A 144179-nucleotide genomic window follows, 5' to 3' on the forward strand; every position below is an offset into this window, starting at 1 on the left:
CTGTGGGTTTGTCGTATATGGCCTTTATTATGTTGAGGTAGGTTCCCTCTATGCCCACTTTCTGGAGAGTTTCTATCATAAATGGGTGTTGAATTTTGTCAAAAGCTTTTTCTGCATCTATTGAGATGATCATATGGTTTTTCTTCTTCAGTTTGTTAATACGGTTTATCACATTGATTGATTTGCATATATTGAAGAATCCTTGCATCCCTGGGATAAATCCAACTTGATCATGGTGTATGATCCATTTAATATGTTGTTGGATTCTGTTTGTTAGCATTTTGTTGAGGATTTTTGCATGTATAATCATCAGTGATATTGGTCTGTAATTTTCTTTTTTTGTAGTATCTTTGTCTGGTTTTGGTATCAAGGTGATGGTGGCCTCATAGAATGAGTTTGGAAGTGTTCCTTCCTCTGTAATTTTTTGGAAGAGTTTGAGAAGGATGGGTGTTAGCTCTTCTCTAAATGTTTGATAGAATTCACCTGTGAAGCCATCTGGTCCTGGACTTTGGTTTGTTGAAAGATTTTTAAGCACAGTTTCAATTTCATTATGTGTGATTGGTCTGTTCATATTTTCTATTTCTTCCTGGTTCAGTCTTGGACGGTTATACCTTTCTAAGAATTTGTCCATTTCTTCCAGGTTGTCCATTTTATTGGCATGGAGTTGCTTGTAGTAGTCTCTTAGGATGCTTTGTATTTCTGCGGTGTCTGTTGTAACTTCTCCTTTTTCATTTCTATTTTTATTGATTTGAGTCCTCTCCCACTTTTTCTTGATAAGTCTGGCTAATGGTTTAACAATTTTGTTTATCTTCTCAAAGAACCAGCTTTTAGTTTTATTGATCTTTGCTATTGTTTTCTTTGTTTCTATTTCATTTATTTCTCCTCTGATCTTTATGATTTCTTTCTTTCTACTACCTTTGGGTTTTGTTTGTTCTTCTTTCTCTAGTTCCTTTAGGTGTAAGGTTAGATTGTTTATTTGAGATGTTTGTTGTTTCTTGAGGTAGGAGTGTATTGCTATAAACTTCCCTCTTACAACTGCTTTTGCTGCATCTCATAGGTTTTGGATTGTCGTGTTTTCATTGTCATTTGTCTTTAGGTATTTTTTGATTTCCTCTTTGATTGCTTCAGTGATCTCTTGGTTATTTAGTAACATATTGTTTAGCCTCCATGTGTTTGTGTTTTTTACCTTTTTTTCCTTGTAATTGATTTCTAATCTCATAGTGTTGTGGTTAGAAAAGATGCTTGATATGATGTCAATTTTCTTAAATTTACTGAGGCTTGATTTGTGACCCAAGATGTGATGTATCCTGGAGAATGTTCTGTGCGCACTTGAGAAGAAACTGTAATCTGCTGTTTTTGGATGGAATGTCCTATAAATATCTATTAAATCTCTCTAGTCTATTGTGTCATTTAAAGCTTGTGTTTCCTTATTTATTTTCATTTTGAATGATCTGTCCAGTGGTGTAAGTGAGGTGTTAAAGTCCCCCACTATTATTGTGTTACTGTCAATTTCCTCTTTTATAGCTGTTAGCAGTTGCTTTATGTATTGAGGTGCTCCTATGTTGGGTGCATATATATTTATAATTGTTATACCTTCTTCTTGGATTGATCCCTTGATCATTATGTAGTGTCCTTCCTTGTCTCTTGTAACATTCTTTCAAGTCTATTTTATCTGATATGAGTATTGCTACTCCAGCTTTCTTTTGATTTCCATTTGCATGGAATATCTTTTTCCATCCCCTCACTTTCAGTCTGTATGTGTCCCTAGTTCTGAAGTGGGTCTCTTGTAGACGGCATATATATGGGTCTTGTTTTTGTATCCATTCGGCAAGCCTGTGTCTTTTGGTTGGAGCACTTAATCCATTCAAATTTAAGGTAATTATCAATATGTATGTGCCTATTACCATTTTTTTAATTGTTTTGGGTTTGTTTCTGTAGATCCTTTTCTTCTCTTGTGTTTCCCACTTAGAGAAGTTCCTTTAGCATTTGTTGTAGAGCTGGTTTGGTGGTGCTGAATTCTCTTAGCTTTTGCTTTTCTGTAAAGCTTTTGATTTCTCTAACGAATCTGAAGGAGATCCTTGCCAGGTAGAGTAATCTTGGTTGTAGGTTCTTCCCTTTCATCACTTTAAATATATCATGTCACTCCCTTCTGGCTTGTAGAGTTTCTGCTGAGAAATCAGCTGTTAACCTTATGGGAGTTCCCTTGTATGTTATTTGTTGTTTTTCCCTTGCTGCTTTCAATAATTTTTCTTTGTCTTTAATTTTTGCCAATTTGATTGCTATGTGTCTCGGCTTGTTTCTCCTTGGGTTTATCCTGTATGGGACTCTCTGTGCTTCCTGGACTTGGGTGGCTATTTCCTTTCCCATGTTAGGGAAGTTTTTGACTCTAATCTCTTCAAATATTTTCTCGGGTCCTTCCTCTCTCTCTTCTCCTTCTGGGACCCCTATAATGCAAATGTTGTTGCGTTTAATGTTGTCCCAGAGGTCTCTTAGGCTGTCTTCATTTCTTTTCATTCTTTCTTCTTTATTCTGTTCTCTGGTAGTGAATTCCACCATTCTGTCTTCCAGGTCACTTATCCGTTCTTCTGCCTCAGTTATTCTGCTATTAATTCCTTCTAGTGTATTTTTCAGTTCAGTTATTGTATTGCTCATCTCTGTTTGTTTGTTCTTTGATTCTTCTAGGTCTTTGTTGAACATTTCTTACATCTTCTCAATATTTGCCTCCATTCTTTTTCCGAGGTCCTGGATCATCTTCCCTATCATTATTCTGAATTTTTTTTCTGGAAGGTTTCCTATCTCCACTTCATTTAGTTGTTTTTTGGGGGTTTTATCTTGTTCCTTCATCTGGTACATAGGCCTCTGCCTTTTCATCTTGTCTATCTTTCTGTGAATGTGGTTTTTGTTCACAGGCTGCAGGACTGTAGTTCTTCTTGCTTCTGCTGTCTGCCCTCTGGTGGATGAGGCTATCTATGAGGCTTGTGCAAGTTTCCTGATGGGATGGACTGGTGTTGGGTAGAACTGGCTGTTGCTCTGGTGGGCAGAGCTCAGTAAAACTTTAATCCGCTTGTCTGCTGATGGGTGGGGCTGGGTTCCCTCCCTGTTGGTTGTTTGGCCTGAGGCGACCCAACACTGGAGCCTACCCGGGCTCTTTGGTGGGGCTAATGGTGGACTCTGGGAGGGCTCACACCAAGGAGTACTTCCCAGAACTTCTGCTGCCAGTGTCCTTGCCCTCACAGTGAGACACAGCCACCCCCCGCCTCTGCAGAAGACCCTCCAACACTAGCAGGTAGGTCTGGTTCAGTCTCCTATGGGGTCACTGCTCCTTCCCCTGGGTCCCGATGCACACACTACTTTGTGTGTGCCCTCCAAGAGTGGAGGCTCTGTCTCCCCCAGTCCTGTCAAAGTCCTGCAATCAAATCCCGCTTGCCTTCAAAGTCTGATTCTCTAGGAATTCCTCCTCCCGTTGCCGGACCCCCAAGTTGGGACACCTGACGTGGAGCTCAGAACCTTCACTCCAGTGGGTGGACTTCTGTGGTGTAAGTGTTCTCCAGTTTGTGAATCACCCATCCAGCAGTTACGGGATTTGATTTTATTGTGATTGTGCCCCTCCTACCATCTCATTGTGGCTTCTCCTTTGTCTTTGGATGTGGGGTATCTTTTTTGGTGAGTTCCAGTGTCTTCCTGTCAATGATTGTTCAGCAGTTAGTTGTGATTCCGGTGCTCTCACAAGAGGGAATGAGAGCATGTCCTTCTACTCCACCATCTTGAATCAATCTCCCCATGACTTTTGTCTTGCTAATTAGAATACATCATTAGAATGCTTAATTGTATACCCTGATATGGACATTTACAAATAAAAATAAATAATTCCTCCTGAGTAAAATAAAAGACTTGGAGTTTCTTAGTCCCTTGAAGCATGCCTTTGAATGAGTCACTGAATTTTTTTTGACCTACAAATTCCTTATCTATAAAACAGCAAAATCATACCCACCTCACAGAATTGCTAGAGATGAAACAAAATGTCATATGTTAAAATACTTATAAACTGAAAATCATCTTACAAATATACTGAGATTAGTATTTTAGTTTCCAGGGTTATTTTATACTGTTTCTGCCAAGATCACTAAAGTTGTCTTATTCCCACAATTCAGCTCTTCAAAATAGCATTGTAACAAGATATAAATACTAAAGAGCCTACTTAAAGAAGGGGTATGTGGGATTAAATACATAATCACCAAAACTAAGATACTTTCTGGATGTAATGTGCTCTCACTTAAACAACTTTAAATTTTTCTGTGACATTTTCCAATTTTTATCCTTTTATGTATACAATTTTCATATAATTATAATTATTTCATTCAACATTATTTTGTATCACTACACTATTCCATGTGTCTAGATATCTTGTGTATATTATAATGACTGCATAGTGATTCACAGAAATAAAACCTTAAATTAACTAGCCCTGACCTAGAATTTAAAGTATTTTCAGTTTTTTGCAATTAATAATTCTGCTATGAACATTGCTTTACATATAGCTTATTATTTCACTTTTAAATTATATCCTAATCAGAACAGTGGTGTGTCAATACTGTTTAACAACTGCCCTCTGGGCAGGGGTTGCGGGGAGAGGAAGGTGGAGTAGAGAAGCCTCCATTTGTCTCATTTGCCAACTTACATGGTGTAAATATTCCAACCATGGCCGATTTCAAACTCCAATGGGCAAAGATTGAAACAGAAATCAGGGCAAGAGCAATAATAATCAGAAAGCAAAATTTAAGACATAGCAACAATCTAACAAAATGAACATGAGCCAAAAAAACCCCCCATGCCCTTTGACCCTTTAATTCTTTTTTTTTTAATTGTGGTATAGTTGATTTACAATATTATATAAATTTCAGGTGTACAACATAGTGATTCACGATTTTTAAAGATTATACACCACTTATAGTTATTATAGAACACTGGCTATATTCCTTGTGCTATACAGTATGTTTGTGGTGACCCTTTAATTCTGTAACTAAAAATTTAGCTTTAGGAAGAGTGGTGATTGAAACCAGCTTAAATTGGCTGATGATTAAATTTTTAGGACTTTTATAAGCTGGTTGTTAAACATGACCATTATTTTAAATTAATTTGCACAAATTTACAATTAAATAAATTATATTTTAAACAGAGGCAATAAATACTAAAAATTCATCATATCCTAATTTTTTTTCCTATATTTTACTATTATCTATGCTCTTTAGCTTTTTATATCTATAGCGTGCAACTGCATATTTCTTTCCAACTCTGTATTCAGTGATGTCATGCTGGTCATAAGGAACAAGGTATTAATAAGATTTTTTTTTAATTTAGTATTTTAAATGTTGAGTTTAGGAATTTAAAGAATTGTCAGTAGAGATATGGAATTTATTATTTTCCAGTGGAATGAGAAAGTGATTATGTAGATAAGAAAGTAAGAAGATGGTACGTGATTTTCTAGCCTAAGAGAATAGACTCAGAGTTGGGTCTCTGGGAAATAAAATGGTAAAAGAATGGTAATAAGAAATGGGAAATGAAGTGTGACCATAATGATGTGTTTAGAAAGTAGAATCTAGTTGTTAAATTGGAAGAAGGCTAACCTGGATGTGCAGGTATTTAAAGGTCATAGATTTTTAACTTGTCTGTAATGACTTCAGCAGCAAGATGGCAAGGCCTGGGATTCCCAAACTGTGCCCTAAGGTGCCCTTGGGTGTCAGAGTGAACTCACAGGGGCACCATGGGATATTTTAAATTTTTGAAGGCAACATAGTGATACTGACATCTGTTGGACATGGCTTGAACTGGTTGCTCAAGGTATTCTCAGTTTAAACATTAGATTGTACTATATTTATTTTGACAATGTCATATCTTTGCAAAGATATAGGGTGGCTGCTGAGATAAATAAAAAATACCTCATGAAAATCACTGAGGAACAGTAATGAGGGTGGTGATGTCCAATCTGACCCCAAGGTTTGAGAAGTTATGCAGTGCCCAACAGTGACACACACCCCATTAGTAATTGTGGTTACTTAAGAATAAAATGTAAATGGTATTTTCCATTTCAATTTATACATATTATTTTTTCAAGTGGCTACTAAGTTGTTAAAATGCAAATACTTCTTAAGTTTTGGGGCCTGATTACTTAGTAAAAAAGAATTGTTCAGGTTTTTTTGTTTTGTTTGTTTGTTTCTTTGCTTGTTTTTGACTTTGGGGACCATGAAAAAGTTATAGAGACATTCAGGGTACTCTGAACTGAAAAAGTATGGGAATGTCTGGGTTAGGCATCAAACAAATGAAGAAGGAATGAGCGGGATTCTGGGTGCAGAGCACCTCAAAACATAGCCATATTAAATGCAGGGGGAAAATGTTGCATTAAACATATAAAAAGGGATTAAAGGTCAGAAATAAGGTACATGAACAAGAATAATAAGTAATGATGTATGCAATACTACTTATAAAAGCAAAGGAATGGAAATAACCCAAAAGTCCTGAAATAGAAGGATGACTGAATCACCTAAGGGACAACACATGATGGGGTACTTACTGGGCAGCTGTAAAAGGAAACAAATATGTATTGCTTTACACTATTGTGAAATCATCTCCAGGATATAATATTAAATAAGAACATCAAAGTGGAGGAAAGTATGTATAGTATGTTATTGTTTATTGAAAAGAAGGGGAAAAGATATGAAAAGTTACATAAACATTTGTTTATAAATAAAATTTAAATACAATTTTTTAAAAAAACTATTATTAGACTTCAAGCTTCCCTTTACGTTGTAGAAAGCCTGACAGAAAATCACTCTGCCACTTACCATAACAAAAAAATGAATGATCTGCAAAATCAGAACTTTTCTTGAACACATTGGAGAACTGAGTTCACAGGGCAACAAACTAAGCCGACACGTAAGGAAAGTTAGGATCCCTCAGTGAGAGTCAGGACACACGCACTTCTTACCTAGTACAGACCCCACCAGATGCCATACAAGCCAAGAGGAAAAATTCAGCTAATGTTTTCAATGAATTGCTGAAAACTGTGAGAATATACAACGTCTGGGAGACCATAAATACAAGGGAAATTCACAACTACTGGTGCTCACAAGTAAGATCTGAGCAAGCCTTCCTCATGGTGCAGGCCTAGGGGAGGGACAAACTCTGAAAAACACAAAGCTCAAAAAGAAACATATAACTTGAACAGTCCTATATCTATTAAAGAAATTGAAACAATAGTTTTTTAAAAACTGTCCAAGAAAGAAAATTCCAGGCACAGATTACTTTGCTGGGAAGTTTTACATAACATTAAGAGAAGAAAAAGTAATATTTATATAAACTATTACAAAATACAACTAGGCAGGAACACTTCCCAACTGATTTTCTGAACCCAGCACTACCATGATGCCAAAATCAGAAAAAAATACATTGCAACAAAATAAAGCTGCAGACCCGCAGCTCTTATGAATCTAGATGTAAAAATCCTCAAGGAAATATTAGCAAATTGAATCCAAAAAATATTAAAAGGTAATACATCATAACCAAATGGAGTTTATCTCAGGAATATAAGACTGTTTCAACATTCAGAAAGCAATCAAGCTAATTCATCATATCAACAGACTAAAGAGTGTCAGGAAGCTTAGGGAGAGTGAAACCCAGAAGAAAGATCTGAGTATAGTAAAATGCAGTCTGAGTGAAGATTTATGATTGTCACCCCAAATAGTCCAGCAACAAGCTCTGTAACCCAGAAGTTCCTGCAAATATTTCAGAGAAGGGACAACTTTTTTGCACTGGATAAACTAAAGGTACATGGGATTGCTTCCTAGTTTAACTACAGTTAATTCTTCTCCTAAAGGAAAATTTGCGTTTCTGATTTATTTCCCTTTTCAAAGTGCTGTGAGGATAGGGAATTATAATATTATTTCCATACCACCACTCACCAAGAACAGCCCCAGCCAGGCATTATTATAGCACACATTTTCATGTGTCATCTCTAATCCTCACAAACTGGAGAAAGAAAGCAAGAAAGCAAGAGAGAGAGAGGAAGGAGGGAAGGAGGGAGGGAGAGTGAGAGGAAGGGAGAGAGGGAGGAAGGAAGCGAGGGGGGAACTGTCTATTCATAGACAACTAATTTTCTGCATAGAAAATCCTGAAGTATCTACAAGAAAGTTACTAAAACTAGTAAGTGAGTTTAGTAAGGTCACAAGGCACAAGATCAATCTATAAATCAATCATATTTCTACATACCAGCAATGATAAATTGGAATGTTTGATATATATTCTATATATTCTAAATATATAATATAATTGAGATATTATAAAAATATTCTTTCTAGGTGAAATGCAAGACTGTGTCCTTAGAGATGAACTGGGTCTCCAATTATAGAACAGCTTTTAAAACTCTGATTCCTGGAAAGTTTATTAGTAACTTCTGTTTGAGTATTCTATATCCAAGGGTGTTTCAAAGTTAATTTATGTTTCTTCTTTTTATCCTAGCTGTGTTTAAGTAATCCTTTAGGGAGCATCATAACATTCTTATAATGCAGGTGCTTATTATCCTTATTTTGCAGATGAAGTAACTGAGGCATAGAGCTCTTGAAACTTGCTCAAGGTTACACAGTGAATTAGACCTATCTCAGATTTAGAAGTTAGGATTTCACATTTTTTAAGACTAGAATTTACTTATCCTGGGGGGTAGAATAATTTCCTAACTACATGGAGGAGGAAACAATGAAATGTTATGGGATTTTTTTTGCTGCTATTGCATTTTATTTAGTTTATCAATAGGGATTATATAAACTTTATGATGAGGCCCTTTGATCAAAAATTCTAATTTTAGAATTAAGAATAGCTAGGCATAAAGAGTAAAGAAAAAAATTTGATACTGTAGAGTTCAGAAGCAGAACTTCAATAAATGGTATTTGGGATAAGTGGACAGTTACATGCAAAAGAATCAAACTGTATTACTTTCCCACACCACATAAGAAAACAAACTCAAAATGGATGAAAGACTTAAATGTAAGACCTGAAACCATAAAACTCTGAGAAGAAAACATAGGCAGTATGCTCCTTGACATCGATCTTAGCAATATGTTTTTTTGGCTCTGTCTCCTCAGGCAAGGGAAACAAAAGCAAAAAATAAACAAATGGGACTACATCAAACTAAAAAGCTTTTGCACAGCGAAGAAAACTATCAATGAAACAAAAAAGCTGCTTACAAAATGGGAGAAGATATTTGCAAATGATATATCCAATAAGGGGTTAATATCCAACATATATAAAAAACTCATACAACTCAAAAAAAAAAGCAATTAAAAAATGGGCAGAGCAGGGACTTCCTTGGTGGCACAGTGGTTAAGTTAAGACTCTGTGCTCCCAAGGCAGGGGGCCCGGGTTCGATCCCTGGTCAGGGAACTAGATCCCACACACATGCCACAACTAAGAGTTCACATGTCACAACTAAGGAGCCAGTGAGCCGCAACTAAGGAGCCTGTGAGCTGCAACTAAGGAGCCCACCTGCCACAACTAAGACCCAGCACAACCAAAATAAATAAATAAATGAATAAATATTTTTTTAAAAAATGGGCAGAGGACCTGAGTAGACATTTTTCCAAAAAAGACATACAGATGGCCAACTAACACATGAAAAGATGCTCAACATCACTAATCATCAGGGAAATGCAAATCAAAACTACAATGTGATATCACCTCACACCTGTCAGAATGGCTCTTATCAAAAAGCAACAGATAACAAGTGTTGGCAGGGATGTGGAGAAAAGGGAAACTTCATGCACTGTCAGTGGAAATGTAAATTGGTGCAGCCACTATGGAAAGCAGCATGGAGGTTCCTCAAAAAATTAAAAATAGAACTGCCATATGATTCAGCTTTTCCACTTCTGGGTATTTTCCAAAGAAAACAAAAACACTAATTTGACAAAATGTGCACCCCTATGCTCACTGCAGCATTATTTACAATAGTCAAGATACGGAAGCAGACTAAGTGTCCGTCAAAACATGAATGGATACAGAAGATGTGGTATACATACACAATGGAATATTACTCAGCCATAAAAAAGAATGAAATCTTGCCATTTGCAACAACATGGGTGGACCTAGAGGGTATTTTTAAGTGAAATAAGTCAGAGAAAGAGAAATACTGTATCATCTCATTTATATGTGGAATCTAAACCACAAAACAAACAAACATAACAAAACAGAAACAGACTCATAGACAGAGAATAAATGGGTGGTTGGTGGGGAGATACAGGAAATAAGTGAGAGAGATTATTAACAGGTACAAACTTCCAGCTATAAAATAAGTAAGTCATGGGGATGTAATGTGCAGCATAGGAACGTAGTCAACAATATTGTAATACCTTTGTGTGGTGACAGGTGGTAACTAGACTTGTCACAGTGATCACTTCATAATACACGAAAATGTTGAATCACTATATTATACACCCAAGACTAGTATGGTATTGTAAGTCAATTATACTTCAATTTAAAAAGAGAGAGAAAAAAGAAACAGAGCTTATCACTCTATTAAAGGGCTATAAAATCTTACACCAGCTTCAGATAGCTGATTTCAGGTATATTTGGTTCCCAGTAAGGACACCACTTTCCCACCAGTTCCTTTGCTGTTCTTCTCTTAACATGTAACCTTCTTCAAATATCACAAGGGATGTAATATTTTAGTTACTATGCTTAGAAAATTCATAAATATTTTGTTTTTTAAAAACAACAAAATTTATTAATAAAATAATTCCTTAACTGAATAGATGAAAAAATGGTTCAGAGTCTTGTGGTCTCATGATAGAAATTTTTATTCCTAGATAAAAGTTTAAATAGTTTTAATTAAAGTTTAACTTTAATTAAACCATGTATCTTGAAGAAGAAAACTTCAATTTTCAATTATAGGTTTAAAGTCATGGAGAACTCTTTACCTAGTTAAGTTTTGTTTTCATTTACCTGACTCTAAGTAAAAATCATAATTATAGCAGTAGTATAATCATAATTTCCAGTTTGGTTTTTTTTTGGCCACACCCTGCGGCATGTGGGATCTTAGTTCCTAGACCAGGGATTGAACCCGTGTCCCCTACAGTGGAAACGTGGAGTCTTAACCACTGGACTGCCAGGGAAGTCCCAATTTCCAGTTTCTTTTTTTAACAAAATAGTCTCTCAAGAGTTTTAACTGCCCGACATTCCTCTTACTCTTTCATTTCCTCCCTCTTCCCCTGCCCTGTACAATATTCTTTCTTCTGCAAAAGCCATCCATGAACCTTCTTTCAAGAGGCCTCAATCACACAAACCTACATTGATAACATTAAACCAGCAGTGGGTTTGGCTTTGGTCATCCAGAATTTAATCTCAGCCTTCCTTGGACACTCAACTTCCATTACAAAATCATCAAGAGGTTCAGACACATATCTGTGTGCTGTTTTGTTTTGTTTCACTAGGGCAAGCCAATAACTACTCTATAGCGCAATGCTTTTAACACCAGAACCACAGAACCTACAGGCAAATAAATGCAGGTAAACTGAACAAACTTGCTTGTTTACACTGTGCTAATACTTGTAGTATTTTCCTGACTTGTGCTTCACAAAGGAAAAAAAGATACAAAGGCAAAGTTATGTTGTTGCCATAAACAGATTTTGCTTAACAGCTTTGTAAGAGTGAAAATCAGAGTGGAGTCAAAATACCCAGCTATGAAGAATTCTGCATTATAATGAGGGCATTCTATAAAGAAAAACATTATCTGAATGTATAAATATTTATCATTGATACATCATTTAGACTTTGTTTCTTTTGATTCACTCAGGTGGACACATTTCTGCATGCTTTAAAAGCATCGAAATGCAAATTTGGTAACAGTAAAGGCCTAATCACTATTTGCAACTCTTCAGACATTAAAAATTTCATAACTCTTTTATTTAACTGACTCAGTCATTCACTGCGATCTAACTCACAGATATGGCTATGTTTAATTTTGCTTCTTCAATAATGTAGACCAGGGACTTCCCTGGTGGTGCAGTGGTTAAGATTCTGCACTCCCAGTGCAGGGGGCCCGGGTTTGATCCCTGGTCAGGGATCTAGATCCCACATGCATGCCGCAACTAAGAGTTCGCATACCACAACGAAGGAGCCGGAGAGCCACAACTAAGACCTGGCACAACCAAAATTTAAAAAAATAAAATAAAATAAAAAACTAAAATGTAAAAAATAATAATAATAAATAATGTAGACCAAGACTTTTTAAACATGTCCTTAATCTTTGGGAAAGTAGGTGGACTACGGCACCTGCATGGCAGAAGTTATAGAAGCTGCTAATTTTGATCAACCTTTTACATAGTTGTTGGGCATGTAAAGATACACTAGGCAGGGCAGCATAGGAAGCATCTTTCACTGGTGTCATTCACGAGCCACACTGGGCACTACATTGTAAGACAGACCCACCAACAATGAAGCCTTCAAATCCAGTTGGTATAAGAGCGGGTTTGAGACTAGGGTGTGGTATATGAGGCACCTAGGGTGGAAAATTTAAAGAGGCACTCACTTGCAGCACCCTGAGAAGGAGTGCCTCTTTAAATTTTGCACCCTAGGTCCTCATTTACCTCATCCTAATCCCTACCCTGCAGAAAAGCCCCAAAGTGATGTTGTCTGTAGGAGCCAGGAGCACCTGATCTCCACATTCCACAGCTGAAGCGAAACTTCATAACCAATCTTATGTCAGGTAGTAAAGGTTGACTCATCCCCAGCCCAGTGCCTGGAGACTCAGCTATTTCCCTTGAGGGACCAAGATCAACCTGATGCATTCACTTCCTTACTAGAACTAAGTCGCTGCGTCCCGCCAATGCCTGCGTGATAAAGACCCCATCGTCCCCCTTTCAGATCCTAGAGGCTGCTTACAAATATCTCGGGCCATCATCTTCTGACAGAATTCCCGGTGCAAATTACCTGCTTAGATTGCAGTATTACCTCTCCCTGGATTTCACCTCCTTGTGATTTGGTCCTAGAGGCCATCCCTCTTCCCGCCCCACATGATTCCCAGTGCCTTCATCCGCTCCCTGAGACTGCTCTTCGGCCTGCTAGTCTGGGCTTCTTAGAGTCTGTGGCTCAGTCCATCTCTTTTCGACTGGCTCCCAGTTATTTCTGTCTCCGTCAGAGTTAACAGAACCATCCAAATATTGTGACAACCAAATGTGCCTCCACATATTTTCGAAAGCCTCAGCTGGGGACAGTCCTAGCCCAGCTGAGAATCACTGGAAGTAGAAGAGAGGGTATATCTTCAATGAGAAATGGGTCAAGCATTTCAGAGCCTGGCTCTTTCCATTCCATTGGTTCATAAACCTTGCTTGTGTTAAAATCATCTGGGGGAACTTCTGATTTACTTATTTAACACACACTTAGATACTGCTGACTATGTGCCTGAAACTGTTAAAAAAAAACACTCTACAAATATTAACTCATTTAATCCTCACAACAACCCTTTGAGCTAGGCACATTACTCTCATTTTACAGATTAGGAAACAGGCTTGAGAAGTTTAATGACTTACCCAAAGTCACACACCTAACGTATGTAGAAGCCAAAATTCAAACCCAGACATTCTGGTTATAGGGTAAATGGTAAGCACTTTGTTATGCAGCAGACAACCATGTCCCAACCACAAAGATTTGATTTAGTAAATCTGTGAAAAGGACTGAGAAATCAGTATGTAACTGAACAAGTCTTTCAGATGCTTTTATATAGTAAGAATGTCACCCTTCTACTAACTGTTATTTGGGGACCACAGCACTATTCCACACCTTATTTGGGAGAGACCAGACGGAGACTGACTTATGTGGCTAGAAATAAATCTGTGTTAGATTACACTGAGTAAGCAAGGGAAAACAGTGTTTGGGATATTATTTCTTCAAAACCTCGGAAGCCAAGCTAATAATACACATCACTTTTACAAAATGGTCAATATTGAACTATGTATTATTAAACAGAATGAAATATGTTAAGAATGTAGCATCAGAGGAAGAGTATAAATAGCATTAATAAATATGAAATTATCCTATGAAGTAGGATACACAACGGCAATGGACTTAAGTGAAAGATGCACGAAAGAAGGAAGAACAGCCTAGCTATTCGTATCCCGGGCTCCAGGCAGCCCTGAACCAGTCAGGCAAGACAAATGATACCAAGTAACCCTGAAGTGTGACTTTAAGCAACACAGAAGTTACAGCAACTGAGGAGGGGAGATAGAAGCAATTGGATAAACATGACAAAAACAAGACAAAATGTGAAAGAACTTTGAAAACATTTTATCACCATACTAGTATGATTATCACTGTATTGTTTAGTATTATGTCATCTTGGGTGGCCTCAATAAATAAAGAGAAACATCAGAACCAGAGCAGAGCGATAAGCAGCAGCTCTCCCAACACCACCCCTCCCAAAGGGGGGTGAACAACTGTAGCCCAATCAGCAGTGTTTCTGGTTACTCAGTAGGGAAACAACTGTGGGTCAGAGTCAACTCAGGGATTAACCACAGCTCCCACTCTGCCAGACACTGCCATAGAAGGTGAGGTACAAAGAAGACTAATACACTGGGAAGTTCATTCTCTTTAGCTTTACAGATAAGCCTCCCCATCACCTCCAAACACTAATTAAGAAGACATCCCATGTGTCAGTGTCAGGAGACGCATGTTCCTAGGTTCCCACCAGATCAATTGTAGTGAATCCTAAAGGTTTTGGAAAATGGAGCCAGGAGGTGGGTTAAGAGAATGCCAAATTTTAGTTTTTAATTAACATAAAATTTGGCAGTAACATTTTTAAAAAATAATTATCTTGAGAATAGGACTTCAAAACTGAATGTACTTTGCCAAAATTTTAGCATATTTCAAAATTTCCTTTCGGGGCCTGGTATTACAAACCAAGGCAAATAAGATCCACTTTCATCAAACCTTCTCCAACTTGCTATACTTCCTCAAGTTTTTGTCTTTCACTGTGTTCTTTCATATTCTGAATAAAGTGACACCTTAGGACTCTCTTTTTCTTTTCAAAACAAGATTCATTCCATTACCTTACATGCTCTCTTATTCCTGCCCTTAATGTGGTCTTAGCTCCCATATTAATTATAACTCTTAACCAATTTAATAAGTTCTGTTTCATAGGAAAACTGGAGGTAGATTATTGAGAACTGTCATATGCAAGCATTTTAGCAGATGAATAAATCTTATAAGTCCACATAACACAAGTATCTACAGCCACACACATTCCTTTCACACCTTCTGAAAGTGGCAAAAATGAACATGTATATTAACATGACCCAAAAGGATAGCCATTCTATAGTATACAAAAGCAAGAAGCAAAAGTATATAAACTTAAAATCATGCTTTTATTAATCAGTGTTTCAGTATTCAACTTTTAAAATAATCTAGTTATCTAATGATTAATTAATAATTAATTTAATATTATCTTAGGGTTTTAAGTTACCTAAGGACTTTGGAATTATATTTAAATTTACAGAGTATAAAACATAATTACTGTTGATATAAAAAGTTTGTCTTAAGTTACTTTAGTGAACACAAATTAACATTTTTCATAAACTTAAATATTTTCTAGCAATAATGCTAGTTTATTTAATAAGTAAATCAATATAAGTAGTTTAGGAAGTTCAGATTAGCTAATCTCTTCATGAGAAAACAAATCTACATGTTATTCTTAAAATGTGTATTTATTTTACTTAACATTGATAAATCAGAGGAAAGACATATACTTGCCTTCTTTTCTTAAACCAAAATTATTAATCCAGGCTGATTTCTCCAAAGACTCACCTTAATTATATAAACTTGGATTCTTCAAATGTTTCTAAGCTAGTAGTTTTTGTAAGAAGGACTTTTTTGTTTAAGTTTAGCACACTTAAAGCATTAGAAATTCTGGGCTTTTTTTTTTTTTTTTTAATTTGGGGAATTTATGCAAGTGCATATGTACATCTGTAGACCAATCAGAACAAAGTTCCTTTAATTTAAGAGGCATTACAATGGAATTTATTAATACCCTACAGAGTAGGAAAACATTTTACTTTTACTCAGCAAAATATAAAGGCTGTTATAAATTATAGACACAGACACTTAGAAAGCTTATAGCTTCAGCTTTACAACCTCAACCCCAGGTTGAAAGTAAACATAGACAGACAAAAACCAGTTCAGATCTCAAAAAGCTGATCTTCCCAGTGGGCACAACATTCTTAATCCATCTGAGCTCACAAAGGACAAATGAAAAGACTAAAAACCTGGATTCTTTGTCATCTCACTTCTAATAGAGACTAGATAGCCATCATTCAACAGGTATCACCAAATGGTTAGGCCATAAAACCAAATTCTCAATCATTGCTGCCAAAGCAGAATAACTTAGCTATGCATAAATCAGAAACAAAAACAAAATTTTTTTAAAAAATCAGTAAAAAGAAAAAACAGACAGTGGTTAGTTCTATAACTGCTTTGGATTTACTCTAAGAGCCAATAAAAGATATTCCTGGGTTTAAACAACCCATGAGGTACACTTCCTTAGCCATAAAGTTTGGCTCCATCACATGAGTTCACTTGAGCATCTCTGTGGAAACTTGAGATTTCCTACGTTAAAGTATAATTTTCAAAAACAGAAAACCATCTCTCCTGTGCAAATATAAAATGAACATTTGTCAAAGTTTTATTCAACTCATTAATTAATGAGCGAACAAGTAAGATGCTAAAACCAATTCTAAAAGTACATGAGAAAGTAGACATATATTCATTTTAAAAATTAGGGTAGGATTGCAGAGTTAGATGCAAAACTGTTAAATATCTTACAGAACAATAAGTCACAACGTGTGGGGTTATCTGGTGTATCAGATAGAAATTATTGCATATCTGCCAGACAAAAATCTACCTGTTACCCCCCCCCCCCCGCCCCTACAGAATTATAAAATAGCCCAGTCAACATAAAGTCAAGCTCAGCAAAGCTATGAAAGAACACCTTGGTAAATTCTTGCCTATTTCCAAGTTTTGGATAATTTTTCTCATAGGAGTGCAAATATTGCATGGGACATACTTACACTAAAATTTTATTCATTTACCTGCAATTCATTTTTACCTGGGAACCCTGTATTTATCTTTTAACCTTAATAACAAGTTAACAAAAACTTTACCTAGTCTGCACAGTTCCATTGCCACACACAGTTCCATTGCCAACAACGTATCTCTTAAATTTGTGCCTGGCTTCATATTCTTGCCTAGATAATAAATATTAAGCGGTATTTCTACAGCGCTTCTATTCTTTATATTTACCACTGGGGGGCGCATATAACTCACAGTCTACCGGATGCCACGTGGTGACGAGCGTTTTAACACCCCATCCACTAGGGGACCGTTCAGGAACCTCTCAGATTTCACAACCAGGCTCTGCTCACGTGCTCACTAATCATTTGTGCGCACGCGTGCAACTGCTCCCAGGCCCGATCCGGACTGCGCAGGCGTACGAGAGAGTGGGCGCGTAGGCGTAAGAGAGTGAGCGCGCAGGCGTAAGAGGGACAGTGAGCGCGCAGGCGTAAGAGAATGAGCGCGCAGGCGTAAGAGAGTGTGAGCGCGCAGGCGTAAGAGAGTGAGCGCGCAGGCGTAAGAGAGTGAGCGCGCAGGCGTAAGAGTGAGTGCGCAGACGCCATTGGTAGGACTCACGGAAAAGGGAAAGGGAGGGGATGGAGCCCCTGGGAGCTCAGACGTGCTGGGGCTGTGGACTGGGAGCCGCTAGAACGTTCTCAGGGCTGCACATCCTGCATATTTGAGGCTCCGTGGAGATGCCCAGCCGAGGTGCGCGACCCGAGGACGGCTCCGGGCTGGTCCCTACCGACAACTCGACCCAGCACAAGGAAGATCTCAGCAACAAGGTGAGTGTGGGACGAGTTGACAAGGCCCCCAGGCTCGGGACGGGGCGCCGCTCGCCCCCCACACGGCGGCCGAGTGGTCCGGTCTCAGTTTTGTCCCGCTGCTTTGACAGCTACAGTTAAAGGGAGACCTTGAAACTTGCCCCAATATTAGACCCAGATGGCAGTAGGGCGGGGGTTTAGTTGTTTTGTTTTTCAAATTGTGAATTTTTTAAAGTTTTATTTTTAAAATTATCGTACAGTAAAATTTGACCCTTTTTTCTTTTCTCTAAATTTAACACATGTGTAAATTTGTGTGACCACCACCGCAATTGGGATACAGAACAGTTCCATGACCCCAAAAGACTCCCTTTATAGCTGTGCTCTCCCCAACCCAGAACCTCGGGCAACCCCTGATTTGCTTTGCATCACGACAGTTTTATCCTTTCCAGAACATCATGTAGATGAAATCATAGCGCATGCGTCTCTTACTCAGCACGTCTTTGAGATTCATAGTTGCTTTTTTTCTTTAAAAACAAAAAACAGAACAGGTACAAAGTTTATTATTAGAGACATAGCACAACAACAAGTGGGAGAGCACACAGAGAATAGATAACATAGAGGCAAGGCAGAGATGCACACCCGGAGAGCAATGAGGAGGAGTGCAGTAAAGAGGTGGTGAAGTCGTTTATATAGGGCAGTTCTTCCAGGTCTTTGTTTACCTTTGGCCCATTATCTGGTTTCTTTTTCCACACCTGACCTGCCCTAGGATCCTCCCCAACATGCGTGCACAACTTTTTTCCAACATGGATTACAGCCCAGAGGCCTGTGGGACGGCCATCACATATTATGGGGTGGTGCCCCCTCCTTTTGGACCCCCAAGGAGCCTTTCTGCGCATGTGCAATGTTTCCCTTGCCCCAAGGATGGGAAATGTATGACCTCTTGATCTTTTCACAGGGTTTAGTCCCACTCTGTTCCTGCCATAAAAATGTCCAATGTCCGGTTATTTACTCTATTTCTGTTGCTGGTTTTTATATCGAGGTGCAGATCTCGAAATATAGACAAGAGTCCGGTCATAAATATGTAGTCCTGGAGCCCGTTTGTCTCTTGCTTCAGGAAATGTAAACAGGGAGCTGGTAATGAATGTCCGGCCTGGAGCCCATCTTCTTCTCACCCCAGGAAGTGTGAACAGGAGGCCAGTTGTAAATGTCTAGCCTGGAGCCCATCTATCTCCTGCCTCAAATCCCCGCTGAGAGATGTGAACCCCAATAAATCTTTATTGGGAAGATGAAGGGCAAAGGTCTGTCTTCTGCAGCTTCTAAATGCTGGCATGGGGCTCGTAGACCCTACCTAGTTGGGATCACAGAGCTCTCGTCTTGTCTCATTAAGGGGCCCAGGGTGACTTCTGTTGTTATTCCAAGGAGTGGCTGGAATCTGCATCACCTCATCTTGTCTGGGAAACCGTTGTGTCCTTAGAAAGAACAGACTAGATAAGTTGATTAACAAAAGGCAGGGGCCAAAGATCAGTAGAAGAATTGTTGTAACCAGGGGCCCAAGCAGGAGTAAGAACCAGGTTACATTTGGCCGCATTACTTTAACTGTAGTCCAGATAGTGTCAGCGCTTGGGTTACCCTGTCCAAAGGAATGAAGCCATTGAGCACGGTCATATAATTTTTTGATGTCTTTTTCTACTAATCCAGTGTTATTGAAGTAGGTGTGACAGACCTAGTTAGGAGTAGTTGGAGGAGTGACAACCTGAACGTTAATAGACAAAATAGATCTCATTTCTTTTCAGGAGATAAAGCCTGAAACCCAGTCTGGACCTGACGCTTTGGGGTGACTTGTAGCCAGGTAGCCAGTTGTCTAGTTTCATTTAAGTAGGTTTTAACTTTTAATGTGGTATTAACACATAGATAACAGGTGTTATTGGTCTGAAAATTTTCTCCTTAATAGCCAAAGCAGATGTTACCATTAATGTTAGTGTTTTCCTAGGTATGAGAAGATGTAAGAATTTGGGCTCATAAAATCTTTTTCTGAAAATATCTGACTATCTGAAGGGCTGTCCTACCAGTTTTTCCCAGAGCACAGAGTGCCCCATTTCTTTTTCTTTTTTAAAAATATTTATTTATTTATTTATTTATTTATTTTTGGCTGTGTTGGGTCTTTGTTGCTGCGCGCGGGCTTTCTCTAGTTGCGGCGAGTGGGGGCTCTTTGTTGCGGTGCACAGGCTTCTCACTGCAGTGGCTTCTCTTGTTGCGGAGCACGGGCTCTAGGCTCCCGGGCTTTGGTAGTTGCAGCACGCAGGCTCAGTAGTTGTGGCTCGTGGGCTGTAGAGCGCAGGCTCAGTAGTTGTGGCGCACGGGCTTAGTTGCTCTGCGGCATGTGGGATCTTCCCAGACCAGGGGTTGAACCCATGTCCCCTGCATTGGCAGGTGGATTCTTAACCACTGCGCCACCAGGGAAGTCCCCCAGAGTGCCTCATTTCTGATCTCCACCCTGAACTCCTTTCAGGGGGTGTTGAAGGTCAGCAACTACAGTGGCCATGATTTAGTCCTTGTAGAGGTAGATGGCAGGTGTCAGTTAGCAGTCGGCAGGGCCCCTTCATGTACATAAGTTTAACCATGGTTTGGGGGGCATTTCATGACCATTTCGTCCCATGGTGCTAGGAATGCTCATTCCCGGGTCTGGCAAAGATTTCGTTGACAGGCCACTCAATGTGGTGTTACTGGACTAGGCCCTGTTAACAGTAGCCAAAAACCTCTGGACCACCTGTCTTACTAATCCCTTATGGTCCAGGTAAATATTCCCTCTTGTTGCTTCTTCCCATATTTAGAGTTACACTATTACAATCATTGATCTCATATGGAACTATGTATCATCATTTTATCAGAGGCTCAGTCACACATTTGGTAATGTAATTAGCAGCAATTTTGTAAAACAGGCAATATAGAAAACAATATAGCTAGCAGTACTAGTAAGGTCATAAGTAAGAATTTAAGTCAAGAACTTCCATTAGGTGTTGCCCAGTATATACCCAGGTTATCTGACTTAGTCTGTTCTGTACCAATCCTTATCTTTCTGGGAAATTATACATTGGCATTGTTCGTAAGGCATTTGCCCCAATTTTTTAGTGTAACTAGACTGATTATCCTTAGTATGATTTAATTGTCCCCAGCGTAGAGGAGCTGATAATGCTGCTGGGAACCTAAGAGTTTCCAATCTCAGGAGGGAGCGGGTAGAGAGAAAGATAAATGTTTTAATTTTACCCACAGGTGTAAATTACCAAATTGTTGTAAACCATAAATAACTTGAGGAGAAGAGCTTCTTTATCTCTTTTAACTCCCAGGTTTCGGCACCATCTGATCTCGGAGAGGCAGCAGTTAGTGATGGCATGAAGCAAGATCTTAATTCCCTGCCCAGGAATTGAACCTGGGGAGCCTGGATGAAAACCAGGAATCCTGGCCACCACAATCCCTGGCTCTTGCCCCCAGTGAAAAATGCGTTTCTCACGGAGGCAAAACTGTAAAAATAGGTACAAAGTTTATTATTAGAGACATAGTACAACAAGTGGGAGAGCACACAGAGAAAGTTTGTTTAGTTAAGATAGAAGCAAGGCAGCGATGCCCACCCAGAGAGAAAGGGTGTGGGCGTCCTCCCTAATGAGGAGGAGCCTGGTTTGGTTTTTTTCTGGAGCCTGCTTTGGTTTTTTTCTGTGTGCTCTTTTAATACTTTTAGAAATACCACTCACCTTAGATCTGCTGCCTGTATTCTCTGTCTCAGAAAATGTCACCACCATCCATCCAGTTGTCCATGCCAGTAACGTGGGAGCCAACCTTTATGTACATCAGGAAGTCCTATCAGTTTTATTTTTGAGGCCCATATGAAATATGTCCCTTTATCACCGTGTACACTCTTAACCATCCTAAACCAGCCACTTTCATCTACCGTAGGGAATCCTGCAAAGGTTTCCTAACTGGCCTCTCCTCATCCATTGTTACCTTCTTCCAGTATGTCCTTCACTTTGGCCAGAGCTACGTTCCTGAAACAGGTATCTGATTATCACTCTTCTGCCCCTCCCCCCCCCCCAAAGGGAGCCAGTATAATATAAATCTTAACTGCCATAAGCAGGAGAAAAAAAAAAAAAAAAAACACCTTTAAAAATAAATTTGAGATGAGGATGGTTATAGCCTTTGAGGTAATAGATGTCCTAGATAATACTTTGGTTCTGTCCCAAACTGACAGTGGCATCTTGGGCAAGTCTCTAATCCCTCTATCACAGTTTCCTTGTCTGAAGTACTAAAGTATACCTGCCATTCCTAAAATGAATGGGAAAGTGCTGTTCAAACGTAAGCTTCAAGGGGGTTGTACAAATTCAATCTTGGAATTCAACTCATTCTCTAGTCAGTTACTACAGTGACCGTCAGCTGGAGAGCAGGAGGGTACACATCTGTGAGGAATGAATTTTCAAACCACACACAGCCCATTCTGATTACTACCATAGCATGCCACTTATACTGATGTATGACAGATCCTTGAGGCTTCCCAGGTAGGCCAAAATTATAAAATATGCTTTTAGAGGCTCTAGTGATACTATGTAATCAGTCATGTTCACAATATAGCTACCATTACTGAAAAGAGTTAAAAGAAACTTAGTTTCCACTTAGTTGAGCCCTCTTCTACTAATACAAAGTGAGACCTAGTTGACAGTGCCAGCCCTGTGCTAACCTTTGAGATGTAAAGCAAAGATGGAAAGTGTTGGGTCGTACTACCCCAGGTAGGGCACTTACTGCTACTTGCTTCCTCTGAATGTCTGGCTGTACCATTTAGTACATAAATCATGAAAAGCATGGGAATGGGGTGGGGGAGTAACCCACTCTTCATTCCATTTGGTTTTGTTTTTTTTTTAAAGCTAAAATATAATTTAAAAGAAATCATTGAAAACTTGGTATTACTTTTGGGTTTTGGTGCATACTGTCTTTTTTTTTTTTTTTTTTTTTTTTTGGTACATTCTCTATTTTAAATAAAAGATGTAAATCTTACTTAGTAACTATGGCTCTTGCCTGAATATGAATGCTGGTTACCAGCACCCTGTGTTGGCTCAGTGAGCCGTCTAACACTTTGTAAGTCTAATCACTGTTTCTTCCCTCAGCTTTCCCCCACCTGCACTTCCACACAGCTGCTGTTGAAAAGAATCTATATATTCACAGACTGCCCATTTGGACAATCAATACTTATCCCATGTCTTTAATTTTAAAGGGCCCTCGTTGAGCATACTTTGATAACCTCTGATTTAAGAATGTTTTCTTATTTTAATAGATCAAAGAACAAAAAATTGTTGTGGATGAACTTTCTAACCTGAAGAAGAACAGGGTGAGTTATTAGAGTTTTTCCGAACAGTATGTGGGAGGGTTTGATTATATCTTATTAACTATATACAAAAGTTATAAGAACTACATGTAAGATTTATATTATATTAAAATTTACAAGGTTTCAGCATCTTTTTAGTTAAATTGCAAAAGTGAAGTGTCCATGATTTTTTAATATATATCATATATAGATATCTACATATTAACCATAGCTGTTGATAATCTTTCCCCCATCATATGCAATTGATATTACCTTTGAACCAAATGATACTAATTGTACTATGTTATCTTGGAGCCATAGTCACTAATGGTATTTATTTTATACTTGAATTGGTGTTTTCTTTTGAAATAAATGAACTTTAAATCTATTGAGAAGAGTAGAAACTATTCAAGTGAATGTGAATAATTGTTTAAAAAAAAAAAAAAAGATAAATGCTTCCCCTTCCTTCCCCCCCCACCTCAGGTTTTTTTACTCAAAGCTTCCAAATCTTTAACATGGTTATTTAACTCCATTTCCATTAATGTATTCACAAACAAGCAAGCTACTGTTTCATGGGTCGTTATACTGCCAAAACATATATTTTAAAGTTAAATGATTTGAGCCCTTTAAAGCATTGTAGAGATTACTTGATAACTGACATGTTAGACATTTCTGATAAGGGGAATATTAGAAGGTAAGGTACAATTGATACAAACTTTCTAGAGGGCAAATTGGCATAATGTATCAAAGTCTTAAAGCCATGTAACACTTTGATCCAGCTGTTCTATTTATAGGAATTGATACCTAGGAAAGTATCATGAGACTGCACAAAAATTTAGGTACAAAGACATTCATCTCAACATTGATTTATAATGGTGAAAAGTTGGTAATACTTAAATGACCAAATAAACTGAAATATTACTAAAGAAAAATGGTATTATAATATATGCAGAGAAAAAAGAGTTTTACCTCAGTGTTAATGGTAGCAATTTCTAGATAGTTGGATAATGGGTGAGTCCTGTTTGTTTATCTGTATTTGCTAAGGTATTGTTCTGAACATGTTACTGAAGTTCAAGAATAAGCAATAATAGGGTTCAGAGTTTTGACATCTACTTTTTGGAATAAATCATGATATTAGCCTAAATTATGTTTTGCAGAAAGTATATAGGCAGCAACAGAACAGCGACATATTCTTTCTTGCAGACCGAACAGAAATGCTTTCTGAAAGCAAAAGTAAGTTTTTTTTGATACATTATATAGAAACACACAGAAATTCTTTTGTGGGCTTTCTGTAGAAATTCATGATGGTGCCTAAATTATACTGTCTACATCTGAATGTTTACACATATATCTGTCTACATCTGAATGTTTAAACATATACCTAAAGATGGGATGGTGGTATACCTGTTAATAAAATTAATGCAATGGTTTGGTTTTTTTCAAGTTAGCCTTTCAAGGATGAGTCAACAGTAAAAATAAAATCAAATTAAAAAAATATAAGATGTGTTAGGAAGCGATAATAATTAACGTAAGCTTTAGAGTTTTAGACAGATCTAGGTATGAAATAGTGTTCTACCACTTTCTACCTTTGTGGTTTTGAGTGAATCACGTTGAGCCTCCAAAGTCTTACGGAATTTAAATAAAATGATATGTATATTTAATGTGCATAGCCCCATGCCTGGGTCAAAGTAAACATTTAACAAACAGAAACGAGTTCCCTAAGTACTAAACATTCTTCATTAGAAGCCTGTTGTAAATTATTATTCAAACTAACATAGTACATATACTCATATGTTTTGATCTTGGAAAATAACCTGTTTTGCCCTTTGAATTACTAGGTAAAGGTTCAAGAATTTTTATTTCACTTAGTATGTCTTCTCCCTTCCCCCACAGATATATTGGATGAGCTGAGGAAAGAATACCAAGAAATAGAAAACTCAGAGAAGACCAAAATCAAGAAATAGTCAACTTGATTTTACATAGCAATGTGTGGCATTTGTTGTGCAGTAAGCTTTTCTGTTGAGCATTTCAACAAAGATTTGAAAGAGGATTTACTGTGTAATCTTAAACGGCGGGGACCCAATAGTAGTAAACAGTTGTTAAAGTCTAATATTAACTACCAGTGTTTATTTTCTGGTCATGTCCTTCACTTAAGAGGTGTGTTGACTGCCCAGCCTGTGGAAGATGAAAGAGGCAATGTATTCCTGTGGAATGGAGAAGTCTTTAGCGGAATAAAGGTTGAAGCTGAAGAGAATGATACGCAAATAATGTTTAATTATCTTTCCTCTTGTAAGAATGAATCTGATATTTTGTCACTCTTCTCAAAAGTCCAAGGTCCTTGGTCTTTTATATATTATCAAGCATCTAGTCATTCTTTGTGGTTTGGTAGGGATTTTTTTGGTCGTCGTAGCTTGCTTTGGCATTTTAGTAGTTTGGGCAAGAGTTTCTGCCTCTCTTCAGTTGGCGCCCAAACGTCTGGAGTGCCCAATCAGTGGCAAGAAGTTCCAGCATCTGGAATTTTCAGAATTGATCTAAAGTCTACTTCCATTTCCAAATCTGTTGTTTTAAAATTGTATCCTTGGAAATATAACTCTAGGGAGGATGTTATCAAAGAATGTGTTAATAGCCTAACTCAAATTTCAGCAGATTTGCCAACATTTGTATCAGTGGCAGCAAATGAAGCCAAACTGTATCTCAAAGAACCTGTTGTCCCTTTAAATATGATTTTGCCACAAGCCGCATTTGAGATCCATTGCAGTAGCATTTCCAGCGTCCCACCGTCAAGAGAGACCCTTCAGGTCTTTCTTACTGATGGACACATGAAGGAAGTAGTTCAGCAGTTCATTGATGTCCTGAGTATCGCAGTCAAGAGACGTGTCTTGTGTTTACCTAGGGATGAAAACCTGACACAAAGTGAAGTTTTGAAAACTAGTAATAGGAAAGCAAATGTTGCAATCCTGTTTTCTGGGGGAATTGATTCCATGGTTATCGCAGCGCTTGCTGACCGTCATATTCCTTTAGATGAACCAGTTGATCTTCTTAATGTGGCTTTCATGACTAAGGAAAAGACTATACCAGCTGGTTTTAACAAAAAAGGGAGAAAAGAGAAAAATAATTGTGAAAAACCCCCTGAAGAATCCTCTAAAAATGTCACTGCTGCTGCTGCTGCTATTGCTGGTGAACAATTCAACGTACCAGATCGAATCACAGGAAGAGCAGGGCTAAAGGAACTACAAGCTGCCAACCCTTCCCGGATTTGGAATTTTGTTGAAATTAACGTTTCTCTGGAAGAACTGCAAAGATTAAGACGAACTCGAATATCCCACTTAATTCAGCCCTTGGATACCGTGTTGGATGACAGCATTGGCTGTGCAGTCTGGTTTGCTTCTGGAGGAGTTGGTTGGTTAGTGACCCAAGATGAAGCAAAACCATATCAGAGTAGTGCAAAGGTATGACACGGTATTTCTACTCAGGATTTCTGAGACCTAACTTTGACCCTTAAAGCTTTTAGCATTTAAGTTGCAAGAATATAGCGTATTTCAGTTGCATTTAAACTACAACACAAAGTATATGACTTTGTAAAAACTGGGCCTATTTTACTATTTTATGACTTTGCCTTATGGCTTTTCTCTGAAAATGTTATCTTTGGGGTTATCATTTTTTAAGCTTGACTTTTATCTTAGTTATTTTCCTTACTGTATAGTAGATAACATTTTTTATATGGATTTCTTTAAACCTTTATAGGTAGTTCTTACTGGAATTGGTGCAGATGAGCAGCTCGCAGGTTATTCTCGTCATCGTGTCCGCTTCCAGACACACGGGCTGGAAGGACTGAATAAGGAAATCGAGATGGAACTGGGTCGAATTTCTTCTAGAAATCTTGGTCGTGATGACAGAGTTATTGGTGATCATGGAAAAGAAGCAAGGTAATTCCTATCATCTATCTGAGGGTTTTGGGGTAATCTTGTAAAGACAATAGACTGTAAAAGATTTTTAGGTTCCTTTTTCTTTGGAGACTTGTTCAGATGAATAACAGTAGCAGCAACATCTTGGCTTTATATTACAAACACAGTCGGTCAGAAGCAAAGCTGGAGAAGAGCCAGAGGAACAGTTTTTCCAGAACTCATTCTCCAAGAAATGGCTTTTCAGTGATTTTCAAATATGATACAATGCCATGATTGCTTTTAAGACTACAGTGAAAGACCGTAAAACTTGAGGTAGTGAAATACTGAGAAGAAGGTGTTTAAGGGGCTTTGTTTTGTTTCAGATGTTTGCTTTCCTCCCAATAAGGGCATAGTCCTACTCCCAAGCTTTCTCCTCCAATGTTACAGAGCCTGACTTTGTCTCTACAGACATTTCTGTATGTACAGGCATACCTGGAGATATTGCAGATTCAGTTCCAGACCACCGCAAAAAAGCGAGTCATGTGAATTTTTTGGTTTCCCAGTGCATACAAAAGCTATGTTCATACTGTACTGTAGTCTATTAAGTATGCAGAAACATTATGTCTAAAAAAAAAATGTATATACCTTAATTTAAAAATACAGAACAAAAAGCAATCACAAGGTAACATCAGAGATCACTGATCACATATCACCATAACAAATATAATAGTGAAAATTTTGAAATATTGCGAGCATTTCTAAAATGTAACACAGAAACGTGAAATGAGCAAATACTGTTGGAAAAATGGCACCACCGATAGACTTTGCTTATTGCAGGGTTGCCACAAACTTTCAGTTTGTAAAAAAAAAATAAATAAATAACACAGTATCTATGAAGCACAATAAAACAAGGTATGCCTGTATAGATCCATACTGATTTAAATGGTGGTTCTGGTACTGGATTCCCCTCTGTCATATGTTGTTTGAACACAGTTTAGTCATATGTTGCAGATTATCTGAAAGTTTCAGAGATCAAGACACTTTCATGTATATATTCTTTTTTAATCTTAGGGGTTTGTGTTTACCTACAACATATTTCTGATGATAGTAAAGTGCTTGAATACAACTTTTTAAAGCATTAAGGATAAAAGAAGATGTTTCATTTAATTATAAAAAGCAGAAATTTGTTCAAGTAGGTTAATTTATTAAGTGATGGTTTTATTCAAGGGTATGAGCATGCAAGAACAAGGAGTCCAAATAAGCTTCCTGGGAATTGGAGCATCATAATACACGAACTCTGAGACTTCATTGTTTCTTGTCTCTACCTTGTCATTCCTGTGTTGCCAGTTCTGACATGTAAAATTATCATAATTTTCAAAATTTCATTATAAAGAAATAAGTACTGCCACAATACAAAGTGTGTAAAATGTTTTCCTTTTGAAGGGTATATGTGTATGAGAGAGAGAAAGAGAAATTCAGTCCGTTATTTCAGCTAGGTCAGAGAAAAGGGAATTTATTTTATTCAGGAAAAGCAGTTAATTCTAAAGATCCCCGGGACTTCCCTGGCGGTCCAGTGGTTTCAGACTCCGTGCTTCCACTGCAGGAGGTGTGGGTTTGATCCCTGGTTGGGGAACTAAGATCCTATATGCCGCATGGTGCAGCCAAAAAAAAAAAAAGACCCCCCCCCCCCGCCCCCATGACATCGTTGGGTAAAAATGGATGTGAAGGATGTTTAAAACAGCAAATCAGAATTGTAATTTAACAAATACCATTATAGTGGCTAGATTTAAACCTACTTATTATGGATTTTGGCATACATATTATCCGTAATCTATTAGCTTCTCTTATTTAAATTTGCTTTCACAATTAATTCATTTTTATAAAATATTTTGTATAACAAATGCCTTTACCCTTTCTGATCTCTCTACTTCAGTTAGAATGAAATGTAATGAAATAGAAACACTAGTGTAATTGTATTGCATTTTGAGGAATTGGGAAGGAAGGGGGTAGGATTAGAGTATTTTAAACAAAAGAAAGAACAGAATTTGCTAGAAAATTAGGAAAGCCAAAAGAGCAGAAAGTTTTTTTTTTTAATCTAATATTTTGTCCTGTTACAACAATTTGTTACCATTTAAGCAGTTTAAATGTAATTACAATTTTGATACCATAACGTTTTGCCATAAGTAAATGTTTCACAAGTTCAGGAGAGTAGAGCCCTTCTATATTGGTTTCGTATCCCTAAAGTTCAATATCTTTAGATAGTAAAGAGCAGACACAGGTTGAATAATTAACTCAAGACCGTGCTTATTTTCAAGGCATCTCCAAAGATATCTTGTGAAACAATTTGAAATTATTTCTTGACATCATAGGCTTAATTTATCTATTGAGGGAAAATTTCTTTATATTTTAGCATATGTATTAAAATTAGACAAGTGTTGTGAAATAATTTTTAATGTGATTAAATTTTAGCCATAAAATTGTATAAATAACTAGAATATTTTTAATCTAGAAAAATAGTGCCCTCAAAAATAAATTTATACTGTAAATATTAGCATACTGAAGAAAATACAAAAGAAATAATCACAACAGATTGATTTTTTTCTTTAATAGTAGTTATACTTTTTATTTTAGATTTCCTTTCCTGGATGAAAATGTTGTCTCCTTTCTAAATTCCCTACCGGTTTGGGAAAAGGCAAACTTGACTTTATCCCGTGGAATTGGTGAAAAACTAATTTTGCGTCTTGCGGCAGTGGAACTTGGTCTAACAAACTCTGCTCTTCTGCCGAAACGGGCCATGCAATTTGGATCCAGAATTGCAAAAATGGAAAAGAATAATGAAAAGGCATCTGATAAATGTGGAAGGCTCCAAGTCATTTCCTTAGAAAACCTTTCTATTGAAAAAGAGATTAAAACGTAATATTTCACAGTGTAACAACATTTACTGAATGATGATTTAAAAAAATACTCTGCTGCTTTATTATTGTATAATGTGGCTGTAAAATTCATTACGTGAATTTTTACTTTGTAGCGTAATACAACCAATTTAATCAAATTGATACTCCAGAGAAAGAGATTATACTTGAAAGAACAACCTGGATATTTTAAACTGTGGTATTAACATTGTTTTGAACTCTTACATGGTAATTTCCCACCAGCAGCACTAAAAGAAGGCAGCTTTTATTGACTCTTCATGGTAGCTATATCCAGAAATAACTCAATTTGTTACTGTTGTTATTTAACAGATAAGAGAACTAAGGTTTAGAGAAGCTAAACAATTTGTTTGAGGTTCACACTCCTGAGAGACATGTGGTACATCTCTTTAGGCAGCTCACTGTCCCCCTCTGAGAACTTCTGAAGACTATATTAAATATTCTCCTGTCCCACAGATCTCTAACCTCCCTCTCTTTTCCCCATTCTCAGCTCATGACCTCGGCTTTTCACAGAGAAATCAAAGTCATCCAGCTAAGAACTGCTCAACTTTCCAACACCAAAAGTTCTAACTTACCTGTGTGTGCACTCATCCTTTTCTTCCTTCTTGCCTTTAGAAAGAGAAATATATGCATCCATCCATCAAAAAGGCTGTGCCTCCACCTCTTCTTTGTATCCCAACCCTTCCTGCCTTTCAGGAACCTTACACTAGGCTTTCTAGTATCTTCAGCCTCTTCTCTATATCCTTCGTATAATCATTTAAAATGTTCTAGTCTATACCAATTTAAAATGCACATCCTTGGTCCCACATCTTCCTGTACTTACCATCTCTTGCCTCCCACCCACACTCACCCTTTCCACCTTTTCACCTAGTCACTCAACTTCACTCCAACCTGACATCCACCCACAGTATTCAGTCGTGACCACCATAACGCAAGGTCACATTTGGGATCTATCCCCAGTTAGGGCTGACACCCTTTCTGGATCTGGACATACTTTGATTCTTTTAATTATAGTGGGAAAGAAATTTTAGGAATTTACATACATTGCTTATACTTCAGAAGTGCAAACATGCAGCTCTCTTAAAGAAGGCAGTGACTTTTTGACATCTCTTGATCTGGGAGAGCAATCACAAGTTTATTAATATTCACTACCTCCACAGCAGCTAAGATAGTGACATGGTTGGAATAAGAGAAATTCTGCCTTCAAACAGTGACCAAAACCCTCCCTGTTGCTAAATTCAGGGGAAAGTTTCAGTTCTCATCTCCCTTGACCTAGAGCAGCATCCAGTGAAGTTGGCCATTCTCTTCTCTTGGCTTCTGTGACCAGTCTTGGCTTTCCTCCTGCTCTCCTGACTGCTCGCTTTTGTATTCTTTCCTGCCTCCACCCTCTCCACCTGACCTTTACATATTAAATTTCTCAGGTCTCCATCCTGGGTTCTCAATTATCTGTTCTCTCCCGTGGTGATTTCAGCCACTCCCCTGGCTTCATTTACCCTAAGCCTGCCAGAATGTATACATCTAACCCAAGCTGCCATTTTTAGCTAAGACCTGTATATCTAAGGCACATCTGACATCTCTACTTGGTTCTCTCACAGGTACAACTGAACTCTTAATCTTGCCCTGATCCCCCATAGCTCCTGACAGAAATTTAGGTGTCACCTAGATGACCACCTTCTTTTTAAACTCTGCCACTATTCGATCTGTTCCCAGTAGGCCATCTCATTATTTCTCAAACCCATCCACAGCCCTCCATCACGATCACCACCACCACTCAAGCCTGCATCTGCCCTCTACTGCCATCAATCTAGCGTAAACTCTTAGAATAAGGTTCAAAATCTTTAACTCAGCAGCCTTCATAGTCTGGCCCTCACCTACCTCCTCATCCTATTTTTGTGCCCACATCTCTCTAGTTCTCTATGCAGTTTTGTTCAGTTTCTCAAAAATTTCAACTTTCTCCTCAGCTCAGTTCTTCATCACCTGTTGTTCCCTGTGCCTGGAAAGCTACTTCTCCAGCCCTCTGCTTGGATAGCTCTTTCTCATCTATCAGGCTCAGCTTGAAAGATCACTTCCTCAGGACAGCCTTTCCCATGAAGCCTAGCTTTCCTTCACGTGCTGTCATTACCTTACATTATGGTACTGTTTAAGTGCAGCTGTATGATTATCTGCGTAACTGTAAGCTCCTTGAGGTTTTACAGCTGCCCTTTTCCAGCGTCCCCAGCGCCTGGCTCATAACAAGCGCTCCATAAATGTTTGTTGAGTAAAAGAATGATGATAGAGGTGGGATTCTAACTCAGGACTACCTCAGAGCCTGGGGCCCTCGCCTCTGCCGCTCTGTTTGTGTGCTTTCTCGTAGACAAATAGTGAAAGTAGGAAATGACAGAGATGCACGGTTCGCAGAGCCCCAGTCCGGACTGAGTTCTAAAGGGGAGGGGTGGGGGTGGGGTAGGGCATCTGCCTTGGAGGAATCTAAGCCGCGGCGAGCATCCCTGGCACCGGCGGGAGGCCCCGCCCCCGGAAGCACAGGAGCGCCCCCTCGCGGCGCGGCCCCGCCGTCCCAGGCCCCGGGTACCAACGGCTTCGGCCCGCGCCGGGGCGGCGGAACTTCAGCAAAGGCCCGGGCTCCCAGGAGAGCCTGGAGGCTGCGCGCGGCGAGCAGGCCTCCCCAGGCCCTCGGCTCAGGAGAGTCCCTCCCAGTCCTCCCTGCAGTGGCTACCCTCGCCCTCGCCCACGCGGGGCTCCTGACGTTGGCTTCGGGCCCAACGAGAGACCGGTCATTCAAAACGACCACTGCCCTCGGCCCCGGGAATACTCCAAGGACCGGCGTGGACGCAGCTCCCCTCTCCTGGACAAGCAAACTATCATCTCAGAGTTGGTTTCTTCCCTTTCCTTGTCCTTTCCCTTTTCCCGTGTCCAGTGGGCATAGGTCTTGAACTTGAGGATGGACAGACCTGGGATGGTTCTGATTCTGAAGGTGTGAAACCTCAGGCCCATCCTGTAACCTTTCTAGTCTCGTTTCTGCATCTATAAAGTGGGGCTCCCAGCGCCTATTTCGCCGAGCAGCAAATAACTTTTTCAGAAACGGAAATTCTCTGGCTCCACTCCAGGCAACTGGATCAGAAACTCTAGGGTAGGATCCAGCAATCTGTCGTAACAAGCCGCAGGTGATTTCAACACAGGCTAGATTTTGAGAACCACTGTACAGAGGGGCCAATTAAATGAAATATTGTGTATAAAGAGCTGGGCAAATAGTAGATGCTCAATAAATAGTGGTTATGGAAAACCACACAAAAAAGGAAAAACCCAAGCATAGATAACAGAACAGATTGGTGGTTGCCAGAGGCAGGGGGTGAGGTGGGCAAAATGGGTGAAGGGGGTCAAAAGGTACAAACTTCAGTTATAAAATAAGTGAGTCCTGGGGATGTAATGTATAGCATGGCAACTATAGTTGATAATAAAATCTTGAAAGTTCTCATCACAAGAAAAAAAATTCTGTAACTATGTATGGTGATGGATGTTAACTACATTTATTATGGTGATCGTTTCAAAATATATACATATATCAAATTATTATGTTGTACACCTGAAACAAATATAATGTATGTCGTTTAAAAAAATTTTTTTAATTGAAAAAAATTTTTTTAAATTTTTAATTGAAAAAGAATTTTTAATTGAAAAAATATAATGGTTGACCATGAAACAATTAACGTGATAAAGATGAAAGGTACAGATTTATTTCTTGAGAAATTCAGCTTCATTACCATGGTAAATTTTATTGCTTGTCTTTTCCTTTTTATTCATTGCAGAAACTTCAGAAAGGACACACTAGAATTAATTAGAAATGTTAAGATTGCCCAAAAAAGGAGCACCTAGATTTGATCAAATTCAAGATGAAGAAACTTACCTGGAGAATTTAGCAGTACAGAGAAATGCTTCTGCTTTTTTTGAAAAATATGATCGGAGTGAAGTACAAGAGTTGCTAACTACTGCACTAGTTAGCTGGTTGTCTGCCAAAGAAGATGTCCACTCTCAACTAGACATCCCGTGTGGAATTATGAGTCAAATAAATAATGTAGCCTTCTCCACAGCAATCCTGCTGACTCCTGTAGACCCTACTGCCCTCTTAGACTATAGAGAAGTCCATCAAATCATAAGGGAATTGGCTGTTGGAATTTATTGCTTAAATCAAATTCCTTCAATCAGTTTAGAAGCTAATTATGATCAGAGTTCTTCTTGTCAATTACCTCCAGCTTATTATGATACCAGGATTGGGCAGATTCTGATCAATATTGACTACATGTTGAAAGCACTATGGCATGGAATATATATGCCCAAAGAAAAACGAGCTAGATTCTCTGAATTGTGGCGTACCATCATGGACATTGATCCAGATGGGAAGCCTCAAACAAATAGAGATATTTTTGCAGAGTTTAGTTCAGCAGGTAAGAGAATTTAATTTGTTTTATTTTTATTAGAAGCCTTTTTTTAAAATTTAAAAGTAATTTATCTGTGGCTCAGTTTTATGTGTTTAGCCAATGTTTCTTGAAAGAGATTTTTTGAATTACAAAGAGTCTATCTTTTCAATAATTAATAATTAATTTTTTTCAATGTCACCTTCTGAAGCTTGGTTAGGACCTGAACCACAGAAGTGTTCATTTGCTATTTACTGTATCTGTGGCTAGACTTCTGTGAAGTTCAAATGCCTGGGAATAAGATTTGCTTGATGACACTAAGGCACCCTGACTCACCTGCTATGGGTTGGGTTTCCAGATGTGTTTCAGCTCTGTAGCTTTTGTGTGTACCAGCAAGCAGTACCATCTCTTGGAGATGGTACCTCTGTGTCTCAAAGACAGTTTAGATAGCTAATAGCTCATATTTCTATGCAAGGTAATCAACTTCTGTTGAGAGCAGACTCCAAGAGTATTGAGTATAGGCAGAAATTCTCCCCCTCTGGGTGAGAATTAGTCTGTGATGTTGGTGGAATCAACAAATGTCACTGGATAGGTGCAGAGTACCTACGATTGAAGGATCACTGGCTTCTAAAAGATTATAGCTGTAACTGGAACCAAGAAAATCTCTTCTTGTTGTTCAGGTCCTTGGGGTGATTAGGGTGAAGTAATGCAAAATGCTGCCAGTAATGTCTAGTAAATTCCATTAATTTCTGCATTCCCTTGACTGGTCTGGTAGTTCCTCTTAAAGGGTACTGATACTTTGGCACATGCAGATGCATTGTTGAAGAGAATATGGCACGGTCAAAGTCTTAAAAACACTTGTTAGCATTCAACCAGAAGTGCTATCATTTCTGGTAGTTTAGGACTTCCAAGGCTAGTTGAGGTCACATAAATAAAATGTATCTAAATTAAGATGTCATTTTGATGTCAAAGATGATAGAGTAGTTGATGACTCTTCTATCCTGGAAGTTGTCTAGTAATCTATTCACTACTCACTGGAAGACAGTAGGGAATATGGCACAAGCCAGATAATGTTTCTGCCTGCTTGCATTGGCCAAGATGTGTCTATAAACTAAGCTACACCGTTTTCCCTTCTTGATTGAGATGATGCCAGGAACTTTGTGAAGATCTGAGCTCCATGGAGGTTAAGGATCAGCACGATTGGATGGTGGTTTTTAACAACGTTAGAGCTTTGACAATCCTGACAAAAATTGGGTTTGCTTTTCTTCCCTTTTTACAAAGATTACTTTGAGACTCTCATCAGAAAGGAGGTGGGACTAATGAACCATCATTCCAATCTGGCATGTGTCAAGCAAAGCAAAAGCCAGAGCTGACAGATTGACTGGTAAAGAAACAAGGAGCCCTTTTTAGATCCAGATATCTAGGTGGAAACTCCATTATACAAGTCAAATTCTGGAGAGCAATCAGGGTTAGAGGTGCACATTGAGGATTCAGACATTCATATGTTAAAGTCACAAGAGCCTTTGGATCATCCAGTGAGAGCATCAATAGTAAGAAAAGAGATGGCCAGGGCAGGAAGGAGCACGTGTCCTGTTTTGTATCTACGGACAAAGGGCTCCTACTTAGTTGATGATAAAATCAGTTATATCAAGCAACTTTGTGGCCCAACATCTGGTCTATTGAATGTAGCTGTCTGTCATATCTGAGGCCACCCTCTATGAGTGGTGCCTCACAGTGGTGCTCCTGGTGGAGGAGCTCAGAGACACATAGAAACATTCTAATCAAGCTGTAGGTGGAGTTGGGGAGCACCCAGAGACTAAAGTTGTCTGTCTTCCATGGCTTACGCTTTCAGGGGTGATATTCAAAATAATTAACCACCAGCACAGCATGAGCACTGGCCAATCAGAACAGACATCAGCAATAATGCTGGAACAGGATCTCAGAGACCTCCTGCTTGTCATATGTACCCTTTGCTGGATCATGGAGCTTTCTAGGCTATCCCAGGGAAGGGAGGCATTCAAAGAGCTCAGGGCTGTAGCAATTTAATTTACCACACAATATGGAAGATTTCAATATTTTAACAATGTGGCCATATTGATACGTAACTAAATATCAGTCCCAGACATTTTGACTTAATTCTCCTTTTCTGGATAGGAATTCATGTCTTGACTATTGTGATTCTACCACTAAAATATCTCAAAATCATCCACTTTGCTTTATCTCAACTACAACACCCTGGTACAGAACACTCTTTTCTCTAGCCTTACATACTGCAACTGCCTTCTGGCTGCTCTCTCTGTCTATAATCCCTTTTTCACTGAATATGAATGAGGCTGGAAATCTTTCAGAGGCAGTCACTACCACCATGTGCCTTGGGAAAAGTGCTGTGTATGTTACACTAAAGCGCTTTGTAATATTGGCTGCCGGACAATCAAAGAAGAGCATCATATGGGGATAGAGATATTTTTCTCCCTCCACCACACTTCAGGAGTCTGCTGAAGAACCAGCAGCATCAATATGCTTCAGGCACTGTAACAAAGGTATAGTGCAAACAATTGTAAATGACCAAGCAGCACACACTTGAGATGTGCTGGAGCGGAGTTTTCAGGGGGAAACTCCCAGAGGCAGCAGCAGGAATAGGTACAGGTTCCCCATCATGCACCACATCTAAAGCATCACTATGAAATCCTGCAGGGTCAAGCATCAGATTCCAGGAAAGGGACCTGGACTCTTAGAAGGTGGGGCTTTTATGCTGCATGCTTAAGGATATACAGGGTCAGACACCAGCATACAAGTGCAAAGTGTATTAGCCTAGGTTACCCCCCAAATTAGGGCCTGAAATGAGGGCTTAAGTTAGAGTAGTTTATGTGAAATGACTCCAAGGAACAGGAGTGAGGGACAGGAAAAGTGAATAGAAAAAGAGGAGTCATCAATCCAAGGATAATGCTGTTGAGCTTTCATCACTTGAATAATTAGGGACGGTTTTGCTGGGACTCTCTGGGGAGTCACATAGAATACGCTTCAGGATTGTCAGCCCGAGGGATGGAAGAGGAGAGCATGTTTTCCCTGGCTTCTCTCCTTCATTAGTCGAAGGTTCCATGAGAGTTAACTCCCTCATGCAGATTTGTTCATCCGTCAGAATGGTGGAATGGGTTCCATCAGGAGTCCAACACAGCAGTGGCAGAGAAACCCCAGGCCAAAAGTAAGGGCCACATGGTGCAGTCAGGTTACATCTGTGTGGAGCTGGTCCATGCAACGACAGCTAGAATGAAAAATATGGTCTGGGAGGAAGTGAGGTAGGGAACAAAAGGTGTCTGATATAGAGTGTGACTCATGGAAATTTGGCTCTAACCCTGTGCTCTCAGCTTAGTCCTTGTAGTTGCCACTGTATGGTGGCAAGATAGTGGCGAGACTTGCTATTTCATATTTCACATTTGGGGAAACAGCACCTCCTCTCGACTTCGAGACTGGGTTCAAACCTTGCAACTGACCATGTGATTGCCTTAAACACTGTGCTACAGTGAATTTCCAAGGAACTCTGTGGGAGGCCAACTATTTTTTTGGGAGGGAAGACTACTGGGAATCACTGAGGCCAAGTTAAACTTCACCTCTTTAATACCTTTGCACTGTATAAAACCACCGGCAAACACCACCTTTAAAAAATGGTAGCAACAGCAGTGGAGCATAGAGCCCACCAAAAATCTGGTCGTATTATCCAGTTTGCTTACGGTTCTAAGCCGTTTTCTCAAGCTTTGATTAAGGTTGTAAATATCTTAAAAAAGACAATTTGACAACAAGAAACAATTTAATTTCATCATAAATGGGAAGAAAATGTAATATAAAAATTGTCATTCATAATATAGAGTAAAATCAAGTTTCAAGTCTTGTTTCATCATGATTAGTTGGTAGGAAAGTTATTTATTGTATATGTTTAGCTTCTGTTATCATCAAAAAGAAGAAATATGTAATATAGGACCTGAAAAAGCAAATATACTTTATGCCCAAGTAAGAAGCTGATTCTCTGCTTAAAGGAAGATCACATTTCTTGTTGTTCTTCCATATTTTCTTTGATTAAAGATGGGACTTATGTTATTATGTTTCCATGGTGTTGTATTTCTCCAAAGAGAATGAAAATCAATTCTTTTTAATTCCGCAAGCTTCCATCTTTCTTTACTCTGCTTAGTTACTACGTATCTATCTGCTTTTATTCTTTGACAATTTTATTGGCATTTCATTATCCCTTTGCTGTCATTTCGGTAGAATTTCAAGATGAAACTCTGTCTTCAATCTACTCTGTTTATCCAGAAACCAAGTAAGAAATTTTCACAACCTAAAATCTTTCTTTTTTTACTGTGAAGGTTTGATAGATATTACAAAGGATCCAGACTTTGATGGCATGTATGACGAAGACATGAATGAAGATCCAACATACAATCCCAATAGCCCTGAAGAAAAAGCTGTATTTATGAAACATGCTGAAAATATTCTACTAAAGTTGACATTCAGTACCACACAAGTTCAACAGTGTGAAAATGTTTTTATATTTGAAACAGCCTATTGGCTTACTAATGCTGTAAGATATAATCAGGATTATCTTGACATTTGTACCTACCAGAGATTACAGCAAAGGTTATATCTTCAAAAAAAGATTATTCAAAAACACTTTGAGAAGAAAAAAGAAATCAGGAAAGGGATAGGATACCTAAAATTAATATGTTTTCTGACTCCATTTCTACTGAGTTTAAAAAAGAAGATGAAAGTTCCATATTTAAGTAGTCTGCTTCAGCCTTTTTCAGGTAAGAGTATCACCAAAAATTATATATAAAATGTAGATATATATTGAACTTATATGTAAATTCAATTTTGTTTCTAGTATGTGGGTCCAAGCATGTAACCAAGCTGTAGCCTGTTAAAAAGCAAACTGTAATGTCTCCAAAGTAATTAAAAATACTTGGTATATTCACACAGTACATGGTATATATTTATATCAATTATAAGGACTGTTGAAAGACTTAAAATGAGTTCTGAGAAAATAGGGAAATATGCTATGTTCACGATGGGACAACACTACATTATATCTCATTCAAATTATAAGTTCAGTGCGCTTCTACTCAACATCCCTATTGTGTTTTTCATGAAAGTTTAGAAGTTGATTCTGAGATTAATATGGAGCAGTAAAAGATCATGAATGCTCTTACATTTCTGAAAAAAAGATGAAAACATATTAAAAACTTTAGTAATATATTGGTATTATAACAAAGAAATAGACAAATGTAAGAGAATAGAGAGCTTAAATAGGACCATGTTTACATGGAATTTGACAGGAATGCAGAGCAGACTATTCTTCCCACCCAGATTAGCACACAATTTGTGTATTTTCACTGGTGCTCAAACTTGTAGGCTTATTATAGTGGGCTTTCTATTCAGATGGCAAATTTTCAGTAGAAATTTTATAAGTCATTTAATGAAAGTTTGTATCATGAGAATTATGATAGTGAAGAGTATAATCCATATCTGTAAACTATTTAAAAATGGACTCATGACAACCCTTGTCCAGGATGGGAGTGGGGAGAATGTCATGTGTATGGAACTGATATGCTTAAAGAGGATGTTAGCTATATCTGTAATGTCTTATTATTTAAATTATTGGAAACAAATATGACTAAATATTAATAATTAATTTCCAGGTGGTGAGATTAAGGTGTTATATTTTTCTTTGTACTTTTCTAGACCTTTTGCATTTCTCAAAATACATTATATACCTTATATTGATGAAGCTATATTCTGCTAACAAGTCAAAATATTGAATAAACCTAACCCTTGCCAGGATTTTAGAAAATTATTTTTCAAAATAAATGTCATATGTGTAGCTTCATTACTTTCCAGAAAAATGGGCTGATTATTTTTGTCATGTGAGAGATACCCACCTTTTTCTTTATAGTGTCTCTCTTTTCCTTAACTAGCTCAGGTAACTTTTGTTTATTTAACTAAAGATTCTTCACGGCACAGAGTTTCAAATCTTTTCTGATAATTGGGGGTAAAATATTAGTCTTGAGCTCATATATAGTAATCAATAAGTAAAATAATGTTTTGATTATTCTTTTGAAATGTCTGTACAATGAAACTACAAAAAAAGACCAAAATGTATGATATAAATATATTTTAATATTTAAAATATACATTAAGAGCATGAATAAATAGACTGTAATTGCCAAGATTTCCATTTCACATAGAATTTTTTCATTTTATGAGAAAGAGAATTTAGACCTCAAAAATATGATTGCCTATATGCTGTTATTCAATTTTTAAACAAAAATTTGTTTTCATTTTTGGAGATGACAAGGTCAAGACAGAGCGAGAATTGCCTCCATTTATTTATGGGCGAGATTTTAAATGCCAGAATTTTCACTACAAAGAGGATCAGTATTTTCATGTTCATGGAGGAATTGAATTTGATATCAGCACTCCTTCAGTCGAGAATGCTTTGGAAGATTTTAAGGTTTAAATTATTATTGTTCCTGAAATGGTTTGTCATTTCACAACTCTTTTATCCTATTCTCCAACCAGAAAGAGGCTCTGTTGGTACAGGCACTAGGCAGCTCTCCAAATGATTATCTTCACAAGTCACTAATTTCTTCAAACATTACATAACATATATGAATTAAGTGCAAGTATATCTAAGGTCTTGTGTTAAATGTCAGAGATAAAATGATAAATAAGCTAGGCACAACTATCATCCTTGCAGAATTTACAGACTTCTAATGGACCACATTTGCCCTAGAATAGTTAACCGAAGAATACGGTAGAAATCCCTGAACATTAACTACATATTCTTCCATTTTTCTCAAAGATTAGTATTAGAACAGAGATCCTCTAGAGTTTGAGAACAAAATTCATCTGGAAAACATAATACATTTCAATTGTCATTGTTTTTCTACCTTCTCCATATTATATTCTTTTTAAAAAATTTTCCTCTTTAATCCAAATTAGGGATTGGATACATTCAGTTATTACCAGGGTCACTTGGGATTTTTTATTAAAAATTTGTCCTTTACAGGTATAAAATTTCATCTAAAATAAGTCTTAAAATTGTTTAGATTTGTTTAAAGATTTTTTTTTCGTAACATAACTTGTATTTTAGAACAATTTAGAAAAAATACGGGATTGTGCTGCTAATACATTTGCAGAAGATTCAGGATACAAAGAATATTACTCAATACCAGTCATGAAATTAAATGGAAAAAGGTAAGGAACTTTTAGTAATTATTCACAGTAACACAACTTGTTGAAAGCAGAAAACAGGAAAGTGTCAAAATGCAAAGGCTAACTTAAAACCTCAGGATGGAGATCCTAGAACAATAATAACCCCCGTGAATGACTACAGACTCTACAAAGTATTAAATCTTATATTTATTACTTCATACACCTTGATACATTCTGTGTAATAATCCTTAGACATTATAATTTGTTCTTACAATGAACACAGTGGTTAAATGGGGATGGAGGTGGGGCTCAAATCCTATGGGCCCACTGAAAAGCAATGGACTCAGCACACACCCCTTTGTTTCCGTAAGGAATATGATTTTAAATCCTCTTCCTCGGCTGGGTCTTGTTAAGCCTGTCATCTCTTAGAGCACCATGTTTCTCTCAGTATTTTTAGGCTCTTTTATATATGTTCTTGGATTTTTACAGCTTGGAAACTGAAATTTGTAAATAAGGGAAATAGAATGCAGAGGAAACATTTGAGTTGGAGGTAGAGACTTGAGATTTTAAAGCATATTGGAGTTTGTTTTGTATTTCTTAAAGTCATGGAAGTAGTAGAGAGGCTAGGGCCATGTCAGAAACTCTGAAGAGTAGAAACCTTTAAGGGGGGTGGGGAGTAGCAGAGAGAGCAAAAGAGACTGAGAAGGAATGATAGAGGTAGAGGAGAAACGAGAAAGTATGATAGCATGGAAGCCAAATGGGGAGAAGTTTTAAAATATGGTAGTAGTTAAAAGCATCAAATTCAAGAGAGAAAAAGGCCAAGTTGATTTAAGACTGAAGAAAGCCCTCTAAATTTGACAATGACTTGATAAGAGAAGATGTGGTTATAGAAGGCTATGTGTAATAAGTTGAAGGATAAAGTCGGGGAGAGTTCATGGGATGTGAAGAAGTAAAGACAAAGATTATAAATTTCTTTCAAGATGCATGGCAGTGAGGAAAATAAGAGGAATAAGGTAGAGGGAGAAGCAGATAATAGATGAAAGGTGGATCTTTCCACTGAATACTGCTTGGATGCACACAAGGTACTAGAGCTAAAGTCAAAGACCATGTGGCTAACGGCCTCCATGATTTTGAAGGGAACTAAGAAGTAGATCTCACTCCTCTGGAATGGACAGTCGGTGTGCATCTCCCTGGAGGAGGAATCTCTGAGGGACCTAGCACCTGTAGACATACTCCATGTACGGTTCTTGCCAAGCTGGAGGCTCTTCTAAACAGAGGTTTATTCTCCCAGGTTCTAGTGTCTAGCGGGACATGAATGATCCTGGAAATGCAGGGAAAGAGCTGGAATGAAGGCTGTGCTGGATGAGGTTGTTGTGGGTGAAGGAGTATGGTTGGTGTAAGCACCCTGCCATTGCACCGTAAGGGATCCAGTCATATCACTGCAGTGGGATCTCATAGTGGAATTGTTTTTCTAGTTTCTGACTAATGCACAGCATTTGGTTATCAGTGTTGGCGAATTGTAGACGGATGGATTTGAATTTTCAGACTTTCAAAACCAGCATAAGCTTGTTTCCCAGACCCAGCCAGCATGGAGTAAAAGTGAAAGCCACAAGAGGAGTAGTAGTATTTTCCTGGCTCCTGAGCCAATTACCAGTGAACCTACCCCCACAGAATTATTTCTAGAAATCTTGTATGCCCATGGGTCAGCACTCTCATCTACTATGACATATTTTCGGTCTCCTCTTTTCCTGCCTGGGCTCCCTGTAATGATCCACTGCTGGAACCCCAGAGCCCAACAGCCCCAAGAAGGCAACTCGATACTGATGTCACTGTTGTCTCTGACACTGCTGCTCCTGGTTACAGAGCTGGCCTCACCCCTGGACTGACTCCTCCTGATGTCTGGTAGATAGCACGCATCAAATGTGAGATGTGTTGAAGCCAATTCAATGACATAAAGATAATTTCTTTCCCAATTTTATTGGCTTCAAACAAGTGCTGCCTTGAGCCCCTAACAATTTGGTGCAAAAAACAGCTCTTTCAGTCATTTTGCTTACAGTTGTTTCTTTCTGTGTAGGGATCTTCTTTCTGTGTTGGTCCTGGACCAGAGAATAATCTGAATGATTGAACACATGCCATCTCAAAATCTCCCCTCTCCTTTGCTTTTAGGGGCACTGTTATTGGGCTGAGCTCATGTATCGTGATGTTCTCTTTCCTCAGAATGATTTACTTCCTAGGAGGCTCCCGGTTCCTAATGAAAATAGGATCATTTCCACTGGCCTTCCTGCCCTGCTTGGAAACATCTAAGTCCTAGATTCATTTTTGGCTCAGGTTGTATTCTTCCACCATACCAGCATCAAAAAAATAGGAGCCACAGTCGGATACCCAGGATTTGGCAGTCCATGAAAGTAGAATAACTCATGAATTATTAAAATGATAATGATTGGAGCAAATAGATGACTTGATACTGATACTAAAATGTCCTACGGGGGGGAGAGCATACCAGCATCATGATGCTGTTGTGGATGTTAGGAGGCAGGTCAGAAATCAACTTGACGTAACGGTGGCGTGTCCGGGAAGTGTGATGTTAGAGGGTCCTACTGCAGTCCCTAAGCTGCGTGCAGATGCCCAGGCAGAAGACTATGGAGGGAGTTGTTTAAAAGTGAAACTCCGCTAAAGCCCCTGCTGATGCCTACACTTTAAGTTTTGAGTAAGAACAGTGGTGTGTCACTATGCAGTACTTGGATGAGGGCTCACTCACAGTGCTGGCCATCCGGGCTTTCTGTGCTTCCAGTAATCATCTCTGTGTGGGCCAGTGTTGGCCTAATGCACAGGTTGTGTATCCAACTTTGCAGGAGTGGGGGTGGGGTCACAAAATTCTGAGGTCAGAGACTTTTTCAGGGTACGGTGATCTTCACCACCAGTTGCTTCTCCAGTTTCTAGGGTAAGACAGCTCCCTGCTGATCTTGGATGTTTGATTGGTATTGGATGATTAGACCAAATTTCTAAAAGAAATCAGCCTACCTTCCCTTGGTATTTGTTAAATTCATAAGTTTGTTTCATCGCTTGGGCAGTGATCTGGGAGTACATCACTGAGTACCAGGGCTCCAAATGTAGTCAGCAGCTTCTGATTCCATAGCAATTTCCCACAGCCAGAGCCAGCTCCCTGGAGAAGTACATGAAAAGACAGAGGTTTCTGACACTGGGTTTCTCTTGGAGCAAGATGATGTAGAGCTGGGCCAGCCAAAGACCAAAGGACATCCTTAGTGTAATCCCTCATGCCTAGATCTATGGACACAGTCTTGTGGGACTTGGGGTATCTGTATATGGTGTCCACTCTTATCAGTGTGTATAATACCAAGGAAAGGTGAGCCGTTTTCTTCCAGAAATTTAGTTTAGTCATCCAGTGCAAATCAAGTATCCGGGTCTGATCCATACAACTCCTTAAGGCCCGTTAGCCTATCACCACTATGATCTGAAAGCCTTCAAATCTGGGTAGGATTCAGAATACCTGCTTCTCAATTTCAGAGGCTGGAGTCTAGTAAGTTAGGCAAGTTCCCATTGATGAAGGTGGACAAAGTGACAAGTCCACCATCTGGCCTGGCACTATACTTGAGAGGTGTGGGTAAAGAAGCCTTTAGTTTATATTCTCGTAGTCTGGTTTCCTTTGGGGGAAGAAGATGGTGGATATGAAGAATGACAGCCTCAAATAAATGCTAACAGGTCCTCAAATATGTCTCCATCTATGCAGAGGTCTTTTATATTCAGAAAACTGGGATTGAAGTAAAGGTCAAAGAAGAGAGGGTATTAGCCCCTGATCGGTTCATAATAGAGTGTTTTCCTAAGATCTTCCTTTAACTGATCCATGGGGCCCAGTGATTCCACCTCAGCCTCTGGGCAAGGAGTTTCCTTAGCATAGAGAGTCACCGACTCACTTTCCTGGAAATTAGCACAATGGAAAAAACTTCTCAGCATCCTTAGGAGAACTAATAGTCCCTGAGCAGCAAAGTGAAGAGCCATGGGAGGGGGTTACCACTGTCAAGAATACTGTTTTTACAGCAATCAGTAGTTGCCTTTAGAGGAGAAACCCAGGTGACATTAAGAGGCTTCCCACTGGCAGAGGTGGGGACAGCAGCTGAGACACTCACCACTGAAATCTGGCAATGGGGAAAGGTAACTCGTGGCAGAAGTGGAGGAAGGCCACCATTTTCTTTTACCTGTGATGATAAGCAACCCCAGGGAACAGAGCCACTCAAGATGTTGTCATTTTTTCATTCCAGAGTGAGAGGGGACTGGGCCTATTGCCTACCTATGATTCAAGGACCTGGTGTGTTGGGGTTTCCCTAGCCCACTGTGCAGTGAGTAAAAGTCAAGCAGCCATTACCCAAAACATCATTCCAAATCAGACTCACAGTACACTCTTGAGAAAGCAAATATAGACATAACTAGATTAAAGGAATTAAAAAGTAAATTTGTAAGAGGAGATTAAGCAGATGGTTAGAAGGTAAACCTAGAAATCTTTCAACCAGAGTTAGGACTTTCAGTGACTTTTAGGCAGTGCCCCTAGTCAGTGGTATAGGAAAGACAGAGTCAATTAAAAAGGCCAGTATGGAGAAGATACTTGTTATAAAAGACCTGATTAATAACAGTTGATAACCATGTCATGAAAAAAAATACTTACAATCAAGTACATTTTAAACTATATTTTGTATTTGTTATAGAAAATTGTAATTGTTATAGAAAAAGTTTTGCCAGCATAGAAAAAAAGTAACAAATAACTTCCAAGTCAGAAAGACTTAAATTGTTTTCTTTATTTTTTTTAATAGCTACTATGTGATCAGTTTTGAACTTGAAACTTTCTATCAGCAACTATATAAGACACAGTGGTGGGGAGCCATAAATGAAATAGTGAACAATCTGAGACTGAAAAGACTTCCACTGACAGATGCTCAATTACATGAACAATTTAAGAAAAAATTTGGTTTCAAAAAAGCTATGAAATGCAAGGTATTTCAGTGATTACCACATAATTTAATGTAAGAAATTATAAATAAGTATATGTCTCAAATTTTTATCATAGGGATAAATAATAGGTTAAATAAAGTCTTCAATATGCAATTAAGATTCCACATTTTAGCAGCTGAAAAGCTCTACAATTCTGGATTACAAACTTCTGGCCAGGTTACAAAACAACCTGTTTATGAATGGAATAGTGATTAATCTTAATAACAGCTAAATATCTATTGAGTGCTTATTTTGTATGTCAGGCATACAAATACTATAAATTCTTTCAAGACACTGGTACTATTGTTATCAATCCTATTTTACAAATGAGACATTTGACATGCGGCGAGTTAAGGATCTTTCCCAAATCACACAGCTAGTAAATTGCAGAGGCAGGCTTCAGTTGTGGGGACTAAATCTAAGGAGCAAACCTGGCATCCTGAATCAAATCTTTGTATCTGCTTCAATATGCCTTGACTGACAGCTTTTGGAACTGATAAATTAATTGGTGAGCTCACCAGTTTCAAAGGATACATTGGCATTTACTTACCATTTATTTGTTTTAATGTCCACAAATTTTAAGCTTTGATAAACTATTAGTTAATTTTAAAATATTATTGTAAAGCAATTATACGCCAATAAAGATGTAAAAAAAAAATTGAGTAGTCAGAACATCTAAAAGAAGAGTGTAACATTTTCACCTCTCCACTTTGAGACATAGAGCAAAGAAGACAAACTGTATTCCTATAGCTATATATTTCAAGTCTCTAGACTTCTAAATTAGATTGTTCTTAAATCAGAGAGGAATTCGATGTCCATTTGCTTTTAAATATTTCAGAAGGATATTTGTTTCCTTGTTTTAATTGTCTCCAGAGAAGAAAGATCTACAACTTCTCCCTTAAAAAAAGGATGGGAAAAAAAAAACTTCCCCAAAATATTTTTTTAAGTTCTCAATGTTTCTTTATAGCTCTAACAACTTCCTTGCCCACGGATCTTGTGAAAATTCTACTGTAATTGCACACCAATCATGTGATTATATTAATATATTTCATTGTACTTTTCGTCCTTTAACTAAACTTTAGGTGTATTTTGAAAAAACTAATTCTGGCCTTCCTAATAATTTTAGAGTATCCCATTTGGTATGAAGTCTGCTGTTGAAAGAGGATTATCTGCTGTTTTCCATACATTTAGCCGTAAAACTTCAAGTTCGACGATCAATGTTTCAGATGAGGCAGGTTATGCTATTTTCCATCAAGCTGCTCTACACAACAGAGTTCCAATCATATGTCAACTGTGCAATGCCAACTTCAATGTCAACCAGAGACGCTTTATTATACTTAGCCAAGGTACCATAAAGTTTTTAAATCTTAAAATGTTTTTCTTTTACTTACCCCTATTTGGCATTAGGAATGCATGTTGATTTTAGCACAAGGTTAAAATTTAGTATTGGAACCTAGAGCAGAGTTGAGGTTTTTGTTTCACTTATCTCAGAGAGGCTCCTTTTAGTTCTCTAAGTATCACTTGTTGCTCCCTTATGTAGTAAATATTATTTATTCATTTATTGTGTTTCCCTCATTTGAATATAAGCTCCATGAAGGGCAAGGATTTGGTTTAGTTTGTTTGCCATGGTATCCTAGTGCCCAGAAGAAAACCTGGCATTGGTAGGTGCTTGAGAAATATTTGTTGAATGAATGGCATGATGGATGAATTCAGGGTAGCCTTTGATAATCACTGACATAATTAATATACAGTGATGTACCATAGAAATTCTGAGAAAAGGGAGATAAATAGAGATCCCAGCAGAACATCCATTTCTTATCCCAGGCTCTTAACCAGGTAATAGTTTCTTCATACTATATAAACATATTTAATAACAAAAAATTCCTCTATAATCATAATTTTAGGATTAATGACCCCTTTAAGGCTAACCTGGTTTAAACTTTAAAAAGCAAATTTTCTTGATTATTATTGTAGATATACATACATATTTATATGTTCATTGGAATAAATTTAACCAGTATAAAAATAGTAAAATTGAAAATAAAGTGGAAGCCCTCGACAACTGAAGAGGGAAATAAAATGTTGGGAATAGCTGATGCAATAACATTGGCAATAAGAAATGGCAATTTTACATTTTAACTTGCTGCCTTAAGAGGCTGTGTTACAGTTTCACACCAAAACAAAATGTGCTGCTTTAATCCTATTGACTACTGATAAATTTCATACTCTATCAGTATAATTAAAATGTTTTGGTATTAAGATGCTTCTATTACTTAATTAAAATATTCAATACACATGAACTTAGTTAAAATAGAGCAAAATTCAGTCAAAATGCAATGGGTGGCCTGTTATTTAAAGATGTGTTTTATTTTAAGTGTTTTTGGTGTAAAAAAAACATTGGTAATTAAAGTGTCTCATTCATCCTGTGACTACATAGATTTCCATTTGCTGAGAACTGAGTAGAGTTTCAAGTACGGAAAATATCTATGTGTTATTACTTAACCAACACAAAACTGCCCCCGTGAGTTTTGGCCAGCCACGAGCGAGGCAGCGTTTCTGGGTCTGCTCTGATGCAATGTCAGACGCGTGCCCACACCCAGATGACTTGGCCCAAAATTACACTCAGTTCTGCTCGGTGTAATCCTGTCACCTGCATCTCAACATAGTCATTTTGTTCTCCTTCATATGAGTCAGTGTTTACTAATTTAGGAAACCTTTTGCATACTAATAATCATACTTCTATGTGTATTCCCTTTTAAAACAGAGTCATCAAAACTAGACATGAAAAAAGAAAGAAATGGTAAGACATAAGTAAAATACTTGGTGTATTTTTAAAAGTTTATATGTTAAAACTTTTCTTGTAGTATATAATCTTCAAAATGCTGTCACATGCGAATAACACAAAATGATTTTTATATACATTTTGAAGTATACATTTTTTTCTACCCATGATTATTTATTCATCTTTTTCTTAAGTTTTGGGGGATGGTTCTCTTTTTTTTAACCGTGGAATTTGCAAATTATCTCTACTTATTTTTGTAAAATCAGGCCCCAACGTGGGTTTTATGCCTAAAAAAAGAGCAGTTAATATTATTTAGATATGCTACCATCTAGTGACATTAACAATCTATGAGGTCTGAGGAATGAGCCATTCTTGCTGAGGTGAGAGACTTGACCCAAGTACTGTGTATGAAGAAAACAGAAAAAAATTTAAAGGATACACCTTCTATATCTATATCTAAAAGGCTATACCTTCATACTCTATATAAGCTAATTCAAGGAGGGTTTATTTTTAAAGAAACCATTTACAAAGACCTGAATTTTGTAAGGGGAGGGCAATAGTTATTCAAACCAGCCACCTTCCACTGGTGGAAGAACAGCTAACGTGAGATGACCAGAGAGGATAAGTATGCTGACCTCATCATCCTCCTTCTCCAGTCTCCTGCCAGGGCTCCCCATTGGTAGTTACTGACAAGAAGCCAAAGGACAGGGATTGCAAAATCTGCAGAGGCAGAGAGCAGGGAGGGTCTTAGAGGGAGGTGAGTGGGCCTGGAGGGGGAAAAGGAAGCTTATCTACAGGCCCACCTACCCTGTAGGAATTTGCAATTGAGTAACAATAGTATACCTCCTGCATTATTGCTCTATTTTTTCCCTTTTTCTTTTCTAAATATTACTTATGGCTACCTTGTATAATATTATTTATTTGTTTATTGTGGCTTGCTCAATTGAATATAAGGTCCATAAGGGCAAGGATTTGGTTTACTCTGCCATAGTATCCTAGTGCCCAGGAGAAAGCCTGGCATTAATAGGTAGTTGGGAATAGTTGTTGTGTGAATGCATGATGGATGAATGCAGGGTAGCATTTCACAATCACTGGCATTATTAATATACGGTGATGTACTACAGAAATTCAGGGAAAATTCAGGGAAAAGAGAAAAATGGCTTTCAGGTCCCATTAGAGCATCTGTTCTTTAGACCAAGGTTCTTTCTCTACCCGAGAATAATTTCTTCAGACTACGTAAACCCCTCCAGGACTTCCCTGATTCGAGCATGACTAGGACAGTGTTTCTCAGCCTCAGCACTACTGACGTTCGGGCTTGATAAGTCTTTGCTGCAGGGGCTATCCTATGCACTGTAAAATGTTTAGTCGCAGCCGTGGCCTCTACCCACTAAATGCCAGTAGCAACCCCTACCCCAGCTGTGACAACCAAAATATCATCAGACATTGCATATGTCAAGGGGAGACATTTCATCCCACTATTATTGGATAAACTTTCAAGTATGTAGGAATCACACAGGTATCTTGTTAAATGCAGACTGATTCAGAGGGCTGGCTGAGAGCCGAGATCCTGCATTTCTATTAAGCACACTTTAAAGGAGTAAGAGCGGGGTGTAAGAATAGTATTCCTGCCCCTGGGTTGTGCTGAAATATTTTTTGAAGGAAGGTAGAGAAGAGAAGGAGAGGGTCAGTGGGGAGGTTAGTATTGTTTAAAACAGGCAACCAACCAAACCAAACCAAACAAACTTCAGTTCATTTTGATATGTTTCTCCTGCTGAGCTAATTGCGTTTCATTGATTGAAATGAACCAAAATGTTCTGTAGTCCTGATTAGGTCTCAGTCTTTTGGGGAACTTGTGCTCCTGAACCATGAACTTCAACTTGCTTCTCAGTCCCTGCGTGCCCCTTAGGTGGATCAGGATGGCTGAAGGGGACTGTAATTGGGTACTTCCCTTCCCCCAGGTAGGTTAGGCTCCGATAAAACCTCAGCAGGTTAGGCTCTGGTAAAATAGTTTCTCCTGAGGACCGACTGGCCTTGTTAAGAAAAATAGAATGCTTTGGTGTATTTCCAAATGGTTCCTTTCCCCCTTCCCCTGCTGGAAGCACAAGGGGGTATTTCTTCAATATTAACTGTGAGGACCTGGTCGAGCTCCTGGAGATAAAACTCTCTAAAGCATGGGGGCCCCTTATGACTGGGTCCCCTGGAGTTTCTCACTATCAGACTTGTCCACACTGAGCCACCAGCAATTTGTCAATTACACATCAGGTTTTCTGACTCTGCCACTCGTTCCTATAGAGGTTTCTGCTCTTGGGTTTCTGCTCCAGTAAGTTGTGATTCTCTGTATCTGCCTGTCTATCTCTCTAGTTTTGGGAGCAGCATTTTTGCCATATGACCTCACTTCTCTAATGGATCTGAGAAGAGTTGTTCATTTTTCAGTTTGTTCAAGTTTTTACTTGCTGTTAGGATGGATTGGGGACTTTTAAGCTCCTTACATGCCAGACCAGAAACTGGAAGACTAAGCAGTAATTTTAAATAAATAGATTTGGGTCAGATGTTATAGATTATCAAAGGCTATGATATAGAGCTTAGACTACTAAGGCAGGCAGGAGGCCATTGGAATTTTCTGAGTTGGCAGAAAAACAGTGCTTCACTGAGGAAATACCATTTTGGCTGAGGAATAAATAAGACTTAGGTAGACCCCAATCAGAGAAGTGTTGTTTGGGAGAAGGAAGCTTTCAGACAGCAGAAATAGCCCAGGGTGACCGGATAATTCATCATCCAAATCAGGGAGTTTGAAAATGGAAGGGCAGTATTAATAATTATGCTGGGGCAACAGGCATAGACCAGTACTTTCCTGGACGGTCGATCACCCTACATTTGAGGAGCTACAAGAAGGCCCAAATAAAGAGAACAAGGTGTGTATGTTGCCTTTCTTTCTCTCTCTCTCTTTCTTTCTTTCTTTCTCTTTCTCTCTTTCTTTCTTTCTCTCTCTCTCTTTCTTTCTTTCTTTTTCTTTCTTTCCTTCCTTCCTTCCTTCCTTCCTTCCCTCCTTCCTTCCTTCCTTCTTTCCTTCCTTTTCCTTTTTAGACGGGGGATGGTTCAGGTTAAGTTGGAGCCAGTGCATCCTTTTCCTGTACTAATGATCAGGTGGCCTCAAGATGTCACTAAAGAGTTTTAAACAAGGAGGTAAAAAGATCAGATTTACATTTTGAAAAAGTGGATTGGGAAGGGCAAGAACAAGGTGGGGATATCAGTTTGGAGATGATTATGGCTTTAAGTAGGGTGGTGATGGCAGTAAAGATTACGTTCTAGAGATATTTAGACTTGGTGATGGGGACTGGTTATGAAGATGAAATGAGAGGAGTCTTTCAGGTGTCTGGTTTGTAGAACTGGCTGGATGATGATATCCTTCACTAAATTAAGGAGCGATGAAAGAGGATCAGGTCTGGAGGAAAAGATAGGAGTTCAATTTTGAATATGATAAGTTTGAAGTGGTGTGTGGAGATGCCTAATGAGATGATTGATAGATCTGGAGCTTGGGGAAGAAATCAGACCTAGAGACATAATCCTGGGGGTCATCAACTTATAGATCGTAATGAAGCCATTGAGAAGATAAAAGTCTTAAGGTTCATTTAGATATCAGGACAATGAAAAGGTCCCAAAGGAGACTGCAAATAAGTATCCAGAGATATTGGAGAAAAATAAGAGTGTCTCATATCACAAAAGCCAAGGGAAGAAACCTTTTTAAAATGGAAGAAGTGTTCAACTTACTTTTGAGAAGTAAGATGAGACTTGAAAAACACCCACTGGATTTAGTGACATAGAAGCCTTTTATGAGCATATTTTTTCAATTTTAAAGAACCTTATCTCCTACTACAAAACATTTGAATAAAATGGAAAATAAACAAGAAATAGTTTATTTTATGACTCATACATTGACTTAATTTTTCAAATATTTAATATTTTCAGTGTTATTTATTCTTCTTAACTTATAAAGAAGTATTTATTTTTAATGGTCAGACATCCTGAGTTAAATAAAGAAGTATGGAGTTGCCTAAGTATATCCTTTTAGTGATCTTCTTGGGAGCTTTTATATCACAAGACTAAGCTCTGTGGTCAGACATTAAAAAGGCATGTTTTTCAGAAATGTTAGCTCTTTGACCATTGAAGTAATTGTCCATCCATTCTAGGTCCAACACCTCTACACCTGGCAGCACAGGCTTGCTCATTAGAAACAACCATCTGTCTACTTTGTTTCAAAGCTGATTACACACTTTCTGAAAAAAGAGGCTGGATGCCAATTCACTTTGCTGCTTTCTATGACAATATCTGCATCATAATTGTTCTCTGTAGGAAGGATCCTAGTTTACTAGAAGCTGAGGCAACAGCTGAGTAAGTTATTAAGCATTTGTAAAAATATAAATTTCTGCATTCATGGCTTGCCCCAAACACTGACACTAAAAGGACTGGTTGTTATGATTGATTTGAAAGGCTATGTTGGGCTTACTCTGCTGTCCTTTCTGGTCACTGTCTTCTCCTACCACTTATCTTTAGAATTTATAAAAATGGGAACTTCTATTAACCTATGCGTATTTTCTGGAAGAATAAGGGCTTCCAAGGAAGCCCTAGGAAGTTTTTCCTAACCTTTTCCCAAAGGTGTGGTTCTACAGATTAGTTTATCAGGTTAACTACTGATACTTAGTGTCCTGGAAGAAGCATGAGACAAGGAAGGAGAAAGTTGTTCTAAATTGGACCTTATACAACCAGGAAGCAGCCTGAGGGCTCCAGACCAAGGTGGATAGACCGTGGACAGTAAGAGAAATATCTAGTGGTATCCAGAATAGAAAGACATTAAAAAAAAGAAAAGAGCTTTGCAATAGGGAAACATTCCAAACGGTGTTCTGTTTCACAATTTAGCAACCTTTAGGGTGGAGGTAAAGCTTCTCCTGAGGATACATTCTTGGCTAGTAATCTAGATACCAGGTTATTATTTTGGTTTAGGCATAGTTTCAGATATTTTTGGGTCTTCAAATAACTTGTCGATTATTATTCAGTGTAGAAATAAATCCTCCCTAGGTTGGGGCAGAGATGTGTGTGGAAAAGCTTTCGGGAAACCAGGGTCTCTGGCTAATAGATTGTCTGGCAAATGGATTCTGGAAAGAGCCATGGAATGTGGAGACCTGAGTTCAGTTCCTAGTTCTGTCATATTTTGACAATGTGTCTTTGAGCAGAAGGGAGCTAAAAGACTGGGTGGATTGTAAAAGGTCAAACAATTGAAAATCAGAGGTAGAAGTAAGAAGCTATCTGTGAACGTAAGGAAGGCGCAAAGGATTCGTAGAGAAGACAATTACCAAGGTTGAGATCTATGTGGAGCCAATGAGGAGTGTGACCAGGCTGGTGCGTATGAATGTGGAGCACAAATGAAGGTATGCCAAGGACCTGAGAGGTCAGGACACAGATGGTAGTTAGCATGGGTGCTGAATAGGGGGAGGCATGTTGGCGAGGCAGCCAATACATGAGCTAGGCTGGCGGAAGAGGACCCAGCTGGCATGGGGCAGTGGCAGTGTGGAACTGGAAAGGGCCATAATATAACTTGCTAACATATTTTTCAAGTGAGGAATATCAGAGTGATGGTGTTAGAAGTCGAAGTTATCTTTATTCCTACCACTGAGTAGGCGAAAGACAGGAACAGAAGAACACTCTTGTTAGAGTAGAAAAGGGAGAAAATGAAGAGATGTTTACTCATAAAGGATGAGTTTCCCCTGGGCCCAGGAAAAAGAGGAGAAGCTTGGGGCCAGCTGGATATTGGTGAGGGTTCAAGGACAGGCAGCAAGAGAAAGGGGCTTCATGAAGAGAAGAAGGCATGGGTATAGGGATAAAAAAAAAAGTAATGTTTGAGGCAATGTGATATGGTGAAAAAAGGCAGGGGGACTATGTATGAAGACTGTGCTAATAAGCACCTTATTCATCCCTTACACCAAAACTGTCAGCTGATTTTTGTTACTCTCATAATTTTACCGACAAGAAAGTAACCCAAGTTGCTTAAGGTCACATTGCTTGTCAGTAGACCTGTTAGTTAAGATACAGTTGAAGTTGCCGTGACAAAGCTAGCCCCAAATATCTGTAGTTTAAAAAAGATAAACGTAGTTCTTTTTCATGAAGTCTGGGTTGGTGGTCGAGGGCTGGCGCAATGGCTTGGCAATATGAGAGACCCAGACGTCCTCTTGTTGCTTCTTCACATGTGGTTTCCATATCCTGGTACAAAATGGCGACTCCTGCTTTCATTATTATGCCTGCATTCTAGCCATGAGAAGAAAGAGAGAGGAAAAGTAATGGCACACTCCATTTCTCTTTAGGGAATTGCCCAGGTAACTTCTACTAACATCACACAGGCCAAACTCAGTCATGTGGCCATACCTACCTATACGAGGAGGTAGGAAATGTAGCATTTGGCTGGACTGCCATGTGCCCAACCAAAAACTCTTCACCATCTAAAAAGCAGATAGTGGGTTTTTGAGAAAAACTGTTAGTTTCTGCCCACACTGAGGAAGCTGGGATTTGAGAAGTGGACATGAATTGTAAAGAATGGGTTAGCAGCTGCATAGCACAGGGAGATCAGCTTGGTGCTTTGTGACCACCTAGAGGGGTGGGGTAGGGAGGGTGGGAGGGAGATGCAAGAGGGAGGAGATATGGGGATATATGTAAATGTATAGCTGATTCACTAAGTTATAAAGCAGAAACTAACACACCATTGTAAAGCAATTATACTTCAATAAAGATGTTAAAAATTAATAATAAAAAAAAAAAGAAATGGGCTGGAGCACTACCTGAGCCTCAGTTTCATCATTTGTAAAATGGGCTGATAATACTTGCCTTGCTTTTTCCTTCACTCATAGAATTGTAGGGAGCCAATGAGATAGTATAGTCTAAGAACTCTGTACATTATCAACTTCCAAACAAATTGTAATGCATGATAATCAAGTTGGGAGGGAGGGTAGGGGTAGCCAAGGCAAGGGAGGCAAATCTACTGACATGTGGAATATACAGAACAACACTATGTAAGGAAGAGAAGATGATGTATAAATCAGACTTCCTCCAACAGCCATTTTGATAGTTTTACAAGAAGTAAATTTGACACTATGTGTGTGCTCAATTATTATGACATATTCCTTGATTTTTAGGAATCAGTGTACTCCACTGTTACTTGCTGCCACTTCGGGAGCACTGGACACTATTCAGTACCTACTTTCTCTTGGAGCTAACTGGAGAAAAACAGATATTAAAGGAAATAATATAATTCATTTAGCAGTGCTAACCTTTCACACGGAGGTTCTCAAGCATGTAATAGAGTTAAATATTCCTGAACTCCCAGTTTGGAAAACTTTGGTAGGTGAGTATAGAACACATAATCTCTTTATAAATAAATGTTCTGATCATTATTCAGTTTAATTATTGGTACTTATTCTGAAATAAAACAAAGTAAAGCATTCATCATATTTTGAGTTAAAATCAGAAATACAAATAATACTGGACTATTTTTGTGTGTGTAAAAGTAGTTTTATTTCTAAATTAAAATAAAAGAATAATAACCCAGATGATATTTCACACAATTATATTTATTTTTATTTTCCAACTTTCTCCAAAAGTCCAGCCATCCTCAACTCCATAAAAAAAGAAAAAGAAAAAGAGGTAGGAAATAAAGTTTGAGTGGAAAATATAAGATTCCTTCCAATTCATTCCTCACCTCCTAATTTTAGAGACTGATTCAGCACCATCTTTCCTCATATTTTGATAATGTTTTGTGAAAAATTCTATTTGAGGTTTTTTCCCCCAATTTATATTCAATCTAGCCAGAAATAAAGGTAAGAGTTACTGGCCAACTGAATGTACACATCTAATTTTACTCCCTCTCAAGACCCTACTAAAATTACATGGAGATTAAATAGCAGGAAACAAGCATTGAAGAGAAAACAGGAAAAAGCAATAAAATATTGAAAACAGACAGGCAAATCTTAGGACCTAGCAGACCAGAGAAATCATTCCAAGCCAACTCTGGGAAAGCTGAGAACGTCTCAGATTCACACCATAAATCCCCAATAGACTGGCTGGAGAACTGGCGGTGCCAGTCAGGAGTGCTCTCTGCAGAGGCTAAGCAGGAAAGACCTAAAGATCTAAAGCGGGAATTCTCCCCAACTAACAGGAAACTGGGAATCTGACCCAAGAGAAAAGCAAAGGGAATTTCAAAGATGACAGCAAAGGGAAGTCCCAGAATGGAAACCGTGTACCCAGACCAAAAGGAAAGTGTGGGAGGAATGACCAACAGGTACAAAGAAAACTAAGCAGATGAAATAAAATGAGGAAATTATTACCTCCAGGAAAAAGCAAAAGTAAGGAGACACAAGGTAGTACACTGCAGTACTTAGCTGTGAATAATATCTGTATAGGCATTGTAATGTAAGTGTTGAATTTTCATTTAACGAAAAACTATAAATATAGGGAAGGGGGGAGCAGAGGAAATGGCAGAGCAGTGTTGAAAGAGCTAGTTTCCCATTTATCATGACATGAAGTCAGTCAATGATGTCTAGAATTGATATAGCCAAAGGTAACAGTGTGTATAAATATTTAGAAATGTGGAGATATGTAAATCACAGAAGGTACAGGGAAAGAGTCCAAAGTGGTACTATCTGGAGAGAGAAAAGTGGAGAGGGTGGGGTAAAGAACCGTTATATTTTGCTGTAGGCTTTTTAGTAACATTTAACTCTGAATCATGAGCATATGTTACTTTAATAAAATTAAAATTAAAGGAAAAATTAAACAACTTGCAGAATGAGAACTGACATTTCTCCCAACAACTCGTTTTAGGATGGGATAAGATAAATAAATATTTAAGATTTTCAACCTACTGATGCACAAAGTCTGAGTAACTGGCTTCAAAACTGGCTCAATACCTGATTTTGGAATTTACTGGGTGCTGGGAACACATTCCAAGTATATCAGCCCAAGAGATACTGGATGGGGTTTTCAGTGTTTATTTGTATGCATATACATCATTATATCTTTGTCTTTTGAGAGGTAACTAAGAAGAGTATCCTGCTGCTTTTGATAAAGGCTAACACATTTGAAATGCAGTGGTAGGACCTTCTGGCCCCTAACGGTAATAGCCTCATGGCACAAAAAATTCTTGACAGCCACTCCTTCCTACAGCGATTGTTGGGAAGTCCTGATAATGACATGAACACAACCGTAACCATGAGCGTCTGGCCACTGCTTCTTTGCTTCGTGCCGTATAATAGCTCTTTCTCCTCACACTACCCATTTCCACTATGAGTAAAAGAAGAATTAGAGTTTATTAGAACTCCCTGGGATTAGCTCTTGGAGTGGAAGCTGAATTTTAAAAGAGAGTACCATGGAGTGAACCAGCTAGGTAGGAGTCAGGACAAGATTTGTTGTTATAGGGGCTGGGTAAAAAGAGATGAGCAAAGATATTTCTATGTGGTTTTGCTTGAGCCAGAGATATTGTTTAGAATCATGTATATTTGTAGTATTTCCTGTCTGGAGTATAAATTCATTCAAGATTTTTTAAAAGTATCTTCTTCATACTCAGGAAATGTATAAAGCTTTAATGGATATTAAAGTTTTATTGACAGTAATGTAGTTTACTTTGCTGTCCTTGAAAACCCATACTCAAATTTTATTCAACGACTGATATCAGGCAAGAGAGAAGTATACTGTTTTCCAAGCGAATTTGAGCCTTGTGGCCAGCCAATCTAAGTCATTCAGACCAAAGATAAAAAATTTCAGAGTTTTTTAATACTAATTATATAGATTATAAACTTCAAAGAACATGGGTGTTCAATCCGTTTAAGCACCTCACAGGCACAGAGGGGAATTTAATGAATGCAGTTGGTGGTGATGTTGGTGATCTCAACTCATGGCTTCACTTGGCCTGTACAGAAACAGAATCAATCATTCCATTACCTCTTATGAAATTACAATGTGTACTTTTCTGTTGAAAACTTACCAGAAATGTTGCAGTGCGAAAGCTATAAACGAAGGATGATGGCTGTCATGTCTTTAGAAGTAATCTGCTTAGCAAATGATGAATACTGGAAATGTATTTTGGATGCAGGTGATGTAAAATCTATTAACTATCTTTTGCTTATGCTATTTTATGTAGAGATTTATTCAATCACTTTAAAATGTATTTTTAATTATGGAGAAAACTTTTTAGTTGATTTTAACTTTCTATTTTTCTAAGATCATTTCCTTTACCTGTAAACCTTATATTTTATATTCCAAGTGGAAGCTGCACAGTATCAAAAAACTATATAAATCTCATTTCTCTAAAAGTTTGCAAACTTAAAAATTATATTAAATTACTGCATCATACTATCCTTATGTTTACTTTCACTTAAAAATTATCCCTATTCTGTATTTGTACACTTTATTTGTAAAAATAGCAGTTGCAATGTCAGGCTTGGGTTTGTAACTAGCTCTACATTTAGAACTTAGGCTAATTGCTTACTTTCTTTATGCCTAATTTCCTCATTAATAAAATAGTTACTACCTCACAGGATTGTTTTGAGAATAGCACTTCCCATTATAACTTTCTGAAATGATGGAAATATTCTATCTGCACTGTCCATTATGGTAGCCATTACTCTAATGTGAATGTTGGGCACAAATGAGATGCTTCATAAATATTTGTTGAATGAATGAAAAATTTATTGTAGGTAGTCCGCTAATATGTTCCTAAAACCATGTACAAAAAGCTCTTTGTCCAAAAAAAGTGAACCACAGATAAACAAGTCATGATGGAGGTTTCATTTAAGGTAGCTAAATACATATATACATCCCTAATTATACCCATGATATTTCCAGCATGTCATGTGTGCTCTTTAATGTTTTTCCTTCACATTGAACTAAAGTAACAAGCATCCAACTGAAGCCATACTTTCTATTTTCACCACGCCCAATGATTTCCATCTTTGAACCAACTGTAATTAATGAGGCTAAGACTGCTTTATACTAGATTCAGCACTTTTCATTTTTCAGTTGATTGTATAAAATATGGGTAAAACATAATAAAATGCTCAAATAATTACACAAACAACTGCCACACAAAGTTGATGCAGTAACCAAAACAGAACTCTACCATATGGTAGCTCAAATAATTTATTTATCAATGATCTTAAGCCAAAATTCAATGTTTCAGAGGTGGCTTACTATCACCAATATGAAATATATGATTGTGTGCTATGTGAAAATCAAATGTGTAAACAATGAGAGCCGCCTACACTATAGAAAAGACAGAAAAGTACACTTGTGTAGTTTCAAATGATAATTTTATAAATATTTTATAGAATCATTTGCTAACTGTTTATATGGCAATGCCCATAAACATTATTTAAATCTTATCATGATAAATTGACTACAAATAGTTACAAACAATTCATGCTTTTTCTTGATCTTTTCATTGCAGGCACCATTCCTGCCTTAATCAATCTATTAAAAGGTTCCAAAATAAAATTACAGTGCAAAACAGTTGGGTTATTGAGTAATATCTCAACCCATGCAAAGATAGTGCATGCTCTAGTAGAAGCAGGAGCCGTTCCAGCTTTGATCAACCTACTGGTTTCTGATGAACCTGAACTACACTCTCGGTGTGCTGTCATTCTATATGATATTGCTCAACTTGAAAACAAGGATGTTATTGCCAAACATGTAAGCTCTTTTCATAGAACATCATTTTGACTGACTAATTCTTTCATATAGAAGCTAGAAAGATACATACCCATTTCATTATGCAGTGGCCCTCATAAACTCTCAGGGAAGAGCTCCAATCTTAATGAGGATGGCAAAAGAGCAAACCTGCCACAATCCCACGAGTGCCGAAATTAAACAAGAGCAAGATAGTACCAGAGCAAGCACAGCAAAGGGTTGTCTGTTTTCCCTATCCCGAAGTCTCACAAGGCAACAGAGTGGGCCCAGGTAGATCATACCCGCACATTGGGTTTGTGTCAAATCTGAGGAACGTTGAGCTTAAGAAACCTATCACTTTGGTAGCAACCAGTAAGCAAGCCTATTCTTTGCCTGGCGGTAGACGTTACCACACCTTTCAAGAATGATAGCAGGATGAGCCAAGATCCAGTAAGTGATAAACAGCATTAGGATATGAGTAAAAGTTGTACTTGCACATGTACCACTTCTAGGGCCCACATCATGGGGTAATGGCATTATAATGAGAAAAACCACAGGCAAATGAAGCGAACAGTAATTCGAGGAAGAGACACATAAAATCTTGCTAGCTCCAGTTTGGCAAGGTCTGGGGAGGAGTTTATGTTACGTAAGGAGGTAGTATCAGCTAGGATAGCCTAGATGATATTGTGGTAATATCTCCCAAATATCAATGCTAAAAACAAATGAAGATTTATTTCTCAGTCAAAAAAAAAAAATGATAGCTACATAAAAATCCTGAAAAATGGCCCAGGTAAAAGAGCTGTTACAATCTTGATACACTCCCAATACTGGTAGGAGTTCAAGAGACCAAGGGAAAACTGTTTCTCAACAAAATTATCTGGTAAAACTATCACCTGGGACAACATGGAAGACAGGCCAACTGCTTATTTAGCTCTGGGGGATGTGGTTGCTTCTTGTTGTTTATGAGAAGATATTAAAAGAAGTACTACCATCTTGGCTATTTCTGTTCTGGCTGGTAAATGTAGTCTATTTGTGTACCAGAAAGAATTAGAAGAAAAAAAAAATTTTTTTTTTTGTGAACACCAAGCAATCTTTGCCATGCTGTATTTTTTCAAATAAAACCCACCTTATTATGTCTATTAATATTTTACATAATATCTTTTAAAGATATTTATAAATAAGGTTATTTTTATAGTTTTTGTCAGGTGATGCTTCTTCATTATGGACTGAGTCATTTAGCATTATAAAATATACCCTTTTTGTCAAGTTCAGTACTTTTGCCCCAAATTCTATGTTGTCCAAAATTAGATTTGTGATCTTTGTTTTCTTTTGTGCTCTCATGTTTAATTTGGCTTTGCTTATCCTTTTCTTTTTAACTTTTTGGAGTCATTTTACTTCTTGCTGGTTGTTTTGTTATCAATCATTTGGAAAATATATTAGAAATTTTCCCCTCCCCCCAGACCCACAACTAGAGTTAGTCAGTTAGTCTTATTCATTTAGACCTCACTTTAGACCTCTCCAGTGATTCTGATCACCCAGTTAGGATAAATGTGTCCCTTGTATGCAGTATATTTAGGTTTGCTTTGTCATTCACTTTTTATTGAATATAGCTCATTTACATTTATTGATGTGATGTTTAATCTTAGTTTTGGCATATTTTGTTATTATTTTTGTTTTTTTAAAAATCTTCTACTGTATGAGCAGGGTTTTCTTCCTTTTTTTTCTTTATCTTTAAATTCCAGGACTTACACATCAGTGTTAGTTACCTATTTTTCCTGGGGCTTGGTTTGACTTTTCAACATGTACATTCATCTTCTTTTATTTTCAAAATGTTTTCTTGAATTCATGTCTTTAAATATTTTTTCTGTATTATTCTTTCAGTAAATTCATAAACAAGTACTTTTTGAGAGTTTATTATATGGAAATACACTTCTAGATGTTAGGGTTATAGCAGTGAATAAAACAGACAAAATCCCAGCCTTCATGGAGTTTTTATTCCAGTTGGGGATAACAAGACAATAAAGAAAATAAACCAAATATAGTATATTTGATGAGAATAGATGTTAAGGAGGAAAATAAAGCAGGGAAAGGGAAGAGGGGAGCTTGGTAAAAAATACTTCACTAAGAAGCTGGCATTTGAAAGGGGGAGAGGGGTGGGGGAGGGATGCATTGGGAGGTTGGGATTAGCAGATGTAAACTATTATATATAGAATGGATAAATAACAAGGTCCTACTGTATAGCACAGGGAACTATATTCAATATCCTGTGATAAACTATAATGGAAAAGAATACAAAAAAAGAATGTATATATGTGTGTGTGTGTGTGTGTGTAATTGAATCACTGTGCTAGACAGCAGAAATTAACAAAACATTGTAAATCAACTATACTTCAATAAAATAAATTTAAAAAAAGAAGTTGGCCTTTGAGTACAAACCTAAGATAGATGAGGAGGTGTGCCATGTTTTTCTGTTGGGAAGAGCATTCTAGGCAGAGGAAACAAATGCAGAGTAAATGAAGTGATAGTATGCCTGGCATATTCAAGGAATAGCAAGTAAGCAAAAGTAGCTGAAGAAAGAGAAATAGGAGACACTCTTAGCTGGATAATGGTGGACAACATCATGTAGGGCCATGTGGATAATTGTTAGACACCCTGGCTTTTACTCTGAGTATGTTAAGCCATTGAATAATTTTGTTCTGGGAAGTTCCATGAAGAGATTTATATCACTCTACCTTCTGTGTTGAAACAGGTGGGCAAGGGTGGATGCAGCAAGACTAATTAAGAAGCTATTTTGGTAATCCAGGTGACAGACAGTGGTGTCTTGAACCAGGGTGGTAATAGTGGAAATGGTGAGAAATAGTTATATTCTGTATTATTTTTCTGAAAGTTGAGTCACCAGGAGCTGTGGGAAAGCTGAAAGATCTGGAGGGACCTCAAAGGAGACTAAGAAAGAATGGCCACCGAGGTAGGAGGAAACCTGAGGAATCTGTTGTCCTATCAGCCAAATGGGGAACGTGTTCAAAGAGGAGAAGAATATCAATAGTGTCAAAGGCTGTTGTAAGATGAAAGTCAAAAGTTGACTGTTGAATTTATTGATCACTGAATTAACTAACCACTTCTCTTTGGGAAGACCAATTATTTGTGTATTATATCACCTTTTCCAGTTTTATACAGCTATCATTTTCTCTCTAGTCCTTTTCCACTCACTGTTTTATTTCATTTTTTTCCCCCTCAATCCTATCCTCCTTGTCTCTTGCTATGTTTTCTGGCCTTGTTTATTTTTGTGTAGATTAAAGTTTGGCTTTTATATTTTTCCACGTCTTTCCTGAGCTTTTTCAGCTCTTGTTTCACCTCTCCCTGTCTCAGAAAATCTTCCCTGAGCACTGATGTCTCTCCTATGCACCCTTGTTTTATAGAGGTGATTGCCTAATTAATTTTTTTCATTGATAACAATATACCATTTTCAGTTAAAGTTTTTCATCTACTTTGTGGCATATTTTTCTTAAAAGCATTCTTTATCTGTCATAAGTTTTCCCTATTTTTTGTCTTCTAATATATTTGGACAGATCCTGTTCTACTTCCTTTTTGAACATTACTCACTTTGAATTAGATAAGTTCTTTCTGGTCTAGATATTTGCAGGAAATACATGTGAGAAAGGGCCCAGATCCATGTTCTAGGCTAGCAAGAATATGACATATGCTACAGGGTTTTATGCATGGGTCCTTTCAGCTTCACTTTCCCTTAGCCAACAGAGACTGTTGCATAGTACTCGTAATGTGGATTCTATTTCCTCCACAATGCAAAAGTCTATCTCTTCCTTTTTATCTCACCAATAAGACTACTTTTTCCAAACCTCTTATTGGTATCATTCTTTATTCGTCCTTGCCCTCCTTAATTTTTGAAACTTTAGGACAAATTGGTCCAGGAAAGATCCTGCTGCCATCCTCCATACCCATTCCTATTGTTCCAGACAGGGAAGTGTGTGTTGTGTGTGTATGTGTATGTTTTCCTGCCCCTTAAGGTAGAGCCACTTACTTTGGAAAACTGTGTTCTGCCAGTAATTCCTGTAGCCAGTGGCCATGGGAGATCTCGCGTATCCCTGTTGGCTACTCATAAACATTTATTATGGTTCAACATTACTGATGTCTCCTAGCTTTATTGAAAATGACATTACATTTCTGTTTCTTATCTTCTTTAATATCCTTTCATTAATTCTGTTAGTAGGGAGAAATGCCATCTTTACTCCACTTAAAATTAAGAAACTATGTTAACATTTAAAAATAATATTTTGTGTTGCATAAATATAATTACCAATTACAAGTGCAATGTATACAATAGCAAATATTTCCAAATGGGCACTGTATTCAATTGATATTACTTAGTTGTTTCACTTTTAGATACTTAAATGTTACAGTGAACTTGCAGCCTCAAATTATTTTGGTATAGAGGAGACTATTTGAAAATATATTTATAGAGACTTCCCTGGCGGTCCAGTGGTTAAGACTCTGCACTTCCAATGCAGGGGGCATGGGTTTGATCCCTGGTCGGGGAACAAAGATCCCACATGCCATGTGGTACAGCAAAGAAAGAAAGGAAGGAAGGAAGGAAGAGAGGGAGGGAGGGAGGCAGGAAATATATTTATAGAATACTTTCCTTAATATTGAAGCATAAGATATGCTCAAAGTTGTAATAACTGTCATTTAATGTGCCATATCCGTAGGCATGTTTGTTTATGGGCAGTTGTTCTCTCCTAAATAAGCAGATATTTATAGCAAGAAAGATTATAGACTTGTGTTTCTAAATAAAGATAGCATACATCTTAAATAAATTCAATTATAATTAAATCTTTTTGTTTATTTTTAGAATGGAATTCCAGCTCTGATAAATCTTTTGAACTTAGACATAGAAAGCGTGCTAGTAAATGTAATGAACTGTCTACAGGTATTATGTATGGGAAACAAAAACAATCAAAAAGCAGTGAGAGACCATAAAGGCATCCCATATCTTATCACATTTCTGAGTTCTGATTCAGGTAAGTCTTTTTCTTTTTCTTTTTATAAATTTATTTATTTATTTATTTTTGGCTGCCTTGGGTCCCTGCTGCTGCATTTGGTCTTTTCTCTAGTTGCAGTGAGCGGGGACCACTCCCCACTGCGGTGCACGGGCCTCTCACTGCAGTGGCCTCTCCTGCTGCAGAGCAGACTCCAGGCATGCGGGCTTCAGCAGTTGCGGCACTCAGGCTCAGCACCTGTGGCCTGTGGGCTCTAGAGCACGGGCTCTAGAGCACAGGCTCAGTAATTGTGGCACATGGGCTTAGCTGCTCCACAACATGTGGGATCCTCCTGGGCCAGGGTTCAAACCTGTGTCCCCTCCATTGGCAGGCAGATTCTCAACAACTGCACCACCAGGGAAGCCCCCAAGACTCATTTTAGATCTAAAGATACACACAGACTGAAAGTGAGGGGATGGAAAAAGATATTCCATGCTAATGGAAATAAAAAGAAAGCTGGAGTAGCAATACTTATATCAGACAAAATAGACTTCAAAACAAAGACTGTAACAAGAGAAAAAGAAGGGCATTACATAATGATAAAAGGTATCAATCCAACAAGAAGATATAACACCTGTAAATACATATGCACCCAAAATAGGAGCACCTAAATACGTAAAGCAAATATTAACAAACACAAAGGGAGAAACTGACATTAACACAGTAATAGTAGGGGACTTTAACACCCACTTACATCAATGGACAGATCATCAAAACAGAAAATCAGTAAGGAAATATTGGCCTTAAATGATACATTAGACCAACTGAACTTAACAGATATATATAGAACGTTCCATCCAAAACCAGCAGAATACACATTCTTTTCAAGTGAATATGGAACATTCTCCAGATATATAGTTTGCTAGGCCACAAATCTAGTCTCAACAAATTTAAGAGGATAGAAATTATATCAAGCATCTTTTCCGACCACAATGGTATGAAATTAGGAATCAATTACAGGAAGAAAAATGGGAAAAACACAAAAACACGTAGAGACTAAACTACATGTTAATTTAAAAAAAACCAATGGGTCAATGAAGAAATCAAAGAGGAAATCAGAAAATACCTTAAGAAAAAATAAAAGTACAACTTTCCAAAATCTATGGGACTTAGCAAAAGCAGTTCTGAGAGAGAAGTTTAGCAATACAGGCCTATCCCAGGAAATGAGAAAAATCTCAAACAATCTAACCTTACACCTAAAGGAACTAGAAAAAGAATAACAAACAAAAAAATTAGTAGATGGAGGAAATAATAAATATCAGAGTGGAAGTAAATGAAATAGAGACAAAAAAGAAAGAAAAGATCAAGGAAACTAAGAGCTGGTTATTTGAAAAGATAAACAAAATTGATAAACCTTTAGCCAAACTGATCAAGAAAAAAGAGAGAGGGCCCAAATAAATAAAATTATAAATTAAAAAGGAGAAATTCCAACTGACACCACAGAAATACAAAGGATCATAAGATACTACTACAAACAATTATACACCAACAAATTGGACAACCTAGAACAAATGGATAAACTGAATCAGGAAGAAATAGAAGCAGACCGCTACTAGCAGTGAAACTGAATCATTAATCAAAAAACTCCCGATAAACTAAAGAATTCACAGGTGAATTCTTTTTTTAATAAAAATATGCTATGAACATTTGTATACAAGTTTTTTTTTAAGGTTTATTTATTTTTTAAAATTAATTAATTTATTTATATTTGGCTGCGTTGGGCCTTCGTTTCTGCGCACAGGCTTTCTCTGGTTGCAGAGAGCAGGGACTACTGCTCGTTGCAGTGTGCGGGCTTCTCATTGCAGTGGCTTCTCTTGTTGTGGAACATGGGCTCTAGGTGCACAGGCTTCAGTAGTTGCAGCACATGGGCTCAGTAGTTGTGGCTCACAGGCTCTAGAGCACAGGCTCAGAAGTTGTGGTGCATGGGCTTAGTTGCTCCATGGCATGTGGGATCTTCCCAGACCAGGGATCAAACCTGTGTCCCTTGCATTGGCAGGCTGATTCTTATTCACTGTGCTATCAGGGCAGTCCCTTCACAGGTGAAGTCTATCAAACATTTGTAGAAGAGTTAATACCTATCCTTTTCAAACTATTCCAAAAAACTGAAGAGAAAGGAACACTTCCAAACTCCTTCTGTGAGGCCACGATTGCCCAGATGCCAAAACCAAAGACGCTACAAAAAAAAAAAGAAAATTACAGGCCAATATCCCTGATGAACATGGATGCAAAAATCCTCAACAAAATATTAGCAAATTAAATTCAACAATACATTAAAAGGATCATACATGATCAAGTGGCATTTATCCCAGGGATGGTTCAATGTCCACAAATTAACCAGTGTGATATACCACATTAACAAACCAAGGATAAAAATTCTATCATCTCAATAGATGCACAAAAAGCTGCTTCTGACAAAATTCAACATCCATTTATAATAAAAACTCTCAACAAAGTGGGTATAGAGGGAATATACCTCAACATAATAAAGACCATATATGACAAAATCACAGCTAATATCATACTCAACAGTGAAAAGTCGAAAGCATTTCCTCTAAGATCAGGAATATGACAAGGATGCCCACTCTTGTCACTTTTATTCAACTAGTAGTGGAAGTTCTAGCCACAGCAATCAGAAAATAAAATAAATAAATAAAGAGACTCTAAATTGGAAAGAGAGAAGTAAGATTGTCACTGTTTGCAGGTGAAATTATACTATGTATAGAAAACCCCAAAGAGGCCACCAAAAAACTATTAGAACTAATAAATGAATTCAGTAAATTTGCAGGATACAAAATTAATATACAGAAATCCATTGTGTTTCTGTACACTAATAACAATCTATCAGAAAGAGAAATTAAGAAAACAATCCCATTTACAATTCCATCAAAAATAATAAAATATCTAGGAATAAATTTAACCAAGGAGGTGAGAGACCTGTATTCTAAAAACTGTAAGACATTGATGAAAGAAATTGAAGTTGACACAAATAAATGGAAATATATACCAAGCTCATGGACTGAAAGAATTAATGTTGTTAAAATGGCCATACAACCCAGGGTAATCTACAGATTCAATGAAATCCTTAATAAAATACCGATGACATTTTTCACAGAGCTACAACAAATGATCCTAAAATTTGTATGGAACCACAACAGACCCAAATAGCCAAAGCAATCTTGAGAAAGAAGAACAAAGCGGGAGGTATCACACTCCCTGATTTCAAACTATACTACAAAGCTATAGTAATCAAAACAGTATCATGCTGGCACAAAAAGAGACACATAAATCAATGGAACAGAAAGAGAGCCCAGAAATAAACCCATGCTTATATGGTCAATTAATCTGTGACAAAGGAGGAAAGAATATACAATGGGGAAAAGATAATCCCTTCAATAAATGCTGTTGGGAAAACTGTACAACTTCATGCAAAAGAATCAAACTGGACACTTTCTTACACTGCATACAAAAATAAACTTGAAATGGATTAAAGACTTAAATGTAAGACCTGAAATTTTAAAACTTCTAGAAGAAAACAGGCAGTATGCTCTTTGACATTGATCTTAGCAATATTTGTTGAATATTTCTCCTCAGGCAAGTGAGACAAAACCAAAAATAAACAAATGGGACTAAATCAAACTAAAAAGCTTTGCATAGCAAAGAAAACCATCAACAAAATGAGAAAACAACCTACTGATTGGGATAAATATTTGCAAACAATATATCCGATAAGAACTTAATATCCAACATATATAAAGAACTCAAATGACTCAACATTACAAAAAACAAACAAACCAACCTAACAAACCAATTAAAAAATGGGCAGACAACCTGAATAGACATTTTTCCAAAGAAGATATACAGATGGCCAAGAGACATATGAAAAGATGCTCAACATCACTAATCACCAGGGAAATGCAAATCGAAACCACAATGAGCTATCATTCACACCTCTCCAAAGGGCTATCATCAAAAAGATAGCAAATAACAAGTGTTGCTGAGGGTGTGGAGAAGAAAGAACCCTCTAGCACTGTTGGTGGGAATGTAAATTGGTGCAGCCACTATGGAGAACAGTGTGGAGATTTCTCAAAAAATTAAAAATAGAACTACCAAATGATCCAGCAATTCCACTTCTAGATGTTTACCCAAGGAAAACTTAAACACTAATTCAAAAAATAAAAGCACCCCTATTTTCAATTAGCATTATTAACAATAGTCAAGATATCGAGGCAACCTAAGTGCCTACTGATAGATGAATGAATAAAGAAGATGTAGTATATATACACAATGGAATATTTACAGCCATAAAAAAGAATGAAATCTTGCCATTTGCAACAATATGGATGGAACTAGAGTGTATTACGCTAAGTGACATAAGTCAGACAAAGACAAATATCATATTACTTATGTGTGGAATCTAAAAACCAAAACAAATGAACAAACGGAACAAAAACAGACTCATAGATGCAGAGAACAAACTGGTGATTGCCAGAGGCAAAGGGAGTTTGGGGGTTGTGCGAAATAAGTGAAGGGGATTAAGAGGAATGAACTTCCAGTTATAAAATAAGTCACAAGGATGTAATATACAGCATAATGAGTATGGTCAGTAATATTGAAATAACATTGTATGGGAATAGATGGTTTTTTGAGTTGATCATTTCATAATGTATTTAAATATCAAATAACTACTGTACGCCTGAAACTAACATAATATTGTATGTCAACTATACTTCAATTAAAAAAAAAAGGAAAAAGGAAAAAAAAGAAAATAAATTTACTGCAAATGTATTAAGTTATTCCAATAGTTCCTAGGACTCTATACCAAGGGAAAAAAATACAAACAGGAAGGAAATGTGCCAAGATTTCTCCTAAGCATTGTTTAAAACAGTGAAAAGTTGGAAACAACACATTATTTTTTAAAATGCAAATGTTTAAGGAAATGTGATACACCCATTAATGGAATATTTAGGAGACACTGATGTTCATAAAGAATGGGAAAATTTTTACCAGTAAATTAAAATGCAGGATACTGTGTTTATAGTACAACTATATTAAATATGTCTGTAACACTATCTAAAGTTATCTATATTTATATAATATATATTATATATATTTATAAAAGTAGTGGATGAGATTAAATGAAATGTTTGCGCTTGGGTGGTGAAAGTCTGGACAGTTTTATTTTTTCTATTTTTCTTTATTTTCTAAATTTTCTAAACTCTATAAATTTGATTTTCAAATATGGGAAACTAGTGATATATGCTGCATTTTTATGCTCTTACTTTTTAAAAGATTTATTTAACTGGTTCTTGAATTCATTTGAAGATGTGTTGACAGCTGTATCTTCTGTTACAATTGCTGAGGTCGCACGTGACAATAAGGAAGTTCAGGATGCTATGGCTATGGAAGGAGCCATTCCTCCTCTGGTGGCTCTTTTTATAGGAAAACAACTTAGTGTTCAAGTGAAGGGTGCAATGGCTGTGGAAGCACTGGCAAGTTACAATCCTGCTATTCAGAGAGCATTTCTGGAAAAATCATTAAATAAATATCTTTTAAAACTCCTCAAGGTAGGAATTTTATGATTCCTTTTCATTTTTCTTAGATAAAGCATTCAATACTGAATTTAGTTAAGTGAAAAGAAAACTAAAACTAATGCTAGAATAAACATTTTATCAAACATACATTCCTACGGTATTCAATAAATCCTCATTGACTGAATGGAATACTTTTTTAAATAGGCGTTTCAAATAGACGTTAAGGAACAAGGAGCTGTAGCACTTTGGGCCTTGGCAGGACAAACACTAAAACAGCAAAAGTATATGGCAGAACAGATTGGATACAACTTTATAATAAATATGCTTTTATCACCATCAGCTAAAATGCAGTATGTTGGTAAGTTATTTTCTATGCATAAATCTGTACAATATAGAACAGGACATTGGAATATCACACGTTTCTTGCTTTTCGTTGCCAGGAGGTGAAGCAGTCATAGCGCTAAGTAAGGACAGCAGGATACACCAAAATCAAATATGTAAGGGGAATGGAATTGCACCACTGGTTCGCTTACTAAGGATTAGTAAAATAGCTGAAGGAACACTTCTGAGTGTCATCAAAGCAGTGGGATCCATCTGTATTGGTTTGTACATTTATTCTCAGTTTTAAAAATATCAGTAAATACTTCTCTTCCTCTCTATCCCTACTGTTGCAGCCCTTAACCATATTTAATCTGTTATTATAATGTTTTTATTTCTCCAAGACCTTAATGAGTAAAAGTGGTGTAGTTAAGCGTATTGTATCAGTCTTGCTCTTGAGTTCTGGTTAGAATGAGAAATGAGGACCATGAGCCTTGGCTATTTTGACTTAAAGGAATCTCCTTTTTTAAGTTAAGAGAAAAATATTTCTTATTTTGAATCTCAGGAACTATATGTTTTTGAAGATATAGAAGTGTTTCTAATGCTGCGGCACATTTTTCGATTCCAGTCTCTTTCTGTAATGATTCTTTGTTTACATAGTGGCCACTAGGTCTAGTTGTTCCTTTCTTTGCAGAGGAATTAACCTTTTGGGATATCTGAAAAATGTTGTGGAATTGTTGGTGATTGACTTACCAAAAATAAAAACTCAGGTTCTTTGCTGACCTGCATGAATGTATGGGACTGACTGAGACTGCTTCCTGTAGGCAAGAGAAAAAAAAACCTAAAACTTTATTTCTAGTCCATTGTATTTCCAGAAAAAAAAAAAAAATTCTAGCTGAAGAACATAGGACTTGGTTTCAAAAAAATTTTTTTCCTTTTTTCTTAGAAAAGCTACTTTATTGAAATTCACTAACTGCTTGCAGGCAATCAAGTCAGGCAAGATAATTTTGTTGTTGTTGTTGTTGTTTTAGCCAGAGTCTATGGTATAAATTATTTCTAAAATTCTGGTAAATGATAACGCAAATACAAAGATAACTGATATACATGTGTGTTTTCAATTTCTTCTCATTAGTTCACTTCAAAGCTGTCCACATTTGCCATAGACAAGTTCTTGCCATAGACAAGAACTACAGAAAAAAACTCTTGCTTTCAAACTCACCAGCTTAGACTCTTTACACACACATACCCCTTCCTTTTTCTTCTTCATCATGTTCATGTTTTCTTCTATACCCTTGAACATATAGAACATATTTAAAATAGTTCTTTTAACATCCCTGTAACTAGTTCCAGCATAGCCGTTATTTCTGGGTCTCTTGCTATTGGCTGATTTTTTTCTTGATTATGAATCATATTTTCCTGCTTCTTTGCACACCTAGAGTTTTTAAAATGTGAGTTTTTTTAAAAAGTGATATTGAAATACAATTTACATATAAGAAGATATTTAAATAAAATAAACAATAGAATAAAATATTGAATACATTATTTAGAGTGTACAGTTTGATGAGTTTTGACATATGTATTCAGCACTGACACCATCAGCACAATCAAGTAAGTGAATATAATCATCACCTCCAAATGTTTCATTGTCCCTTCCTAATTCCTCCCTCTCTGCACCCCATCCCCAGATAACCACTGATCTGGTTTTTTTTTCTTATGATCTGAGAATGGCTTTATTGTATTTTACATATTAAAACATAAGCTTCTGATTTTTTTTCTTTAAAAAATAATGTGCTGATTTGAATTCATGCCATGGATCCTAACAGCACAAAATTACTTTTAAAATTTGATATTAAATGATCTCTACCACTGATTTATTTTCTATCACTATAGATTAGTTTGCATTTTCTAGAATTTTATGTAAATGGAATTACACATGTACTTTTTCTTGCTTCTTTCACTCAGCATAATTATTTTGACATTCATCCATATTATTGTATCAAATATCAATAAAATACTTCTCTTTCAATGCTGAGTAGTATTCCATTGTATGGTGTGATGGTTAATTTTATGCCTTATGATATACATACATACATACATACATACATATATCCCGTTGGTTCTCTTTCTTTGGAAAACCCTAATGCTTATGGATATATTATGATTTGTTTACCCATGCACCCATTGATGGACATTTGGATTGTTTCCTGTTTCTTGCTATATTGTAAATAAAACTGTTACGAACATTTGTGTTCAAGTTTTGGTATAGACATGTTTTCATTTCTCGTGGGTAAACATCTAGAAGTAGGATTGCCGGGTCATATGGTAGGTGTATGTTTAACTTTTGAGGAAACTGCCAGATTGTTTTTCAAAGTAGTGTTACCACTTTGCACTTCTACTAGCTGTATGTGAGTTCCAGTAGCTTCCCATCCTCATCAACATTTAGTATGGTAATTTTATTATTGTAGTGGATATGTAGTAAATCTTATTGTGGTTTTAATTAGCATTTTCCTAATGACTAATGATTTAGAGCATCGTTTCATGTGTTTATTTGTCATTTGTATATCTTCTTTGCTAAAGTGTCTGTTCAAATATTTTGCCCATTTTTTACATTGTGTCATCTTGAGTTGTAAGCATTCTTTATAAATTCTAGATACAGCTCTTTTTTTGTTGTTGTTAGACGTATGTTTTTCATAAATTTTCTTCCAGTCTGTGGTATCTTTCCATTTTTGTAACAGGGTCTTTTGAAGAGGTGAAGTTTTAAATTTTGATGAAGTCCAATTCATTGATTTAAAAATTGTTCTGTTTGTAGGTTTTGTGTCCTCTTTAAGAACTCTCTGCTAAACCCAAGATCATAAAGTTTTTCTGTTTTCCTCTATATTTTGATGTATGATACATTTTGAGTTGGCTGAGATTCATTTTCTCACATATGGCTGCCCAATTGCTTTCGCATCATTTATTGAAAAGATTATCTTTTCCTCCATTGAATTAGCTAGGCACTTTTGTCAAAAATCAATTGACTAGATATTTGTGGGTCTATTTCTTGACTTTTTATTCAGTTCTATTTAACTATTTGTCTATCTTTATGTTATACTCACTGTCTTAATTACTGTAGACTTACTGTAAATCTTGAAAGCAGATAGCATTAAGTCCTTCGACCTTGCTATTGTTTTTCAAAGCTGTTTTGGCTGTTTCAGGTCCCTTGTATTTCCATATAATTTAAAAAATTAACCTGCCAATTTCTAAAAAAGATCCTTCTGTTATTTTGATTGGAATTGCATGGAATCTATAAGTAAATTTGGGGAGAACATGCATCCCATTAATATCACGTTTTGTAATCCATAAACACGATATATTTCTCCATGAATTGGGCCTTCTTTAATATCTCCCAGCAATGTTTTATAGTTGCCAATGTACAACTCTTGAACATTTTTTGCCAGTTTTACCTTAGGTATTTCATATTTTAAAATCATGCATAAGAAATTTTGATTGAATGCTGGGCATTGTGAGTTTTAAATTGATATATGCTGGATCTTATTGTTTTCCTTTAAAGAGAGTTAGGCTTTATTCTGGCATGCAGTCATTTTAGTTGGGATCAAATTGATCCTTTTGCACCTAGCTTTTAACCTTTCCTAGGACAAATCTAGAGCAGCCTTTACTTTGGAACTAACTTAACCCTGTGCTTTTGAGATGATTCCTTTCAGAGGACTCAATCTCTTTGTATAGTCCCATGTATTATGAGGTATCTACACTCTGGCCAGTAGGAACACAAACCATCCCTAGACAAGTGTGAGCTCTGAGAATTGTTCAGCCTACTGCTTGTAGTGATTCTTTTCCCAACTTAATTTTTGAGTTCCATTCCATTATTAACATGTGAAGATTCAGTCAGAGACTTGAGGGTGTTCATCTTATAACACCACCATCATCATTATAATCATCATTATTAAAAATAGTAATTTTTTTGAAACCCACCTCCAGCATCTTCACCCCTTGAAATCTCCCTACCTACTCCTTTTCCACCTACTCTGAAGTGAGCAATACCTCTTCTGTGCTTCAAGTGTACTTTTCTAACCTCTGTCAAAGCACTTATTGCATGGTATTGAAATCATATATTTAGATAGTCGCTCACCCTATAAAATATAAGCTCCTTGAGGGTAGAGAATCTAATTCCTTCTTTTAGCCCTACCTCCTACCTCAGTGCCTGGTGTACCAGGCATTCAATACCTGTCGGTTGGATGAAGAATATTCATGTAATTAGTGTTTGTGTACATCCCCTGGTGGCCAGTGTTGGGGGAGTAGGGGACAAGGAAGCCAAAGTATTCTTTGCTCCTTCTATAATATTTCCCTTAGTCCCTTCAAACTTCCCCAGGTCATAATAAGTAGGTGGTTTCTCTTCATTGTTCATAAAGGACCCCAATCTTGTATTTATATTTAAGTATGTAAACCCATTGCATATGTGTTGTGACATTTATTGGCAAAAGAACAAAATTTAAATTGTTTGTGCATGTCCACTAGAAAGAGATGATTTGAGTTTCTTCATTGAGATTAGACCTGCAATTTAAAGTAGTATGTTTAAAAGGAGAAGTAAGATTATCTTTTTAGTATGTGTATTTAAGGAATCCAGAAATTTAACCAGATGATTACTCGAGTTATTTTTATAAAAACAAACTTTTTATGGAAAACAGTAGCAACTATAAGCTGAAGTACCTTGTACATAATAATTTTTTAATAAATGATAGCTATTACATTATTATTCCCTGATAGTCCAGCACTTCTAATTTCTTTGTTCTGTGACTATTAGACAACCATCTACACTTCTAACAGTAAATTTTCCATGTTTATCCACTTTGCCTTTTAAAAAATTAATTAAGGTAAAATAGTGTCAATATAGCATTTCTTTTTGTAGTTTACCAACCATATTACGCTAGGACACATTATCAACCAAATATGTTGAGCTATGTTTGACTTTACCATTTTCAAGATGGAAAAAATATTATCTCATGGAGTTGTGGATTCTTACAGGTGTCGCCCATACAAGCAATCCCATTAGTCAACAATTTGTTGTAGAAGAAAATGCCTTTCCAGTACTTATCCAACTACTGAGAAATCACCCTTCTCCTAACATTAAGGTATATATAAGATTTTTTTGTGTGATATAGTAAAAATTAACATAAATGACTTTTTAAGAATAATTTGTATCTTTAGGCAAGCTCACAAGTATAATAAAAATACTTAACCTTTTAAACAAAATCTTAGAAGTTTTAAACAAAAAAGTTGCTACAAAGATAGTAGCAAAGATACCACTAAATTTTATTAAAATGTGGTTTCTTCAAATATAATAAGAAAGTCTCATGTCCTTACTCATCAAAGAAGTTTTATTCCTCAGATATTTGATTATTCATAGAATTTCTTCCCTACTTCCTCAGATACTGGTTGCTAAAACTGGGTGGGGATGATGAGGATGTGTGATTTATGTAGCAAAATTTCTCAAATATAAGTGAATCCTGTCAGTGCCACACCATCAATACAGCCCTGCCGTCTACAAAGCAGTCTGTGTTGTCTGGCAGCAATAGTTATCTCAAGGGTGGACACTGCTAGATATTACTATGAGTTGTTGAGGAGTCATTCACTCTTCCATTTACTTCTAGTAAAATGCCTTTAATAAAATGACATTCACATCTATTCAAGTCCTTTACCAAGGTTTTAGAAATTCAGGACGTCTATACTTGGCCAGACAGAAATTATAAGGACAAGAAATATATTTTCTCTTCAAAATTTGGTATGTGCTTTGCTGGAAATGAGAAAATAAAAATAACATAGGAGGAAAATATATAAGTAAACATAGTGTTGTTTCTTTTAAGGAATGTGTTTATTATCAGAAAAGATGTCATAAGTTATCTGGCTTTTCTTGCTGTGAAAGAGATTATTTCATTACAGGAGTTGATTAGGGAAACAAAAAAAAGAGGCATATGCTAGCAATTTTTTGGCTGGAATTATATGCAAAAACTGCAACGACATTTACAAATAACTTTCACAAGACAAAGGAAAATTCCACATAAAAATACATTTTTATTTTAAAATGTGCATTTTCATGGCCAGTTTACTTCAACTGCATCTATCTGTATTTCAGTATATATTTTCACTGAGTTCTTAAACTTGTTAAAACAAAACATAAATACATTTTGATACTTTTCCTCAAGATTCTATAGTAATTTCGCAATAATAATCATGCTTTTCAAATTCACACTTTTCATAGAAATGCATGGTGTAGCACTTAAAAAATTTGTCTACTGAGCCCAATAATAAACAAGGTTCATTAACAACCTCCTTAAATGACTACAGAACTAGAAGAGGAAAACTTCCTCAGGTTTTTCCTATCTGCCAATGTTTTGCTTCAGTTGAAGGCATTCTATTAAAGCGTCACAACTCAATGGTCAGTAGCTAACAAGCAGTTCAGAACAGCTTTTTAATTCATGCTAGGAAATTTAAAAAAACCTCTTTTTAGATGTAGAAGGAATGCAACTATGCACTTAAGAGAAACTTCTTCACATGTTCTGCAGGCCCTTGTTGCCTCCCCCTATGCCCTCAAATGGAGCTTTGTGATTGTGCAGCACACAGAAGGATATTTTCTCAGCTGTTAAAAATTATAAGGGACATTTCTCCAGAAGTTGTAAATGCCACTCTCTAAATACTAGTCAGAGAGATGGAATTAATGGATTTTATGGTATCTTTGAATTGGTATATCCTATATAAATATTTGTATAATGAAATATGTCATTTGATAAACCATGAGTGAAAAATAATTTTTGAAAATCACATTTTTAGGTTGAAGTGGCATTTTCCTTGGCATGCATTGTCCTAAGGAATGATCAGTTACAGAATGAATTACAAGAAAATGAAGGATTTAATTATGCTGATGTCCTTTATCTTCTTCACTCACAAGATAAGGTAATAACTATACAAAATATTAGAGCTCATTTAGAAGAAAATGATTTTTAGACTACATCCTCAAAATTTCATCTAGTCTTTTTCATGGCAATATTCAAATATATTATTTAAGAAATGTAAAATCTCTCTGGTGGGTTGTTAGTTTGTAATGATGGAATAATATTGTTCCATATTTTTCATAGTTGTCATATTTCATCTTGAAATGTAAATCTTTTTTTAATGTGCAGAGTCTCATTTTTAAAATATCTTTATTGGAGTATAATTGCTTTACAATGTTGTGTTAGTTTCTGCTGTATAAAAAAGTGAATCAGCTATATGTACATATATGCCCATATCCCCTCCCTCTTGTGTCTTCCTCCCACCCTGCCTATCCCACCCCTCTAGGTGGTCGCAAAGCACCGAGCTGAGCTCCCTGTGCTATGCAGCTGCTTCCCATTAGCTATCTATTTTACATTTGGTAGTGTATATATGTCAATGCTACTCTCTCACTTCCTCCCAGCTTACCCTTCCCCCTCCCCATGTCCTCAAGTCCATTCTCTACGACTGCATCTTTATTCCTGTCCTGCCCCTACGTTTATCAGAACCACTTTTTTTTTTTTTTTTTAGATTCCATATATATGTGTTAGCATATGGTATTTGTTTTTCTCTTTCTGACTTACTTCACTTTGTATGACAGACTCTAGGTCCATCCACCTCACTACAAATAACTCAGTTTCATTTCTTTTTATGGCTGAGTGATATTCCATTGTATATATGTGCCACATTTTCTTTATCCATTCGTCTGTCGATGGACACTTAGGTTGCTTCCATGTCCTGGCTATTGTAAATAGTGCTGCAATAAACATTGGGGGTGCATGTGTCTTTTTGAATTATGGTTTTCTCAGGGTATATGCCCAGTAGTGGGATTGCTGGGTCATATGGTAGTTCTATTTTTAGTTTTTTAAGGAACCTCCATACTGTTCTCCATAGTGGCTGTATCAGTTTACATTCCCACCAACAGTGCAAGAGGGTTCCCTTTTTTCCACACCCTCTCCAGCATTTATTGTTTATAGATTTTTTGATGATGGCCATTCTGACCTGTGTGAGGTGATACTTCATTGTAGTTTTGATTTGCTTTTCTCTAATGATTAGTGATGTTGAGCATCCTTTCATGTGTTTTTTGGCAATCTGTATGTCTTCTTTGGAGAAATGTCTATTTAGGTCTTCTGCCCAGTTTTGGATTGGGTTGTTTGTTTTTTTGATATTGAGCTGCATGAGCTGCTTGTATATTTTACAGATTAATCCTTTGTCAGTTGCTTCACCTGCAAATATTTTCTCCCATTCTGAAATGTAGCAATTTTAATGCTTGGTGAAGAGCCAAAAAACAAATATTTTTGGATGCATCAAAGTTTAACCTAATTTTATGACCTTTCAAAACTCAGTCATCCACTTCTTACCCAGTATTCTAGAGTGGTGGTTCTCAAACTATTTGTGATAAAGAAATAGCCATTTTTTCAGCAATCTGTTATGGGGAAATAATTTTAAAGCAACCAAATTTTTTTTAAATTAATTAATTAATTTATTTTTGGCTGCATTGGTTCTTTTTTTTTTTTAAATTAATTAATTAATTATTTTTATTTTTGGCTGTGTTGAGTCTTCGTTTCTGTGCGAGGGCTTTTAGTTGTGGCAAGCGGGGGCTACCCTTCATCGCCGTGCGCGGGACTCTCACTATCGCGGCCTCTCTTGTTGCGGAGCACAGGCTCCAGACGCGCAGGCTCAGCAACTCTGGCTCACGGGCCCAGTTGCTCCGCGGCATGTGGGATCCTCCCAGACCAGGGCTCGAACCCGTGTCCCCTGCATTAGCAGGCAGACTCTCAACCACTGCGCCACCAGGGAAGCCCTGCATTGGTTCTTCATTGCTGTGTGCGGGCTTTCTCTAGTTGTGGTGAGTGGGGGACACTCTTTGGGGGGCCTCTCATTACGGTGGTTTCTCTTTGTTGCAGAGCACAGGCTCTGGGCATGCGGGCCTCAGAAGTTGTGGCACGTGAGCTCTAGAGCACACGCTCAGCAGTTGTGGCGCATAGGCTTAGTTGCTCCGCAGCACGTGGGATCTTCCTGAATCAGGGCTCGAACCCGTGTTCCCTGCATTGGCAGGTAGACTCCTAACCACTGCGCCACCAGGGAAGTCCCTAAAGCAACCAAATTTTAAAGTTTGAAATAATTTTAGACTTTCCATAAATTTGCAAAAATAGTACAGAGTGTTCTGGCTATCCTTCATACAGCTTTCCTGGATGTCAACCAGGAAATTAACATTGATACAATACTATTAGCTAATCTGCAGACTTCATTTTAAATTTTGCCAGTTTCTCACCAATGTCCTTTTCCTATTCCAGAATTCAATCCAGGATCCCACATTGCATCTAGTTATCATGTCTCTTTAGTCTCCTTTAATCTGTGACAGTCCTTTGTCTTTCATGATTTTCTGTCTTTCATGATTGTGATATTTTTGATGAGTCCAGGCCAGTTATTTTGTAGAATGTCCCTCAATTTATCTGAATGTTTCTCACAGTTAAACTGAGGTTATGCATTTTGGCAAGAATACCATAGTCTTCACGCACTTTCCCAGTGCATCATTTCAGGGGGTACATGTTGATATACCTTATAATTGGCAATGTTAACTTTGGGTGCCTGATTAAAGTGGTGTCTGGCATATTTCTCCACTGTAAAGTTATTGTTCTTCCCTTTGTAATTAACAAGTATCTTGAGGTGAGACGCTTTGAGACTATGGAAATATTCTGTTTTGCATCGTACTTTTGCTCACCAATTTTAGGATCCACTGATGCAATAATAATTACTCTGGCATCTGCCTAATGGTGATTTTTTTAAAACTTTCCCTTCTTTATTAATTTATTAACTGGTATTTAACTGTAAGGAAGAGCTGTTTCTTTTAAATGTCTATTCTCAGTTTCTATAATCCTGTTGTCAACGATTTTGTGGACTATCACTGGTCCATGGGCCACACTAACCCTAGAAAAATAGAGAAACTCCCAAACTTTTGTTATCTACAGTGCATTTAGCAATAAGGGGAGAGAATTGCCAACTATGTCTCTCTCAGTTCTGGGAGGTTTTGAGGAAGGAATAAGGATTGTAAGGGGGAGAAATGAAGTCATTGCATTAATTTTTTTAAATACAGAATTTTACTCTAGTGTAGTACACAAAAAAGATGGAGAAGTGCTGCTGTAATACAGGCAAAAATAGGATGAGAGATTCATGTCTGACTGACTTTCTAAGCCACATTTCTTCCTTCTCCACTCTGTTCCTTCCACACTTTACTCTCATTACCCTATTCCTCAGGGACACGCATCTTCTCCCTTTCCTTCTACTGCCCATTCCACTCTCAATCATTCTACTTTTCCTCCAAGATTGTTACCACCTGCTTCACTCTCTGGACACTATTCTCTGGACACTATTCCTTTGTACCTAATACTTTTCTTCTTGCCTGTGACCAGGTGACTACTTTGTAAGTACATTATTTTTTTTTCAATTTTTCAATTTTATTTTATTTATTTTTTTATACAGCAGGTTCTTATTAGTCATCAATTTTATACACATCAGTGTATACATGTCAAGCCCAATCGCCCAATTCAGCACACCACCATCCGCCCCTCCCCGTGGCTTTCCCCCCTTGGTGTCATACGTTTGTTCTCTAGATCTGTGTCTCAACTTCTGCCCTGGAAACTGGTTCATTGGTACCATTTTTCTAGGTTCCACATACATGCGTTAATATACGATATTTGTTTTTCTCTTTCTGACTTACTTCACTCTGTATGACAGTCTCTAGATCCATCCACGTCTCAACAAGTGACCCAATTTCGTTCGTTTTTATGGCTGAGTAATATACCATTGTATATATGTATCACATCTTCTTTATCCATTCATCTGTCGATGGGCATTTAACTTGCTTCCATGTCCTGGCTATTGTAAATAGTGCTGCAATAAACATTAGGGTGCACATGTGTCTTTTTGAATTACGGTTTTCTCTGGGTATATGCCCAGTAGTGGGATTGCTGGGTCATATGGTAATTCTATTTTTAGTTTTTTAAGGAACCTCCATACTGTTCTCCATAGTGGCTGTATCAATTTACATTCCCACCAACAGTGCAAGAGGGTACCCTTTTCTCCACACCCTCTCCAGCATTTGCTGTTTGTAGATTTCCTGATGATGCCCATTCTAACTGGTGTGAGGTGATACCTCGTTGTAGTTTTGATTTGCATTTCTCTAATAATTAGTGATGTTGAGCAGCTTTTCATGTGCTTCTTGGCCATCTGTATGTCTTCTTTGGAGAAATGTCTATTTAGGTCTGCTGCCCATTTTTGGATTAGGTTGTTTGTTTCTTTAATATTGAGCTGCATGAGCTATTTATATATTTTGGAGATTAATCCTTTGTCCGTTGATTTGTTTGCAAATATTTTCTCCCATTCTGAGAGTTGTCTTTTCAACTTGTTTATGGTTTCCTTTGCTGTGCAAAAGCTTTGAAGTTTCATTAGGTCCCATTTGTTTATTTTTGTTTTTATTTCCATTACTCTAGGAGGTGAATCAAAAAAGATCTTGCTGTGATTTATGTCAAAGAATGTTCTTCCTAAGTTTTCCTCTAAGAGTTTTATAGTGTTCGGTCTTACATTTAGGTCTCTAATCCATTTTGAGGTTATTTTTGTGTATGGTGTTAGGGAGTGTTCTAATTTCATTCTTTTGCATGTAGCTGTCCAGTTTTCCCAGCACCACTTATTGAAGAGACTGTCTTTTCTCCATTGTATATCCTTGCCTCCTTTGTCATAGATTAGTTGACCATAGGGGTGTGGGTTTATCTCTGGGCTTTCTATCCTGTTCCATTGATCTATGTTTCTGTTTTTGTGCCAGTACCATATTGTCTTGATTACTGTAGCTCTGTAGTATAGTCTGAAGTCAGGGAGTCTGATTCCTCCCACTCCGTTTTTTTCCCTCAAGACTGCTTTGGCTATTCGGGGTCTTTTGTGTCTCCATAAAAATTTTAAGATTTTTTGTTCTAGTTCCATAAATAATGCCATTGGTAATTTGACAGGGATTGCATTCAATCTGTAGATTGCTTTGGGTAGTATAGTCATTTTCACAATATTGATTCTTCCAATCTAAGAACATGGAATATCTCTCCATCTGTTGGTATCATCTTTAATTTCTTTCATCAGTGTCTTATAGTTTTCTGCATACAGGTCTTTTGTCTCCCTAGGTAGGTTTATTCCTAGGTATTTTATTCTTTTTGTTGCAATGGTAAATGGGAGTGTTTCCTTAATTTCTCTTTCAGATTTTTCATCATTAGTGTATAGGAATGCGAGAGATTTCTGTGCATTAATTTTGTATCCTGCAACTTTACCAAATTCATTGATTAGCTCTAGTAGTTTTCTGGTGGCATTTTTAGGATTCTCTATGTATAGTATCATGTCATCTGCAGACAGTGACAGTTTTACTTCTTCTTTTCCAATTTGTATTCCTTTTATTTCTTTTTCTTCTCTGATTGCCATGGCTAGGACTTCCAACACTATGTTGAATAATAGTGGTGAGAGTGGACATCCTTGTCTTGTCCCTGATCTTAGAGGAAATGCTTTCAGTTTTTCACCACTGAGAATGATGTTTGCTGTGGGTTTGTCGTATATGGCCTTTATTATGTTGAGGTAGGTTCCCTCTAATGCCCACTTTCTGGAGAGTTTTTATCATAAGTGGGTATTGAATTTTGTCAAAAACTTTTTCTGCATCTATTGACATGATCATATGGTTTTTCTTCTTCAATTTGTTAATATGGTGTATCACATTGATTGATTTGCGTATATTGAAGAATCCTTGCATCCCTGGGATAAATCCCACTTGATCATGGTGTATGATCCTTTTAATGTGTTGTTGGATTCTGTTTGGTAGTATTTTGTTGAGGATTTTTGCATCTATATTTATCAGTGATATTGGTCTGTAATTTTCTTTTTTTTATAGTATCTCTGTCTGGTTTTGGTATCAGGGTGATGGTGGCCTCATAGAATGAGTTTGGGAGTGTTCCTTCCTCTGCAGTTTTTTGGAAGAGTTTGAGAAGGATGGGTGTTAGCTCTTCTCTAAATGTTTGATAGAATTCACCTGTGAAGCCATCTGGTCCTGGACTTTGGTTTGTTGGAAGATTTTTTTTTTTTTTAAACTTTGGGTTTATTTATTTATTTATGGCTGTGTTGGGTGTTCGTTTCTGTGTGAGGGCTTTCTCTAGTCGCGGCAAGTGGGGGCTACTCTTCATCGCAGTGCGCGGGCCTCTCACTGCCGCGGCCTCTCTTGTTGCGGAGCACAGGCTCCAGACGCGCAGGCTCAGTAATTGTGGCTCACGGGCCTAGTTGCTCCGCGGCATGTGGGATCTTCCCAGACCAGGACTCGAACCCGTGTCCCCTGCATTGGCAGGCAGATTCTCAACCACTGCGCCACCAGGGAAGCCCTGTTGGAAGATTTTTAATCACAGTTTCAATTTCATTACTTGTGATTGGTCTGTTCATATTTTCTATTTCTTCCTGGTTCAGTCTTGGGAGGTTATACCTTTCTAAGAATTTGTCCATTTCTTCCAGGTTGTCCATTTTATTTGCATAGAGTTGCTTGTAGTAGTCTCTTAGGATGCTTTGTATTTCTGCAGTGTCTGTTGTAACTTCTCCTTTTTCGTTTCTAATTTTATTGATTTGAGTCCTCTCCCGCTTTTTCTTGATGAGTCTGGCTAATGGTTTATCAATTTTGTTTATCTTCTCAAAGAACCAGCTTTTAGTTTTATTGATCTTTGCTACTGTTCTCTTTGTTTCTATTTCATTTATTTCTGCTCTGATCTTTATGATTTCTTTCCTTCTGCTAACTTTGGGTTTTGTTTGTTCTTCTTTCTCTAGTTCCTTTGGGTGTAAGGTTAGATTGTTTATTTGAGATTTTTCTTGTTTCTTGAGGTAGGCTTGTGTAGCTATAAACTTCCCTCTTAGAACTGCTTTTGCTGCATCCCATAGGTTTTGGATCTTCGTGTTTTCATTGTCATTTGTCTCTAGGTATTTTTTGATTTCCTCTTTGATTTCTTCAGTGATCTCTTGGTTATTTAGTAACATATTGTTTAGCCTCCATGTGTTTGTGTTTTTTATGTTTTTTTCCCTGTAATTCATTTCTAATCTCATAGCGTTGTGGTCAGAAAAGATGCCTGATATGATTTCAATTTTCTTAAATTTACTGAGGCTTCATTTGTGACCCAAGATGTGATCTATCCTGGAGAATGTTCCATGCGCACTTGAGAAGAAAGTGTAATCTGCTCTTTTTGGATGGAATGTCCTATAAATGTCTATTAAACCTATCTGGTCTATTGTGTCATTTAAAGCTTCTGTTTCCTTAATTATTTTCATTTTGGATGATCTGTCCATTGCTGTAAGTAAGGTGTTAAAGTCCCCCACTATTAATGTGTTACTGTTGATTTCCTCTTTTATAGCTGTTAGCAGTTGCCTTATGTATTGAGGTGCTCCTATGTTGGGTGCATATATATTTATAATTGTTATATCTTCTTCTTGGATTGATCCCTTGATCATTATGTAGTGTCCTTCCTTGTCTCTTGTAACATTCTTTATTTTAAAGTCTAGTTTATCTGATATGAGTATTGCTACTCCAGCTTTCTTTTGATTTCCATTTGCATGGAATATCTTTTTCCATCCCCTCACTTTCAGTCTGTATGTGTCCCTAGGTCTGAAGTGGGTCTCTTGTAGACAATATATATATGGGTCTTGGTTTTGTATCCTTTCAGCAAGCCTGTGTCTTTTGGTTGGAGCATTTAATCCATTCACGTTTAAGGTAATTATCGATATGTATGTTCCTATGACCATTTTCTTAATTGTTTTGGGTTTGTTTTTGTAGGTCCTTTTTTTCTCTTGTGTTTCCCACTTAGAGAAGTTCCTTTAGCATTTGTTATAGAGCTGCTTTGGTGGTGCTGATGTCTCTTAGCTTTTGTTTGTCTGTAAAGCTTTTGATTTCTCCATCAAATCTGAATGAGATCCTTACCGGGTAGAGTAATCTTGGTTGTAGGTTCTTCCCTTTCATCACTTTAAATATGTCATGCCACTCCCTTCTGGCTTGTAGAGTTTCTGCTGAGAAATCAGCTGTTAACCTTATGGGAGTTCCCTTGTATGTTATTTGTCGTTTTTCCCTTGCTGCTTTCAATAATTTTTCTTTGTCTTTAATTTTTGCCACTTTGATTACTATGTGTCTCGGCGTGTTTCTCCTTGGGTTTATCCTGTATGGGACTCTCTGTGCTTCCTGGACTTGGGTGGCTCTTTCCTTTCCCATGTTAGGGAAGTTTCTGACTCTAATCTCTTCAAATATTTTCTCTGGTCCTTTCTCTCTCTCTTTTCCTTCTGGGACCCCTATAATGCGAATGTTGTTGCGTTTAATGTTGTCTCAGAGGTCTCTTAGGCTGTCTTCATTTCTTTTCATCCTTTTTTCTTTATTCTGTTCCGCAGCAGTGAATTCCACCATTCTGTCTTCCAGGTCACTTATCCGTTCTTCTGCCTCAGTTATTCTGCTATTGATTCCTTCTAGTGTAGTTTTCATTTCAGTTATTGTATTGTTCATCTCTGTTTGTTTGTTCTTTAATTCTTCTAGGTCTCTGTTAAACATTTCTTGCATCTTCTCTATCTTTGCCTCGTTTTTCCGAGGTCCTGGATCATCTTCACTATCATTATTCTGAATTCTTTTTCTGGAAGGTTGCCTATCTCCACTTCATTTAGTTGTTTCTCTGGGGTTTTATCTTGTTCCTTCATCTGGTATATAGCCCTCTGCCTTTTCATCTTGTCTGTCTTTCTCTGAATGTGGTTTTTGTTCCACAGGCTGCAGGATTGTAGTTCTTCTTGCTTCTGCTGTCTGTGCTCTCTCCTTTCTAATTTTTCAGTAAGTCCCGGCCTTCCTGGGCGAGAAGGGGCGATGACCTGCATCGCCCCTCCTTCTCGGACTACTTTTCTTTGTTGCTGGAGTTTCGGGGGAGGGGAGGGAGAAGGCGGAAAAGTTGGACGCTGGGGCAGTCAAGGCCTGCGAAGACCCAGGAGAGGGGCTGCAGAGAGTGTTCAGGCCTCCGGGTCCCGCCCTGCTGTCCCAGCCACCGCCGCCGCCGCCTGGGGCCCGGGGCCTCGGCGGTGCTTGCTCTGCTCCTGCGCCGTGAGCTCTCGGGAGCCGACCAGTACATAATTTTTATTATGGAAAATTTCAATCAGAAAAAGAATGACAAAGTAGCATAATGAACTCTAATATTCTCATGACCTAGCTTCAGCCGTTATCAACTCATGGCCAATCTTATTTATATATTCCCTCACTTCCCCTATATTACTTTTGAAGCAAATCTCAGGCATCATATAATTTTATTTGTAAATATTTCAGTATGTACCTATAGCATTTTTATATGATTAAGAGCAGCAGCAGAAGAAAACTCACTAAGATTAACGGTTCTCTCTCTCTGTACTACCATGTTCAAATAAAATATTAAAAATAAGATTTAGTGATAAGATTGTATATTTTGGGTCTTTCTAGAAGATGGACCATACTTGTTAATCTTTGGCAAGTGGACTGCCAAAGGGAGAATTGGCTTTTGCTGTTTACCCACTCCCAGAATGTTAAAATGCGATTTTTAAAAGGAAATCATTTTTCTTTTATTCTCCCTTAAAATATAGTACAGTAGAAGTTTTGTAAAATTTGTACTTATTTTAAGAAATGACAGATATCTCACAATGCATAAAATTCAATATATACCATGCTATACAAGAGAAGTTTTGATTTATCAACTCTATTTCAAAATATTGAAATAAAAATATGTTGAAACAAAAGTTGAAGGTTAATGAAATTGTGGAGTTTCCTATTACTATTTAGGTATTCATTTGCATAATCAGTAATCTAACATTCCGTTTAAAAAGTAAAATTTTTTCTCTTTTCTTCTCCCTGATACCACAACCTAATTCTCTGTTTTATCTGTTCAATAACATTCTGGGGTAACTCTATTATCTGTTTTCTCCAATAATGTCGTATTTTACTCCCAGAGATACGAATGAAATGTTTCTTAATATGCAAGAATTCAAAACCTATTACCTTGAGTAACATGGCAAATGAAGTAAGTTAAAGGTAATGCATGTTTCTCCTATTTCTAGGATATTTGTTTAAGAGCAGGCTATGCGTTAACCCTTTTTGCCTTCAATAGTCGCTTTCAACAATACTTAATATTGGAAAGTGGAATAATGACCATATCAACTTTTGAACCTTTTCTTGAATCAACATTTGAAACTGAGAAGGCAATGGCAGCTTTTCAGGTATAAAATTGAAGGTTAAAACTTCAAATCAATATGTCTTTTTAGTGAAAACTGAAAAATTAGAAAAAACTTTGGATCTGGAAAAATGTTTACGCTTTTGTAAAATTCACAGTATTTTTTACACCAGTCCCTTCCTCACCTCATAAAAACTCCATTATCTATGAGGATTTCTTAATTTATATAGAATTTTACAAGTCACAAGGCACTTTTGTCTTTATATCTCATCTGATGCTTATAACAACCCTATCAGATTGATAGAAATATAGTATTACTTTCATCACCCCTATTTTACAAAGAAAAAGGTAGAGAAACATGGTAGTGTCCAAGACAAGTTTTCTAACTGCAGATCTTTAGCTGATCACCTAATTCTTCAACCGTGTAGACAACCTTATGTATCTGGATTCTTCTTGGTCTTATTCTTCTTTTTCTATCCTATGACCTTTAGAAGTATTTTCTATGAACCCATACTTCAACAATGCAAAAGTTGCAGACATCGTAGAAAGAATAATATGGCCTACGATGGTCACTGCAGTGATCAGATAGGGATATGTACTCTAGGTCCTCCCCACACAGCTCGCTTCTCATTGAATCATACCAAATTACCCCTCTTACTTTTCCAAGAAGTATCCCCTCAGAAATAAAAGGTTAATTACAGAAGCTGAGTAGAAAATGTTCAGTGATTCTATGCCTCTTTTTTGTTTTTAGATTATTATATTAGCTAAAGTCATTATAGATGTGGACCACATTACTTTGACTGCAAGAGGTGTTACTATTTTAGTTGATAGTCTATATTCAGTTCATTCCACCACTATTGTCTTGACAGGTAAGAAATAACTAGAAGCTAATCATATCCACCTAAAACTATTTACCAAAAATTTTTTTGGTAATCTGAGCAATAATAAAGTAATAAGCCTGATATTCTGTCACACAGTTTGAAGAATGAACTCATATAAGTCTACATGGAACTCCAGGGTTAAGCCTACATGGAACAATGAAAGTCTACTCTGCACCCCAAATAGAACCTTTCTGATTTCCTAATTACTTTTTTGAACCCCTAATTATTTTTTCCAGAATGTAAGATGAGAATTCAACTATGAGCTACCAACAACAAAATTTATACACTGATTTATAATAATACTGACAGACTTATACTGATAACCTCTGTCTGGTTTCCTTTTGACTAATTGTGCATATTTGTCTAATATTTAAGAGTTCTCTATGTTGCTATGCAATATAGGAAAGCAAAATGGCCCAACAGAGTTCTTGACATAGTGCTAATTGTGTGACTATATCTATCTAGACCTAACTCTCCAGATGAATACATTAGTTCTCTTGATCTGTCATGCTCAATACAACATAAAACAGTATCAAAATGACAGCCATATGGAGTGACAACTACCAAAAAATAAAGTATTTGTTTTTTTAACTGAAATGGATTACTGAACACAGTGAAGGAATCTCCACTTGCTGCCATAAAATTACATTTTTACAGAGTGTATTTACTTGGCATGGAAGGTAAATTCAAGCAAACAAAAAGTTTCTGATGAAAACTATCTAGGAAAAATACATGTTTAAAAGAAGTTATTAAGTATATTTTTATCTAAATAACATTCTTAATTCAATGTCATAGTAATTCTATGACTCTGAAAAACAATTGTAGTGGGTTTCAGTTTTACTCCACAAACTCTTCTGTGCAAGAAATGCCATATTATTCTAGCTTTCAAATATTAATTTTCCCAGGCTGGTAGAAACAATCTCAAAAATTATTGGGCTTTCTCTGCACTCCACCATTGGAGTCATATTCATCTCCAGAGCTATATGCATGTCTGGGGTATCTCAAGCAAAGCCAGATATTCAGGCCTCAGGTATAATGTAAAATAAATGACATGCTCAAGTCCAAGTTGATATGGTTTCCAGAAGAGGTTCCAAAAGCATAAAATTTTGCAGAGACTGAGATTTCTGTTGCCAAGTGTCCAGTTTTCTACATACATCACTTAGCCATTCTTCACTCAGAGCTCCTGCTATCTCTGTTTTAGTCTTAGATTCTCTGCCCTTCCCCATTGGTTCCCCATTTCTTACTCCCTATCTTTAAAGACTCCTCTGTCCCTTCCCCCTAGCATAATGCCTTCTATAAACTCAGGCTTTTGAAAATATAAGCCTGAAAGAAAGGTTATCTTTAGACAATTTTTGCTCTAGGCCATAAAACCCAGCCCTCCTCATCCTGAGGCAATAAATACAAAGGGCTTCCTGGCTAATAATGGAGGCTGGAAAAAAATACAAGGAGAACAAAAACTCAGTTAATACCTCAATAAAGTATCCACCCACAAATGTAAAAATACATTTATATCTTAAAATTTGTGTTACACCTATTCCAACACAGCAACAATATTGTGAAAGAATATCACACGAAAGCTCTAAAAATAAAACACGAATTCGAATGAAACAATCTTAAGTTCGTAGCTGCACATTTATTTAATTACTAGATCACTTTATTACTTCAATCTCAAAACATTTCTTTTTATGGCAAGAACTTCAATGATCATAAACTTCAATAAGCAATAAATACATTACCTGGTTTTAAAATACCAATAAGCTCTTAACTCAAAGCCATCTGAATTGCAAAAAGGACATTAAATTTTCTTACAGTAGTTCAAACATTATGTTCATAGTCATTAAAACAAACCATAAAAGCTCAAAACAAAATATATTCTGAAGCCAAGAGGAAGAAAACCTCTGATTTTTCAAAATTCCCCACTCTTAAATAAACCTATTTAACTTTTACTGTTTGTGACAGAAAACCAAACCATAATTTTGGGGAAAGTTTATTCTACATTTAACACACATGCTTTTTCTCAGCAGGTCTTCATTAATAGAGATGTCTTGTGACTTAAACCTTTTTAAAGATTTTTTTGATGTGGACCATTTTTAAAGTCTTTATCGAATTTGTTACAATATTGCTTCTGTTTTATGTTTTGGTTTTTTGGCCGCAAGGCATGTGGGATCTTAGCTCCCCAACCAGGGATCTAACCCGCACCCCGTGCATTGGAAGGTGAAGTCTTAACCACTGGACCACCGGGGAAGTCCCTCAAACCTTTTTTATACTTTAACGTATGCAAGTGAATGAAAGCACAGTATATCAGTTTATACCAATTAAATAACACAGGCATTTTTTTTCTTGTTGTTTAATTTATAGGGAATTTAATAGCTACCCTGGCTCATTCTAGAGCTGGTATTCCAGAAGCATTTACCACATTAGGGACAATCCAACGGCTCTGCTATCATTTGTACTCAAGGCAAGAAGAGGTAAAAAAAAAAAAAAAAAAAAAATTAATTAATTCGAAAATAGAATATTCTAAAATATAATTTGCCTCTCTCTCACTTCTGCGGGCTAATTTCTCCACAGGTTGAGTCTCATATAACAGTTCATATTACTAACTCAAAATCTGATGATTTTTCTAATACTACATTTGCCATTCACAATTCTGGTTTCCACAAAATGTGCACATTCATTTTAACTTCAATCTTTAAGATTCAGTCTACAAATAAGTACATGGATGATACAGAAATTTATAATTATTTATAAAATATTTTATATTTTATAATTAAAATCATTGTCATTTCTATGATTATTTGTAGTGAATGAAAGTGGAATCCATTGGAAAATTTTCCTTACCTGCCAAACAGGGTTAAAGTGAGGGTACCTGAAGACGAGGCTGGCCATAGTAGTGTTTTGCCTCTAAGTGTTTCCTTTGCTTTTCCCACAGGGTCTAAGGCAGTATTTCTCCAACTTTAGGGTACAACAGAATCACCTGGAGGACTTGTTACACCATAGACTGCTGGGCTCCATTCACAAAGTTTCTGATCTAATACATCTGGTGTAGGCCCTAGAATTTGCATTTTTAACAAGTTCCCAGAAGCTGAGGCTGCTGGTCCAGAACCACTGTTCAAGGTGTGGAAGGTTTTTGGACATATACAGCAGTCAGATGCCAGTGTAAAGACCACTATGTCAACCTTCTGATACCCTGCATGGGCCTGGTTTATGTTCATTTCTTTGACATTTCTTATGCCACCATGAACAGATTCTCCTAAGAACTTCCCAGGAATATACTTTTATTAATTATATGAACAACCTAATTACTTAAGAGTCAAATGCAGAGGGTATTTCCTTCAAAGAAATAATTACTTTTTCTGGAGTCCCATGGCCTGATACTTGTGCTTGTTTCTTTGGTTTTGCCGTGGAAAATTGAGTTGCTTCCCTGAGCGGCTTATTTTTAACTTACTTTTATGCTATACTCTCTTACTTGGTTTCCTATATTACAATCACCTGTGCAGTTTTGAAAAGTCCCAATGTTCAGTTCAATGCACCCCAAAGTAATTAAATCAGTTTCTAGGGGATGGAATACAGACATGATTTTCATAGTTATCCAGGTGATTCCAATGCACAATGAAGACTGAGACCTACTGTCTTAGTTCAAACTCAAAGGTTCTTTTTTTTTTTTTAATTAATTAATTAATTAATTTTTGGCTGTGTTGGGTCTTCGTTTCTGTGCGAGGGCTTTCTCTAGTTGCGGCAAGTGGGGGCCACTCTTCATCGCGGTGCGCGAGCCTCTCACTATCGTGGCCTCTCTTGTTGCGGAGCACAGGCTCCAGACGCGCAGGCTCAGTAGTCGTGGCTCACGGCCCTAGTTGCTCTGCGGCATGTGGGATCTTCCCAGACCAGGGCTCGAACCTGTGTCCCCTGCATTAGTAGGCAGACTCTCAACCACTGCGCCACCAGGGAAGCCCTCAAACTCAAAGGTTCTTACTTGGGCTGCCCATTAGAATCACCTGTGGCACTTTAAAAACAATACACAATGCCAGATTCTACTAAGAGAGTCTGTATTTAGTTGGTGGGCTTTTTTTTTTTTTTAATCTCCTGGTGATTCTAAAATGCAGTCAGGACTGAGAACAACTACCAGAAATCAATGGCAATTGACAGCCTTCCCTAAAAATATTGCTGGTATGCTTCCATCTATAGAGTGCCATCAGTTGACATACATATTTGCTATACATAGCTACAGAGACTTTCCTATGAAATATTTAATGAGAGCACTGGGTTAGATATTTTAAGAACAAAGCTCAATGGTTAAGGAGAAATTGTTTCCTCTTCATTTAGGTTCGCATGGCTTGCTCCAGTGCTCTTGGCTACTTAACTTACAATGCAAATGCTTTCCGAATCTTATTAAAGGAATGCAGGAATAAGCCTAATCAGTTCCTTCGTATAACAAAGAATATCAGCAGAGATGCAAGTATAAACCCAGCATTTTTAAAGGAATTTCAAATGCAACAAAGAGTGGGACTTCCTTCCTTAAGGTATTGTTTCTATATTTGAAGTTGCAGTAGTAAAATTACTGAGAGGAATTTTTAAGGAAGTTTAAGGAAGATCAAACATGGGGAACTGTCCTTGTTATGAATCTATGCATTGTAAAACAAAGGATAAATTTCATTCTAAATGTCCATTGCCAAAGCCTGTTTTAATTCCGAGTTAGCAACAGAATTGTAAGTGCAGACAAGAATACAACCTGATCTTGGGGATCCTGTCTGGCTAGGATTATTCATCTGCCTTTCAGAAAAGTTTCTGGAAGACTGGTTGCCTCCAAGTCTGATCCAGGAAGCCATTTTTTTTTTTGTAGACTGGGGTACATTTGAGAGCTCTGAGGCAACCAGGAATGCCACTATGACCTTGGCATCAAGTGGGACTCTTAGACTTAATCCAAAGCTAGGCCAAATTCCCAGGGCAGAAACAGGGCTAAATCAGACCCTGTGGTTCAAGTTATGGCAAAGTTTGCCAGGCATTTATTCAGACGATTTTGCCGCAGTGTTGTAGTTCCATCATGAACTTAAGTTTCTGAAAAAAGACAGAAGAGGAGAATCTCCTTACAATGAACATATTTTCTCTTCTTCTGTAATTGTAGCTGAATTACAAGTCTCTGCAAATAGTGCTATTTACATATAGGAAACAGAACTACTCAAGATATATTATTAACTCTACAATAATAGAAGAGAATAGGACCCAACAGCATATCATGGTTCTATAAGTCAATTTTAAATATAGAGAAAAATGAGTGTATCTTCAGAGTCACTTTAATTTGAATTCTTTGAAAAACTGAAAACCCCAAACTGATTATCTAATTTTATATAATAAGCCAGGGAAAACTAAATTACAATTGCTTTAATTGACAGTGTTAAAAATAATATTTACTGGTTCAAAAAATTAATTTAGTTTAAATAATGGAAGTATTATTTTACACAGTCACTCCCACAGCTAGCCCATACGGCAACTTTTTGGGAATTAGAAAAAGATGCCCCTTCCTCAGTACACTTTACTGCCATCCCCTGGAAAATGGTTGTAGTAACCATACAAATATACAATGACTGTAAGGTGAATGGCACCCTCTGGAGTTGTGAACACTCAACTTTCAGGATTGTAAGCGGTAACAAGTGGTCAGTAAACTTATAGGAATGGCTACCAAGTGAGGTGGAACTGGTAAGCAAATAACAATTACTCCCATAACTAATAATAATTCTATGCACTCTCCTTAGAGCATTTACATAGACTATTCCCTTTAATTTTCATAACAATCCTGTAAAGGAATTTGATTTAAATGAAACTATGGGAAATGCACTAAAAGATTAAGTTCCACAAAATATTCCTTGATTCCACTACTGGAAACATAAAGTACATTGATTTTGGTTGGGATCACAACAGCATTGTTTTGGAGTATATTCCACTTCTCTATTCCCACACCCCTATTCAGCCCCAAGAATGGCAGATTAGAAGAGTCTTTGGATGTATAAATTTTGAAGCATGTAGAGCCATAATTTTACTGTTAACTGACCCTGCATGAAAGTACTCTGAGCCTAACAGTAGCTAGTTTCACGTGACCCTATAGCCATGAAGCTGACATATTGAATAGATCGGGGCCTGTGCCTCATTAAAGTTGACAACAGCAAATGTTCCTCATCAAATTAACCAGGAACACATTTGTGATAAGCAGTTTTAATATTTTAACTTTAATCAAGACTTACATTTTATTACCAGGGAAATTGTGTAACACCATATTTATATGTTACATGTACAGGATGATGATTAAAATAATACTTCTTTTAAAGCCACACACATCATATTAACTTAGGTATACCTTGTTATTCTTTGGCTTGAAACATTTCATAGGTATTACATTGCTTTGAAAATAAAGTTTAAATTTTCTCTTATTCTTAATACATAAAATGACCTGATCTTTATTCTCCAACCTTATCTCCCATCATGTCTCCAGATACCTTTAATTCCAATCACACCAGACTACTTAGTGCCCTTTGAACTTGCCGTGCTGTTTTATAGTACTGTAATTTTTCATATCCTATTCCCTCTATCTGGAATACCCGCTCCCCACCTCATCCATTTAAAGACCTATTTTCTTCAGAACCTAACTGAAGTGTCTCTTCTTCCATGGAGCTTTCCCTGATCACTTAAGGCAGATTTACTCTTCCAAATGTTTTGGGTGATAAGCGAGTCAATGAGTGACAGAATATAAAACACCTACAGGTAACATGCATAGTTAGTACAGGTAACGTATAAATTAGACCATTAGGCACTGAACATGGTACCTGGGTGTACTAAGTCTTTATATATATATCTAGTTTTTGTGATAAAAATGTTTTCCTTTTAGTCTGGAGAAAAATGGAGGACCATCCATAATTCCTGTATTTAAAAAAGGTAATTGATTTTTCTTTTATACTTTCTAGCCCTGACACTTTATAATTGTTCATTTCTAAGAATTCAAAATGTAGGGACTACCAAAAAAAGTTTACCTGTAAACTTATGCTTTTCTAATTCTATATACCTAAAATATCTTCCCATTTACAAGCCCATGTTAATCATTTCTTTTAAGGCTTCCCTACTAATATCACTTGACAGAAATCACTCTCTTTGCTTTTTCCCACAAGCCATGCATAGAAGTCATTATTGAAACAACATGTAAATATGACTTTAATTACGATCTTGCTATTATTCTGTTTCATGTACAACTTGTCTATCTTATAAGTTCTTAGGGCAGAGACCACACTGTTTCCACTGATACTATGTACAGTTTTATTCAAAGTTGGCAGATGATGGCTGAGTGGCCTAGGCCTGCGAGATCAGAGTCTAGATCTTATAATGTTACTCATCAATTCCTATCAGACATGTAATAGGGAAAATAAATTACTTACTAGTTTTATGTATATGCTTAGTGCTTGTTCATGTGTGCGTAGTGTAGGACCAAAATCAGTCTTACTTCGTATATTACCTTACTGTCAAAAGCAAAAATAGAACCTTCTGAAATTAAGATCACTTTGCTGGAGTCACAAATGGAAAGAGAGAGAATAAGAAAAGAAAAGGAGAAGAAAGAACTTCATTTATTCAGGGAGATATGAGGGAAGCTAAGTATGTGTGGGAGGCTATTATTTCTGAATATCATGGGTAGAAGAGCGTCTGGTTTTTGTATAGCTTCTTTAGTGTAAGAGTAATTTACATAAAAGAATAAAGCCAGTTCCATTATTCCTTCACTTTAATATTGGTTTCTCAATAACAATATGTATACCAGTAACGGTCTGATAAAGTTTTCACAGGTTTGTGGTAACATAAGAAAAAATAAGGACAATCAAATTTCTGATAAAGTTAATTTCATTCAAGTAAAGTCCTCCATTTTGATATAATGCCTTTTACACCTTCTATTGACATTAAAATATCCCTTCTTTTACAAAACGATGTTTAAAGTAGCTGGCATTTGTTCTTTCACTAGTGCCAACTTGGCATAATAAAAAGTTGGCAACCATATATTGATCCCCACAAATTTTTGCACTCTGGCATCTAAAAGTCTGGAAGCTATTGATCTGTTCTCTTAGTATGTTTTAGTGATGTGAAGAAAACAGAAATATATAGAACTAAATGCAATGAGACTATACCTAGGGATCTTAGGCTTAAGAAAGAGACACTTAATTGTGGCTCTCTAATTTTTAGGGAAAGAGCACCGAAGAAAATTAAAACCCAAAATTCAACCAAGAGATTCTTTGACTTTTATACCTCCTGTAACTAACTTCACGGGACTCTTCAAAACAAAAAAGGCCACTGTTTCTCACAATATTTTTTCCTTTTCATCTGCAATTTCATCAGATATCACAACTGTATCAAGACCAAGAATAGTGCTGTTGAGCCAACTTGGGAAACATGTACAGAAAGCTAATCCGGAGCCTGCAGAAGGCTAATTAAAAACACTTTAGCGTAAAAGGATTCCTGAGCAATCTTTTAAAATTTTTTATTTTTAATTGTGGTAAAATATATATAACTGAGTAATCTTTTTGAATGGAAGTTCTTGATATTGATGATACTTAACAAATTTTCCTTAGCATGTCTACTGGAATTTAACATCAGGTCAGAATTATGGTTTCAAAAAGTAAGTAGAATTTTCTATAATAGAATGCCTGCACTTAAAACTATTAAGATATAGCAACTGACACAAGTGGCACAATTAGTGTATATATCAAGTGTTTGTTAGAAACATTTTTAAATTGGTGTGCTGGGCTAAAAAGACCTGATTCAAAGTAGCCTACATGTTAACACTCACTGTACTACCTTAAGATATTTAATGATAAATACTACAGGTACACGAGTCTTCTAAAATCTGAAATGTATACTTTTAAAAACATTTTACTAAAAAAAAATCTGAAATCCTTTCCCATCAAGCACAAAAGTATGGCTAAAAAGTGTGGCCACCACTGTTGACCATTCTCCATACGTACAGAGTATCTTTGGTTTGCAGCTGGAATAGATGACATTCTTTGTGGCTTAGAATCATGTGATGTCTTTGCCCAACGAGTACTGTTTCCAGTAGGTGCAAGTTTTGATGTATGTCTGCTTCTCATATTTTTACAGCAGCAAATGGATTTGATATAAAAGCTAACTAGGCTTCAGTGGGTCCTTTAAAGAGCCGCTGTTTTTCTCTGTCCACTTTGCTCAATTGTCTCTATAGTCTACCTGGGCTGCAGTGAACACACACATTAATTAGCAGTTATTTTCTCCAACATGCTTTAACATAACAGTAATGATGGTGGTGACTGCAGCTACAGGTACTCAGGGCTTTCTGTGTGCCACAGTCCAAAGCCTGTGCTCTTAACCACTGTACAATAAGAGACCTCTTTAGTCTTCAAATTCGATTCAAAATTATCTAAATAGCTCTGAGTCACAACTTCCTGGTGGAATTCTGAGAAGAATGGCATATTTTATACTAGAAAGGGATAAATAATTCAAATGATACAAACCTTTTATTCATTTATTCAGCACTGTTAAGAATTCATATCATTGGAAACATTAAGCCTCTGGAGATATTAAAAAAAAAAAAAGCCTTTAGACAGCAAACTTTGAGCTTTGAAACTGGCTTCAGGTGGTTTCAAAGTTGATGATCAGGGTTTTTTTGCATGCAATAACATAGACATTTCCTGAGTATCTTGGCCTAGCCAGACCATCCTACCACGCTTAAAACTTTACAGTATTTCTCCTTAAGTACAGCCCCAAAGTACAGATTACTTTTATTACCCTGCACTTTCTTTTTATTTTAAAAAATTATACATAAGATGAGAAAGGCCTCAGTATATAGAGAGTTTCAGCAAATTGCCTGCCTCTTACCTGTACTATAAGCTAACTTTGGCACACATGCTTGCCAATATAGAGTTCAATGTTTCTCCCTTTCTCTTCCTTCCTTCTGGCTAAATACTGAAAGACCTAAATATATGGAATGCTTCCAGAATTTGCTTGTTTTCTTTATCTGTAGTTTACCTGATTTATATCATGAACTTAATTTTGACATGTGTGTCTGTAGCATCTGGAATAGTTTTGATACTTTGAAATTTTAAGAACTTAGATTATAGATATTCCTATAAAATTTGTGATGGTGGGAAAAAATTTTGGTCAATTTTCTTCCATAGTTTATATGCAGTCTTATTGTAACAGCCAAAGGAGATACACTTTCTGTGAATTTAGATTCACATGATACAGAATACAAATCCAAATGTAAAAGGTGAATTCACAAACTAATAGTTTCTTCTAAATTATAGTTACAAACCAATTATATCATACCTATACCTCAACATCAAAGAATGTAAGCTTTATAAATGTTGCTGTTTCTATATGTTCTCTCATATAAATTATATTTCCAGGATAAAATGGAGGATCATAAAGCAATATTCTATGATCACAATTACTTATGGAATTTCCCAAAAGGGAAGGTCACCTTAAGGAAGGATTAAAATAAGAAATCTTTTCATTCTAGATTTTTATCCTTACCCTCTAGTTTCTCAATAAAGCAAGTCACTGATTAGAAAATTAACAACTTGATCCAGTATGGATGATGTAACATAAATCTCTACTACCAAAATCTCTCAAAGGACATTAAATAGTTAGTAGCATCATCCTTATATTCAAAGGACAGTACATTCAGTTATTTTAATCTGGGCAGAAAAAAAGTCATGAACTGTTACGATATCTGCAGTAAAAGTCAGAGTCAAAGGACATTATCCAAAAATAAAACAGCCCTTTTCACCTCATATATTTTCACTGATTAAATATACTTTCTAAAATAATGAATGTGAATATATGTGGCCAACTAAAAAGTACAATATAAACTTGAGGGATTACTTGCATGTCATATTTCTTAAAATCCCATTTTAAGAAATGTAGAGAAATCCCATTTGCTCCAGAGAAGATATCTAATAATATATATTTTTATAATTACTAACATATATTCTTTTGTTTTGACTTAGAATTCTTGAGTTGACATGACTTTGACCTGGCTACCTTTCTAAAATTGTTCTCTCATTAGAAAAGTCAGGCTAATGTATCCTGATATGAAAAAGGGGGGTAAAGATCTATGCCTGTATAATATGGGGCCAGGATTTAGCAGAATTGCTATATTTTTTCCAAGGTTTTTCTTTCTACTTGCCAATATCAGTATATTCTTTTTCCCACAAGATGTTTTATTTGGTTTTTGATAATAAAAAAACCCCTATACTCCCTTATAAGACTATAACATATTATTATAGTCTCTCAGAAGAGCGGGTTAAACATCAAACATAAAAAGGATAACAAAGAAAGTCTTGATGAACAATTAGTATTATATATTTGATATACAAAAAATCAAAACTTTACTACTACCTTTAGGGAATTTTTTGAAATGCAAAAATCAAATCTTCATTTTTAATCGTGGCACTTTTATGGCAGCTTCTCCCACTTCTTTTGATATATCTGCTCCAAGAGGACATCTGCATCAAAATCAGACAAATCACATTATTTCAAATTATTTTACATTATTTGTTTACTGATCTGTTACTAGTTCTGCAAACTATCTGCTTAGAATTCTGATAAACAATATATGTATCTAGTGTATAACTGATTATATGTGATGGTGGTTCTTGAATAAATAAAAATACAATAGGACCTCAAACCAGAATAATGGGTGAAGGAAGGCTAGAAATCTAAATTGGGCAATTTTTTAAAACGACTTTGAGGTATAATTGACATGTTAAAAGCTATACATATTTAATGCATACAATTCAATGAGTTTGGGGTTGAGATGTTTTTGAAAGAGTTCTCTCTCAAATACTGTAAATAAATAAAACCTTGAAACAGAAAAAAATAACAAAAAAATGCCTTATAATGCTCTACAAAGCTAACAGGGTAAAAACAGTTTACCATACAAAGTCAGACCTGCATTTATTCCAACTTCAGAAATTCTCCAGGTTTCTACCGTTCTTCTCTGAGGTTTCAAAAGCTGGCTTGCTCCTTTTCTACCTTCCTTTGTCACTGGTGGCAGGAGAGGTCTTAGATCCTACCCTCTTTCTCTGTTCTTCCTCAGTAAATACTTTTGGCCTCAGATTTCTGCTTTTTTACCATGTTGCCCTATACAAGGCTTCAGATGGACCCCAACCTAAAAAAAGCCATCATCTCCAGCCTCAACATTGCCACAAGAAGACAGTGTTGGATCATATGGTAAGATTCTGCCTGAGCCTAGGCCATCAACTTAAGGGATTCTTTCTGTCACTACTAACTAAACTCTGTTCATTTATGATCAGCCTTAATAGTCTATGGTTCACATAGGTATAGTTATGTACTAAAATGCTGAAAAGTTTAAAACCGCAGATGAAACACTGTTGAAAATAGAATTATGTTAGATTATGAAACATCATCATGCTTTACTGTTTTTACTATTCCAGAATTAGCTTAGACCAGAACTTGATAACAAATTGAAAAACTGTGCTATTCCAAGAACTTTGATTTGGGAGAGGAAATAAGGCCTCCAGAAAACAGCTATATTTTGGCCATTTCTCAGCTGCCTGTGGAGAAGTATATTCACAACCCAGTCTCACACCTGAATGCTTTTTGCACATTTTCCTTAAGTTTCCAGCACGGCAACTGATGCTGAGATGGTCTTAACACTGCAAAAGTCCAGGTCATGGACATGGTTTCCATTCTGGTCCCCAATGAGGGAATTCATCATCCTTACCCACTGCCTGTTTCTAACCTATGATTTGTCAACATTTATATAATTTAATGCTATAACAAAAATATTTATTATAAGGTATCTAATGCTTAGGTTAGGTGAAAAAAATTAATGTACTCTTTCTTCAAGTACCACCAGTGTCAATGAAAACCTCAAATATAAAAGCAAAATCCAGGCTTTGACTTTTACAATGCAACTTGCATAAAGATTATGAATGGTACCACGTACTTTGGCTCATAGCGGATGCCTTCTGTGCTGTGTAAAATGCCCAAGCCAGCACGCAATCTTTCAACACCATTCCTAAATAAGAATCAATAAAAATAAAATAACTAGCCCAAGATTTAAAGGAAGAAAATTTAGCATGATGAAATGGCAATTAATATTTACATAATTATGAGTGAAGCACAAATATCCATGGCTTACCACGCAATCATAACACCATTGTCAGTGCACAGTCTGGGAGGAGGACACAACAAAGTGCATTGTGTTGCATCTGTCACGATTTCCAGAGCTTTTCGGATATATAAGTTACTTGCAACGCCTCCAGATACAACCTGAAAAAGTTGAGAAAACCAAAATTAACAAATATCACACATGAATATGAGCTAAGCTGTGAGCTAAACCTGGGGGAAGTACCAGCATTATACAATAAGACAATATCACATTTTGGTAGGTGGGTAATGAGCAAGTGATAGATCTATATAATAAACATTTGCAAAAGAAACAAAAATCACCAACAATTTCAATATTACCATATGATCACTTTCATTTTTGTACATTTTCTTCTAACCCTTTTCTCATTACAATTATAGTACAGTATTTTAGACCCTGCAGTTTTCAGTTATAAGCATTTTTTTTTCATTTTACTACGTAATTCTTAAACTATTACCTTTGATATTTGTGTAATATTCCATTTTGTGAACCTACCATTTAAATATTTTTCTCGCTTTACAATTTTCAAAAGAACGAAGTTTAAGATACAGTTACACAGGAAATTTATCAAGGCTTTTAAGCACATTTAAAGGGATTTCATCAAAGGAAGATAAATTTGAAGGAAACAGCCTATTTTTCCTTCAATAATGACAGCAGTTATACTGCATTTTGTTTCATACTGTAAACCCTCTTTTAAATTCAATAAGATGCAGCCTTGAACTTTTTTGCCACACAGGCTGTACAGATGTCCTATAAAGCTGCCAGGCCTGTACAGGGAATGGCTGTTAAAAGTCTTCTGTCTTTTTTAAAAATTATTTTTTGGCTGCATTGGGTCTTTGTTGCTGCACATGGGCTTTCTCTAGTTGCGGCGAGCGGGGGTTACTCTTCATTGCGGTGCGCCGTCTTCTCATCGCGGTGGCTTCTCTTGTTGCGAAGCATGGGCTCCGGGCGCGTGGGCTCAGTAGTTGTGGCTCACGGGATCTAGAGCGCAGACTCAGTAGTCGTGGTGCACAGGCTTGGTTGCTCCGCGGTATGTGGGATCTTCCCGGACCAGGGTTCGAACCCGTGTCCCCTGTGTTGGCAGGCGGATTCTTAACCACTGCGTCACCAGGGAAATCCCAATGGCTGTTAGTTTTTATTCTACGTGATTTCATACTGTCAGGGATCGCATATGGCCTAAAGATCTTTTCATCCTATGCTTAGGGTCAATTAAACTCTGGGAAGAAAAGTAACATACTGTAAAGGATTACTACTATTCTAAAATTACAAAACTTACCAGTACTGCATTACTTTGACATAACAAGTCTCTCTGCTTGCAAAATAGAATAGCACGATGTGTTCTTTTTGCAATGTGGCAGGCTATTGTGTGCTGTACTGCAGCAGCAATATCTGCAGCTGAAGACAGGATTTGCCCCTTCTCAATACCTGCAGGAATGAGCAGGTATTTTTAGGTACAATCCAGTACTACTTATTTGTCCAACTTTACTAATTAGAAATATACCTTCCTCTTTTTCCTTTTGCATTATCATCTTATCAATAACGTGATGAAGTCCAGAAAAAGAAAAATCACAATTTCTAGCACGTTGCATGGGAGGTTTGAAATCAAAATGCAATTTATTTCCCTGTTTGGCCAAATGTTCTATAGCCTTCCCACCACTCATGGTGGAGCACTCTGGATGTTTTATTAAAGAAAGTCTTCTTGCTACCTATCAAAAACAAACAAAAATTTTTGTAATGTCATGAAACTGTACATTTTGAAACCAGGGTGCAAAGGAAATGAATTTTACCCTGGATGAATAAGACATGCAATACTTTTACAAACATGGACCAGAGCTGGTTGTCAGTCAAGACAGACAATCTTGCTGTTTCTGACAACCTGATCAATAGTGGCCAATCACTGCCTTCCTATCTACTTTTGCTCTTCTACTGGGGATGGAAAATAGGTTTGAAAATGACAATGACTGCTTAATGATGAACTTCAAAAATAAGAACCTGCCCTATTTCTTCCAATCATTTCAGCTGTTGGCAACAGGTTTTTTGTATAAGGCAGTAGGCTTTAAGATTCTAAAACAAAGGAAAAGAAATCTGCTTGTCAGTGGTGTCAGCAATTGTAACATTTAATAATAGAACTTTGTACATCTTTAATGTCCTCATGTTATCTTTATATATCCTCTTATTTCACTTTTTAAAGGTACATTACACTTCACAAAGCACTTTCTTTCACATATATTATGTTATTTGATTAAAAAAATTGTATATGCAAACTATTTGAGCCTTTATATACTGATGTAAACCTCATATCATTTTATTCGGAATGGGTAAGAAGGGATCTTTTATAAAATTACGTACTACTCTTTTTTTTTCTACTGCACATAATTTTTTTCAGTCTAATATGATATTCAGAAATATTTAGATGAATAGCAGTAGTGTATCTATTACTATTTAGCTGAAACAGACACCTTAACAAAAAAGAATAGAGATATTAATTCTTAAATAATTACCTTGTCAAGCATGTCACCTGGCGCTATATCCAAAGACTTTCCAAGAAGCAGAAAATCTGAAACTCCTCTAACTAATGCCAAAAGACAATGACCTCCTGAAATCAAAAGAACTAAAAAAGGAAATTCTACTTTATTTGTCAACCTAATAGTAAGTGCATGAGCCTCCATATGATGAATGGGAATGAAGGGCTTTTTTAACTGGTCTACCAGTTGTAAGCTAAATGATAAGCCTACACCCAAGCTTAAAGCAAGTCCTGGTTTTATGGTAGTTGCAATTGCTGAGAGTTCACTTGGAGAGACTTTACTGGCAGAGAGAGCTTCTTGCACTATGCGTTGAATATTTTCTCTATGAAGCTGTTGAGCTACTGGAGGAATAATCCCACCTGTTCTGAAAGATATAAAAAAACAGCTTTTTATAATTTTAAGATTATAAAAATAGAGAAAGAAAAAGTATACATTATGGCTGAAGGCATGTTTTCAAATTAACCATTATATAGCTAAAGACATTAGTAAGTCAAGTATTTTCAAATTATGTGTGCCTTATAATGTGCAGTACATTATAAGAACTCAACATTCAGTGATTAAGGATGTTATTTAATGTCTCTGACTTTTCAAAACTCTATACAACAAACTCCTATGGATTTGTTTCTTGATAAATGAAATCACCAAAATAATTTTGAGAAGCATTCTAAGGAAGGAGTCTTGAATAAGGAAAGGACAGGATAAAACTGGATTTTAGGAAAATTAATCTGGCTGGAAGAAAAGAAATACTAACAGAGAGAAACATGAAGACAGTTTTGTGAAGAAGACGAGTTTATTTATTTATTTTTTTTTTAAAAATAGATTTATTTTATTTATTTATTGGCTGCGTTGCGTCTTCCGTGGCTGTGCGCGGGCTTTCTCTAGTTGCCGAGGGCTTCTCATTGCGGAGCACAGGCTCCAGGCACGCAGGCTTCAGTAGTTGTGTCACACGGACTCAGTAGTAGTGGTGCACGGGCTTAGTTGCTCCGCGGCATGCGGGATCCTCCCGGACCAGGGCTGGAACCCGTGTCCCCTGCATTGGCAGGCGGATGCCTAACCACTGCGCCACCAGGGAAGCCCAAGACGAGTTTATTTTTAAACACACTGCACTTGAGCTCATGGTAGGGCAGTAGACAGCTTGAAATCCTGAAATAAAGTTTGGGAATCTAATCTTTAATTGGATTGGTAATTTTGATTTTTGGTCCACGTAGGACAAGCAGTGGATGACCACTCCAAATGTCAAGAATAAAGAATTAGAAGGCAAAGTTGTTAGCAAAAAATTTGCCAGCATGTGACTGATCAGAGAGGCAGAGCAAAAATATAGAGAGTCTGCAAGATGTACCTCTAATCTCAAAAAAAAAACCTTCAAATATTGATGTTGTAAGATCTATATACATGGCATTCAATGAATATTTAATAGTTAAAATATGTACTGTGTCAGTCAATGAGGGCAATATTTAAAAGAAATGATCTTATTTCAACACATCCATAATATAATACCATTTTCCTTAATTCTTCAAAGTGACTTTTTCTCCTATATTCCTCAATTCTGTTAATGGCATCAATAACCTCCTAATCACTTGGGTTTCCAGGCTTATCTTTATCTCCTTTCTTTCCCTCACTTTCCACATTTAATTAAGTTTATCACCATTGATAAGGTCAGCACTGTCCCACTGCCACCACCAAGTTCGAAAAGCTCTCATTAACTCAGTCTATTCAAAGCCTTCTAACTGTACTTCCCTAGATACATTCTCTGATCCTTGGAGTTGTTCTATATTGTGTTGCCAGAAAAAAAGCACAGTGCTGACCTCATCACTCACCTACTCAAAAGCTTTTACTTTCTTGGAATTTGGGAGACTTTAAATCCAAATCCTCTCCCTCCTACTCATTTCTTCCTCCTCCCACTTGCCTACTCCCCTTCCTTTCTGTGCCTCTTCTATGTATTATCTTCTAAGGATTATGCTAAGCATCAGAGACAAAAGAGATGAATAAGACCATGGCTTTATTCTCAAAGAATTAATTATGATTAATAAAATCAATTAATTAATAATCAAATAATAATTTGTAGACAGTATGGAAAGTGGATGATTAAAGAACAAAGCTAATAAAGAGGCAGTGAAACCATTTAGCCTCAAGACTGGAGCCAAAAGTCCAGGCAAGATACAATAAGGGCTTGCACTAAGTGGAAAGTGGGAGGAAAAGTTTCAAGAAATATTTGGGAGGCAGATTTACTATGACTAGATGACTGATTTGGGTACAGAGTGGTGAGGGAGAAGTCAAGATTGTCCTTCAGGTCTCTGGCTCGAAAGAAAGAACTCCTCTTCCAAGCAATCCTCTATTATTGCACTTTCCATGCTGTTTTACAATGACCTATTTACCTATCTGTCTTCTTCACTTATTTATAGTAGTAAGAGAAGTACTATTGTTACTAGTAATAGGTAGGTTTTTTTGAGCCCTTGCTATTTGTCAAGAACTGCACTAAATGCTTTAAAGAATTCACGTTTAACCTTCACAACAATATTATGAGCTGGTTGTCATTATTAGCCCCATTTCACAGATAAGGACATTGAGACATAGAAAATGGTGCAGGGTCTCAAAACTAGTCAGTGGCTGAACCAGAATGTAAACCACTTTATATGGTAAGCTGCTCAGAGGAAGGGATCATATATATGTACCCACAGTGCCTCAGATGCTGCCTTGCAATTGTAGGTATTCAATAAATGCTGAGATGTGCTGAGGAGATGGTACCAAATAGCTTATTTGCCTATATATTCCTCTCAAGTGACTCATGCGCTAGCTAAACTAAGTGTCTGTCCAGTACTTTCTCACCTCTTTGCCTTTGCCAGTGATGCTCTCTCAGCCTACACTATTCTTTCCATCCTCTTTCATTGAAGGCCTGACTATCTCTCAAGGCCACTGACCCCTGCAACATGTCAGGTGCTATGCTGGGCACTAGGCATAGTGTAGTGGTTAATACAGACGCAGCCCCTGTCACCATGGAGCTGAGAGTCTATTGGGGGAAAGACTGTACATAAGTAAACAAACATAAAAATTATGAAAAGAATTACGAGGAAAATATGCAGGATATGGTATATAGAATAAACAGGGTGGGAGTACCTAATTTAGATTAAGTGGTTAGGGTAGGCCTTTCTGTGCAGCTAACATTTACATGTTCAAATGTCCAATACACCCCAAAATAATGAAAGGACTGTAAAACTAAGGCATGGTAATAAGTTATTGTCTGCACTACTTCTTTGCTACTCTATGCTGCCTTGCACTGCTAACTTTCCTTGTAGGTCTACATACCATGTCTCAAAGATTAGGTTAAGCTTCTTGAAGGCTATGACTTGCTAGTATTTCACTGTGCCTTATGAAGACCTACCACAGTCCCTTTCATATAATACGTAACCATTAGAGGCCTACTCTGCCTCTTCACGTATACTATTTCTAATATTCTGTATTATTTCTATTATGCACCCCACAATCCTATAAGGCAGGTATTATCTTTCCCATTTGTTGGAGGTGAAAACAGAATCAGAGAGGATCAGGAACTTCCCAAAGTCAGCGCCAATACCAATCACTAATTCATGATTCACACACAGGTTTGTGATCTCAAAACACCAACCTTTTTCACTGTTTAGATGTTGTAAATTAATGGCTTGAAGGCATATCTGAACTGTATGGTATTTTAATATATCTGAATTACCTACTAATTTTTAAAATCTGGGAGATATTACCATAACATTCTGGATTTCCATTTTCTCTCGAAAATTCTGATAATCAAATAACATAAGGCCTACATTCTTGCATGGCAACAACTGGCTGGAGCTGAGTAGTGACCTCCTATAGATATTCTCCACATTATACCCAGCCCACCTATTTATGTAACCTGTCTGGTGGCCCTCTGGAAAAATCTGAGTTTATAAACCTGGCACCATTCTGTGCTTTAATACAACAGTATATTATTATTTAAGTACCAATATGAATTATATGTGTAAATGTGAATAGGATTTTCTTTTGCAGTGATTAACACAGGCTAGAAGTCAGGTCATACTTTCCTAGGACTTCAGTTGAGACCATGAAACATACAGGTGGACAAAAGAGGAAAAGGCACGAGGGGAAATCATGGATAAATATTGAAGTTTAGTTTCTTTTTGGCAACAGGATTAGCTAAGGTTGGGACCTTATTGTGGAGCTCCTTAAAAGCCAGGTTGAGGGGTTTAAGGTTTTCTACGGCAGTTATTAGAAACTTCTGCATGAAAGAAGAAATTAGTTCTTAAAATTTAACTTTTATATGTAATAAATACAAAAAAAAATTATTTCATTTTATTTTTCCAAAAAAAAGTGGAAACTACCAAGATAATGTCTACTCACTTTAAATGAACTTCGGTTTGGGAATGTATTGCTTCTCCCAAAACATTTCCGGTTTCATCCACCACAGCAGCTGCTGTATCATCACAACTGGTTTCAATTCCCAATACTAGTTTATGAAGAAATAGTTTTCCAGGATGAAAATTAAAACTTCTTAGGAATTCATACATATTCCTTTTTGATGGTTTAGAAAAAACTCCTGCTGTCTTATTCAATATTAGCATATTTACTGTATAGATAATTCCTGGAAAAGAATTAAAGAAACAAACTATTATTTGGAACTGACATTAGCCACTAGCCCATTCAGTAAAGCAAAATTCCAAAAACTTGGTTTATTTTTCAATATATAGTTTTATAAAAATTTAGGAAAGTTTTGTAAAAGTTAGCAAAAAATTTTAGTCTGTAGAAATCTGTTAATATAAATAACAGTATGAATGAATATAATGCTCTTTAAGAGGGAAAACGGGAAGTTAGATATAAAATTTTTAGTATTACTATTACTTGCATGCTGTTCTTACCAAACTATTGATTATTCTTTATAAAACAGCTAATGTTACAGTACAACAGCTGCATGTATAGTCTTTTGTAAAGTGCTATTCATTTTTTTTATAGCTAAAATTAAGACAAAATGTGGTTAAAAAAAATCAAACAATAAGGGCAAAATGGAACTGATGAAAATCAATGCATTCCATTTCCTGGAAACATCTTTCAAAAGAAAAATTTAATCATTTGGTCAGAAAACAAGAGTTCACATAAAGCACAAAGATTTAGTCGTCTAAGTTTAGAAACAAGTGTTCTCATAAAGCTCATCTTAAAAGAGCATCTCAACTAAAATGACCGTAACCTAATACCTATTTTATCCATTAATTACAATTGTTTGAATTAAATCTCCATTTTTGCCACAGGTTTATCATAACAGGGATCTCCCCAAATCCTCTTTGCCCCAAATAACAGCAGTCCGTCATTAAAGCACCCTGGTTATTTCACACTGCCAAATATCTAGTCTCATGCCCCCCCAAATCACCTGTTCTAGAACCTTCTAGATATTTAAGTAGGCTCTTTCCCTATCACACTAATGGACAAAATGGAAAAAAATAAAAGAGCGAATATTGGAACTTTTATTGTTCCACAGGAGCAGAGGGCATCCAGGGATTAGAGATAAGCGACCTATTCACAGAGGACCCCTGCAGAGGATGCAGCCCCAACAGACGCGCCACGAGAAATCAGACTTATAGTCACTAAATCCAGCCAAGGAAGCTTGTGCGAAGCCCTCCTCCTTCGGGCCAGGAAGGATCCCAAGCGAACCCTGGGCACTTGGCCAGCGCTGGTCTCTGTCTGCTCTAAGAAGGCGAGGGACTCTGACTGGAACCGCTTTTCCAGGCGCGCGAAAGCATCAGTGGAGAGAGGGCTGAGCAGTTTCACCCACCTTCCTCGTGAACGACAGTCACCAGTACTCGTCTCCTCTCCGCAGCAAAGCCGATCGACCGCCCTTTCCTAGGCGCAAGGAAGCCCGAACCTGTCGCCCCGGAAGTGATGTCATCAACACGGTCCCCGCGTCCCGTCGCCAGGGTCGGCTGGTATTACCCTAGAGGGCATCACTCTTCGAGTAAATATAAGCACAAAGGCTCTCATTCCCCAGATCGTGCGCTCAAGCAATTCTCCCAGATTTGTAGGTAAGACTTCTATAAGGTCACACGGCTAGTGACTGGTCTAGTGGAGACCGAACACATATTCGACTACATAACATTTAGTTCTAAACACTACGCTACATTAAAAGAAAAAAATTTTTTGCCTTAGGCTGGAATTTGGACACAACTGTGAGAAAAGTATGTCTTTGCTTACTCTGAAGGTAATGTACTTCAGCATAGTATGTACTCCCATTCTTGTACCTCCTTCAGTCTTTTTTTGTTTTTATTTGTATGTGAACTTGTTACCATTTCAACAGATTTATCCCAATCTGTTTTTCTTCCCTGCTAGGCGCTAAGATTTTACTGAACAAGGACTTTATAAATGCAAGGTTGGACAGGGCTGGCACATGTATCTGCGCCTTGCATGGTGTGAAGCTCTTGGTATGAGGTAGGGAAGTCACAGTTATGGTCTAGTGGCAGATGTGTAATTCATAATTTCCAGATACGTAAATTTATAATTATCAGGACATTAGTAAGAATTTTTAAGGTAGAACTTATCAAAAATTTCATTTATGTGACAATAACCATAATTAACAATAAAGTGGCACTTACTATGTGCCAGGCACTGTTGCAGATTAATTTACTTAATCCTCACAACAATCGCATGAGGTAGTTACTGTCCTCATTTTACAGATGAGACAACTGGACCACAGAGTTTGGGTGATTTGCAGGTTACACAGCTGGTAAGTGCAGAGCTAATATTAGAAGTCAGGCCATCTGCTCTGGAGTCTGTTTTCTTAACTGACAGAAGATTAAATAGTTCATATTTTCCCTAGGATGTGTTGTTCACCCAAAACAGGAAAAAAAGTAAACTTAAGACCTAAAGGTTAAGAAAAAGTAGTCATCCTGATTGCATATGATAGGTCAGGAGTTATTTTCTTATACACTGTGATCTATTCTGAACATAAAATCATTCCCGTCTGGCATTGTTTTTCTTGCAACTTGAATTACTTTGTTCCAGTGCTCTCCTGTGCTGTCAAGAGTTATCCCTGTTGTGTTTGGTAGTATCAATAGTAGAATCCTTAACTGGGCACTCTTGGCTGGTGTTGAGTCTGAATGCTGCATTATGTGAAAGAGCCAAACTTTAGGACACATTAGGAAGAAATTTTATTCTTTGAGTGCATGTGGGTGGTAGAAAGAAATGGTACTTACACCAGTCCCACGTATTTGGCAAGTGAAGGTATAAGCTTCCATGTTCTTTATCGTACTGGAGAAGTTATTGCGGGAAAGGCATGCTCTCTGGGGCTTGTCTGAGCTTTCATGCAGATCACATCATATGGTTTGAATGCCACATTCATGGGCATTCTCAAGAAAATATGGCCTAACCACTGTAACGTCAACTTGAATTGAGAGCTCTGAATCTAAATATGTTCACTTTGTCTCTGCTATTGCTTAGCTTTCCGTTTGTAAACTTAAGAGGAAAACTTTATATATAAGAATCTTTACAATACTCATTCCCTAATTATGTCTTACTAAACTGGATTTCGTTTTCACGTATCACATATTTATTGGTTCTTCCCTTTGTGCTAGGCAGTTTATTAGTTGTTAGGGATCAAAGATAAAATCCATTTTCTATTTTCAAGGAACTGAGTCTAATAATAGGCAATTACAATACAGCATTATGGAAAATGTGCATTGAAAGAAAAGTTGCTGGGGGAAGGCAGTATCCACAGTCTAGCAGGACCATGGTGTGATTACTGGGTTTCAACATCTGGTTCTTTTCTTAGGTTGAAATTGGTTTATCAGATCTGGAAGTGACTGGACTCTGTAGTGCTGAGTCACACTCAACTTGCTTAGAAACTGCTATGTAAAACCCATAATGCTAATGTATTAACTTAAGAGAAATGATGGAGGGTCTAGGATAGTTGAGCTTGCTGATCCTCACCTTCTCTGTGTTGATCAAATTACAATGAAAGCCAGATCCAAATTATAACCAGATTGTTTAGCACAATGGAATGGAAGCAATAGAAACGAGTTTGGTGCTTTTAATGGCTAATATTTCAGGCCTGATGCACCCCTTTCCACTTGAGTCACATACCTTATGTTCTTCATAGGTTGGATTGTGCTAAAAATACACTGTCATTTGCCTTTCTCTTTTTAAAGTTTCTTTGCTGACAAATATTTTTTGATGTGGAACATTCTTTCATTAATGGTAATATCATCAATCAGGTCTCATCTTTGGAAGATATTTTGCTTTTTATTTCGTTTGCAGAACGATTATGCTTATTTTACAAATATACTGCTTTTTAAAAATTGTGTCAAAATATGTTAACAAAATCACCATTTTAAACAGTTCAGTGGCAATAAGTACATTCACATTGTTGTGCAATGGTCACTACCATCCATCTCCAAAACTTTTTCATCTTCCCCAGCTGAAACTCTGTATCCATTAAACACTAATTTCCCATTTCCCTTTCATCCCAGCCCCTGGCAACCACCATTCTTTCTGTCTTTATGACTTTGATTACTCTAGGTACCTCATGTAAGTGGGCTTACACAGTACTTGTCCTTTTGTGACTGGCTTATTTCACTTAGCATTAATGTCAAGGTTCATCCAGTGTGGTAGCATGTGTCAGAATTTCCTTCCTTTTAAAGCTCAATAATATTCCACTGTGTATATACACCATATTTTGTTTATGCATTCATCTGACAGTGGACACTTCGGTTACCTCCACCTTCTGACTATTATGAATAGTGCTGGTATAAACGTGGGTCGTACAAGTATCTTTTCAAGTCTCTGCTTTCACTTCTTTGGGATGTATACCCAGAAGTGGAATTGCTGGATCATATAGTAATTCTGTTTAATTTTTTGAGAAATTGCCATACCCAGATGACCTTATTTTTCAAGTGTGTGGGGTCTACGTTTTTTGGCAGTAGAGGGAGAGGGTGAATTTCTTTGTTGCTTCCATAAACTCCCTATGACCATTAAGCACCATGATAGAAGCATGCGTTTGATAATTCAAAGGAGGGACGAACGTTTCAAAGCAGGATCATTGTATCAGGTTTTCATGTAGTAGCTGGTATACTCGTATTTTCCTGGGCAATAGCCAATAAATCATCTGCTCTTCTGTTTCCATTTTGAAAATTACAAAGTGAAGAAGATAATGCATGCTTATCTTGCAAAATCTTCAAGTTTTTCAAAAAAGTGTTGTCAAAAAATTTATAACTATATAGTTGGAAAGTCAGAATATTTATATATTATAAAATTCCTCTCATATTTTATATTTTAAAGTTCATTCTACAGTGTTAATGATGTAGTTTCTTTACTTAAATTCTTGAATTTGAGAAGAATGTATTTTTATCAATGTAATTATGCAGTTAGAGTGAAAGGACATAGTAATAAAATTGGCTTATCTGCTAACTTAAAATTATATAGAACTTTAGAGCTACAGGTTGAGCCACTTTCATAACCATTAGTTGTTTATTAAAGACTTGAATGAGTCAAGAAATAGAATAAATTACACTACTCTACTGAACATAAAATAAAATCCAAATATATTTTTACTAAACTATTTTTTAATTGTGAAATATTTTAGATTATGAAAAAGTGTCAAGAATAATATAATCAACTTTTGTGAACCCAACACCCAATTTAAGAGCTAAAGTATCACCCAATACAGTTGAGCTTTCTGGGTACTGTATACCCAAGATATTCAGTATTCTAAATTTGATGTTTATAATTCTTATACATTCACCTGTAGCTAAACAAAAGCTTTTAAACCCCATATAACAAACTATCTGCTGAATCATTTTTAACTGGAACTGAAATTAGGGAGTAAAATAAAAACATGAGACATCTCACTACTTTTTGACATCAAGCAAAATAAAGGTTTATCTTTGCTATTCTCTTACCTACCTTACTTCCCTGCCCAGTGCTACTCAAAAATTCCTTTTATTTTACCTAGACTTGTCTTCCCAGTACTAAATTTGTTTACATTTCCAACATCAATATGTAATATCCATGTAACTGTTTTGGGAATTACACTTTTCTATCTGTCCTGTTAGAAAGATTATTAAACTGCATTGGTCTATACTGGGTTGCTGCATTTGTCTTTTGCAGGATTAGCATGAGGGTATTTTGGAGTCATATTTACTAGTGATATATACTAAAATAGGAGACATACTATAAGAGAAATATATTGCATGAGAAGATTCACCTTCAGCTAGACAAGATGAATCAACAGCCTAAAATCTTAACAACATGGGGATCTATAGAAAAAATAAGAAATCTTAGACTTTGGTTTAATAAATCCATTAAATAAGTACATGAAGGGAAAGCCACCATTGAACAGCGCTACATGTTGGGACTTGAGGTTTTAGTGACCATAAAGTGAATCAGTGATACGTGGCTCTCAAAATAGCTAAAATAATAGGCTGCATTAAAAATAAAAAGTATCCAGAACAAGGGAAGTGGTACTGTTGTAGTGACATCACATCTATCACCTCTTGTAGTTAGCTTAGGGCTATATAATAATAAATTGCAACTTACAGCATAATTACCAGGATAGTGGGAGAAATCTGAAACCATATCATATGGAAAATGGTGAAGGCTCTGGTAATATTCAGTGCTGTTGATAACAGTTTAAAAGTTAACTAATTGAAGAGTTACACAGAATAAGGATTAAATTTTGGCTCAATGTAAAACATGTTATAAATTCCATAACAAAAATGTAGCCTTGTAAGTTGTAAGTCTTCCTTTATTAGTGCTAACACAGACCTGAATAGAGGTGTCAATGAAATTGAATAGAGGGTCGATGAAAATTCAAGGTAAAGGATGGGGCTGAATTACAGCCTCTAAGGTCTTTTCCAACTCTTAGCATCATATAGTTTTGTAAGGCTAATTCATACAGATTATTAGTTAAGGAGATAGCTATGCCCCTCAGGATCTTTCTAGTTTAATTGACAATAGTGACATAAACCTAAAAAATACCATTCTATGTTTAAAAAAAAAAATAAAGGATGGGGCAAGTCAAAAGAACACAGGAGTTAACTTGGGAAGTTCCACTGGGAACTCCCAATGGTCAAAGATGGGGGACAATTTTAGCAACAAATTAATAATGATTATAATGGACTATAAACCAAAGAATAAAATATCCATGAGTCCATAATATATATGATTGAATAAATAAATGGAAGAGAAAGGAAAAATATGCCTTACAAAAGAATTCCAATAAATACATGTAGAAGGAATGAGGGAAATAGAAAACCACCACTGGAACTCCACAGTAATAACTGCTGCAGGAAAGATTCACCAATGAATGATAAAATCAGTAGCATTTCTGAGCTCATGCCTATTAAGAAATTGATTATTATGTGTCCTGACTTGAAATTAGGAGCAATTATAGCATAGCAATCGATTTTGTTCCAAACAATAGTCATTATAGATTTTGTTTAAAAAAAAAAGTTTTTGTTTTACACTAAACTCTACCCATTTGTGAAATGGGAAACAGTTTTCATATTCACCATTCAACCATTTACCTAGGTTTTAAGGCCAAAAAACCATGAGTCATTTTAGTTCCCTTCCTTCAACTCACTTTCAATATACCAGTGTTTTGTGAGCTGTACTTGCTACGTATATCCCATATCTGACCACTTTTCTCTCACCACTTCATCAGCTAATTCCCTAGTCTGAGCTACCTCTTGCCTGTAGTAGCTATTCTTCCTGCTTCCCATTCCCTTACAGTTTATTTTCAACATTAGCCAGTAGCCTTCACAAAACAAACAAAAAACCCCAGATCCCTTTACTCTCCTGTGCAAAACTCTCCAATGGCTTTGTCAAGCTTAGAATACAATTTGTTCTTTACCTTGGTCTATAAAGTCCTATATTGATCTGACCTCTACCTACTTCTCTGAGCTCATTCTCGTTGCTTATTACTCCTTTCCAGGCACAGTGACTGTCTTCTTTTTCTTCAAACACACCACCCTCATTCCTGCCCCAGAGCTTTAATATTTGCCATCACCAGTACTTCCCCAGATCTTTGTACTCCTTGCTCCTTTACGTCAGGGAGGTCTGTGTCTAAATATCACCTTAGGTAGGATATTTAGGGAAGACTTTTCTGAGGCAGGCTCCCCTGCCTTTCACCGACTTAATTTTTTTTCCCCATGGCATTTATCACTATGTAAAATAATATTATTTGTTTACTCATTTATTATCTGTTCTCCAACTTGAATGTAAGCACATAAGGGAAAGGACTTGGTTTGTCTTGCTTACAAACTGTATCCACAATACCTAAAACAATTCCTACAACAGAGTGGGCCCTCAAATATCTACTGAATAAATATCTTTAAAACACTGAAGGGCAAAAGTAGGGAAAACAGCAGAAGACCTGTATTAGAGGCAGATTTAGGCAGCTTTCTATCTCTGAAGTCTGTGCAAAAAATATAAGCCTTTTGAAATAAACTTTAAAATGAAGAAAAACAAAAGAGTATTTTTTAGCTACCTTAATTTTACAAATTCAGTTGCTTTAAAAAAAACTTGAAAAATTTAAGTGTAACTCGATGACTGACTTTGGAAAGCTTTTGCAATAACCTTACACCAAAGAAAAATTTATTAAAGTATAGATTACTGGTTATTTAAAAATACATGAGAAAAGACAAACATACAAAGGCATTATCATACAACTGATTTCTAAATTCAATACTTTTGAAATACAAAACAATGATCATTACCCCCAAAAGTCAGTTTGAAACAAATTGATTTTTAAGTTGGTATAATTCTTTTCACTCAATTTTGCTTACAAATGTTACTAGGTTTTTCAGTTTCGTCACATATCAGAACTTTTCTTGAAATGTTTACTTCTCAAACTAGAATATAGTTATTTCTTGCAATTAATATCAGCAACTATAGAAAGCTTCTCTTAAGTCACAAGGATTCAATATGGTTGCTGCTTTGGAAATAGTTACCATTCTGAGTTATCTATACTAAGACTCATGTATTGACAGGCAAAATATTAATGGGCAAAGTATGGAGATTCAGAGCAGGAGGACTAAGAAAAGATGATATCTTTTACTGCAGACCTGCTAAAAAAAAGACTCCATTATTTACTCTGATAGTATTGCTAAAGAAGCAGTTTCTGCCAGATCACATGTTGGCTATGTAGTTGTCCATTTTAAATTTCCGTCGCTAAAGAATGGCAGACTTCAACAATTAGATTGCTCAACCAAATAAGCAGACCTTTAAGTTACCATATACTTTAATTATGAGAAATAAATTATTTTCTTAATTGGTTTAGCAGCCTTATATTTGGAAAGGCAGCAAAACCCACTTTGTTCCAAAATTAGAAGGCCGACTCAGAGGCTGCTTCTAAGGTGCCTAACTATCTTCTATTATCAATCAGTCATGAAGGTGGACCTTCATGAACTCAGTAACTTAATGTAAAAATGAACTCATCTATCAACACAATGTTGAGCCTGCAAAACCAACAAAGTACATTCATAAGGTAGGAATTGGTCTGTATAAAACAAGAGGACATATATCCTCTTATGTAACACAAGAGGAATATGCATGGTAATAAAAACAATCTGTAATAAACTTGTAAAGAAATGATTCTGGTTTTCATGTAACTCTGCTTAAACTGACTATGACTGAATGATTAAACATTTTCTTCTCCTAACATAATGCCCATTCCTTATAAGCTAAGCTGGACTTAGTTTCTTATAAATCTCTTATTTCCTTGGATTTATCTACTACACCCTTACTTTATAGCCATTTAACGTATAAGCTGGGCCTGCCCAGCCTGCCTCTAAAGCCTCTCTTCAGAAGGATACCAGATGCATTAAACAAAGGCATCTTCTCGTAAGAATCTGCACTTCAAAACAGCATATGAAGAACCAGCAATTGGCTCTCCAATGTAGCTACCTCTCATTTCACATTATCACAGAAACAGTGCAGTTTAGTAACCATTCCTTCCTTACAGAAAACTCAGTAGCTGTAAAAATTTTTGTTGTTTCAAAACACATTTCAATACTTATTAATTCCAAAGATCCGAACACCATGTAGCTGTGGCATTTTGGGAATTAGCACACTCAGGAGAGAAGCTGTGTTTAAGATGAAGTGAGTTGGATCATACTTCGTATAGAAACTTGCCAGAAAATATCTGTAGAAATAAAAGTTAAGAATATATATATAACATATAAAAGTGAAATTAGAATTTTTTAAATATTTAAAGGTAGAAAAAAGGCCACTGAAACATAAATACCTAAAAGCAGAACCATTTTTTTGAGCACTAAAACAAGAGCAAATGTTTTAGTTTGGGGCCTAAATTAATTTTATTTGGGATTTAAACATTTGTTTAATGGAGGCGTATATGCGCATTTTGCTTTTCTGCAATCGTGTTAAATGTATTTAATGCAAGACAGTTACTACTGTCTTTAAAGCAGAAGGCTTTCAAACTAGGGTTCATGTGCTTCCTGAAACTTCAGGTGTAGTTTTTTATCTATGTGTATATATCTGAAGAGAAAGTCCAGATTCAAAGCATCCATCATATTCTGAAACGGTTTTGTGACCCACCAAAAGGTTAAAAACTACTGCTGTAAAGTTGTGAAAAATGGGTGTTAGTGCATTAGTAGAGTTTAGCATCTTTGAAAGAAAACTAATACTTGATTGCCCTTTTGATGTTCTCATTTCCATACTGAAGTTGAACAGGTATATAACCAGTATAACTGGAAACTTGAGAGACACTACTGTAAAATTCCAGCTGTTTTGCTATAACCGAACATACGTACATATATATTCAAAGACATCCAATATCCGAGAATTTGTTTTAAGAAGCCTAAGCCACCTTTAAGACCATAAATCATCGAGTCAGAATGCCTAGTTTGACCCAAGGGTACATCAAAATGAAGACACATCATGAGGCCACTAAAAGAGTATCCTAAAACATCATACCTTACTTGATGATAACTAAGAAGTTAGTATGCACAAGGGTGTTTGTCTAATTAGTACTTTTAGAGTACACAGAAAAGTATTTTAATAGTGTTTCCTCTAAAGGAGTGATAAATATCTTGTGTAATATGGTTAGAAAAGAACAGCTATTTTCCAAGTACAACTAAAAACATCACAGAGAGCTGTACACATTATTTTCAGAACCATCTAAATTGAGAAATTCTATACTCTTCCACCTATTTCACAAACTATAGTCAGAAAATTCATTCTTGAGAATAAACCATATTCCTCAATCTTTACTTTAAATCCTGTCTTCCTGCTTTCATATACTTGAAGACTATTTTCATACTTCCTTAACTGAACAGAATAGGATACCATTTACATTCAGTAAGCTCATTTAATTTCCCATCATCATTACAGGTTTAATCTGTAATCTGATATGTTAGAAATAATAAATCTTCTTGGAATGGCTTCTCCTCCTCATAGCATATGTCTCCTTTATGTCTTTTAATAAAAACTGATTGTGTGTGTGGATCATATGAAAATTACTTGACTCTTACAAAAACCTACACAACCCTCCAAGGGGATGCAAAAACCAGGTAGGAATCAGTGTGGTAGCATTTATCTGCCAAAGGGTATACTAGAAAGAGACCTGTATTAGAAGCTGGAAGTTTAGGGTTTAACCTGGGCTCTTGATTCCAACTAGCTACAAGATCTGGATGAAGATGATGCATTTGAATCTGTTTCTTTATCTAAAAATCTGGGATAATATTACTCATCCTACCTACCTGACAAATGATCAAATAAGAAAATGTAAATGCATTCTGAAAAATATCAATGCTACACAGATGGCTTTAATTAATGCTGTTTCTTCAGTTATATAAGGAATTTAATCACAGAATATTTAAAATCACACCTGTTGGTCAAAAGTACACTTCAAGAAATATGGGTGTTGTACACAGGTACATCTTAGTTGACTTCTTTTGTGATAGCTCCTATTGAAAATTCAGCATATGTCAGGCTTTTTACATGTGCAGTTGACCCTTGAACAATGAGGGTTTGAACTGCACAGGTCCACTTACAGATGGATATTTTTCAATAGTAAATACCACAGTACTACATGATCCACAGTTACTACACGATCCGCAGTTAGTTGAATCCGAGGATGTGGAAATGGGGATACAGAAGGCTGACTATGTAAGTTATACTTGGATTCTTAACTGCACAAAGCGCGGGTGCCTATAACCCCCACACTGTTCAAGGGTTAACTGTATTATAATGCAATCCTCAACATTTTATAGATGAGGAAACTGAGACTTTCAAGAATATGGCCAAAAGTCACATAGCTAGAGAGTAGTAGAGCTAAAATACAAATTTAGGGCTGTTTGCGTAACCATTATTCTTGTTATTGCATTAAACTCTGTTAGGCCATACAAATAATTTTTCTTTTGACATGAATTTTATGTGGGACTAAAACAATTAAAAACTTAAAAAATTTCCTCTCAAGTGCTATAAATATAAGGAAAAAGAAATCTACCACTTTATGATTATTCTCTTCATTTGAAAATGTCTTCCCTAACTTAAACACCTGTCTAAAACCTACCCTAAGTCCTAGTTTAAGGAATTCTAATGCCTCCAAGAAGTCTTTCCAGCTGCTGCACACTGCACTGATTCTATAATGGATATATAAATCTATATCTATATCTATATATATAGAGAGAGATATATATATATCTCCTTTGTGGTATAGAGTGTTTGATTAGGATATATGTGAAACATCCATTATATGAAAGCAACTGAGTGTGGAATTCAAAGCAATCTATGTACTTATAAATTCTTTGCAGAAATAAACATAATAATAGAGAAATAATACAAAGTGGCAATAAATAAGGGATATATAACAACTACTATGGATTTCAAAGCAGAGTATTACTGAAGGCTGGTTGCTAAGGAAAAGACCTCACTGGTAAGGTCACAATTTAAATCTTGAAAGAAAAATAAGACAGATAAATTAAGAAAGGAGAAGGCATTTCAGGTGGGAGAAATGACTTGAACAAAGGCATAGAAATAGGACTATACATGAAGTATTTAAGAAATGCTGCTTAGAATAGTGTGACCAGGTGGGAGCTGGGTGAGGGTAAAATAGTCACATAAAGGAAAAACGAGGTAGGAACGATTTTGTGGAGGACCCTGAATATCAGGTAATAGGAGGAAATTACATACCAGATATAAGGTTAGATACTTTACAGATAGATATTATCTCATTTATTTCTTACAGCATCAGATTGAGTTAGGTACCATTGGCTGGAATTTTATTTATGAGCAAACCAAGCAGGCTGAGTGATAGGTACAGGATTCAACCCAGGTCTGTCCTACAATGAAAGCCTAACCTCTCTTTTCTCTAAACCATACTGTCTCTCCCAAGGAGTTTGAACATCTAAATGTGGCAGGTGGTCAATGAAATTCATCTGAAATCATCCAAATCCTTGTTTAGGGAGATTAATCTGATAGTAGAATACAGAACAAGACTATGTGTTTAGTATTCTTGCAAGCAGCTTAAAGACATGAACTAGAATATATTTGACTTGTATTCTAGAATGTCTTGTCATACTGATAAACATGTAAGGTTGTCTCCATATACATTTGACTGAAGTGAAAACGATGAATGGTTACCAGCTTGTTAAAAATTTTGCCTGTATTTTATACTCTCTATGAAGTAGCAATTTACTGATATAGGTTTTCAACAAAATATTGTTTCTATTTCAAATTTAATTTAATAAAAGGATAGCTTCCTCTCATCCAATCCTCCTCATACCTGAAAATTTCCACCACTTACAGAATTATTGGAGAAATTGTGAAAAACTTCCGTGAAGATGTAAACTGTACTCCATAGTCCAGTTGTTCCCAATGAGTTAGGAGCCTCGCTTTACCCTGGTCAGGAGTTTCAAATGGTGTTCCTTTTACTGCATGCAAAAATACATACATCCCCTGGAAAACAAGCAAGGGGGTATATAATCAATATCAAATACAAAATTAGTATTTGCCAGTTAGCATTAAGACAGTTGCAGACTGTGACAGAGAGCGTGATTAACTTGACAGCTCAAGTTTTAAGATTTCATATTGTGAAAGACTGTGGCCAGTTTCTTCAGAGTAAAACAAAACTTCCAGGGGCTCATATGCAAATATTATTTGCTGAAAACCACTCTAAGTCAACCAAAAGTAACCTGTTTTCATCTCCTATTAAATTGAAAATAAGCAAAAAGTACCATCAGGGTAGCTTTGCATCACTACATTTAGATTTTCTAACACATTTCCTGTTTGGAGATAGAATTACCTTTTCTCCAATGTGTAGGAAAGTTTAGAGTGTCATATTAGTAAATCTGATGATACTTATAAAATGATAAAAACATACAAGTTGGAAAATAATAATAAACAAAATCTCTGTATCGGGGAAAATTGTTTTGAAAATATTTAATATTAGGACTGTCTTTGTCTCAATAGTTCTTTTCCAAAGCAACAAAGATGGTTTGATGTAGCAGGTATAATGTTCAACACAATTTACTTTTAAAATCACCACTGTACCTCAGTAGTGTCTTTTGAAGTTAGTTTTTAAAAATCAAAGTAAAAAACTTTACTAAAAGCCATTCTGTCCAGTGATATGTTTAAGCATCTAATTTTGTGGTTAATTACGAAAAAAAACTAATGTATACTAGATGTGGTTTACTTGAGATGCCCATTTAGATTGATAGTTAATGCTTCATTGCAGGATCACTGTCTGAGGCACTGGTAACAGAATAAAGCCTATATATGGTCATGAAACAGCTTTACTTACTAAAGTCATGATGTGATGTCATTTTTTTTACTTCAACTTTTAATAAATATATGGAAAAAATAGAAATATTAGTGATTTGAAATTTTACATTATTCTACTAGGTTAAGAGAGCCCTTCTTTTCAAAGCTTAGTCTATCTGCTTCCTAGTTATTCCATTAGGCAATTTAAAAGTTGTTTACCTACAGTAACACTTAAGCAACAGAGGAATAGATTCATGTTCAACTGGATATAACTCTACAAACATTTAATAAGTGGCTAATATGTACAGGACACAGGACCTATATGCATATATGAAATTGAACAGGACATGTCCAATGCCTTGAAAAAGTTCAATCTTCCAAGAGATGGTAAGGAAAAAAAAAAAGATATGCATAAACAACTATAATGTAGGGCAGAAATTACTATCAAAGGTACAATCAAAGTACTCAGGAAATGCAGAGGAGGGAAAGGTTCCTTGTTGCTGAGGCTAATGGTTCCTTGTCACCTACCTCAGTCTTGAAGGTTCAGCTCAAATGATAACTCCTTAGTGAAGCCCTTCTCATTAGCAATAATTAACCTCTTGCCTATGTACATATATAGAATTTTATTGAAAATACTTTTACTATAGCACAACATATTGAAGTTGTTTACATAATGGTTGTTTTCCCATTAGCCTGACTACCTCAGGAACAAGGGCTCATACAAAGCGAGTATTAGATATTAAGCCAAGATGACATTAAGCCAAGGTATGTTTATTCTGTAAGCACAAGAAACCATTTTCACATGGGTTTTAAAAGAGACTATGAAACAGAAATTGTATGATTTCAAATTCTCAGGAGAATGTGACCCAAAAAAGTTAAGAATCTCTACTCTAGACCACACATGTGTTAGAATTATCAAAGAGAAAGAAGAACAGTCCTCTAATTATTTACTTCAAACCACACACACTCACCGGTGTTCAGAATATAATATTCAAATAGTTTATTTTATGTGTTCTTTTTAATGAGTAAGAATAAAATCTTATCTAACCATTTATCTTCTACTCCATTATTTTTATTTTTAATAGTTTTTCTATAAAATTTTAGTGATGGATGATTTATACCCACATTAAAAGAATTAGGGAAAAAAGTATATAGCTCATGGTTAGCCCTTAACAAATATTTACTGACTCAAAATGAAGAGAATTCTCTTTCATTTTAAAAGCTAGGATAACAGAATTTATTTTGTGAAGTATTAAAACTTCTAAGAGTGAACTGTAGCACTGAGTAAAAACAATTGCTGTAGGTTTCTACTATATGTTTCAGAAAGACAGAGACCATGTTTTTTCTTTTTTCCCATATTTGGACTATTTTCCCATGTTTAAAAGCATGCAGTATGTAGTTCACATTTTTAACTGGTTTAATGTAGGCTAACTTCAAAAGAAATTTACATTTGGCATCATGTAACTGCCACATCTATGGTTGGTTAGTCAGGTTTTTAGTGTGGAGGACTAAGAAGTCAGAAGTTTGCTTCCCTACTTGTTCTCATTACCTATCCTTTGTCCATGGCCATATACTGTGCCTCAGTCTCAGTCAACCAACTGAAAACATGAAGGGAGGAGATGACTTCTAAAGTACATTTAATACATGTGCTACTGAAGAAGGGAAAATTATGTGAGAACAGACTAATTTATTCAGCAAACATTTAAATAGGTCTGTAGAGATAAAGAAATTAAAAAACAAAAAAAAGATAAACTGCTAATTATAAAAGGATGATAAATACATGAAAAAAGAATGCAGCATGGGACTTTTGTAGCTTCCTAGAAGAGGTGACACTTGAGTAGTTTTCCTGGAGAAACAGGAATTAGCCAGGCAGAGTAAGAAGGAGGAAGAGGTATTAAAATAGTGGAAGAAGAGCCTAAGCCAAAGCAAAAAGGTGTGAGAAGATGATTTTCATTACTGTAGAGCACAGCTTGTGTTTGGAGAGATGTTAAGATTGGGTCTCTTTCTTGCCTCTGTACTATTATCAACTGGTCTTGTATGCCACACAAAGAACTTGGCATTTTACTATGAATGTAACAAGGAATCATTGAAGGACTTAAGAGTGTGACCTGAACAAACATGAATTTCAAAAATATCACCCTGCCAAATTGGAATGAAGGAAAGTAGAGTAGAGAAGTGTCAAAGAGACCACTTGATCTATTGGTGTAATCTACCTGAGGGGAAAAAAGGGCATGAAATTATAGCAATGCCCATAAGCATCAAGTTGAAGACAGTAAAGCAGTAGAATAGACAAGGCTTTGACTAAATGGATGTGGAATATAAAGGAAAAAGAGTTACCCTAAGTCTAGGGTGACTATATATACTAGTTTGCCATGGGTGGTCCTGATTTACACTTTCTCTCTTGGAGTAGTTATTACTAGAGCTCTCTTTTACTCTCAAAACAGTCTCAGTTTGGATAATACATTATATTAATCACTTTACCTCTGACATTCAGCTATGTGGCTTGGCTTACTGGGCAGATAGTGGTGCCTTTAGATTAGATTAGGAACAAAGTCCAGGAACAGACTGTGGTGGGTGGTAAGGGATATATCAGGAATGAATTCCATTTATACTTGTTTGGTTTAAGGTGCAAGGTGATCTGGCAATATTAATATGGTCATCATCATTTAATAGGTACTGAAAATATAGATAGATGAAGTAACCTAGATAGTATATATATCATAAGAAGAAATGAAGAAAAGAACCTTGAGAACAGTAATATTTAAGAGAGGAAAAGAGAAGACTGTGCAAGAGAAAATAGTAAAGGAAAGATCAGAAATATATCTAGGAAAAAGCAATCCCATGGAAGCCAAAGGAAAAGAATTCCAATAAAAGGGATATGATTACTGTCAAATATTTCAGAGAAGTCACTATTTAAAAAGTGTTTTTAAACACTTCCTTCCAAAGTCTATCACATAAAATGGACTAAATGGACATTCACTGATCTCTACCACATCATCTTTGTCGTCCTCCAGTCAACTTCAAATGCTTTCCAGAAGATATAAATAATATCAATTTTTTAAAAACCTATTTCTCCTACATTTTTCTGTCTTAAAGTTCTAAGCTCTTCATTTTGGGTAGATCTTTAAACAAATATATAGTTAATCTGGATTCAATTAAAAGTCTCAATTAACCAGATTTCTCCCCTTTCATTCTACTTTAATAGGCTGTTAAAGACAAGAAAAGTCACTATCACGTTTTGTTTTGTTTTGTTTTGTTTTGTTTTTAAACAGGCAATTTCCAGGGCTGCATAATATGGTCAGTAGAGTCAATCTAACCTCTGGTACTTTGTAGAGCTATCATATAATACAAAAGAGCAATAGTCAACAGGAAGAAGCTAAGGCACCATAAGTTTCTGAATCATATAAGATATGATTAAGCTCGAAATTTCTATACTGAAATAGAAAAGTATATATATACAATTTAGAAAGGATTTAAACCAAAGATGTTCATTAGACTCCAGTTAACCAAAAAACATAATTACTTCCTCTGATACATTTTGGTTAATCAATATATTATAGTGGCCTGAATTACAGCGTCTTGTAATTTTTGCTAAAATGCCCTACTTTTTTTCAGATTTTATAAAACCAACAGGAGAAAAAAAGTCTTACTTACAAAAAGGGTCCAATGTTTAAATATAAAGTGATAGGAAAAATATAATCTTATTCCAGATAAGAATTCTTCAATATTGTCATATATACTAAAAATCACTGAACTGTACACTTTAAATGGGTGAATTTTATATTATATCTCAATCAATCTGTTTAAAAAAACTGAGTCATGTGTTTTTCTTCTTTGTAACATAAAACTTTAAGCTTTTTAAAAAACTGTGTTTAAATACACATAACATAACATGGACACCTTAACCACTTTTAAGCGTACAGTTCAATGGTATTCGGTGCATTCACGATGTTAGGCAACCATCACAACCATCCATCCCCACAACTCTTTTCGTCTTGCAAAACAGTACCCATTAAACAATAACTTCCCATTCCTGACTTGCCCAGACTCTGTAAAACCATTAAGCCTTAAGTGTTCAGTAGAAGGTGAAATTCTTACCAGATTATGTATAACATTTGTTAAGGTCCAAGCAACAGGAACACTGAAGAAGGGAATACTGAGTAAAACGATATGAAGCAAGCCAACTCCCAAAGCATATGTCAGCCACATACCCCGGCTGTTCATTACACGGGTATTTGGATTCACCTCACTGTGGGCAACTCCAACATTCATGTTTGCGCTGTAGGAAAGCAATGGGATGAGTCAACACTGATATAACTGGAAACCTAAGTACTCCTAATTCTGACGTGACAAAGTAAGTGTCACTGGGATTATTTTTTTCCCTCATCATTCTGAAATAGAACAAACAGACCCTCCAAAATATGCTACTTGCAGATGCTGATGAGGGCAGTAAATAATTCTTAACATCTAACTCCCCAGTAAGACAAGCAAGACTTATTTTTATGCTTCTTGTTGAAAAAATAAACAGTTAAAATGCCTTTCCTAAAGCTTGTCTTCAAGCATGTTGGTTTTACTAAATGAAGTAATCGGCAGGAAAACTCAAACTGAAAGAGAAAACCTACATTTTCTTATGAGTGTAAAGTGAAAACTCAGGAGGTAAATTTACCAACAGAATAAACTAATATATAAAAAAGCAGAGCTGACCTAACCAGTCTGTTCTGAGTAGCCGGACTCTTACATTTAATGTCGTGTTGTGTCCATAAAGAGTGGTCAGAGTTCAAATCACTCCTTTATGAGGACTGAAGCTGCGAGGAACATAATGAAGTGGAAATTTTACATGGTCAAGGGATAAGGTTTGTTTCTCAACCTAGTGATACAATTAGGTTTAAACAAGGAGTCTTCTGCGTATTTTAACTCTAGTCACCTGCCCTAAAACTTTGGTTTTTCTCTCATTCTTTCCTTCCTTCTTCCCCTCCCTCCCTTCTTTCTTCCTTTCTTTCTGAGATTGGGGGTGGGGGGCGCAGAGCTACATTATATTTGGAACAGCTCTGATTTAAAAATATATAAACCCTTTCTATTACAGAGCTGGCACTGAGAGAGGGATTTCTCCGAACCCCGTCCAACAAGTATTCCGGAGTACAATGGCCCTTCTCCCTCCAAAAATCTATAGGCTTACGGTGATGAAAGTTGGTTGCACTCAAACAAAGCAAAAGCCTCAAATTTAAATGTGTAAAAAGTTCCTCCAATCCAAACATCCACCGTGCATGTTACATTCTTTTTATACGCTGTAAGTTATACTTAGAACGTGCCTCCACTCAAGATGCCTTTCCCATTTTCGACAGGATAGAAAAAAAAAAACGCTCGAAAGTAGGCTTAAAATTTACATCCGAGCTGGAAGGCAAACACTGACTCTACCCCAGGCCAGAAAACCCTTCCAGGGAGTCTGCCACGCCACTTCAGGGCTGGCAAACAATGACTTCAGAGAGCGAAGAGCCTCTCGGCTCTGCCCTCGCGGTGCCGGGCGACCCACAGCGACCCTCCCCTCCCCCCACCCCGCTACCGTCACCGGCATCCTTCCCCGGCGGCCGGAGCTCCCAGCTGGTGGAAGCTCAGCAAAAGCCGCCGCTGCTACCGCCAGAGCGCCCGCCGCCCCGCCCCTTTCTTCGCGGAGCTGCACATCCCGTCAGGGCCAGGACGCGACGACGGGGATTTGGCGGGCAAGCCTTGGGGACCACTTGGTCCGCACGGCCTGACAGGGCGCCGCAGACGGAGCCGGAGTCCACTCTTTCCCCTCAAGCCGACCCGGGCCCGCCAGCAGCTCCCCACTGCACGGGCAGCAGCACAGTCCCGGCGGCCGTCCGTGCCCACTCACCCGCCGCCCCACTCCCGGCGGCTGGCTCGGAGCAGTATCAGCTCCGCGGCGGCTGCAGTGCCGACGGCAGCGCCTCCTCAGGCGGAACGCGAGTGGTCAGCCCCAACGCGGCGCGGCGCGGCGCAGCTTGCGGAAGCTTTCAGGGCGGAACGCGCTGCCAGGCCATTGGCTGAGGGCGGCGCCAATCCCACGTTCGCCTGGCAGGGCGGGACTAAGGGCGGTGCGCTCGGTGCCCGCCCCGCCCCGCGTGCATTGCGGGTGAGTCGGGGATCCGCCAGGCCGGGCCTGGGCTCCTGGCGGGACGCTGGCCGGTCTGCTAGTGGATTGTTGTTTCCCACCTCGCGCGAGCAAGAAGGTAGTGTCGTGTGGCTAACGGGTATTCATTCTTATATCGTAAGCTCGAGAGCCTCCTCCCCTCCACTTGTCCCGGTCGGGGCGGGAGCGCCGGCGGCCGCCGTGGGCGCCCCTCCCCCCCTCCTCTCGCGGGGCGGGAAGCGGACGAAGCCCGGCTCGCGGGCGCGCACACCTGGAGAGCGGTCTCCCAGCAGGTGTGGGCTGCTTAATGTCTGATTTGGACTTTCCTGACCAAATGGTGTTTAGGCCTTTGTTGCAGCCCATTCCTCAGATCCTTCTGGGTGCATATCTTAAAGTTGTTGTTTGCCAGGAAGAAACTTTAACCCCTGACAGCCGTAACTCACCCTGTCTAGAGTGTGAGTGAGTGAGGGGTTTTATAATATTGTAGGTTGTGGCATCATGCAAGTGGCGGAAGCAAACTTTTCGGTTAACCATGATTTTTACTGTCATTCTGGGTCTGTCTACACGCTGAAGACAGGTACTTATGTTATATGCTGAGGAAATGTGGGTACCAAGAATTGATCTTTTTCTTCTTTTTTTGGCCGCTCCCCGTGGGTTGCAGGGCGGCTTGTGGGGACCTTAGTTCCCTGACTAGGGATTGAACCCGCGCCCTCGGCAGAAAAAGCTTGGAGTCCTAACCACTGGACTTCCAGGGAATTCCCCCAATAATTGATCTCATTCAAGAACGGGGAGGAAAAAACCAGATTATTTGGAATCATCTCTGAAGTTGAATTTCATAAGCTTGGCAGTACACAGAGTTTTTTTTATTCACATTGCTGAAATAACTTACAATGGCTTTTCAAAATTGGTGTAAGAGAATGTTGACTGTATATACACATATATATGTGTACATATATTGCATTTCTAATGGCCTTATAAAACCAATTAGGTTAGATTTACTACATTTTTTAAAAAAAATAATTATTTCATTGTGTTTTTCCTAAAGTTTATCTATGAGTTCTCTGATCTTTACTTCTTTTTTAGGTACACTGTTAGCCTTAACTGAATTTCCTGATCATCAGCACTCTTTCAGGAGTGTTTGATTTACCTCTCAGCAAATATAGAAGACTGATTCCTGGCATTCCTAGACATTCTTTGCTGTGAGTCGTAAGCCTGGTATCAACCCTTCCACTTTTCAAACGATGCCATTTGGTACACATACGGTGGAATGCTTGTTATGTTCCAGAGGTTGTGCTAGGGATATGAGATTAATGTATCCTCAAAGCACTCTCAGCCAGGAGGAAGGGGCCGAAATACAACACCTAGAATAATCTGTGATGAGTTTGGGGTTAGAAATAAGGAAAAGGTGCTCTGGGAGTACAGAGGAAGGACTGCCTAATCTGTTGGGGCAGGGGTTGGAGCTGATAATAAGAAAGGCTTCCTCGAGGAGGTGATACTTGAACTAAATCTAGAAGGGTGGTGAGAAGTCATCAGTAGAGAAACGGAACCTTATGATCCAAGGAAGGAGTCACTGCCACCACATTAAGAGAGACAAGTTGCATAGTATGACTGGCCTAGTGTGCATTTGGAGAAGAGTGGGATGCGATTAGAAAGACAGAGGTCCAATTGATAAGGAGTTTGGATTTAACCTAGTTAGTAGTTGGAAATCTTTATAAAATTTTGAGTAGGATAGCAACATGATTAAATGTAAATTATAGAAAGAATCCTGTAGGTGGTTGAGATTCTAGGCAAGCTGTCAATTAGCTGGTTATTGCAATAGGTCAGGGGAAAATTGTTGAAGGGCTGAACAAAGGCAAAAGCCATAGGGATAGAGAGGAAAGAACTATTTGAGAAATATTTAGGTAGTAAGATAGACAGGAGTGGGTGGCAGGATGTAGAGAGTGAGGAGAATTTCAAGGATGACTCAAGGTTTCTAATTTTGCTTTGTGAGACTGGATGAACATAGCCTTTGGAGTCAAACATGACAAAATATGCAGGTGTGCATCTGTCACTTAATAGTTGTGTGATCTTGGAACAAGCGATCAAGCTTTTAAATCCTGTTTGTGATAGAGGAATGACACTATACATAAGCTTGTTGTGAGGATTAACTGGAATAATTTTATATATGTATTTAAGTAACTTATGTTAGCTGTTATTTGTATTATCAAATAAATATAGCAAGAAAGACAGTTAATTAGAGAAAGATCTGATCTCTTTGAGACATGTTGAATTTAGGGTGCCTTTCTGTCATCTAAATGATGATATTTAGAAAGTAGTTGGAAATAAGGCCCTGGATTCTAGAAAAAAGCCTGGTTAGGAGATACAAGTGATGAAGGGGATGATATGGAGTCCAGTTAAAATAGAATACATAAAGGGAAGGAGTTAAGGCAATGGTGACTTGCTGGGAAGGAGGTCGCTTTTCCTAATGTTTACCTTGGCATGAGGTAGGTGCCGATAAAATTATTTTTCCTGGCCACTTCATTAATAATTATGAAGTACTCACCTTGAGTGAAGTACTCTGATTACTCTGTGTTGCATCCAGAATTATATAATTCCGTGCATTCAGAGGTTGTATAGGTCAGGACAGGGGTGTGATAAGCAAGCCAAGTTCTTTCGGAATGGGAGGAAAGGGTCATTCCTGGCTGGGTGATCAGAAAGGACTATGTTACAAATGATATTGAAACCGGGTCTAGAATGATAGATAGTATTGCATTAGGAGAAAATGGAGGTGCAAATAGGGTGGGATTGCTGGTAAAGGAAGATTGAAGTTTTTGACCTTGGTCACAAAGAACGGTGAGTTATTAAGAGAAATAGCAAAGTTAAGTGGGAGGTATGGAGGGTGGAACAAGAAGATAAGTTCTATTTTATAAACCTTTTGAGGTAGCAGTGACACTGATTGTAAGAAATGCCTGTCTTGGGAAGAGAGAGATCACTGTTGGGATGTAGATTTAGATGTTATTCTATAACATCTAAGGTTATAGGGTTTTGGGTATATAAGAAGAGGGGAGAGGGATTAGGGAATGCCCATTTTTCTGGGAAGAGAGTGAAGAAAACATGAAGAGATCCAAGAGGTATTGATGGATGGTATAATCCTTGAGGATAGGCAGTATCATCAATGTCACATGCTTCAGGGATATCAAGGAACGTGAATCCTGAGAAAAGAATTTGATGATTTAAGAGCTCATTGGTGAACTTGAAGAAAACAAAATCCTAACAGTGGTTGTGTAAGCTATTTTGCAAGGGTTTTAGAACTGAGTTGGTGATAGGGAATTGGTGACGGTGAATACAGGTTACTTATTCAAGTTTGGCTTCATAAAGAAAAAAGATAATCATAGAGTTAATAGGGTTGAGGGAAGAATTTTTTGTTTTTGTTTTCAAGACCAAGAGGCCTGGAGGAGGGATGGGACTAGATAAAGAAACTAGGTGAAAGTGTTAGTTTAATAGAAAGAGACATTGGTCTGAGACTGAGTGAAGAAGAACATGGGTAGAGGTGGAGACATTTTAAGAAACCAAAGGACACAGTGTGGTAGAGGAGGTAAAGTGTGTAAAGATAGAGTTCATGCTGTGGTCTGCCTTGATCTCAGTGAACTAGAAGAGGGAGAAGATTGGGATGAAATTAGGGACTTTCTGGGGAGAAACAGAAGATTTTGGAAGAGAGATTATAGAGAATGAGACAGAGATGATGAGATTAATGAAGAGATTAATTAATCTCTGCAGAAGGAGGGAAGGTTGAGGTGAGGCTAGGTTTATACGCCAAAGCTTGCTTGGTAAGTGTTTTTCTTAGATCCCTGGGACTCTCAAACTAAGGAAGAAGACTTCTTAAACCCAGGCCTAACCTGATACCAACCACTGGGTTAGCTCCTGTGGGGCTAGGGGTTAGACGTGTGTTGGGGGGTGTGGTATTCATGTAGTAGTTTGGAGGAACTCAATTTAGTCCAGAGATCCTGGGATTTTTTAGCATGTGTATGCCAAGCACTATAATAAGTTGTATACATTATCTTATTTACTTCTCACCACAACCATATGATATCATTATTATCTCTCTTTTGTAGGTTAGGTGATTGAGTTTTAGAGTTTAATTTTAATTTCCTCAACATTATATAGCTATTAGTGTATAATAATAATTAGTGGCATATTTTTCCATTGTGCTAATCAGCTTTGCCTTGTACAAAGCAAAATATAGTTATGAATTGTGAACAGTTAACACCATTCAGAACTCAGTATATTGACTTCTTCCCAGAAATGCATCCCTTAAAATTTTATGTAATCATTGTAATGGCTATACTCCATTTCTTGCTCAGTTACTTATTCTTAAACTTTATGTGACTCTGCTTGTTTTACATCTTAAGTGGCCTGAGAAAGAATCCTAAACAGAAACCTTTTTATTTGGTTTGGTTTGTCTTTGGCATTGTTTTGTTTGTCTCTAGATTCCATAGGGTCAAATCATCATGTGCGCATGTAACTAGTCACGGTAAATTAAGGAAGTACCTAGGGCTCCTCCCCCACCACCACCATTTTATTGTCAAATAAAATCATGACTCTAGAGGAATTGCATGTTGTCAAACTAGTATTTTTTATTTTCCTGAAATCTTTTCTGAGTTGGGCATTAAGGTAGATGCAAACCCCACTCCCTGCAAATTTTACGTACGTGCTTTTTTCCATATGAAATTTTTTTGTTTCTTTGTTTGAAAAGGTTTCAGACAAAGGGTTTCATGGCTAAAACAATTACTGGCAGAGAGATTTTGGATGTACAAGTTGGATCGGCATGTAAAGGACCTTGAAGGCCAGCATATGGATTTGAGCTTTATCATAATTTGGCTTTGGGGAGCCACATGATTAGAAAGATGTTTTAGACACAGTAGTGCATAGGATAGTAATCTGATATGATATGTCTGGGTATGACTAGTTTAGATTAAGAGTAATTCTAGAGTCTAGATTTCCTAACTCTAAAGAGCTCAGTAATTGAAAGAGATGTTGTAATTCATCAAAATGTGTAGATGACTAATGATGTTCAAGTGCAACTGCCATTAAGGCACATGACTGACATTATCTGCATATCAGTTGACAGCACCATCTGGTGATTCCTAGCCAGACACATCATATATTACACTTATTGCACAATTATTCTTATCATTCTTCAATTAGTAACATAGTGTGATTTACCAACAAATTTCTCTCTGCCTTAGTCTTATAATATGGAGATGATAATGGCATCTATTTTAAAGGGTATTCGTAAGAAATAAATGATTTAATACTGTATGTGCTTAACAGCAGAGCCTGACATACAGTGAGGCTCAATAAATACGCGTTGCTATTATTGCTGCTGTTGTTGCTATCAGTTCTGTTAGGAATGTTTAACAATTTTTATTTTTACAACTTATATTTTATTTTCTAGCTACTCTGCTAAAAGCTAGAATGAAACAGCTGCCGGCAGCAACAGTTCGCCTCCTTTCAAGTTCTCAAATAATCACTTCAGTGGTCAGTGTCGTAAAAGAGCTCATTGAAAACTCCTTGGATGCTGGTGCCACAAGCATAGATGTTAAACTGGTGAGTGTCCCTGAGATGCTGCCAAGTACCTTTAAAGCAAAAAAGGGTTGGACAGATGTTTTCTCCTTAGAATTATTACCTCTTTTCTTTATATACCAGTAAATTATTCTTAGGACATTGAACCCTTTGTCTGGTTTAAGAGTAAATTTTTAAAAATAAGTTTTAATTTAGATCAGTGTTACAGTAACATTAAAGGAAATTATAAAGGAAAGCTTATTCTAAAGGACTCTATCACATAAAACATGAATTTAGTTTGTCTGTATTTTCTACTAATACTTATCCTTGGTTATTTGTGTTTACTTGTTTTATATATTCTCATTTGAATTTTGTTTTTTCTACCTAATCTTATTTCAGAACTGTGTCCCTTGTTGCTTCATAGTTTTCACATTTTTAAATTTAAGTGCTACATATTAAATCATTTGAGTTAATAATGACTTATGACTCTTATTATGATGTATTACAATTAGTCTTCAGGTCTACTTACCCTGTTATAAGTTACTAGCTCATGGAGGTAAGGTCTATATTTTTTTGTGTCCTCTATCCCTCTCCAGTATCTGGTACATAAATGGTAAATAAATTTGAGTGAATGTAAGAATACATTTTTTGTAATCTCCAAATTATCAGATACTCATATTATTTCTGGTATTATGGCATTAGAAAGACTACTGATACGAATATCTTTGTAGGAAAGAGACCTTTCCTTTTCATATACATATGCATATATTATATATATGTTACCCATTTGCTCCTTGTAAAAACTCTATGAATTAGCTACTGCTATACTCATTTTATAAATAATTGAGGTTCTGAGAACTTTCCCAAAGTCATGTAAGTAGTAAGTACTGGAGCTGAGATTGCAATCGAGGTCTTTATGACTCTAAAACTCATTCAGGATCTTTCCTCTATGCCAGTGGTTTTCATAACATTTGGGTACATCAGTAATTTTAGGGAGTCTGTTAAAACAGTTATTGGGCCGCAGAATTTCAGATTCTAAGTAGGGCCCCAACTTTGTGTTTCTAACAAGTTTCTAGTTGATGCTGAGAACCGCTGTTCTATAGTGTATCAAACCGCTACTTTGGTTTTAAATGATATAGTAAAAGCTTTATAAACATGAAAAAATTAAACTGAAAGAAAGACATTTTCTTTTTCTTAGACATTTTATGTAGTCAGTTCAGTCTGATTAGAATACAGTTGATAATAGTTAAATAGGATTATATAATTATATCTGACAAATTTAACTTAAGAATCTTAGGCAGGCAAACATATGTCTTGTTCTCAAAGTTCTTGGAAGAAAAACACAGTTTTTAGAAATAGTTTTACAGAGCCAACAGAAGTCCTCTTTAAAAAGTAAATTAAAGTACACATTTTTATCCTGCTGCATATTTAAGTCTCTTGACGTTTGCCAGTTCCTGCTTTGTAGAATTTTAGAATAAACAAGTCTGTTGCTTTACATAATAAGATCTGTTTCATTATAGTTTCATACAGTAATAACTGTTCTGACTAGGAATGTTTTCGTAATTAGTAAATTAAACATGTAGATATTATTTTAAACATTTAAACAGATCTTTGTGGTATTTTACTCAGGCGCCTGGAGTTCTTATTTATATTGAAAGATTTGCATTTCTATAGTTAATTATTTTTCTATAAAATGAAGCAGACAGGCTATTCCCAGAAAGATAATTTTTCGATGGAGGGAGAGATAAGAAACTAAATCTTAGGTGTCTCCCCGCAACACCTTTTATTTCTAATTTATCTAAAAAGTAATGACACAGTATTATATAATTTTAGGTTATTAAAAAGTATTATTTTTAAATAGCAGAGTCATTATAATTGTAGGAAGATTTTTTTTTCCCTTTATAACATGCATTTAAGGCCATACACATAAACTTTGTGAAGTAAAGCTTACGATAGAGGCTTGCTACCAAATTTAGAATATGGTATTCATAGAAAGTGTGATCACTCTAGGAATTTAGGCTTTGTATTTGTCATGTATGCATATTTTTAGTATTAAATTACCAGTATTAAGCTATGATTTGTTTTTTTCCCTCCATTTTCAAATTAAAAACTCTCTGAGATTGCCAATTAGCTATATTTTCTCAGCAGTCTGTTAGGTGACTATTTGCAGAAAGAAATTTAGAAAGTTATAATGTAGCAGATTTTTATTTATTTATGAAAGCAACAAGTAGCTCAGGGACAAAGTATTAAAAATCAGATTGAATAATGATGATTGCTAGACTCTCGGTGGGTAGAACCAGCTGGTGTTTTTGATGGTGATGGTATTCTGTTTTATATGAGAGATTATATATACAAAGGTGTATATAACTTAGAAGAATATTTCTGGGCAAGTTCTAACATAAATTTAAACATAAATACCTATCATACTGAAACAATTCTAGGGAACCTTGAAGATCATACTGATCTCCTTATTTTACAGTTGAATCTGAGTCCAAGGAAAACAAGGGACTTGCCCATAGTACCATAACTAGGATTTGGTAGAGTTAAGAATTTAAACTCTTACTTCTTTAATGTTAAGTTTCCATAAAAGATAGATAAATGACGAAACCATTTCACTTGTGTTACATTTCTGTTTGTAAATGTGATAATAGTTTAATGTCCTTATATACTAAAAGTACTGTTTAACTTTCATAGGAGAACTATGGATTTGATAAGATTGAGGTGCGAGACAATGGTGAGGGTATCAAGGCTGATGATGCACCTGTGATGGCAATGAAGTACTATACCTCAAAAATAAGTAGCCATGAAGATCTTGAAAATTTGACAACTTACGGTTTTCGTGGAGAAGCCTTGGGGTCAATTTGTTGTGTAGCTGAGGTGAGGTAATTTGTATTGACTATTTTAGTGGTTTCATAATAACACAATATTAGAATTAAGAGACAACTCACCCAGAATTTGGCAAAGAGTTTTTTTTTATTGCGTAAAATATACATTTTATTGTGTAAAATATACATAAAATTTACTATTTTAGTCATTTCTAAGTGTACAATTCAATGGTATTAAATACATTGACACTGTTGTGTAGGCATCACCACCATCCATCTCCAGAACTTTTTCATCATCCCAAACTGAAACTATGCCCATTAAACAATAAACCTCTATTCTCCTTTCCCCCGTCCACTGGTAACCAGTATTCTACTTTCTGTCTCTATGAATTTGACTGTTCTAGGTGTGTCTTACAATTGAAATCATACACTATTTGTCGTTTTGTGTCTGGCTTATTTCATTCAGCATAATGTTTTTAAGACTCATACATGTTGTAACATGTATCAGAATTTCATCCTTCTTAAGACTGAATGATACTCTGTTGTATCCATTCATCTGTCAATGGACATTTGGGTTGTTTCCACTATTTGGCTCTTGTGAATAATGCTGCTATGAATATTGGTGTACAGATGTCTGTTTGAGTCCTTGCTTTCACTTTTTTGGGTATATACCCAGAAGTGGAATCACTGGATCAAATGGTCCAATAGTCCCCTCTTATCCATGGTTTTGCTTTCCATGGTTTCAGTTACCACAGTCAACCACTGTTGGAAAATATTAAGTGGAAAAATTCCACAAATAATTCATAAATTTTACATTGTGCACCATTCTGAGTAGCATGATGAAATTTTGTGCAGTTCTGCTCTGTCCTGCCTGGGACGTGTATCATCCCTTTGTCTTGCATATCCACGTTTTATACACTACCAGCCTGTTAGTCACTTTCTAGCCATCTGGGTTATCAGATCTGTCAAGGTATCATAGTGCTTGTGTTCAAAGGAACCCTTATTTTACTTAATAATGGCCCCAAAGTGCAAGAGCAGTGATGCCAGCAATTCAGGTATTCTCTTACTGTGCCTAATTTATAAATTAAACTTTGTCTTAGGTATGTATACATAGGAAAAAGCATAGTATATACAGGGTTTGATACTATCTGCAGTTTCAGGCATCCATTGGGGGTCTTGAAACATGTCTCCCGCAGATAAAGGGGACTACTATAATTCTGTTTAATTTTTTGAGGAATGGCAAAGTGTTTTTCAGTGGTAACATTTATAAGAGGAAAAAATGGTTTAGTGATCCACTGACTTGGAAAAGTATTAAAATTAAACAGGTATCTTAACTATAAGCACTTCTCAGAGCCTTTACTGTACTAAAGTGCATTGTGAATCTCTGAGGTTGGTGGTTTATAGTACAGACATTTCCTGCACTTACCTGACTATGAAACTCTTTTATTGAGACACATATTACTGTTATTCTGTTGTGCTGTGGAATGCACTCTGGAAATACTACTGTAGTCAATACAGATAACTAGGTTGTGCTCTAGAGATGTGCATTGACTTGAGCTAAACCCTAGCTAGAACTTTGCTCTCCTGACTGCTAGATGTTTTCAATTTCTATGAACCCTTAAGTTCAGTGCCTGACCCACTCCATTGCATAGTACCAGTTATACGTCACTGCCTCTGCCCTAGGTTACGTAACTAGTTTGTGGCAAAGCCCATCTAGAACCTTGATCTCTTCATTTCCATGTATCTCAGTTATGTTTGATCACTAGTTTCTTTGTGCTGTACTGTTATTCTGTGTGTGTTAGGCTCTGTTTTATAGTGTGATAGTATCTGTGTGCCAGTGAGTGACATGGTAATTGTGAGGGTCTCTTTAGCTACCTAAGTTTGCCCAGTGACTGTGTATCCTTTCTTTTGTGCTTAGGCTGGCAGACCCTGTTTGGGTGAGCGTGCGCAGGTGCAGTAAAATGATAGGACTTTATACTTATTGTCCCAGAAAAGTGGCAAGGACATGAGATATTGTTGCTATTTCTTTATTTAGTAGCCTAGTCTCCCCAGCAATGATATATTCTCCAGGCTTATTTTGGTCTTCCCTTGACCCTTCTGCCTTTAGAATGCTGGCAAAGTGTAGGTTTTCTGTTTTCTGTGGAAAGGGTCCCAGCTAGCTATTCACTTACTCTTTGACTTCGGGGCTCTGTAAGCTGATGGCTATGTAAGAAAGAAAAGTTGTGGGTTGGGGAAGAGGTGGGGGTTAAAGTGGGAGGTTTTGCTGTTCTAGCACAGAGGACTAAGGGCCCTTGCTTGTTATAATCCAGATGTTCAGACATCACTAAAGAAGGAAAGACCTTGTCATTCGTTAAGTGCATTCTGCTTAAAATCTCTATCCAAAATCTAGCACACCGTGTGCTTTCTCTATCTTTCTCAGCTCTTGCTTTATTTAGAGTTCACTGAGTTTCCAAATAGATTTTAGGGAAGAGCAACTAGAGGGTACAACTGGCCATTGCCCATTTTTATCCCCAGAGACTGTATATGGGAACCTATAGCCCTAGAATCTTGTACAAAGAGTCTGTTTTTAAAATGGGGTGGGATTTGTACCAAGGGAGCTTTGAAGCTCCCAGTGCTAGTACTACTGTTGGAGTTCTCAGTGGCTATTTTAGAAATCATATAATTTGTTTGAGAATAAAAGTATTCGCTTTTTTAGCTGTCGTCCAAATTTGGCAGATAGTTGTTAAGCTTTATTTTGGCAAGTATTGTTGAATAATATATTGTTCAGCTTTTCTGTATTTTCTATAAGATGTATATAATAACCTTTCAGAACTGAAGTTGGTCATTATCAACTTTGTCTGCTAGGTGGCAGTACTATACTTAGTCTTTTAAAATACATTGTACATCAGCCATGATTTCTCCAAATTTTCACTGTAGTTCTGATTTTAGATGGCAGTTTTGCAAGTCCTTATCCAGTGATACTCTCTATCTTGTTTTTTTATTTGATTACTTAAGCCCACTTGATATCCAGGTTTATCATTTTGCCTTGTTTTATTTTTGAGGCATTTGAATGCCTTAAGTGTAAATATTTAAAGTAATTTTGTTCATCAAAATCACAAAAGGAATAAAAAAATTGTCAAAGTATCACAATAATAGAAATCTATAAGCTTTAAAAAAAATTATGTTCAGTTTACATATTGCAATGTCAAGTGTTTATCTTAGAAAATATTCCAGTATTTTATGGACTCTCTTTTCTTGTAAGTCTTTGGGAAAATCACACATAGATAAGTGTGTGTGTGTGTGTGTGTGTGTGTGTGTGTGTGTGTGTGTGTCAATATTTATGTATGTATACTTCAGATCAAGATTTAGACCATTATCAGCATCCCTGAAGTTTTCTCTCATGTCCCCTCCCATTTAGTACACCTCAAAGGTAATGGCTATTCTGATCTCTGTCAACATAGATTAGTCATACCTGTACTTGAACTTGATCTGAATGGAATCTTACAGTAAGTACTATTTTGTCACAGATTTTTTGATGATTTAGATTTGATTGTTTCTTATAAAGGGGACTCTTGTATTAGTAGTGGACCCTTACCCACCTCATACAGGGCAACCTGCATCCAATGACTGACTAGTTGATGCGGGGTTGTAAGGGCCTTATTCTAATTCAGAAGCACCTCTGCCATGCTGTTTCTGCTCCAGAGTGCCCTCCTGGCGTCTGCCAAGGCCTTGTGACCGTGGCACAGCCTCACTTCTCTTTCTGCCCTGCCCCCACAAGTGATCATCTCTGGAGCACTCCCCAGTGCTGGTCTCCATCTCAGTCTTTTATGGTTTAGTCTCCTTATATTACTGATAAGGAAAACGAGGTCTTGTGAAGCCAAATGCCAGGTTTTCTCACCCCAACTTCAAAACACAGTCTAATAATCAGTTGGCTAATATTTCAGTATCTACTGTATGCAGGGTTCTGTGCTAAGTAGTTTACTTCAGAGGAACTGTGCACAGTGAAGTAAATGGAATATGAAAATTGTGACCTGTTTAGAGACACATAATATATCCATGGCAAAGCCAAAAATTCATTCACAATTTCATGCTTCTCAGTAATGAGTTTTCTACAGTAGGTCATGCTGCTTTCTTACTAGCATGGTTATAAAGGTATTTATAAGTTTAAAAATACCTCATATTAAAATAATAAATATACTCAGGCCCACAGTGCTCAATAGAGAGGTTATCAAGGAGTAGTCAAGTTGAAAATTATATGGGAGGGTTCTGAATAGTATTTCAGAAACACAGAAAGTAATACCTGGTTTTTAAGGTCAATTACATTTAAAAATTAAAAATTGTTATTCAGCAAGGCAAATTAATGAGTGCTTCTTTGGGGAAAAAATTCACTTTTTAAACAATATTCTTTATCATTCAGAAATAATTGAAGTTTCAGGTATAGAAGTTGCATGTTTATTTTAAAGGCTCCAACTTATTTTGAAAATCTTTGGATAGAGATTGCAGTTACATAATAAAAATTAGTGATTTGGTCATTTTATCTGCCAGACTAACTGACGTAGATAATTTTAAAGTCATACAGATGTAAATCATCTCAGACTTGGTAGATTGATAATATGCAATTGGGATATAATTTTGTCACACTATTAAACAGCCATCATCCAAAACTGTTGAAATTATTTTTTGTTAGATTATTTTAAAGATGTTAATAATTTTAGTTATAAAAAGAAAAAATTAAGTAGACTTTCAGCAAAATTGGCTGAAGAAATTTAAAATACATCTAATTCTGTTTTTTTGTTTATACATTTTAAAAGAATGGGCAGTTTTCTTAATTTGTCAATTATAAAATGACTTCCAATCTTAAACAGTCCAAAAGAGTAAAAAAAAAATTTATATCTACAGAGTGATATATTGGTATTTAAAACTGGAATTACTGCTTCCATAATCTGTGATGAAGGTGTCAGTGACTGAAACAAATTGATGCGGTTTTTTAAAAATTGTACATCAAGCATAACTTCTCTTGAAATTTATTGTTGTTTGTGGAGCAATAATTTTGGGATATTTGTCAGTCTTCAGTGTTAAATTCCTGATACTAATTACTAAGTATACTGACT

The 144179-nt window shown here is 36.8% G+C and overlaps 6 protein-coding genes across 14 annotated transcripts in view; 4 read left to right on the forward strand and 2 right to left on the reverse strand.

Moving 5' to 3' along the window:
* Nucleotides 1-17668: 17668 nt before the first annotated feature.
* Nucleotides 17669-25227, forward strand: ASDURF (ASNSD1 upstream open reading frame). Its single transcript, XM_059928340.1, has 4 exons — nucleotides 17669-17924; nucleotides 23218-23271; nucleotides 24405-24480; nucleotides 25141-25227. The coding sequence occupies exons 1-4, from the start codon at nucleotides 17835-17837 to the stop codon at nucleotides 25209-25211; spliced, it is 291 nt and encodes a 96-aa protein (XP_059784323.1). The 5' UTR covers nucleotides 17669-17834; the 3' UTR covers nucleotides 25212-25227.
* A 5-nt stretch (nucleotides 25228-25232) lies between these two features.
* Nucleotides 25233-30066, forward strand: ASNSD1 (asparagine synthetase domain containing 1). The gene is made up of 3 exons (XM_059928336.1): nucleotides 25233-26696; nucleotides 26992-27173; nucleotides 29763-30066. Exons 1-3 carry the CDS (start codon nucleotides 25233-25235, stop codon nucleotides 30046-30048), a joined length of 1932 nt encoding a protein of 643 aa, XP_059784319.1. The 3' UTR covers nucleotides 30049-30066.
* On the forward strand, nucleotides 27085-98700 carry ANKAR (ankyrin and armadillo repeat containing). The gene is made up of 23 exons (XM_059928341.1): nucleotides 27085-27173; nucleotides 33865-34500; nucleotides 38829-39266; nucleotides 40806-40969; nucleotides 41612-41715; nucleotides 46497-46677; nucleotides 47801-48020; nucleotides 53644-53845; nucleotides 56635-56843; nucleotides 59478-59582; nucleotides 60936-61177; nucleotides 66018-66186; nucleotides 71527-71768; nucleotides 71940-72093; nucleotides 72176-72337; nucleotides 77073-77179; nucleotides 78876-78998; nucleotides 89178-89336; nucleotides 90042-90159; nucleotides 92530-92639; nucleotides 94492-94688; nucleotides 97046-97092; nucleotides 98377-98700. Exons 2-23 carry the CDS (start codon nucleotides 33900-33902, stop codon nucleotides 98619-98621), a joined length of 4299 nt encoding a protein of 1432 aa, XP_059784324.1. The 5' UTR covers nucleotides 27085-27173; nucleotides 33865-33899; the 3' UTR covers nucleotides 98622-98700.
* A 971-nt stretch (nucleotides 98701-99671) lies between these two features.
* OSGEPL1 (O-sialoglycoprotein endopeptidase like 1) lies at nucleotides 99672-111856 on the reverse strand. Of its 2 annotated transcripts, XM_059928337.1 has the most exons (8): nucleotides 111659-111856; nucleotides 110236-110476; nucleotides 105841-106228; nucleotides 104841-105045; nucleotides 104616-104764; nucleotides 103331-103461; nucleotides 103136-103207; nucleotides 99672-101669 (listed from the first exon to the last, which is right to left on the reverse strand). In XM_059928337.1, the coding sequence occupies exons 2-8, from the start codon at nucleotides 110454-110456 to the stop codon at nucleotides 101591-101593; spliced, it is 1245 nt and encodes a 414-aa protein (XP_059784320.1). In that variant the 5' UTR covers nucleotides 110457-110476; nucleotides 111659-111856; the 3' UTR covers nucleotides 99672-101590. The 2 variants fall into 2 exon arrangements, with proteins under 2 accessions (XP_059784320.1, XP_059784321.1); XM_059928338.1 differs by lacking the exon at nucleotides 103136-103207 and having other exon boundaries at nucleotides 101505-101669.
* Nucleotides 111857-118586: 6730 nt separating this feature from the next.
* ORMDL1 (ORMDL sphingolipid biosynthesis regulator 1) lies at nucleotides 118587-130603 on the reverse strand. 3 transcript variants are annotated; one of them, XM_059928327.1, is made up of 5 exons: nucleotides 130469-130603; nucleotides 129335-129401; nucleotides 128695-128875; nucleotides 123641-123792; nucleotides 118587-120016 (listed from the first exon to the last, which is right to left on the reverse strand). In XM_059928327.1, the coding sequence occupies exons 3-5, from the start codon at nucleotides 128866-128868 to the stop codon at nucleotides 119881-119883; spliced, it is 462 nt and encodes a 153-aa protein (XP_059784310.1). In that variant the 5' UTR covers nucleotides 128869-128875; nucleotides 129335-129401; nucleotides 130469-130603; the 3' UTR covers nucleotides 118587-119880. The 3 variants fall into 3 exon arrangements, with proteins under 3 accessions (XP_059784310.1, XP_059784309.1, XP_059784311.1); XM_059928326.1 differs by lacking the exon at nucleotides 129335-129401; XM_059928328.1 differs by lacking the exon at nucleotides 129335-129401 and having other exon boundaries at nucleotides 119935-120016; nucleotides 123620-123792.
* Nucleotides 130604-130702: 99 nt separating this feature from the next.
* The window catches only part of PMS1 (PMS1 homolog 1, mismatch repair system component), an 85090-nt gene continuing 71613 nt past the window's right edge, over nucleotides 130703-144179 (forward strand). For all 6 annotated transcript variants that reach the window (XM_059928334.1, XM_059928333.1, XM_059928330.1 and 3 more), the window contains exons 1-4: nucleotides 130703-130823; nucleotides 131807-131922; nucleotides 136158-136309; nucleotides 138959-139141. In XM_059928334.1, the coding sequence (XP_059784317.1) occupies nucleotides 136178-136309; nucleotides 138959-139141 (315 nt within the window). In that variant the 5' untranslated portion in view covers nucleotides 130703-130823; nucleotides 131807-131922; nucleotides 136158-136177. The remainder of the gene's footprint in view (nucleotides 130824-131806; nucleotides 131923-136157; nucleotides 136310-138958; nucleotides 139142-144179) is intronic.

Source organism: Balaenoptera ricei, chromosome 7, assembly GCF_028023285.1.
Source record: "Balaenoptera ricei isolate mBalRic1 chromosome 7, mBalRic1.hap2, whole genome shotgun sequence".
NCBI lineage: Eukaryota > Metazoa > Chordata > Mammalia > Artiodactyla > Balaenopteridae > Balaenoptera > Balaenoptera ricei.

Excerpts from the sequence above, each read along its gene's own strand:
- ASDURF (XM_059928340.1), top strand. The coding sequence starts at position 17,835 with ATGCCCAGCCGAGGTGCGCGACCCGAGGACGGCTCCGGGCTGGTCCCT. Across the intron at positions 23,272-24,404 it reads CTAACCTGAAGAAGAACAGG|AAAGTATATAGGCAGCAACA; the intron begins GTGAGTTATTAG and ends TATGTTTTGCAG. Across the intron at positions 24,481-25,140 it reads AATGCTTTCTGAAAGCAAAA|ATATATTGGATGAGCTGAGG; the intron begins GTAAGTTTTTTT and ends CTTCCCCCACAG.
- ASNSD1 (XM_059928336.1), top strand. The coding sequence starts at position 25,233 with ATGTGTGGCATTTGTTGTGCAGTAAGCTTTTCTGTTGAGCATTTCAAC. Across the intron at positions 26,697-26,991 it reads CATATCAGAGTAGTGCAAAG|GTAGTTCTTACTGGAATTGG; the intron begins GTATGACACGGT and ends AAACCTTTATAG. Across the intron at positions 27,174-29,762 it reads GATCATGGAAAAGAAGCAAG|ATTTCCTTTCCTGGATGAAA; the intron begins GTAATTCCTATC and ends TTTTTATTTTAG.
- ANKAR (XM_059928341.1), top strand. The coding sequence starts at position 33,900 with ATGTTAAGATTGCCCAAAAAAGGAGCACCTAGATTTGATCAAATTCAA. Across the intron at positions 92,640-94,491 it reads TGTACTCAAGGCAAGAAGAG|GTTCGCATGGCTTGCTCCAG; the intron begins GTAAAAAAAAAA and ends CTCTTCATTTAG. Across the intron at positions 97,093-98,376 it reads AATTCCTGTATTTAAAAAAG|GGAAAGAGCACCGAAGAAAA; the intron begins GTAATTGATTTT and ends TCTAATTTTTAG.
- OSGEPL1 (XM_059928337.1), bottom strand. The coding sequence starts at position 110,456 with ATGCTAATATTGAATAAGACAGCAGGAGTTTTTTCTAAACCATCAAAA. Across the intron at positions 104,765-104,840 it reads GCAAAAGGAAAAAGAGGAAG|GTATTGAGAAGGGGCAAATC; the intron begins GTATATTTCTAA and ends TCATTCCTGCAG. Across the intron at positions 103,208-103,330 it reads AATGGTGTTATGATTGCGTG|GAATGGTGTTGAAAGATTGC; the intron begins GTAAGCCATGGA and ends ATTCTTATTTAG.
- ORMDL1 (XM_059928326.1), bottom strand. The coding sequence starts at position 128,868 with ATGAATGTTGGAGTTGCCCACAGTGAGGTGAATCCAAATACCCGTGTA. Across the intron at positions 123,793-128,694 it reads CAAATGTTATACATAATCTG|GGGATGTATGTATTTTTGCA; the intron begins GTAAGAATTTCA and ends CTTGTTTTCCAG. Across the intron at positions 120,017-123,640 it reads ACAATTTCTCCAATAATTCT|ATATTTTCTGGCAAGTTTCT; the intron begins GTAAGTGGTGGA and ends TTATTTCTACAG.